At 38.9% G+C, this 144,179-nt stretch overlaps 1 protein-coding gene across 2 annotated transcripts; it reads left to right on the top strand.

Moving 5' to 3' along the window:
• The first annotated feature begins 26,595 nt into the window (after positions 1–26,595).
• OLA1 (Obg like ATPase 1) lies at positions 26,596–116,009 on the top strand. Of its 2 annotated transcripts, XM_084209018.1 has the most exons (11): positions 26,596–26,675; positions 26,890–26,990; positions 28,675–28,818; positions 37,629–37,756; positions 68,370–68,545; positions 80,509–80,589; positions 80,873–80,970; positions 108,433–108,573; positions 109,262–109,358; positions 111,431–111,553; positions 115,429–116,001. In XM_084209018.1, the coding sequence occupies exons 2-11, from the start codon at positions 26,890–26,892 to the stop codon at positions 115,528–115,530; spliced, it is 1,191 nt and encodes a 396-aa protein (XP_084065144.1). In that variant the 5' UTR covers positions 26,596–26,675; the 3' UTR covers positions 115,531–116,001. The 2 variants fall into 2 exon arrangements, with proteins under 2 accessions (XP_084065144.1, XP_084065145.1); XM_084209019.1 differs by lacking the exons at positions 26,596–26,675; positions 37,629–37,756 and having other exon boundaries at positions 26,891–26,990; positions 115,429–116,009.
• The last annotated feature ends 28,170 nt before the right edge of the window (positions 116,010–144,179 follow it).

The raw sequence follows: 144,179 nt of genomic DNA, 5'->3' as shown, positions 1-144,179 counted from the left end.
AGCCTGCAGCACGTTTTTCAAGCCTCATATACTCCCGTGGAAGCAGTGCTGCTAATGGCAGAAAGCTTGCTCCCTCCTAGCAGTGCTAGGGCGCTGCTGGAATAAGCCGCCCTAGCACTTGCCTGTGGCCTCTGCACTGTGCACACTCCAGGCACCCAGTGAGCGACAGAGACTATACCTGCTCTCTGCATGTGCAAAATGTAAGTCCAAACCTCGGCTCCTCAATGTCTTGCGAGCTAGTCCCTTTGATTTGTAATTATTGGAGGCTTCTTAAGTAATTGGCTAGAACTTGCCCGTACTGTGCCCGCGGAAGATCAATAGGCGTGCAACTTTTCATCATCGCGGTCGTCTCTGTGAGAATGGGAATAGGAGCTTTTCCCCTTCCTTTTTGCCGTTCCCAGTGCAGCTGAGTACAATTCTGAACTAGAAATATGATGAGTGTGTTTAGCAATGCCGGGCCCTTGCTCTGCATTTCAGTCAATGTTTCCTTCTCGGTGCCGCCTCAGCCATCCAGTGTAAAGCCTTCTAGCAGATGTAAAATAGGCATCGCTTAAGAGCAAGATGGAGAAACCGGGGATTTGAGATTATGATTTTGCTTTTCTTCACATATTTACATATATATATATGTGCGTGTGTATGTGTGCTTAAATAAGGTGGGCATTGCGGTTTTTTCTACATTGTGTTATGCAATCTATAGGACGACTGCCATGGATGTCCCTGGAGATTATATTTTATTTAAACGTCTAAGGCTGTTTTTAAAGGGTGCTCGCCTTTTTGTCGCCGAGTATTAAACAGAGTCAGGGCAGTAGGTGAAAAAAAATACTGTTCTGCGCTTAATTCTTTCCACATTGACTCGCAGCCGGCGCAGGGGTCCGGGTAGTGCATGGCAAACCCTTCCCTCGAAAGGTCTGCCCCGAGCAGATCCTGAGCGGCGGCTGTACCCAGGGGGGCTGTAGCACTCGGCGGGTGGAGGCGGCAGAAAGGCGGTGGCGGGGGGAGCGACATAACCCCCACGGGTGAGGCGAGGAGTCCGACAGGGGCACCCGGGAGCCATCGCCCAACAGGTGACTCCTTCCTTCCCTCCTTCCTTCTTTCCTTCTTCCTTTTCTCCGGGGGAAACCCGCTCTTTCCCTTCCCAGGAGTCTGCCATGGTGGTCGTCAAGTGGCAGCGCGGCGCTTCTGGCCAACCCCAGGGCTGCGGGGGGAGAGGGTCTTTCCTCTCATCCTGGGGAAAGTCATCAATAAAATACGGCTGGAAGGCAGATCGAGAGCGTGACGTTTAAAAATGTTGCCTCTACATCAGCGAGTAAAGGCATCCGCTGCCCGCTTGCGCTCCCACGGCAAAGTAGGGATTCTGCTGTGCCTGAAGACTGGCGGGCGGCTCTGCCTGCCGCACATCCATCTCCTCGCCTCTTTGTAGTCGGAAAAGTAACTAAAACCCGCAGGAACGAGGCAGGCGGTGGAAAGGCTGAGCGAACGGCGGCAGAAGGGGGAACACTGCTAAAATCTTTAGGGGGTCAAGTATTTTCTGACAGATTTTTTTCATGCTGCAAAAATCGAGTTTTTAAACAAAGATCAATGTGTTATGCTAAAATGTTGAGCTGACTGTTAAAACATTTGGGGGGATAATGACAATGTAACAAAGGCCTGGTTTGGAGTGAATCATCACCCTTTTAAAAGTTAAAGCAATTTTCAGGAGAATAGCTTTCAGCAAATGCTTTACATTATTCAAAACGGCCAAATAATGCTCTATTATAGAGCCTGAATGCTGCCAGTCAGCCCATAAGTGCAATTTGTGCAAAGGCTCGGTGCCTTATCTCCACTTCTTTATAAAGAGGTGAATATAAAACAATTTCTTCCAAACCCAGACAGAGAGCACGAAAATTGCTTCCCTTTCTGCAATCAGGGCAATTTAACTGGAGTGCAATTAGCACTATTAAATGTCGATTCTGCATAAACAAATCTGACTAAGAAGCGAAAGTGGGGTGAGAACCTCATATAAACTGAAACTGATTTTTAAAAATTATGTATCCGGGTCCTTTACAATTGATCCGTGACGTTTTCATCTCAGAATATATTTACATCATAAATACATTACAGTTAAATCAACGTAAATCTAAAAAAAAAAAAACCCTCAATATGAATACTAATAAAGAATAGCCTAATTAAATGCAACAGTTCACTTTCTTTGAACAATATTGTTTCCCATCTTCTCTCTACGAGTGTCTTTTGATCTGTGCAACTACTAAAGTTGCTGTCTTTAGGAGGTAGAGCTGGGAAACAATTCTTTCATTACAGATGGTTGGGAAGCTCCTGGGTTTATATTCAAGAGCATCAGATGAAATGGCTCGTCTGTTCAAAAAGAGCTCTGAGAAAGAGCTGCCAAATATTTTCCAAATAAATCGATTTAGCAGCAGTTAAATGTAAGGTTGCTGTACAATTTCCCCTGCATTCTAGGAGGGGCACGGACTTTTACCCATGGCAGTTATGGGTAGGAAGGGGGCAAACCCTTCCAAGTTTAAGAGAAGCAGCCTAATTTTCTGTCAAACAGAAGGGACATGGGCAGGAAACAGGCAAACTGCTCATTGCTGAGATAAATAATTGGGTCCTGCCAGATTTTTTTTTTTTAGCAACAGCTCTTCCGTGCGAAACCCCCTCCCCCCTCAATTACACTCTTCATTTACGTGATCTAGAAGCCAGCATTGATTATCAGAGCAACTCAGAGGGGTACCTGGTGATAAATTAATAACTTCAGTTAGGAAAAGGCTTCCCTGCTATTCTGTCCAAGACTAGATACTACAAGGGGGAAGTATAAATAGAGATAGTGTTAAAATACAGACCTTGGTGCCTGTTGAGTCCACTGAATTCTTTCCACTACAGAGTTTTTAATTTGTGGGTAAAGATGAAGTGCAGCTTTTGATTAGAAGGAAATCTTTTATAGTTAATAAAAAGGGAATGAGCACTGGGATCAAATAGATAATGGAAATTAAATGAAAATTATGGCACTCTCCCACAATTTCTGCTTGATCTTTCATATGATGTTTGTTACATGGGGCACTCCCCTCTCCTCCTGCCCCCTGCACGCTGAGCCCCGAGGTGGAGCATCAGGCTGGGCTTTCATTTTTTCTCGATCTTTAAGGTGACGCTGTTTAGGAGTAGCAGGGAGACCCATATTACCCTGTGTTTAAAAAATCTGCACAGTAGTTTCAGAAATCCTGTCGTTTACTGAACGCACTCAAAAGCGTGTCTTTGGAATTAATTCTCTTCCGCTAAATTTATTTGGACTGTGAATTTTAAAGCTCCCTTGTTCTGTTTATCTCAGCCGGAGACACGTTAACAATTCCAGGGAAGACTAGTGTCAAAGGAAGGAAGGTGACTGCAGACTGGATGATGATTTTAATTACTACAATTATTGGGAGATTATTCAACAGCATCATAGATTTGTTTTCTGCCTTGGTATGAAAGTCTGAGGAACATTGTGCGAGGAGCATTGTACGAGGGTTTTACCTCTTGGTTCACATGCTTTTCAGTGCTCTTACGATGTACAGGTTAGGCATGACAAGCTCAGACTGCAGCAGGTTGGAAATTCAGCCACTGCTAGCGTTCAGAAAGCTTTCTTAAAACGCAGGTGTTTCTAAATAGAAAGTTTAATTAGTAAACGCTTGGACCCAACGTTTATAGAGCGTAAACCCGCCTTTCCACACAAGTCCATTAAAGCAGCTCTGCTGACTCGGTAATGAGGTGTGTGCGGTGAGCAGGGCAGCGGCGGCCGGGACGGCGAGCTCGGCGGTCCCGGGCAGCGCCCGGCCCGCCCCGGCCCGCCCGGCTCCTCCGCCCCGCGGCTCCCCCGGCGGCGCCGGTCGGGGCGCGGGGAAGCGGCAGCACCGGGCGGGCAGGGGAACGGGCGGGTGCCTCACCGGAGCAGCCTCCCCGCGGAGGAGTCCTGTCCCCACATTGCTCCCAGCATCCCGCTTCCGGTGCCCTCTTAGCTTTTTATACCGCGTTTTTAGCCAGGCGTGACTCAGAATGTTGACTGTGATTAAGCAAGCTGTCTATATAGAGATAGAGATGTGTGGCAGCGTAATTGGCGGGATGATTGACATTACAAAGTTCTCTTCGGTCCACAATGACCAATAAATCCTCCTGCAGCTTTTGCCATTTAATGAATTGCTATTTTGGTAGAGGAAAATATGCCAGACCTCCATTCCTATGTTCTCTTCTTCCCCCTCACGCTGTCCTGGGATTAGGGCAAGGAAAGAAGGGGAGCCATTCATTATGCTCTTTCTGTGTTCTGTAATTACTGGAACTCAGGCTTAAGGTGAATTTCAGCTCAGATCATGAACCATTTCACGTTCAGATGCAAGCTTGCAATACTTTCCTAGCGGCAATTAGGAGCCTATTACAAGCCATTAGATTGATCAATGTACCTTAAACAATGTGAATGATTTATATGGCAAAGAAAAAAACCTTCTTACATCCATTGTACTGTTCCAGCGACCAGCCTGGCCCTCTGTCTCCAGTCATCACAGCTTTAAACAACATAAGCAATTTATTTAGTAAAACTTAAATGCAAAGAAACAGGCTCATTTCTTCGTCATGTAGGGCATCTGAGCTTTATCTCTTATTGTCAAGAGATGTAGGCTGGAAGAATTTGAGTTTGTGGGGGGGAAAGGGAGGGGTGGATTAGCTGGTTTCCAAATGGATTAATTCACCTTGTACCTGAAAGAAGGAAACAAAGAGATCCCTGACTGCTTCCTAAAGAGGACACTAATCTGCTGTGCAGATGCAACACAAGGAGGAAAGCAGCGGCTTACACAAGTGTTCAGTGAAGTGTTTGGTTAGATTATTGTAGCCTTTTAATGACAGTCTGGATGTAGAACCATGATCCCTGGAAGCTCCAGGACAGCTAAGGAGTGGAAAGCAGGCTGGGATGTGCCAGCTGATGGAGGGACAAGGGTACGCGCAGTCTTCACCACCATGGGTGCTTATTCTAACTATTCTACAACTAAGAAACTACAAAATATCAGCTGCTATGAAAGCTGGAGCTGCTACCCTGTACGACCTGGGTCTGTCTTTATTTGCCTCCTTTCACAAGACCCAGGGAACCTCTCACACCTGGAAAATTCCTCCTAGCTCCTGCCAACCCCAAAATGAAGGATTGGGAGAGACTGGTGACTTTGCACTTGCTACCAATTTATTAGGTAAACAGAGATTCAGTTCAGAAGGAACAGGACCATGCTTTACTATTCATTGAACTGATGCCCTCTGTTTGTTGCATTTTTCTTACCTTTTTGCTAACCTTATTTACCTTGTTTCTTAGCACTCCAAAATTAGTCTTCTCTATACATACCAAGTGACAGAATGAATCTTTGGCTTGGTGTTAAATAGTTCTGACATGCTTCTAATTAAAACTGCTGAGAAACAAAACACCACACATGTGAACTAACTAAGCCATTCTTTAAAATGTGACTTTAATGGGACCAGTGTAACTGGTGACAGTGTTTGTTAGAAAAAAAGCCAGAACATCTATAAGTCTTGGTTCAGCTGGAAATTTGTTTTGGAATATCATATGAGAGAGAATGTTATTAACTTAAGATTCCAATTATTATTTGTGTTTCAGCAACAATCTGCTCCCTGGAAATTGCTGCAATGCTTGTCAAAAGTCACTCTTTTATCCCATAATTTTCTGCGAGGAGTTAAGCACAGAGCTCTTCAGTATTGATACAAAGAAAAGAAAGAAGGAATGAGTGTCAAGTTCTATCAAGAGATACCACCCATTTTGCTACAAAACGTGGATACAGCCATTCCTGATTTTCCACGTTGTCCATATGGGATCGATACTACTCATTTATTTAGTTATCAGCTGCTTTCTTTCTTGCTAGCAAGGGATTACTAAAACACAATATTCACTATATAAAAGCAAATGAGAGTTGCAATAGGAATAAGGGCAGTCCTCCCCCTTCCCCAAAGGAGATCCCACATTGAGAAGAGTGTTTATGTTGCGAGAAGAGCATTTCTGTTGAGTCTGTCATACACTAAACCCACTTCTTCCCTTTCCTGTGGACACTATGCCATCGAGAGCCTTACCCATAGAATCAGCAGTATGTCCTGCTTACCTTAAACTTTCTCTTTATCAGGGAGGAGACATCAAAGAGAAGTAAAAGATCTGGAGACCTCTTTCAAAGATTTTGTAGAGGTTGTCCATTTAGTCACATTGTGCTTTAAAGTCTTTTTCCTTTTCCAAAGTTTTGTATTTGTCACTTTGCACAGGAGAGTTGCTGGGCCAATCTCCTCAGGACATGTTCTGGCCTTCCTCTACTTTAAGTATTGCTACAAAAGCAGTCTACTTGAAGGGATTTCTGCAATCCTTTACTACACATATACAAAAGTGGCCTATGCTTCCTAATATGCTGTTTCAGGCCCTTACATTCCAATCTGGCTTGCATTGCCCTTTAATTATCTGTCTTATTGTGATCAAGTGAATTTTTACTAATCTCCACATTTATTGTTAAGGTAAATAGATGCTGCTTTTAATCAGTATGGAGGGCCAGACCAATGCAGTTTGAAGTAACTTAAGTCAACTATAAAGGGTTCAATGTGTGTATAATTACAGAGGACGTCAGCTATTCACTCTAGTCTAATTCAGTGTCTGTTTAGAGACAGAGCTCTTCCTTTCCTCTGCTCCCTCTCTCACCTGATTTGCTCCCCACTGCTCTGCAAAGCCAGCAAGAAGAGCACAGTGGAGGCCAAGCCAGCAGCAGCCCTCCTGAACCTCAGGCTGGATTAATTTAGTGGATTGGAACTCCTAGGTGAGTATAAGCATACGGGTACAATATAACACCTTCTTCCAACAAAAAAGATTGATTGCATCTTAGCCTCGGTATTAAATGTGCTATTATCAGAAGAAGCTGGAATAATGCATGCAGTCACTTTAAAAGAAAGCAGGTTTCCTTTGCGAGCATTCTTATTATTTCAATAGTATTTGAGAACTAGTTTAATAGTGGCCACGTTGTTGCTTACTAAAATACATTTGAATTGAACGCGTATGTATCAAGATATTTTTTCTTAATTTTAGTTTGAATTATTCCTGAAGTTCTCATTAAATTTACCATTTGTAAAGGACAGATTAAATGAAAATGGCTTTTAGAAAATAGAGCTGGAAATTATTTTGACCCTTGTGACCTGGTAGAGGTGATAATTTGCTGCAGCACTAGATGTTGGACATATCTGACATTTTAGGTATTCCCTCATAGTTTCAGACCTTTGTACAGATGAACTCCACCTGGGACAACTCAGCAGTCAACTTTTTGTTACCTTCATGTAAATGAGAAGACTACAGCTGTCTTAAGCAATCCAGGTGGACACCACCGATGGAAGATTAAACTTGGGCGAGGGCAATGCTAAGAAAAGAATGTCTATTATCCACAATAATGCTCCTAACATTTTTTAAACAGCTATTACCTGTGTCTGTCCATAATTGTCCTTCTTACATTAATGTGGCAGTCTTGCTTTCTGAACAGTTACAGAAATCTCTCTCCACTGACTTTTCCATATGTAAACAACCTATACAGCATTTTGTAATGTAAAACAAATGTGGTAAGTAGGTCCCACATTAAAAAATCATTTTGAGTGGAATGTCTGAAATGCTCAAGGGATTTTGGGGGGGTGGGGGGGGTTAGAAAATACCACCACTTGCACTCAGTTTCCAAATGCATTCCCATATATGCAGATGAGTGTCTGTAGGACCTATGATGCACATTGTTTATGAATTTGGATTGTCACTGAGAACAAATAACTCACTTTCTCTTTTGCAAAATGATGCAAAATAAGCTGTAGTGGATTTTTGTTGTCTTTCTCATGGCTTTTACTGCGCATGAACATAAATAAATTTTTATATTGACAATAAAAATATTTGTCTATTTAGAAAAAAACTTGACTGCAAAATTCCCAGTTACAGCAAAATAAACAGAAGCCAAAATCTCTATCATCACATCCCATCACATTAGAGTACCATGCTAGTTATTCTAATTGAAATGTGATTCGCTGTAGGGGCAGACCATTATACACATCAGAGAGATTGAAAGCAGGGAAACAAAATGCAAGTTTCAGATTTCTAAAATCTCTTCTCCATACTTAAGAAATAGGATGGTCACAATTCCCTTGCAGTACTTAACACAGTGTCACTCGATCCTCCATTATGTATTTTGGAGGAAATTTAGCAAAGCTCCAAGGTTTGTTCACCTGAGACATGCAGAAAAATGTGTCAATGTGTCCTGTTTGTCTGGCTTTTGATAAACATCCTGGCTGAAAGCACAGCTCTAGGAGGAAGAGCAGGCAGGGTCCTCCAGCTCTTCCCTATTATCACTGTACATACATCAGGATGTGAAATCAAGTAGCCAGACCTTTCAGCCAGTACTCAATTTGTTATGCACTAACTTCAAAAGAGACTTTATCTGAGTGAGAATTGCATGCTCCTATTCAAAGATGTTGAAGTTAGTGCACATAGAAACTTGTGCTTGTTCAGAGGAAATGTCAAAATTTTCTAAAAAGGTGTGAAGTGTAAAATAAAATTGCAGGCTTTGGAAAGGTAAGTTGTATAATGCTTTAACTCCACAGACTGTTTTGAAACCCTCTTTTCCCAGCAGTGGGAGAGTGCTGATTTCCAGAACACAGAGATGCAACACTGTGTCCTTCCAGTGAGTAGCTGTGGTACCCACAGATTGACTAGCCACATTCCATGACGCAACATAAGCACAGGAACACCTCTTTGTGCCAAAGTACATGGTGGAGATGCTACAAAATGTGGTTTATTGCCATATGAGGGACGGACTGAGCCCATGTCATACCAGATGTTCTAATGGTGTGCAAAAACCTGCAGTATCTGGAATTTTGCAGCTTCAAGACTGAAATTTTACAAACACTAATTATTTGCAGATGGTGCCTTGCCTTACCTTACTTGCAAGTGTGAGTGGCTGCACACTCACACTTGCAACTGCATAAGGGAGAGGGAGGGGAGCTCTGTAAATAAACTGCTTAAAAAGAAAACCAAATAGTCAAACTAACAGCTTGGTAGTTTGATATTAAATTGCCTATTGTTACAGTATTTTTCAAATAGCTGTTACCATAACAACATATTTTTTCTTTAAATTTTTTTAGCTGTTTGGGAAAAAAATTCTTGCCAGAATTCTTCCATAATAGCTTCCATTAATAGCACTGTCTTCGGTTGGGGAGGCCAGTGCTGATGTCTCCTGCTGTCACAAGTCACTCACACATCTAGCAGATGTTTTGTTTGATAAGGCCAATTTGAGCTTTATAGAGCACGTTGTGGTTTTTCATCCATTCCCAAAGAGCAAATATCAGTTAGGATGAGACTCCAAACTGATCATTTGCTAGGAGACAAGGAGCGTGATACCTGTCAGCAGAATGTGACCCACCCTGAGAAACTATCTCAGACAGAACTGTAAAAGATTCTCCTTTAACAGGAGCAGCAATAGTGTACCATGCACCAAAACACAGACCTTGGAGCTATACCTATAACAAAAAAAAAAAACATGAGAAGGGAAAGGAGGGAGAAAGGAGGTAAAAATCCTTTAGGAGGCCCGTATTTCTCTCTGATTCTGCAGCACATATTTTACTAAATTCTTAATGCAAATGCTGTAGATGAAAGTGACTTACCTCTATCAGACAATTTATTTCAATCAGAATTGGAAAAAGTGAAAGAAAAGGAATCCACTTTAAACATTGAGGCTGCCCCAGCAACGCTGGCAATTTTATTTTGGATTCAAGTAATTTGCATGACTAAGAAGTAATTGCTTTTCCAGCCCCTACACACACTTGAATGTGGATAACATGTCCGGATTATTATATTTAATAATTTGTCTGCTAATACCATCTTGTTTCTGGAAACAGAGGCACAACTATTTATTTTTGCAAGGCTTATTTGATAATCAGGTTTTTCATTTTATAATCACCTAGGACCATATTTTAGCATAAGTTGTTCGAATATTTTTTAGCATTTACTGCAGAATTAGAGAAGGTTCCATGAAATATTTGAATGCTATATAAAACTTCTCAGAGGAGAAGAAAATATTGCTATATGTTATTTTTGTGTTAATTACCTGGACCAGAATGAGTAGCAGCTAGCCAGCCCATAGGGCATGCTACTTTTCTAGAGAAGGTGTGTAAATGTGTACATCCAGATGTGTGCATATGTGTGTGCCCATATTTTCTTTGTACTAGCTAAAAATAATATTGAAACATCTTAAAACAGTGTTGCTAAACAGTGTGCTTTAATTTCCATACTCTTTTATGTAAGTCTACATTCACAAGAGTAGTTTAAATTAATTCCAGAGAGGACATTCCACATTTGTACAAGTGTAAATGACATTGCAAAACAAAGTGGTTATCTGGTCATAAGGCTTTAATGAGACTACCGCCACAACATCAAATCTTCTGTTTATTTGTGAAGATATAAAACATTTGGGTGAACCTGAAGACAGCAGTGTTGAAAATGGCATCACAAATCCTGTTGCTCTGTTTAAAATTCTGATTAGATAGGGCGAAGTGCAGATTTTTTTTTTCCAATACGTAGGTGAAAATATTTCTGTAAGTAAATTATTTCCCTCCATATTTCAGTGCATTTAAAAGCATACACACTTGTATGTATTTCCACTTTTAAGAATGCTAGTTCTAGTTATAAGAATGCAACAAGTCCAGCATTAATCTATCTGCTGGAGTTTCTGGTTTAGCAACACAGCTGTGTCAGGTGTGACTAACACATTAACTAACACCTGATTTGACATAAAAAGGTGAAAGTGGTACTGCAGATGCCTGCAATTTGACTGATAATGTTAAGAATGGTCATCCACACACTGTCCATTAGATTTGCTTCGCTGAAATGAGGTTACTCAACCTGAGATCATTTCATACAGGTAACAAATCTGAAGTTTAGAAATTAAGAGTACTGCATGCTCCTCTTTTATGCTCCATATTGGTTGTAAATGCATGTAACAAGTGTCAGTGAGATGCAGTAAATTTGTTAACCACAAAAATCTCTTTCATTCACACCACTCTGCTGTAACTAGCATTGAGAAGATAAGCTTTAAACAGAAAGAGCTTTCATATCCTGCTCCAGGAGTGTGACCAGCCATGGTAGGTTGCTCTTGGACTCATAACTACTGAGAGGACTTTTGAAATGGGCACTATTTGAACTTCTGAGCATGGTCTATAATCTTCTTTAATAATTACATTAACTGTGACAGTTTAATTCAGTGTAGGTACCTAAAACTATTCCTGAAATTAATAATAGGCATGCTTTATAGCTTATGCATGTCAAAAGTTGTAAGACAAGTCTCATCATAGAACGTAACTATTTTAACATGACTTTTTAAATAGTCCAACCGTTTAAAACAATTATATAACATTTTTTCTCCAATTTTTAAAACAAAAAAATCTTTCTTTGTATTTATAGAGTTGAATATAGTTAAGCGACCTCTACAAAAACTTCCTCTTTGAACTGTTCTCTGAAGAGATCTTCAAGGCAGCTGAGTGCCTCAGATTGTGATTTTGTAAGGTTTTGATGCTAGAAAATTGTTTAACAAACAGCTCCAAAATACTGGGATTTTGATTAATAACATACAGTGTCACGGTATTTTAAAAATATAAAGTTTGAAATCTAACATGTGGCAAAAGAGTATGTGTTCCACATGGTTAGGAAAATGGGAATGGGGGCATACCAGTATCTGAGCAGGAGGAAAATAGTTGTATAAAGCCAATTAAACTATTGTTTAGGAATGTATTATACTGCTGTCTCTACTTGTGCCAGAACTTTTCCTCTAAATTCATAGTTGAAGAGGATGATCCTTCAGCAGAATAGGGAGTTTGGGTTACTGTTGCTTTGTTTTTTAAATGTATGTACTGTATGACTCTGCAGAGTCCTGGATTTGGTTAACATTGACTTCTCAGCAGAAAACCGTTTGGGAATATTAGCCTAATTTCTTAATATAGTAATATGTGAATAATATAACTCAGGAAATCTAGTTGAGTATAACAGTCTTGAAGAGCAATGCTCACACTGAAATCAGTCTTTGGGTCTCAGAACCTTTCACTGTTAGTTAATTTCCTGTAGAGTTTCATACTCTTCTCAATGTTGAAACTTTTCTCATAAAAGAGTACTCTGCCAAAAGAAGTTTTGCTCTAAGGACACAAAATAGTGCTGTATTTGGAGTCTTTCCAATGACAGGACTTGAACTAATGTTAAGAGATGCTGTACTGGCCTATACTGAGGGGTTAATTTAACAGTCCTACCTCATTCATACCCTCATTACCACTAGATTAGGATTGCATCTAATCCCATAGTAATTACATATTAGTTGTACATATTAGCTCTAGGGTGGGATCTGATGTTTGCATACAAGTATTTATTTTACTAAGTGAAAAGGAGAGAAGACCTACCCAACTCTGGCATCATACATGTATACCCCATTTGCACATACACCTTTTAAATTCTAAACCAGAAAAAACTTGTGACTTCAATTTCTGTCTTGGGGTAAGCCAAAAGGGATTTAAAAAAAGCCAAAAGTGTTGATTAAAAAAAAATTACAGGAGCAAAATGCAAAGTAGTTAACTATTCAATGTGAATACATTAACATTAGAATATGCAAGCTGCCATTTACCATGCCATTGCAATGCTGCAACTGTCCAGACATAGCACTGTTGGAAGATGAAGGGTACCTGTAATTCTTACCAATGCCAACATTTCTTTGTTGTTTTTAATGGTTGGAAGTAAGGGGTAGCCATAGAGATGTACAGTGGAAAAGACTCATAACCTATATCTCTGAGCAATTTTGCATTTGATCCATCAGTTTGAGGAAAATACTTCAAAATGCAGTTCTCTATTAGTGATGGAAAGTTATTGCAATATGCTTTCAGCAGTGCACTATGGAAAATGGACAATAAAACTGAAGTTATTCTGTCTTCAGATCAATGTAGGCATGAATCTTAAAAATGTGAATAAAAGAGCTCATTCAGCAAGCCCTACTAATTATGTCTAGCCCGCATTTGCAAATTGTTTAATTGTGGATTGGTATTACTAAATCTCAAGGATTATTTTGCAGTTTTTGGAATCAACATTAAAAATAGTCTCCATTTAATCTCTTTCAGAAGAGTTGAAGCTAAATGTTATGAAACTAAAATGTAAATAATGAATAAGAGTCTAATAGCCAAATTATTATCTAATGACTGGAATCCAACTTCAGAATCATTACAGAACTTCTTTTTTAGTGTTCATTCACCCCACCATAGATATAATTTAATAAATTTTTTTAAAGAACATTTTAATAAGCAGGAATATGACAAATCTTTGTGAGTTAGGATTTTGAGACTGTACTACATTTAATCTCAGCTAAACAGAAGATAGTCTCTCAAAATTCTTAAACACAAGTAAATTTTAGTTAGGGTTTTTTTTCCTAAATAGTTTCTGTGGGTGAATTTCCAGCCTGTTGATGCAAATGCCTACCACAGCTCACAGTCCATTGCAATCTCAAATTTCAAAACTAAGTAGGCTGGTATTTCTTTGGTCAATAATGCTGAAAGGTACATACTGAAAAAGGAGGAAAACCCTAAAAACATTAAAGTATCAAGTATTTTCAAAGTGCTTAACTCATTCAGTCTTCAGGAATTACAGAAATTTTAAACTGCACTACTGAAGTTGCTGACAGCATGCTTTTCAGTAGTGAGCTCTTTGTCATGGATGGGAAGGCTAATCAAAGTGTGAGGCAGCCTTGCTGTTCCAATTTCATCTTTCCAGAAACACTGGTCTCTGAGATACTGAGGCATCGGTTTTTCACCTGATGGATTGTTGATGAGGCTTCTCAACCAAATCCTCACAGTGTGTGAGTTACAGAGCTGGCTCTAGGCAAGTTCAAGTTAAGCCATTTGTATCCATGTCACTTTGGACGTGTCTAGTTTTGTGAGCAATTAAAAAAAATAGGTCATGTGTTGTACTCTGGAGATAGTGCTGTTTGTAATTCTCTCAAAATTTAAACATTTTGCATGCCTCAGACCACTTGCAGGGTAAATGGAGTCCCCTGCTGAGTAGCTAATAGGGGAACTCACACTTTCAAGAAAAGTGTGTCTAATAGCAGGGGATTACTATAAACCTCCTGGTTTGATGTACATCCTCGCTTAAATGTTCTGGGAGTGGCTTCAGTATCCTGCAGCTTCTGCATCCCACTTGTAGCTGCAGCCAGGCATATTTAGAAGTTCATTGAAGGCAGAAATTTTTAAAAAAGGAGTTATCAGCTCTCCTTAGAGCTATCAAAAATCAAAAATTAAGTAATTGGCTTACCTTTCTTCCCTCTTCAAAATGCTACATGCGTTTATTATTTTTAAGTTGAAGTTACAGCTCTGGGTGATTTTTGAATTCTGTGATAGTAGAATATATATTTATTCAATTTTAAGTAGAGAAAGTAAAAGAAATAAAACTACTTTTGAAATTAATTTATAAGCTGAGTGCATTGCATATAATAGTATGTTGTGTACTAGATAGTACTGATATGAAACTGACTTCTGAAGTAAGAAAAAGTCCAACCAGAAAATATTTGTTTGGTAAATATAATGATTGTATTTGTTCATGTTATACTATTGGACATGGCATCTCCCAGGCACTGTTTGTGCTTTGCAGACTGCTGATTATTTCCAAAAGAATCTCTGGAAATTTTCTGAAAAACTAGGTTCATCCACAGAACATCACTTGAGCAATTAATGGTTTTCACTAATTTTGTAGTTCCCTGAAACACTAGAGAAGCTTCCTAGATTTTGTTTTCTAGGCCAAAGATCTCTTGAGCTTTGTCTGTTTCCTGAAAGCCCTTGCTTAGGTGTTTCTAAGACAGCTTGATGTTCCTCACTGGGCAGAAGGCATTCAAGCAGGTGTGAAGTGTAATAAGGCTAGATAAAAGACCAATCATGTTTTTTATTGCCTACTCCTCTCCTTGCTTTGGGAAGTGGATAATGTATTGTGAATACTCTGCTGGTCATATTTTCAGGTATAGGCTGGGGAGGTGGCTGGGATTTGTGTATGTTACAAACAGCATGTTCATTTTAATAAATCTGGCTATTAAAGGCAGTTTTGTGGCTAGTATAGCCGTCAGTCTGATAGCAGACATAGCTTCAGTTTTGTGGAGGTCATTTGCCCCCTCTGTTATCACAGCAGTGAGGTGAATACTCACACTGGTGGCTGTTATCTCTTTCTAGACTGAATGCTGTTCTTAGGCATTTTGTCCTTCACAGTACACCTCTCCAGAGAAGTGGGAATCTTAAGCTTGAAAGACTCCTGAGGCAAATGCTATTTCAGTCTCATTGAAATCCAGCAAGGCACCAAGCACTGAACAAAAACCCCACAGAAATTGCAGAACAAATAAAAGGAGAGACTTGAAATCACCTGAATCAATAGGAGTTCTTACCCTGCCCTGCAGATAGGTGAGTTCTCAAGTGTTGCTGCCTGCTATTGCTAATTCCCTCCAATACCTGACCCATGGGACTGCAAGTGCGCTGATTGGATGTTTCCTGTGTTGCCACACATGAATAATTCGAAAATATGCAGAAGATACAGGCAAAGTATGATTGCTCTTTTCCTATGAGGAAATCTGAGTTGGTAAGTGTATTGAGGTCTGTGTTGGGTGGACTTTCAGTCACTCAGAATCTTCCTTGATTGTTGAATGCCTTTAAAAGTAGCCCATGTTTCTGCTGGGATCATGCAGAAAACATTAACGAACATGAGAACTGTCATAGATAACTGCAGTGAAAGTGGTTAACTTTCATCTGAGAAATCATCTGGAGTTTTATTCAGTGAAGCATGCAATGAATGTATGAGCCCTGTTTTTGTTCTGAAGTTTATTTTCTTCCTTTTTAGCTTATTTTTTACAGTGTGAATATTTCTAATTTTTGTGTATTTTAATTATTCTTTTGCTTTGAAAATGACATGGTTTGTCTCTTTACATAGTAAAATTAAGAATGTCATCTTGAGTCTGCTGAATTAGGGAAACTGACTTGGATATACTGAAACATTTTGTAACTTTTTTCTGTAATAATAGTTAAGGCTGATTGGGACAGTCGTCACATACTATTTGTGCTAGTACTACTCTGAAACAAAGAATGATGAGGACTGGAACTTGCAGATTCAGAAAGGACAAGTATGCTTCTAGTGTAAGAGTTAAGAACAGAGAAACAATCATTGAAGTTATTATTTAATGATGGACTGAAACTTGCATTTGAGAAATTACTTCAAAACTTATCCCAGATAAAATGAAAAGAGAATTACCTTTTACCTGGAAGATAAAAAATAGTAATATTTTTCTCAACCATCTACTTAAGAAAATTTGGTATAAATTGACATCAATTGATTATTGAAGCAGAGGTACCACTAAAACTGTGACTGATTCTATTAAGTCTTCTCCCACTTTGTGCTGCAAAACAATCTCATCTTCTCATTAGAATGGCTGGAGACAGCTCTGTGAGTGACTGTAGATTCCTTTCCCAGAGTCTGTAAATGTTTCAGATGCATCTGAAGTGCAGTCAGGCCGTATACCAGTTACTAACATTCTCCAAAAATAATGACACTTCATTGTTACTGAACTAACATAACACAGCTATTCAAACTTGGCCACCTACCTACGCATTCCAATCTACAAAACACTGTGAGGGAAGAAAATTGAAGTGGGATCATCATTTGGCAGATACATATCATAAATTAGTGATCCTCCCAAGGCTTTTCACTGAACCAGCAGTGCAGCTAAATAGCTGTCACTGAGGCACCATGCTCATATTGTAAGGGAATGGAGTAAGAAGAAATTAATACAAACATTATTAAACAGTCACTGATTCTTTGGAAGATAAACTGAGGGGGACATAAAAGCATTTTCAGCTGTATCAGGACACCAAGGTAAGGAGTGTCAGTTACTGAAAGCTGTTTGAGTCAGGACCCCAAGTGAAGCCTAAGGGGTCACTTATGTCATGACAATCTTTTTCCACCTGTTGAGGAGCTTGGCTGCCTGTGTTGGGGTGGGACTGTCACCTGGGATCAGGTGCTGTGGATAGACCTGTGGGAGACAGTCTCACTGGGGACTTGTCTGTTGAGAGCTATGGTTACACTCAGGTGTGAGGTTGTAGGTGTGCCAGCTCCTAGTTCAAGGAAGATCACACAATCTAATCTCCAGTCTGTTGTCACTTGGCTACCCAGCTTGAGCACTCACTTGTTTTGTCACTACTGATTTTTCTGGCAGTGAATGATTTTTGCCTAATCTAGGTTGACATTGCCAAACCTGCTTTGTTCTTTTTGCTCTGGTATTATGGGGAAGCTGTTCCCGCTGGTCTTGCTGTCACCCTCTGTGCCTGGTTGGAGTTCTGTGGGTGGCTCACCTATTCCAGGCCACCAGCTGCCCTGGTGAGAAGGGGACAGTGTTTCCAGCCCCCCTGGGCAGTTAGCTGGAGCCACCAGCAGGGGCATTTCACACTTGGCTTCCTTAGAGAACTTAAAGGAATTTCAATACTTGTATTTCAAATGGAAGGAAACAAGACACATAAGAACCAGGTTTTCTCTAATTAATACCGCAACACCCATTTATTTTGGTGTGAGAGACTGTAGCCAATTGTAAATACCATTATACATGTTTTTGGAAATGATGGTCCACTTTGGCAAGCCTCTCCAGATCTTTAAGATCTTCAAGCTTTCCATCTGTTACCCAGAATGAAATAATAATGGATATAATTTTACAGACTATGTACATAAAAAAGTAATGCTGATATCACTGACATACTTGGTAAGTGTTTTGTAATTAACATTTTCCCCCCTTTTAAACCACTAAAGCACTTTGTGGACTACATTACTGTGCCGCTACTATCAAATAAGGTAGGAAATCTTTTATAATATTTTGATTCTTATTTTTACCACAATTTACATTACGGCATATTAAAGATTTCCATAGTTCCAATTGGTGAACCGATGTTGAACTTTAAATGTCTTTACACTTTTGGTTTTCATCGTGGATTTGACATAACGCTAATGTAACTAACTAGTACCAAAGCACAAGTTTTCTTTTATCACGTTTTTGCAGATATATTTTTAAAACACTTATTCTGATTATTTGTTTAATAGGATATGCTGATTCAAATTAAAATGTTGACTTGTTTTAATAAGAACTCTGACATCTGTTCACGCATCCTTCATGTAAAACACCTAATAAGAATTCTGTTAGTCCTATAACATAGTGGTAGTGCTATAAATGTAACCAAGGTAACATTTACGTTTGGTAAAAACATTTTTGTTCCAGTATGTTTTTACCATTTTAAACAAAGATGTTCAATGCTAATACTTATTCCTCAACTATCTTTTTGAAACCATTACCTGAGAAGTAAATAATGTTTGAAGAAAGGCAAATTTTTAATGCAGAGTGGCATAGTCATCAATAGCCTACAAAATACACTTTAAAAATCATGCTTTTACAAACATGACACAGACTCTGCTGTAGCACTGTATGCTCTAAAAGCTGCAGATATATTTTAGAAAACACTGATGAAGCCATTACTGCTTCATGCATTTGTTCATAGTATATATCATTATTCAAGAAATTTAAGAACCATAATGATGGAAAATCACACAGAAAGAAAAGGAACATGGACTTTGTCAGAAACAAGGGCTACATTTTTATTCAAGAGGCCCATAATGATGGAAAATCACAGTGAAAGGCAGAGACGAAACAGGGATCCCATAAAGAACTGACAGACCACAGTGGTACAAGTAGTAGAACCGTCATAGCAAGTGGATAAAAATAAAGAAAACAAAATTAACTAGAGAAGAGCTGGATTCAGGGATGAAGCAGAAAAGAGAAACAAATCACAGTAAATGCTGAAGATTAATTTCAAAGACTCCACTGAGAATGAGTGCAGAGACAAGTTCCATCAATATTAATGAAACTGAAATAGAACTCCAAATGACCATGAGTACAAAATGGCACACAAAGCATTTTCTTTTAAATAGGTTGGAGATTAGATCATAAGACCTTCCCAAAAATGAACAGAATACATACAAGATGTTATTATGGAAAAAACTATAAACAATCACAACATAATTAATATTTCTGTAGTTCTTTTTTAAGACTTGTCAGCACGTGCATTTATTATAAAAGGATGGTTCATAGAAGACATATTTAGGAAAATAAGCAGAGAAGAGTATTTTCTCATGTCCAATGTTCTACAAATATCTTAAAGGGATCTTGTATAATTTCAAGTAGCAGTCTTTGACTCTTTTTTTTTTTTTTAAAGCAGTCTGAAAGAGCTAGATACCTCAAATCCTTAATATGTTCCACTTCAGGTTTATGTAATGAGCAAGAAAATATTATTGCCCATCTTGAAGTGAAAAAAGAATAACTATTAAACATAACTTGACAGTAAAAGTTCTGTGCAGTCAGGAAATAAACTTTCCTTCCTAAGTTACTTAAGCTGCCCACTCATATTAGACAGCCATGAGTACAGCCCATGGATCTTCTAGAGATTCTCTCATATTCTTGACACTAAAAAGTTTTGCCCCACCAGCTGACAACTGTATTCACCTCTCATCAGGTAGCCTATGGTTAGAAACAAAGGGGTGCACTTTAAAAACCTGATTTTTAACAAAGACCAACAGAAATGTGTGGTTTCTTGGATGATGTTGTCAGGAGCCCTGTAAATTGTGACTGGTATGTCAAATATTATAGAATCCTTAGTGCAAGAGCAGGGCAAGTGAGTACCTTTCCGATAAAGATTGCTCTTCCCTAGGAGCGTTCGTCGTGACAGGCAAAATTTCAGTGTCACAAAGAGAGAGTCAATCTGTTTCACTCACGTAAAAAATTAAACTATTAAGGGTTTTTTCATCTGTCACAAGAGTGGCCACATCTTTCTTCTCATAGCAGGTCACTGATGTTATTTCAGTGCCTTCCCACAGCTGATCAGCAGTAGTTCTTCTCCACTTTTGGGTTCTCAATGCACTTGCTGCCGATGCACAAACCTTTCTTTTTTACATTGTAGTAAAGATGTGATGGTCTAAATAAAGCTATTGAGAGGAATAAAAATACTTTGTAAGGCAAAGTTTTGGTTTAAAAGGGAGACTGGGATATAAATATATATGTATATATATGCCTTACAAAGTACATAATTCCAGTATAAAAAATACTGGAATAAGTGTAAAAATAATGTAGATTACGTTTGGTGGAAAAACAATTATTTGTGGTAGGCTATACTCCTATGTTTCTTCACTGGGGCAGAAATTACATAGTGGCAGCCAGTAGCTAAACTGTGGCTGAAAATCCCTTTCCAGAGTTTATTTGGGTTCTGAAATCCCTAGTGAAATCTGTGTCCAAGCAGTCATGCTGTTAAGTCAAACTTTGGTTGCACCCACAAAAATATTACAATTGTGAGGCAATGGAATTTCTATGATCACTTGTTATTTCTTAACATGGTGATAGTGTTTTGTAATAGGGTTTTATTGTCTTTCCAGAACTCCTCTGCAGAGGTGTTCTCAAGCTTTGGCTGCTCAGCAAGCACTTCTGGCATGCCCAGTCCTGTCCTGCTGTGTGTATCCTCCTGAGCAGCAACTAGCAGGGCAGGACATCGATCTCTTCCTGATACAGATGTGAATGTAACTCTCCTTTAGGACAACATGGGATACACTGGGAAGCTGACTGCTGAGCAGGTTTCTATCAGGTGCACTGGCACTGAACAGTTGTTGCCAGATGATGGTGGGTGCAAGGCAGCTGTGACAAGGCACCTTTTGCAGTTGCTGTGGACTCCTGCTTTATGCTGCCACCATCAATAGTGTGCATATACAGGTTGTTTCCAAAGTTAAAATATGGCAAATCCCACATATACAGATGACAGTACTGCACAGTTGAGAATAGAAAGTTAGGAACAACTTTGCAAGTAAATTATGGGGAAAACATTGGTGGTGAGTGAAGCTTTGCTGAGCTTCTAAGCTTTTCTGAATAGAGAGTTATGAAATGACAAAGTAGCTAAGAGGTCCTCTCCTGAATGCACAAGTGAGGCATAATTGCATTGTGACTTTTTCTTATAAATAAGAACACTACCATGAAATTAAAGAAAATTATATATATGTGATCCGAGTTTTAAATTGATTTTATTGGATTTTTGTAATATAGTAGCTGAGTTATGAGGAAGAAATGATTGGATTCTTATTATAACCACAAGAATGCAGTATCAGCAGTAGGCTAATAGTATTTACATGGAAACTGAAGCATTGTATAGAATAAATCTCCACCGTATTTACAGAGGTCGCTGTAATGCTAATGTAGAACAGAAACTGTCACCCCACGTTCTCTAAGGGTGCAGTGCTACCTGTGACAATGTTTCTGAATTGGACTGAGGTATACACTCATCTGTTCATGCTAAACAATATAGCTTCATGAGGCAAAACTAGCTGACTGCAGTTGTAAACTCTTGAAATTTTCCTCTGCAATCCCATCTTGAAGGTGCAGGATCCCTGTTACCATCTCTCTAGGGCTGACGTGCTTTTGGGCTTTAATGAATAAGCCCAGAGGAACATGTCCCACCCCCTTTTTGAGCACCAGGTTCCACATCCAGCCCTACATGCAGTTTTTGTGAGCGCTCTGGATGACCTGGTAAAAGCTGCAGATTTTCCAGAGCATAAAGAATTCTCTGCTATTTTGTAAATACCGTCCTAACTATTTCCCACAAGTAACTCTTTTTCTAGGCCTCTAGAAATGTAGATGACTATGATTAATCCCTTTTATCTGAACTTAGCAGGTTATAAAACACTTTACAATCTGAATTTAAGAGGTAGAATAAATATAATATGGAAAAAATTTTAAAGATTTCCAGAATTGCTGCATGATGTCTTTAAATATTTTGTTTGGTTTTCATTTTACAGTAATTTTGCAAATATGTAGTGTATAAAATGTATCATTATCACCTAACTAACATACTTTATTAGGTATCTCATTTTGTTCTTCCATCAAAATAGAATGTATCTTATGGGGCTAGAATATTACTGCTCAATCTGCATTAGATCCAGAATGAGGTTTGCGGCTTTTTCCCTGAGATCATGTTTTGAAGTTCAACTATCCAGATCTCTCTATACATTTTTCTGCTATGTTCAGTAAATGAAGTCATTCTATCTATCCTAAGAACTTGCATCACAAACATTTTTGTGCCCTAGAAGAGAAAGATGACGTCTTTGAAAGCTAGCAAAAGTCTGCTGTTCTTGCATAGACATTTAATTGCACACAGTTAAAAATCTACATTAAATGGCAAAACTTACATTATTTTAGCTTTTGATGTTGTAACTTCAAACTTGTACCCCACACAAAATATAGAGTTTAGAGACATTTATAGAAAAGTAATTTTATTTTCCCTAAAGTTTCTTTCTTGCTGGTGTCTCCCAGGCTGCTGAACATTGCTCAAAGATCGCAAAAAACTGATACAAGTCCACCTGTGGGTTTATTCCTAGTCAGCATTCTTGCAGGGTGGGCTGGTTTTGAGTTTTTGTTTGCTTTCTTTTTTTGAAGTACACAGGTATAGTCCAAATTCAGAGACAGAAATCTCCCTACTTATAAATTAGAGGATCTTCTTTCATGTTCAATAATACCCTTCAAGGCATGAGAAGTATTTAATACTTATGTTCCTTTTTCATAGTTTGTTGTTTAACTATCAAGCAACTTGATTAATACACAATTCAGGGCTACCATCTACACTAAATCTACACTAAATAAAGTGAAATCTACATATTTTATCAGATCACTACCATTCCTTTTGTTTTAACAGTTTTTTCATGTCATATGGTTTATTTGTTGAAAAAAAGGTCATGCTAGAATGTCCTAGCCTCTTGGAGGCCTAGAAAACCCTAGTATTGCTCACCTCATGATCAGTCCCAAGTTATTTTTTTCTGTTTTTATTAGTATTAATAATAAAAATATTTTTATTTTATTGTACTACTTTCATTTTGCTAGGGTACCGAAATGTTTAAAGTAGACCTGTCATTCTTGAACTGAAATGTTATTAATTCACTGGTAATTTGTCCTACTATAGAACCTCTCTCTCTTCTTGTGAGCAAATCTCTTTCACTATTCTCACTATGAACATCTCAGTATGCATTATGCTTGTTAGTGACATTGTCCATGTTAAAGTTATGAAATTCAGCTGATATTTCCAGAGGTATGATCTACAAATATTAATAATATGTGGCAAAACAGACTGTTCTGCACTAGCACTAGGTGCTTCTCGACTGTGAGAGTCTGGGATGCCACAGAAAGGGGTGAGAGAGATGTTTTATGCCACCACAGCAGTCCTGACCATCTTTGGAGCTGCACTAACAACATTAACAACCTGGACAAACATTAAAACAAGGACAGTTATCATAATACAAAAGAACAAAAAAGCATAAATATAAAATGCAAAGGGCAGTATGAATATAAGTGTATAAAGAATGGAGTAAGTTCAGATTCTCTATGAAATCAGCCAAATCCACAGCTAGAAGAACAAACGCTGTTGAACTCTACCAAATGTAATGTTTAAAAATACTGTATTCAAGAGCAGTTCAGCTGTGTGATGACTACCTTTAAACATCACAGAACTCAGTGAGCGCCATTTAGTTTAGACCATGCCCTTGAGTAGTGTTTCTTTTTAGTACTTGAGTGTATTTATTACTGGGAGTCATCTGGCTCCCTTCAAGTGGCAGAGACCTGAGTAATTCCAAGCCGGGGTGTACAAAAGCAGCTGTGTTCTTCTCACCCCCTGGGCTGCACTGAATATTATCTGGTCACAGCACGGATCAGGGGCTCTGTCTTTATTCTTTCAGTTCTACAAAGCCGCTTATTTTTGCAGTTAACGGTGACTTTGCTGTAAATATGCGTTCTGGGCAGCAGAAAGCAAAGACTGTTGGTGGCAGAAACAATAAACTGTTTGTTTTATTACTGTCTCTTAAACATTTTAATCAGGTAGAGTTGCTCCAGGGCTGTTTGGCTTCTGCACATGATCCAGCTGTACAATAAGCTGTATTTGTGCAGCACTTCAGTGTTGGAGAGTTGACATTGAGATGATTGCCTTCTAGATGTTAGTGGTTTTTTCCATTAAACTTATAAAACACATTTTTAATGTAATATGGTCAAGATTATTATGGTTTAAACTATGTATGCCAGTTTAAAATGAGGTTTTCAGCATTATGACAGATTTGGATAGAAAATTCAGCTAAATAAGGCAAACCTTGACTTTAAAAGCAACTTGAAATCAAAAGCATGTAAGATGAAGTGTTACATGGTCATGAGTCAATTTCTAGCTGAAAGAATCATATGCTTTGAAGTCCTGTATCTGCATTTGGTGAAGTGGCTATGCTAACAGTAAGTTAGATATAGGAGCTATAGAGGGGGGAGAGAAGGGGAGAAGTGGGCCATTTTTACAGTACGTTAAATGAAGAGCATAAATTAAAAACTTATATTCAAGCTTGCACATTTTTGTACACACATCACTGGCTCTGGTACCATATGTAGTCACACTCAAGTACAGCAACAAAAGTAGGCAGGATTTGAATTTCTTTTTCTCTTCTAGTCCAGCTGTTTTCCCCAACAGCTAAAATCAAAATTATACCTATACTAGGCTTTATTTTTTGTGTATCCACAAACATACACACACATACACTCCTTTACTTCATGTATCAGACTGCTTATGCCTTACACCTGTATTGTGCTTACAAACTGCTAAGTTAAATATTTTTATTTTAATAAGACGTTCATCTGCTGAGAGCTATTGTTCCTAGATTGGACAACAAAATAGTCTGACAAGAAGTTTGGATTGTGGGAAAATTTAATAAGCAGAAAAGCTCTCCAAAAGTAGTCTTTCAGAAAGTTTGTGGCCTTATTAATAGAGGTAGGCAATCCATCCTGTGCTGTTGCTGTGAAATAGTCCTGCAAAATACTGCTTTCAGGACAAGTAAAGTGTCTTGAACTTTAGAAGGGTAGAAAACAATGATGTTTTTATTTTGTTCCTGAAAAGGAAACTAAATTTGGTTGCTGAAGATTGTAATTTATGGATGTGAAGGGGGCTAGGGCTGTGCTGAATTTATAATAATTTCTGTTAATTTTACTGAATGTTTGGTGTAGTAATACATTAGCTTTATTCAACAAAGCACCTGTATCTGAATCTGAACTAGATATACTTTTTTCCCCTCTTATGTGTATAGTGATTTTAAGACAGTAGAAAGACCACATAAATATATTACTAGTAAAACCTGTTATTATCACTATCCTAATAGGAAAACTCTGAACAGATACAGCATTCTCTTCCTCAATATTATTGTTGCAAAAATCTCATGTCACTGAAATGTAAAAGTTGTAACAGACATTTTTAATGTATAATTTCGGATTAGGCTTAGTAAAAGTGTCCTTTCTTTAAAAAAATTCAAAAATATGTTCAATATTATATTCCTTTTACTGTGACTGAGATGATATGTATCTGATGATACTCTCACCTTGACTCCTTCACTCTGGTGTTTTTCAAGTTTTGAGAATTTTGTCTTACGGACTTAAAATAGGGCATGCTATAAGAATAGTTTTTACTGCCTTCTCTCCTTCAATTTTCTTAGCAGGCAACACTTGATGGTGCCTGTCTTTAATGGTTCAGAGAAGCAGAGCCTGAGTTAAAGAAAATGTCTAATTTTTTTTAAGAGTCCTGATCTGACTTCTGTAACATTTTCTGCAACTAATTTTTCATAGATTCTAAATGTTTCATCTATTCTTCATAACCTATTTTATTCCTAGATTATTTTATTAATTTGCCATGTAAATATTATAAATCAATCACAATGTATTTACAAGGGTCTCCTGACCATATGCCTTTTTATCTAGATAAGCATGCACAAAAATCTAGTGGTGTGCCTAAGCACTAGTGCTCCTTTGAATCCAAAAAACCTATGGCACTTCTCTAGACATGGGATATTTGACCTTTCCAATGCTTCCTGCTCTGGTGCAGGATTGATGGGCTGGCAAACAGAACCTGGAGAAGAGGAGGCTCAGGGGTGACCTTATCACTCCCTACAACTCCCTGGGAGGAGGTTGTAGCCAGGTAGGGGTCAGCCTTTTCTCCCGGGCACCTAGTGATAGGATTAGAGGACATGGTCTTCTTCAGCTGTTCCGGGGAAGGTTTAGGCTGGACATGAGGAGAAATTTCTTCACAGAAAAGCTGATTAAACATTGGAATAGGATGTCCAGGGAGGTGGTGGAGTCACGGTTGCTGGAGGTATTTAAGGAAAGACTAAACGTGGCACTCAGTGCCATGCTCTAGTTGACAAGGTGGTGTTTGGGCATAGGTTGGACTCCATGATTTCAGAGGACTTTTGCAGCCCCGTCGATTCTGTGATTTGCGCGCACATTTGCGGGTGCTCCGCGCTGCTGTTAGCTGCGGCCGGGCCGCGCTGTCACTGCCGGCGCGGCGCTGGGCCGCACCGTCACGGCCGTGCCGGGCTCGGGCCGTGCCGTCGCTGCCGGGGCGGGACCGGGGGTTCGTCCCTCCCGCCCGGCGCGACCTTTCCCCCGCGGCTGCGCCGCCCCTTCCGCCGGCGCGTCCGCGTGCGAGGGGCCGCTGGCGCTCTTGCTGTTGCTCCGTGGCGGCTCCGCGCCGAGGTGAGCCGGCTCCGCGGCCGCGGTCGGGACCGCCCGGCCGCCAGCAGCCCCGCACGGCCCCCGGCCGCCGCCGCCGCCGCGCGGGTGTCTCTCCTGGGCTTCCTGGAGGCGGAGGCCCCGGCTGGGCCGCTGCGCCGTGCCGGGAGGGGACGGGGCGTGGAGGGTGCGCGGAGGTGTCGCGGGGAGCTCAGTGTGCCCTCCTCTGTGCTTGCAGATGCCCCCGAAAAAGGGAGGCGACGGGGTTAAGTCGCACCCGATTATCGGAAGGTTCGGGACGTCCCTGAAGATCGGGATCGTCGGGCTGCCGAACGTGGGGTAGGTGTGCGGGGACGGGCGGGCAGGCTGCTCGCTCTCCCCGCCTGTGGCCCCGCGCAGGGCACGACCTGAGGCGCCGCGTGGGTGCAGAAAGGTGGGACAGGAGCTGAGGGACACTGCTGTAACTGCTCCGTGGTGCGCTTCCATCCGTAGCTGGAAGTACTTGCAGGTGAAGCGACGCAAAACTGGCAGCGATAGTCAGGTGTGTACGAGTCTGGACAAGATAATAGGGAAGGGTTCAAAGAAAGGAGAAGTCTTACTAATTGCTGAGTTTCATAAAACCCTATGTCCTTTCTCTTTTCTGTTTTCTTACTTCTACTGTCATGTATGCTTAATGCATGTTTTCATGCAAATACTTAGGCAGACATGCGCAACAAATTCCTTTTATATTTTGGGATGATGTGCACAGGAAGGGGTTAGTTATTCCATATAATTAGCAGTGAAGAGGACTTTCTTTCTTGAAACTTCTTCAGAGAAGAAGTCTTCTCAGCGAGACAAGCCTAAGTGACAGTTTGGAAGAGATGATGGAATGTTAATAATTGATTTCTGTCATGCTTCTCATCTGTTGTTATGGCTCCTCATAGGAGCTCTACTTGAAAAGGAGGATGAATTGATTACCTGAAGGATATACATGTGAAACTTTTTGGTGTTAATTTCTGTATCCTGTTTACTAAGAGGAGGTCTCAGCATTCTCAGTGTTTAAATCTTTAACAAATTAGATTGTGTGTGTGTCTTAAAGCTGGAAGCACTGCTTTCTTATGTTTTCATTATAATTTATTTTGTTTTTCAGGGTGTAGCTAAGATGTACTCCATAAAGGAAATAATTAGCTTTAACATTGTATTGCATGTCAATGGGGATAAACAGCATTTTCAATTATGTTATGATGTAACTTTTAAAGAAAATTGTTAGTTGAGCATGTTGGATGTATGCAGGGCAGCTCTGAAAATCACAAAAACCTGAATATTTATTATAGAAAATTTGGGAGTTAATAAATTGCTCTTTTGGCTTAATAAATGTCAGCTAACAAAGTAATCTGTTATTTGGTTTAAGGGAAAGTGTTCTCTTTTTTTCCCCCTGGTAGAGTACTTGTAGGCTTGTTGCCACTGGTACATAACAAGGATGAAAATAATTTGGTAAGGTACAATTGTATCTTCATATGCACCAAGGATTATTGGTAACTGATTAACTGATGTGGTTTGCTTTTTGTGCTATTTTTTTTTCTCTTTTCATTGTTGACTTTTATTGTTTAGATACTGAAATTGTGTTACAATGTAAATAAATCTTAAGGAACAATTTACGTGTGGAAAGGGTGAGTCATGGCAAAACCAGCTTAAAAAAAAAGTTTCAAGCATCTTTACTGGTATCTCACTGTACTTGAAGAAAATGAGAAATAGCCAGTAGGGTTGTGCATTGCTTTTGACTTAATTTTTTTTTTTTTGCGTACATATGTGTACAATATACATACTTAGGGGAATTTGAAAGGGTAGCGAAGAGAGGTAAGCATCACTGGGTTTCAGTGGGGTTCCAGATTCCTGTGCCTTCTGCTAGAATCAGGGGAATGGTCACTGCTATTGAAGTAAATGGAAAGCTCAGTATTGCTTTGGGTTAAAATGTGGTTTGATCCAGTACTTTTAAATGCTTCTAAATTGAGCTACTTTAAGAATGTTTTTCTGTCATTTATAGGAAATCAACGTTTTTCAATGTGTTAACAAAGAGTCAAGCGGCAGCGGAAAATTTTCCTTTCTGTACTATTGATCCAAATGAGAGTCGAGTACCTGTGCCAGATGACAGATTTGACTTCCTATGCCAGTATCACAAACCTCCAAGGTAATTCTTAATATTTTTCCGCAGTAAGGCAGCTGACATAGTATTACTGAACCAAAACTTTTCATAAAAGTTTAATGCAGCTATAATGTCTGGAAGTTTGTTACTGATGTCTGTTTTAGAATATGAAATTATATGTCTACCTGGATTTTACCTTTCCCATGCCCCTGATATGACCTTTATTTTATAAGAATGGTAAATATAGGAGCTCTCAGTCATTGCTCAGCAGCATTTGGTGCTAGGTGTTCCTGTCTTTGAAGGTGGTTGCTTCCAGGTGCCATGGAGGATCTTCTGAAGAGATTTGGAAAATAAACAGTAGTGGACATACCTGACTTGTCGTAAGGTTGCTCATTTGAAAGATTTCCACCCTATACTTTGAAACATTCAGAATATTGTGTATGCTCTATGAAGCTAAACAAATATCTGTCATTATCCCTGCATCCTCAGTTATTTGGCAATAGGTTTGTGGGCAGTCTTTTTTGTCCCCAATTTTCTCTCCTTTCGATAGGCTCTGCTACTTGTACATTTCTCCCAGTTCTTTCATTATTCCGGGAGTGTGTTAATTTTGTCACATCTTTTTTTTTTTGCTATTGACTGTAATCTGCTGTGTATGTTCAATGTGGGAACTTTTTTTTTTTTTTGCTTGAACAGCAAAATTTAAGGTGCTTTCAGAAAACAGAAAATTAAATAGGGACTTTTGACTGATTAATTTTAGTGTGCAGTTACTTGCAGAGGTATCCTGAATCAAGTGAGTGTACATAAATCATAGGACAAACTAGCATGCATGTGTGTGCTTTTTTCCAACTCTCAGGCCTCAGTTTTAGAGCCAGATCTCACCCACAGTTAAAAAAAGATTGATATGTTGCTAACCAAAAATCCATTTTCTGGCTTAATTTTCAGGTCTAAACAAGCTGTTTCTGTCTGTAACTATTGTGCAGTTGTTAAATACTGCACTAATATGCTGTATTTTTAGGTGAATTGTTGCATGCTATCTTGTTTTTCCTGCTCAAGTCAATGTTAACCATGATGGTTACTGCATGGATCTTAAAACTGCTGAATTAGAGACAGAGCTTTCAGGCTGTTTACTGTGCAGAGGTAATGACATAGCTTTTAAGTTTTGTTGACAGTTTTCTTCTAACTTGTACTATTAGTGCTGCTTTGGCCATGTCAGTAATCCCTTTTTATGGTCACTTAGCAATGAGCAGCTACTCCCATATTAATAGTTGAAGTGACAAAGAGATTATTACCTCTTCCCTCACCCTGCCTTTGGCCATCTGTCTTTACAGGGAGTGCTAAGATTGTAAATACTTGTATGTGTGTTGTCTGACTAGCAAAGTCTTCTTCCCTCCCTCCTAACTCATCGCTCTAAAGTATTAATGAAAATAGTATATTTTCTGTCTTTATTCAGTAAATATACTGAGTTTGATAAGCTGGATAATCAGCTTTTATTTGAATGGTCTTTTGACTTTCTACAGACATTTGTAACTTAAAGTTAATGGATGTGGGCATTAATGAATAGTTATATCTGCTGAGTTCACTTATGCTGCTTATGTGATTTTTGTATTTCACTGTAACAATAATAAAGCAGAGATAATTAGTGTTAGTCCAGTAGGGCACTAGACTGAGGTAACTTACTGGGCTGTTTCTTGCTTGTCTGCCTCAGACTAACTCAGGAAAAGAAAGCTGTAGTCACAAAGATAGGCTACTGAATTGTAATTTAAATGTCCTAATTTCTCTGTATAGTCTTGATTTTGTTCTTCATCTTTATGTAATACGTTCTGTGGTAATTTTCTACTTGTTTGGATTAGTAGATGTAATCCATCTGTGCACACAGAATGTTTATAAACAGTGAATTCTCTCTAAATTGGACTCTTGTCTAGCCTCAAGATTTTGTCTTTCAAAATCTAAAGCATTTGGGTTTTTATTTTCCATATGTTACACTTAGTCTTCACAGAACTGCAGTCATTGTTGGGAGATGGGGAAAAGAAAAAAGGGGTGACTTTGTCTTAACTGAAATAATGTGTGACAGGACGAAGTGATCTTGCCTTGGTGCCTGCAGGGAGCCAGGAGAGGGACAGGGCTGGGCTGGCAGTTGCTGTCTGTGCCACTGAGCTGGCACTGCTCTGCTGCAGCCAGACTGACTCTATTGCCAGGGGCATTGTGGTGTGAGTTAGTTCTACTGATCTGCCATTGGAGGAGAAGTTGGGATCTTCAGGTTCTGTTTGTTGCTTGAAGATCCAGTCCTCTCTCCAAAAGAGAAGAGCCTCAGCTTCGTTGGGACTGCTGTGCTGTCACTTGTTAGCCCATGCTGAAAGCTGACTGGTATTAATTGGAAGTGTAAATGTTTGTAAATGAATTCACATAGGCAAAAATTTAGAGACAGTTATCTTCAGGTAAATCTATTAAGGTGCACTGGCAGAACTTGTAACCTGTGCTTTTTTTCTTTCTGCAGCAGTGGGATGTATGTGACTGTTGACAATAAATAAGTTGAATGATATAGACTGTACACAGAAGGTGGGCTCTAAGAACTTACAGTAAAAGCTTTTATGTTGTTGCCAAATTATATAGATGATTGCTTTGAGCTTTAGTGTTACTACTCTGTGCTTTTTGGTGTGAATGAAACTGGATACTAAAAAAAAGAAATCTTAATATATTAAACACAATTCTGAATGCTTGTGATTTTCAGGTAATTGTTTATATTATGTTGCTAACTTAATGTATATATTTAAACTACTTATTTGTTTGTTATAAATTTCATGCAATATTCAGTGAAAACTCATGTTACATTGTGCCCATGTGTAGTTTTCTCAGAAAGGAGATGGTTGACTTCTAATTTTGTTGTCCTCCTACCTCTGTTACCTCAGTACAGATACTTTCAATCAAGGTTTTTCAGACTGATGATTGGATTAGTTCCAGTTTAGGAACTGGAAAGAGAGTATTTTCTGTAGACCGATTCACTTCAGCAGGAGCTAAAGCAGAAAGGTGTATTTCTCCCCACCTATCTATGAATAATAAGTAGGTAGCAGGTCTGCTAATTCTGTAATGGAAAAGAGATGTTTTTCATCTCAACAAGTAGCTCCTGACATGAGAGTTGCTCTGTTAACTGCAATTAATATTTTATGGGACACTGTGTTTTTAGGAGTGATAGGTATCTCAAAAAAAGAACTGTGTGTATAGTGCGTCTGAAGAAACGTTAGTAACTTCATAAAAGCTTTAATGAAGCTATTTTCTTGTGTATTTTTTGTTCTAAATTTAAAGTGCTGCTTAATCACCTTAAACTTAGAACTACTTTTTTTCTAGTGTAAGTATGTCAAACTCATGTAATGTGAGCAGTGATTTGTGTTCTAACCCACAAATAGCTTGAAAGCCTCTGGGTGTATGTGCCCACCACTCTTAGGCCATAGGTCCCCTAGCCTGTTGCCACAGTTGTGGTGTGCTGTGCCTGACCAGGAGATGTGCCTCAAGTGACACTGGAGTCCAGCCTCAAAATGATTTTCACCAAGGTACTAGAGGAAACTGCAATTTCCTCTTTATTTTGTTTATTTTGTGCCCCAACAGTCTCCTCACTGCCATTATTTGCATTTTTTTCTACTTTAAGTTACATGACTACTAAAAGAAGTACTCAGGAAGAAGCACTGTAAGCCTAAGGTAATTAACTACAGCCTAACTGTAAGTAATTACACCCAACGACTGCTTTGGCTGATAGGAATCAGCCTGTCTGAAAATCTTAATGAAAAAGTGAAATTGAAATCTTACCTTTCTTCTTCCTCCCTTGCTTAAAATCAGATGTGATTATAAGCAAGAGTGAGTCGAGAGAAGGGGTCTATAAAACTGCTTTAAAAATTGTCAGTATTTGTTTCATTCCTGGTTTGCACCTGTGAGTTGCCTTGCACACATGTTCACAAACACAAAGCTTATTGCAACCACAAATGTTTCTATTCCACCTAGACTATTTCTAATCTATTTTGGATGTCTTTTTCAAACTTAAATTTTTAAGCAATTTTGGTTATCTCAAAGGAAGATAATATCTAAATTGCAACTAGGTATTCACACCCCTCTTCAACTCCAGCACTGTCCATTATACTTCAGGATCTCTGTTTTTTTTGTCAGCAGATTGCTTTGATTTGTTCTGTTGCATTGCAGAGTGATAAAATTCATTCATTTAGATCTTTACTGCTCAAATGATGATTACTGAACTAAATCTGAGTAAATCCCATTGCTGTCTAGATCAGGAAAGTCTTCTGCAATATTAAATGAAAGTTCCCTTGAACTCATTATAGGAGATATAGGAGATCATACTCAGATACATGATAAAGATTTAAAGTCAAAATTATGTAAACAGTTGCTGGAAAGCATTTTATAGAAACCAGATCAGCAGTGGGACTTTGAGGGACAGCATGTGGGACTTAGGCTATGTTTAAGAAGAGCATGGAATGGAGACCACCTGTAGTTTCAAAGTGAGAGATCAATAACTTAGCAGGCTGCAAGTCTTGTAAGCATCTGTAAAAGAATCCCATTTTTTAACAGAAAATTGCTGGAAATTGGTAACTATATCCTGTTGTTAGTGTTCTTTTTCCTTAGGTGTTACTGACTTTGCCTGCTCTTCAGTTTGTTCTGAGCCTGTGTGAACCAGCTGGGCTGTGAGGTGTGTTCTAGCATTGCTTGTTTGTCAGCAGTGAATGAAAATTCCTAAGTAATGGTGACTTGAGCCATCTTTTCTGCCTGATGAGAGAAGGCAAAGTGTAGTTAGTTGTATTTTGTTGGTGTAATAACTTACTGAATAGTTTGAGAATTCAGGTGTTTGGCATGTATTGGACACAGAGCATGTGTTGTAATCCACATTGAGTCTCTTACGTCTTATAATTCATATAAGCACAATTTAATTAGCAGATTTTTCACTTCTGGTTCATGTGCCATTGGGTTCAAGTCTTGTTTGTCAGTACCATGAATAAAATGCTATTAATGAAATCATTCTTGCATAGAAATGACCAGGGTTCATCTGCAGTACCTAGTTCTTTGGAAACAGATTCCTTTAACTGCCCAGTGAGAGGTTTTGCTTACATTGGTCAAAACTGCTTGCAAGATTGATTGTGGGAGCTGTAACAGTCTCTTGGAAGAGGGAGTTCCAAACTGTTCTGTTTGGAAATGAGCCAAAAATAGCAGTGAGGACAGACTGAGAGTTGAATGGCTTTCAAAGAGATTGTCAGAATATACATGTCCTCTTTCTGTGTTGGTGCTTTTACTTCAGGTCATTTGTGAATGGTAACAGATGACTCTTACTTAACTTGTATGAATTTTCAGGAAGGAAGAATTTCTCTTTTCTGCAAAATATGTAACCCTATGGATGCATAAGCCTTTTATTCCTGAAAATGCCCTAACCACCAGACTGCAAAACTGTACTTTGTCTGGCCCAGTGAGTCTTGTGCTCTTTACTTTGTGGTTGATCATACAGTGAAGATGGTACACTTACACAAACTCAATGCTAATGTTTTTCAAAGTGAGGTAAAAAATCCCTGCTCAAGAATTAAACCTGTGGTTAAAATATAGCAATACTTCTGGATTTGGTGTTCTGTTTCATATTATAAATCCTTGTGACATGCTTTATGCTAGATTGGTGTAGCACTGATTTGTACAAATGATCAGTTGATGCCACCTGTTCCTGATGATCATTTGAGGCTCAGTGACATTATGCTAATGCTGACTAACGAATCTTAAGAAATGGAAATTAATTTGTTTAGAGGAGCAGGAAAAAAAGCAAAATGCAGTTAAGTCTTCAATAAACCATATACAAGATAAACGGTACTTTCCCCTCGTTCTGTGCAGTGTTCTCTGTTCATTTAGTTTCATAATGTTGACTCTTTGTCCTTCAGAGTACAGGCAAGTGTGGCTAGCTTGTGCCTTTTTCTGTTTTTCTGTGTGTCCATCTTTCTATGAGGAGACAGAGATTTAGACCCGGCAAGGTGTCTGCCAATGGGAACAGTTTTAATTTCTTGGAATGTGAGCTTTGTGGTACCCAAAGTGAAGGTGAGAAAGCCGGAAACCCAAACACTTCAAAGGTCTCTTGCTTGCATTACTCAGCTGTGAAAGAAATGTGCTGGGGTTTTCTTTCCATTGTGTAGCAAATGAGGTTGATTCTGGTGATAGAGTGGCCATCTACATATGAAAGTATCTGTCTTGCCCTAATGTAGCATCTTTGTAGTGAAAGTGTGAACTGTTCTGATGGCTGGCCAGGAGGTTAATCCTACCAGAACGGTGAGAGGGGAGCAAAGAACATTTCTTACGCCACCTTTGTTTTCCTTAAAACACAGTTTAAAATGACAATGGAGAAGTGCTTTAAAGAGTGGCCTTTTTCTGTCTTGCTGCTGAGTAGTTAAGTGTCAAAAAGCAAGGACTGGGAAGTTGCCTGCAGTTTCTTCTTAAGCACGTTAAGTTCTTGTATCAGGCAAAAGGAGTTACTGGGTTAATGCATTAATATTTACTGGCTTCTGTCTTCAGAATATGAGTTACTCTTCCTAGTGCCTTAAATAAGGATTTGTTCTGAGTTTGCATATTGGTAGTTAGAAAAATATAGCAGGACAAAAATGTGAAATTTGCAAAATTGGTTTTCTTCAGACTGTACTTATATTCATGTGCTTTTGACTGCATTCCACAGCATTAACTTGCAGCACACAATATCTGTGTTCCCAAGGATGAGCCCTTCTTTTCATGGGCCTAGTGGAATTTAAAGTTACTATGATGTTACCTGAATGTAAGTAACATACTGTATTGTGTTACATAATTGTCTCTTTCTAAGTACATCACAAAGATATTAATTGCATGGAGGATGTCACTGAGTTCCTAATGTATACAGGTTCCTAATGTATGACAGGTTTAGTGACACTTTGAACTTCACCTTAGTAAACAAAAAGATTTTGTCCTGATCTTGTATTGTGAAATTATTTTACTTGAAATAATTTTTTTTTCTTTGGAAGTGTTAGAACAAGGTAGAAAACAAAACTTTAGGTTACCACTCTTCCAGAAATAATTGATGTTCCATACTCAAACAGATTCTAGTGTATCATATCTCCCCAAATTAGAGAGTTAATTTCAAGTGAGGGAGCACATCTGCTGATTTTTTTGCAGTCAAATGAAAGTGGGAAAGCACCAAAGGAAAAAAAGTTGGAATTGTGTTTTGTTCTACGTAAGTCAGTTGCTCAGAGCATTGACAATGTTCCATAGATTTTTGTAACTACATTTTTTCTGTCTGGGCTATAGCTGCCGTACCAGGCACTGTGATGAGACAGGTGGTTTTCCTGCCGGTGGAGTTTCCTGCTGTTACAGATTTGACAGCAGTCATGTTGTCAGATATTCAGTATTTGAAAACACGTATTTATCAGCAAGTTGTCACACTAATAAAAATAAAGCTCAGTTTGGGCTGTGAACAGTAAAGATTTCAGAAGTGTAATACTGCCTGGAAGATTACTGGCTAGGTTATCCCTAGCCCTCATTTCCACCTTTGTGGTTGTGTCTGTCTGTGGGCAGCGCTGCAAAGGTAGGTCTTTGGAAAAGGCATCTTAAGGTGGACCACAGATTTTTTACCTTTGGATTTGAATCTCATGTTGAGAACACTCACCATAGAACAAGGGGAGGGCTTTCCAGATCAGCTCTTTTCATCCATGCTGCCTCGGGGCAGTCACACCCCTCTCCTTGGGGCTGTGTGGGTTTGGGAATTTGCTGCTGTACTTACTGCCAGTAAAATGGTGAGCTGCTGTGTTTGTCCTAGCATAGTGCTAATGAAATATGATGGTGATGAAGTCTTTGATGGGAATGAAGTACTCTTCCACCTATTTATTTTGGAGCCATCAAGCTGGAGGTCTTGAGACTGTGGTGTGCAGTTTCTGGTCTTTTGCAAATGGGGGATTTGCAGCCTTTCACTGTGGCACTCTGACACTGTTCATGATGATGGTATTAGTTGCATAGAGCATATGAAGGTTCTTTTAGTCAACACCTTACCACAAAGTTTTAGTGGTTTCTTGGGGTTTTTTCCTGATTCAGCTGGATTTGGAGATGTAATTTGGTTTAGAGTGTACATGAAAAATTTAATGCCCATTATATTATTTGTTCATTTTTTAACAAGTTGAGAATTTGTGGAGGATAGAAGTTTTGCAGTTTATAAGTTTCCCATAACTTTAAAAGCTTCTTTCTGGTTTTTGTCAGCAAATTTGAACTTAATGACTATTCTGTTGTTGCTGTATAAAATGTCATGTGAACATGTCTGCTTAACCCTTTGTTGTTCACTATGGTAGAAAACATCACAGCTGTTTATATTATAATGCCATCTTAACTAACCTGCTTTTTTCCAAATTGTTTGCATTACCCTGGTCACTGCTAATTTTAATCAGCACTGTATTAAAAAAAAGTGCTCTTCTGAGAAAGTTGCATAACCTGCAGAACGAAATGGTAACCTTGGAGGTGTGCATTAGAAGGGTGCAATGGCCTTTTGTGTCTTATCTCTCTGGTCCTGTGAAAACTGTGCATTACACATGACATATTTATGCCTCAGCCTTCCAGGCCTGCTTGATTATTGTATAGTTGTCTGTATGATTCCACGCTTCAAAACTAGCTTACTTCATTTTACATAAATATTTAGAGAGAACTTAGAGAATGAATGTTTTACATGGGATGGGGGGAATTTTGTCTAGTGCATTCCACACTGTGATGTTAAACTCGTTGCAGCAAAGAAGTGTTGGATTTTCATGTTCTGAATTTATTTCTGTGCCAGAAACGTTGGCTAATATGCTTTAGTAATGGAACTTCTAACTTCTATATTTCAGCAAAATTCCAGCATTTCTGAATGTGGTGGATATTGCTGGCCTTGTGAAAGGAGCCCACACTGGACAAGGCTTAGGAAATTCCTTCTTGTCTCACATTAACGCCTGTGATGGGATCTTTCATCTGATGCGTATGTAAACTTACTTATCTGTTTTCTCTAGCTTAAGGACCGCACTCTTGTACTGTAATTAATAACTGTGGAGCAAATATCTATTGCAATTCAACTTCTGCCATTCAATTCAAAGCCATCAGGTTTTTCCAGCCAAGACAATCGTCATCCTCTGCTATGTAACAGGTACGCCTTTCTTCTTTAGCCTTGTACTGAAGACTTAAAAAGAAACTGGGTTTTTGGAAATCAGCAGTAAGGATGCGTCATTTTCTTTTGCCTGAAGTGCATGTCAGTTTGTCTAATTTCATGAAGAAGGAAAAGTGGAATGTGTTAATAAACGACAGAAATGGAAGTAGAAATCTACTGTTTTTGTAAATCCTTAAACTTTTCAGATCCGGAGAGGATGAAGTTTCTTTGTTGCCTTTTACCAGGGTTTGGTCCAAGTTCTTGATGAACCTTTATCTTTGGGAACCAGTGTCCTGAACCCAACTGTCAGTTTTCAGCCTGGTGGGTGGACACTGGACGCTGAATCTCTGCAGTCATGAGGGAAAGTGACTCATGAAGAACCCAGGCAGGCTGCTCCTGTTCAAGGATAATAGACAGGGGACTGGAGGGTGAGACTTGTATGCCAGCAAGCTGGAAAGGAGGTGTTGTTGAAGGTGAAAAGAAGCGAAGAATTATAAAATGTTGGTAGGAAGAGCTGTAACAGGAAGTGATCTGGGAATTGTGCGTTTTCAAAGCATGAAAAATTTAGCGTTTGGTTTCATTTTGATTTGATCTGGAACCCATTTTCACCTTTGAGCACTGAAAGTGTTGCTCCTTGCCTTTGTGCTGTTGTGGCACACACTACTGCTGCCTGTGGTAATGGCCAGCATGGGAAGCAGAGTCCTTCAGAGAATTGATCTTTTTCTTTTTGATGGATGCCAGGCAGGAAGTCAGAAGCAGGTCATTGTGGATCTGTGCTGTACACTTCAAGCGCTGCATGCCTGAGTATATTGAAGAAAGGCTTGTTAGGCTTTGACTAAGCTTGGTTCATTTGGTAATTTTGCAGAAAGCAGTTTGAGAATTAACCAAGTTGTATTAATTAAGGTAAGAAAGCGGCTTGATAGGAATGGAGTTGTGTATGGTGACGCAAACTTGGGTAGCTCAGCAAAGGTATTTTATAGTTCTAGGTTGCAGGGTTTTCTTTATTTCCTGTTTTCTTTATTTATTGAGGATATGTTAAACTTAATTTTCTTTAGGACAGAATGTGTATTTGTTGTTTTTTAGCTGCCATGACAGAATACACTGTTGTTACCTCTTTGTGTTTTGAGATGTTTTTTGGAGAAGGCTCTTGCCTGTCAGTTAATCTACCATAGGGTACACAGGTAAGCTCTTACATGGCATGAAGCTGAGGAGAAATTCTGTTTCCAGCTAGCTAATTCTCTACTTTCTTTACTTCACTTAAAAAGAGATAATAATACCCCCATCTTGAAATGGCTGTGAATTTTCAGTCTTCAAATTTCCATGTCCTTGTTAGACTGTTAGTTTTCTTGAGATACATGGTTTTCATTTAATCAATAAAAGCATTGTTTATGTGTCTAAGGTATATTTATTGTATGTAAAGAAACAGGCAACATGTGGCAGCCACACATGGCAGGGTAACAGGACAAGTAAAAGGAGAGGTAAATTTGTGTTGAGCACCACTCAAATGATAAGTGACAGTACAAAGTAGTTTCTCTTAGCTCAGCAAATGAGAATTAAATTTTCCCCTGCAGAATAGAGCAATCCATTCTTGGGTTTTCATACTTTCTGTAGGTATTTTTTTTTCTGTAAAAGTACACAAACTGAAAATGCTTTACTGATATTTATACTAAACCAGTTGCTCTCCATACACTTAAAAAGAAAACTTTCAGATGTTATCCCAGTTTCTTAGGGGTAGGGGCATAATTTACTTTCGGTCACACCCAGTTCTGAAAACTTCAGATATACTTGCTTACTTATTTGCTGGCTGAGTGAATGGGGGATTTAATTTTGAAATGGTTGTCTGTCCTGGATAGTGGTGTTTGCAGTCCCACAGTAACCTGACACGTGCTTTAAGGTACAGCTTTGTTCATCTTCACGTTTCATGGTTTAATTTGGAACATTTCTGACAGTTCTGTTCTCCATGTTTCAGGTGTACTGCAGTTTTGACTGAAGCAGCAGTGTTTTGTGTGGTGACAGAAGGCAGGCTGTTTGAAGGCTATCATAGCATTTCTTCCCCTGTTTAATGGCTTTAACCACCTTTCAACTTTTATGGCAGATCGGTCGCAAGTACTTGTAGAAAATTACTTTCTTTGTACGGTGAACTATTAATGGCAATTTTGTTACAAGTGTAGATTTACAAATTATGCTTAAACAATGCTTCAGTAAGGAAAAGGGTAGATATCAGTATTTAGTCACCACTACATCTCTGTCAAATTTTGAACGTAGTGGGTGTTAAATAGCCAGAGCTCTTCATGTTTTTGAATTTCTCTTCCCACTGATATTCTGCAGCCCTAGTTTTCTAGAAAATATGTTTCACATTTTTCTCTTATTTTTAGTTTCTTTAATGAAATCCAGTCTTTCTCTTCAAAGGTACAGAAAATGAGAGGAAGCTTGTCTGTAAAAGTACTTTGCTATCAAATGCTCCTTTTCAATTAAAAAAAAACATTAGAGTTGGATGCCTAATGTTTAAAGTAGGGCAGGCAACATTGGGTTTTGTGGAAGAACCTGAGAGGTCACCGGTGGCATCCCCTGGTGTGCCAGTCCTGCAGAGGATCCTGTGAGCTGCCTGCAGTGACCCGGTGCTGGAGCAGTGCAGGCTCTTAGGGCTGGGAAGCTCCTGCTTTGCTCCTCTGCAAGTGCTCTGACTTCACAGCAGAAGAGCTCCAGCTGCCTTTTAGCAGCAGGATGGAGAATTTGGTAACTGATAATCCGTGAAATCTTGTTCTTTGTGATAGGAGTGAAAGAGCTGTGAAGCTGGGTAAACATCCCCTGCGGTCTTACGGAAGTGACTGGTGTGACCAATGCGAGTGGGTTCCTAGAAAGCTTTAATTGCTTTTACTCCAGTTTTATGTTTGTTAAAACTGGAAATGTTTAGTCCACCCCCTGGTTCTGCCTCCTTCGGGGTTTTAGATAACTTCTAAAGCTATTTGTCGTTACTTAAAGCTTTGATAGCTATGAATCATGTCAGTTGAGCGTAGTTTATTCTTACTTGAAAAAATCACTTATCAAAACTGGGTTTGACAATATTTTAGCTGATTTTTGCTCAGAATTTAAAATCAAGTTGACTTAACTTTATTTTTTTACCATCATGAAGCTTGATGGTAACCTTTAGTAATACTGCTAGTGTTTTGATTTGCCCACAAAAATACAAGTGATGATAAAGTTATTTAACTGAATAAGATGCATCCTTTTTTTCACTGATTTTTTTGACTTCCTATAAAAATGTGTGTATTTTCTATATGGAGATGCTAATCATCTGTAGCTTTTATATGCTTAATGCATGATGCATTTTTCCCCTGTGTTCTCTAACAAAAAAACCATACACGCTGATTGCTACTGCTGGAATCCAACTGCTACTGAGAGGAGGCTTGTGAGGATATCACTTGGCCACACTCCACTGCACTAATATTTCAGTGAACAAAGTATGACTTACATCTCATCCTTTCAGCATGTGTGTGCTGTGCTTTGGGAATCACAGTGGCTCAGTTTATGCAGCTGTAGCTTGACTCTGTCACGTCTAATATCTGAAGCTGTTTTTTCATCTTTGTAAAATGTCAAAATTCACCTTGAAATTATGTTAACATACCTGTCTTAAAGTGGCATTGTCTCTAACATATTTTGGTTCAGTTTTTTGAAGATGCTTTGGTTTTGTTTTATATTACTAAGTACAATTGACACCTGTTAAAAAAGTGTTGCCTGTTTACAAATACAAATCGTTCACTGCTAAGCTACCAAAGTTTAAAAATAGTCCGCACATATCAAACTTGTTAGTGTTACACTATCAAGATGTATTGATGTATGCTATTGAGTAGATGATAGTTCCAATTGAAATTTTCTTATTTATTTTTAGAGCAACTGAATTAAAGTTTAATAAAATATTTGCAAAAGCTCATAGTTCAGCTAAACTTTCAGTTGGCTTTCAGTAACTTCTCCATATTAAATCCAGAAATTGGGAAAGCTTTCAAATTAAACTGGCAGTTGTGTCTTTGTATTAATCTAGTGCTTGTGGGTTTTTTCTTTGTAGATTTTTTTGGTTAAATATTGTACAGTGTTTTGATTTTGAAAAAAGACTTCACATAGGAAATTTTTTTAATCACAGAGTTATGAAAATGGCATTCCTTTACTCCTTTCAGCAAAATTATCCCTAAAATTGCAATAATTTATATTTGCAAGACTGGTTTTGCATTGCGTGATGCAATTTGCAAATTTCAGTACAAGAACATGGGAAGAGACTTGGAATGAAGGCTGATACTTAAGAGCGGTTGTTTGTAGAAGGATCTGAAGAGCAGGAAAGAGCCTTGTGTGTGCTTTGGATACTAGTACGTTATTGTCCAAAATGTTGATAGTGGAATTAAAGGACCAAGATGGGATTCTTGTCAATCTTCTCTCATGCAGTTTACTTTAAAACCCTACACCTGCAAGAGAGAGGGAGACATTTTGTACACCAGCATCCTGTTTGATAGATCAGTGCCAGTGCAGGATCAGCTAGCTTAATTTGGCTGGCTGTGGAAAGCTATTAACTAATCAGATTTTTCACTTAGGCAAGAAGATAATTAGGAAGGGTAGTAACCTCTTACGCTGAAAAATTGCAGATCTGTTGTCATCCTTGAACCTAATGTTAGTGTGTGTGAGATGCAGGAAATCACATTATAAAATCACCCCAATATCCTGTTACATTGCTGGTGTTTCTTTTCTTTTGCTGTGTGTACATGAACAAAATTTGTGGGTTTGTACTTCAGAGCTGTTCACAGTATTCTGTTTGTAGCTTCATCTCCAGCAGAGGAGTGAATTTGTTTTCCTGGGCATGCGGGTGCAGACTGTGGAACAGGTGCTGGAAAATTGTCATCACTGTAGTGAGTTAGCCTTTGTCTTTATTGAACAGTAAATTACATTGTCAGACTAAATGAAGCTGATACCTGAGCTTTAATCTGGGTTCTTCTAAGGCTAGGTGGTTACACTATAAAGCACAAATAAACTCAGCTAAGTGTTAAAATAGGTTTCATTTAAAAATTTCTCACAAGTAGTTGTTCTGAGAGCTGAACATGCCTCCCCAAATATATGGATAATAGGAGCAAAAATTGATATGTATCATATTCATGATAATTAAACATCTCTCAAGGATGCACTTTACTTCCTCAGATAGAGAGAGCTATGAATGTTCAAACATTATATTATTAATCAAACAGTCCAAAATTTGTTTTATGTTGAGGTTGCCTCTTGATGTCACAAATTGAATTTTGATTGTATTGTACCTAGGAGGTTTCAGTCTCAAATATTGTAAAGTCTGTAATTTTATTTAATTACTTATTCTCATTGAGAAGGAAAATTACTGTTCTTGTCTAGCCTTTATCATAGCTTGATAATGCTAGATTTGTTAGTATCACGCTGACTGAAGTGACAGTGGGCTTTGGAACCCACTTTATCATTCATCTTTAGCATAATATCCTATGCCTCTTTATGTCCAGCTTCTTTTTTGTATCAGAACAGATGAAAACAAAATTTCCTGTCTAAAGGCCACCACCCTTCCTAGAGTAGCAGCATCTAATGCCATTCTATTTATAGATGGAACTTGTTAAGTTTCCTCAGCAGGGACTTAAAGCTATGACCTCGCAGGCCAGAAACAGGAGAGCTACCTACTGAGCTACAAGGGCAATCTCTCAATTCTAAAGAATACATAGAAAATTTCTAATATACTGTACTGTGACTCATAAAGTACTTGACCAGTAAACCCTCCCTCCCCTGAGAATAAAGACCAGGCAGGCTATCTTTACTGAGTCATTGCTATTATTTGACCTACGACTACTTTTATTACAGTTCTGTGTGTGTGATTTGGGAGTGTGTAATTGCTATTTAGGCAATGCAGATGAGTTATTCCTCTGTAATACTTCAGAGAAATTGTCAATGTGCGATGGAGTTGGGGTGTTCAGGTGACTGTTCGTGAATAACATATTTACCTGTTTGAGTGGGTGTCTTTGCTGATGGTGTAGAGTATACTGACTTCTTAAAAACAGTGATAGTTTAATAATTTATTAAATTTTTTTTTTTGCTCTTTCATTGACTTTCTTGAAATCTTGAAGAGAAAAGTACTGCAGATGGATTTGGGGTTTTTCCCTAATGTTTCTGTTTCTAATATGAAATGTTTGCCTGTTTTCCTTTGGTCAGAGAAAGGCTACCTCAGAAAAGGTGAAGTAACTGTTCTTTGGAAAAAGATAAGTGGTTAAGTGTTTTCACTTTAATTAGCTGCCTGATTGTATCAGAAAAGTGGGTAGGCTGTAAACTGAGAATATTGTAGCATCCCTTTCAGAAAGTTGCTTTTGAGAAAGTGTTGGGGGTTTTTTTGATGCTTTTGAGAAGGTGGTGTTGTTTTGTTTTTTTTTGTTTTGTTTTTTAATGCAGGGTTTAAAGGAAAACTTGAATTAGGGAGGTTCTTGAAGCACTTGTGTTTCTCAGTTGAATTGTAGACGGCTATGCTTCCTGGCACAGCTGAGGGCATGGGCTGCCCTGTGTTTGTGAATGGCAGCAGTTTGCTGTTGCTGCTTGGAGGCTCTTTGTCACTATCCCTCCTTGCTTTGGAGTTAAATATGCAAGTGAGTCAATCCCAAATGAGCTGAAGTGATAATTTCCAAGGCTTATGTGCCTTCAGTATTAAAATAGACAAGGACCACTTTACATATCTGATTGCTGTGTACTGAACAGTGGACTAACTACTGCAAATGAAGACCAGGAGGAGCCTGGCTTTGGTTTCTTATTCTGGCTGTAAGTTACTTATCCTTTACAAACCAAACAAAGCTTCTGGGTTAGTTAAGATATGCTGCTGTAAGATTTAATTAATATATACTTCCTTTTTGTTCTGTGTCAAACAAATTTGTCTGAGATCCTTGAGTTGTCAGTTTAGAGTTCCTTTGTCTTTGCTTATGAGAGTTTATGAGACTGTTTAATAAACTGACAGAAAAAGCTCTGGTTCAGTTTCCTTTCAGAATTGCTATTTATGAAAGCTGCCTGGTTTCTACAACAGCCAAAATGCCACTTTCAGAAAAAAAGGTGTTTGTCTCTTTCCAAGTCATAGGTTGTGCCAGACTTGTACACTGGATGGGAAGGTCTTCTGCGAGTTGAAGCAGCTCCATACTCTTAACACCTTTTCTCACGGATATGCTGCCACTTTCTTCTGTGCTGTTGGAACTGATTTTGAAACCTTGAAGTAAAAGGGGGTCTGGGTCTTAAAAATAACCATATTCTTCTTGCTGGGTTATTTTAAAAATAGGTAATTTCTCTAATCAGATTCAATATGTAATACAGCAAACAGTCATGCTGTTCTAGCTGAGGGAGCATTAAGCTGAGATTGGTAAGATGAAAAATGTTTGTAAAAAGGCAGCCGTAGGAAATATGCCAGTTGCATCCTTTTTTTTTTTTTCTTTTTTGTTTTCTTCTAAGTTTACAAGATGTAGGGATGTTTTCTTCTAAACCTTGAATGTTGTCCACTGGAGTCTGAAGAAATCTGACTTTCTTATGACTGTTATTTATGACTGTTATTTATGCTGAGATGTTATTGAGATACAGGGTTTGGTTGCAGATGTGCCTTTGTGCTCTTGTAATACTGAAGTATTGATGTGGAAATCTGCTGACTTCTTTTGGGGAGCCTTCAACAAAGATAGTTGGTATGTTTTCAATATGCTTTCCAGCCTTTCTCTTCTGTTCTGATGAAGTCCAGCTTCACTTTGGGTGAAGATGAAGTTTTGCTTTTCTACTTGGGTTTACAATGACTTATATATTAGTCAGTTATCAATGGCATCTCAGCAGAAATTCTTACGGCCTGTTTTTTTCTCTGTTTGGAACTTGTCACTCTTGTATTTGCTTCGCACAGTGTACAAAGTGTATTTCAGGGTGAATTTTTATCCTGTGGAAAACAGAATTAGCAATGGGCTGGATTTAAATGCTGGATGTTTATCAGCAGTAGTTGCAAGAGCTGCTTTGGAGACTATTGCTTTAGTTTTGATTCCGGGGGTCTGTAGCCTCAGACAACACCCTGGAGCCTCTGTGCCTGGAGACAATTAACAAAATACCAAGCCAAACATTTATTCGTTTTTGTGAAATACCTCAGAAATGCTACTTTCGGTACTTATTTTAGGTTTTGCAGTTAAAGTGAAGCTTCATCTGTTGTTGATAAAATAGCAAGAAGATTCTTCAGAACGTCAGTGTTTCTCATTTGGTATGTAATTAAATTTCTGTGTATTCAAGTAATACATGATTAATTTGTTTTCTTTAAAGTTAGTTTAAAAGACTTGCTTTACAGAATCAAACAACATCCCTTTTTCCTTCTCTCTGCCTTCTTCATTCCACCTTCCATCATATTGGTTTTTCTCCTTATATGGATGATGGCAGAAGCTTCTGTACCTCAAACTCGCTTTACTAGTTAAACTTTTAAAATATGTTAGAGCATAGGTTTGCATTTCAGTACTAGCCTAGATGGCTGTTACTGAGGTAACAGTTCCTTGACACTTCCTGCATATTTTTATGCTCCCCGCTTTGGTAATTTGATGTGAAAATTATCTCAAAGCTAAATAGCTATAGGAATGGGAGGTTGAGTGTGTGAAAGAGTTGCAAATGGGGGGAAATGTAGAAGTACAGGAATGTATGCTACCTGAGAAGGATTGCTTGCTTTCAGACAAAATATGTAAAGAAGTGGAGGGAATCCAAAAGTTGGCCAGTTTAAGACTCTGGGTTGGGTTCTCTGAAGTATCAAAAAGCAGAAAAATTAATCCAATGAACATCACCATAGAAATTTTGTGTGTGTAGTGCACATGATAAGAAATACTGATGTCATATTTTTAAATTGTTAGGGATAGCATGATGAAACTGCCATGCAGAGGAAAGAGTCTAATATGTTGTATGTGAGTTTAATCTATCCAAACCAGCAAACAGTAAAATGTTTTAATCATAAGCAGATGATTATTTCATAGCTTAATTACAAGGCAGAATATAAAGATTGTTTTGGTATTCTTACTGCATTTTTGTCTTCTCAACTTACCTTCCGGTTTTTAAAAAATGTAACAAAATCAGCAAATACTGCTCTAGGTTATTTTATTTTAATTCTGTTTTTTAAATCTGAATCTGTCTTTTGTTTTGAAGTTCTTTGCACTTAAATGCAAATGTAAATGAAGTATGTTCCTTCATTCTGTGCAGCATAGCACAGAATGATTTTTTTAAATAACTCTCTGTGTGCTTAAAGAAAACAAAACTGTTCACTGGACTGTGCAATATTTAGGAAAAAAACATGTTTTTTCTATAATGCCAGTCTTGGCCCAAAACTGCATTAAGCAACAACTGAAATGCATCACTTTCAGTTGGCTTTAAGACCTGAAAATACACTTCCAGAAATTTCCTTTCAAGGGTATCACAACATTCAGCTATTATTTGAGATGGATATAGAAAAGACAGCAAGAAAATATAATTTATTTTATCTTAAAGTGATTTAATTTATATATCTTAAGCTATTATTTAAATATTGAGTGCTTTGTGCAATTACAAAATGTTGTCAGTGTAGGCAGACCTCAGGTCAGTGGGATCCAGAACCTTACCTCAGTTTCTGCTTTTAGCAAAATAATAGATCATTTTCCCTGAGCAATGGTTCATCTTTGTAGTTAATATTATGAGCTTTAATTTGTAGAGATTGTTTAGTCATTATTATAAAACTTATTATAAAATTTTTGATAGTGAAGAGTTAAAAAGCTCTTAGTGTTTTCTTTTTATAAGCCACCTGTTGCCTTAGATGCATAAGTATATGAATTCGAACAAAGTGCTCATCACTTGTCAGCCATCAGTGGCAGCATAAAAATTACTTGTGGTGCTTGCTTTGCAAGAAGTTCTTTTGTGTTTGTGACATCAGCTTTGTTTTATACAATTAAAGTATTACACGCTAGAATAATCTAAATTGCAACCACTAAATGGTGATGTAGTTCTTTTTTCATAGAGCTGAATTTGTTTACTGGTTGTATACAGCTATTGACTACTGTTTAACATGACATGTCCCTTTTGCCTAGAACAGTCTTTGGAAAAGGTGGTTTTTTGTGTCCTGTTCTTGTCTCCCACCCCCTCCATTCCTCCTCCCTTCACCATTATGGAGAGCATTTCTCATACTTTTTTTAACAAGTAGATAAAAATACATGTTAGGCTTCAGGGTTTCTTTTTTTTCAGCTAGCAAATTAATGGCACATGATGATATTGGAACAGAGAAAAAAGCCTTGCAGTGAAGTGATCTGGACTGCAGGAGATGTTTTGTTCCATATGAACACGTTTTGACGTGAACAGGAATAGTTTTTGTTTGCACGGTTTAAAATAAAACCCACAAGCAAACCACGCTTTTCTGATTCTGACCCTACTGTACTAATGACTGTACAGAGACCGACTGGATGGCTTTCTCTGTTGGAAAGACCTAATCTGTGATGTTCTGTTCCTCTGTTATTGCTGTATTTTTCTTTTATTTACGTATCTTCCCATTTCACAGTGAATGGGAAGCATTTGCATGTGACTTGGCCATGATTTCTTAAAGTTGTTCTCCTTGTATTAAAACAGATATTCAGTGCTATAGAAATTTGTGAAATATCTGCTGTCCCCTTCTCAAATCACATTGTATTGGATAAAATGTGGTTTTTGTGGACAATTCTACCAAGTGGGTGAAGGTAGTAGTTTTTGTATGTTAGCTGAATATGCAGTAGGCCCCACAACCTTAGGAAAGGCATAACATCTCTTCAGAATTTCTGTATACTGAAGTCATGAGGAATAGTTCCCATTTGAAGAAATGAGGCTCTAACTAAGCTACTTTATTGCTGATTTTTGTATTCAATTGCTTTGTTTTTGGAAGGAATGTGACTACTGTGTAATTCCATATTTGTGTGCAGGACTTACTGGGTCTACTGAATCTGTGATAAAATCTCTGTGGCTGCATACTAGTCCTGGAGCATTCAAGGATTCCTTCAGCAGTCATCTCTTCTCCTTGGGCCCGAAGGCTGAGACAGGAGTACATAAATTCAACTTCCCTATTCTTGCACACTCGTCTAGTAACTTGCCCTTCTGAGGAATAATCCAAGTTAGAGATTTAGATAGAAATAAAGTTAAAAGTAGCTTACAGTCAGATAATGACTACAGCACTGTTCCAACAATAATCCTGTGGGGATGGGATATGAAAAGAAATATAAATGCAAGGTAAAGACCATGCAAAACAGTATTAAAAAATACAGCTCTCATTTAGTCTCTTTCTATACAGTGGCTTTAATAAGAATGTGATTATTTTTAAACTGATAAGCCACTAACAACATTCACTTTATTAAGATATTTCCATTTTATTATTCCAGCATAATTCCAAGCTGCTAACTGGCTAATTATTAATTCATGCTCTCATCCTTTCACATGTTTTCCTGTTGTCATTTTCCCTAAATTGTGTATGTAAGCAAGTAGGGAGAGAGAACAAAAGTGACCTTTTAAAGTACTTCTATATTTTTTCCAATGGTGTAGTTCTTCTATTTAGTCATACTGTGTGATTCAAATTCCACTAATTGCAGTCAAGTTCTGCTCAGTATGAATAAAGATGGCTTGGTCTGAACCTTAACTAATCAGTATATATTTATAGAAAACAAAAATAAACATCTTCCTTTCTTTTGTATTGATTACTTTTGCAGGCTCACATTAAGGTGACTGTGTCATTTAGAGTGAATAATTTAGCATGTGAGTTAATTGATCGTTTACAAATTCCCATTCTTCCTGTGAAGATAAAGATTGTTTCCTTCTAGTTGATTTGTCCCACACTGAAATAACAACACTCATACGCTTGTTTAAATTTAATTTTCCCCCTCTCTATATGGATCTACCATGAGTGGTTTTAGGTATTAGTGGCTGCAGTTGCACTCTTAAGTAAATAATTGGAGGGGGTGGGTCATTGCATATATGTTTTTCCCTTATGGAGAAGTATCCCACACTGGTAGGTGCAGTGTGAATAGGCCTAGCAGAGCAGAGGTACTGCCAGCTCAGTTGGCTGCTCAGCTCTTCAGTTGTCTTGCTGACTTAACCTCAGCAGAGTTTCAGTTACTAAGAGAAGATAAAACCATTCCGAATTATTTAATAATTTGCTTTTAACGAAGCCCCCTATTTAAAAAAAAAGTGTTAGGTGTTATTAAATTTTCATTTTTCTCCTATATGGTTAGTGTAATTTTGCCATGCTAAAGTAGTTTGACTACCTCATTTGAGCATTGTTGTTGAATAATATGATGGACTAGACACTTGTAAAGGTAATTTACATCATAATTCTGATTATCCCAACCAGCCAGCATTTTGGGCAAGAATTTTGCAGTTTTTCCTAGTCTTGCTGTGGGTGGAAAGGTGCAGCTTGCTGGTCAGTGAATTAAGGGAGCCAGTGGAGTCCAGGAGAGTGGTGTATCCGAGTGGTGTGTGGATGTGTCCAGTGTGCTTCCCACACTGGTGCCCTGTGGATGTGTGTGGATTCCCTGAGCATGGAGATGAGCTGATGGCTACAGACTCTATCTTCCTGTGTGCCCTGCTCTTGGCCCTCACTGGGCAGGCTGGGCAACTTCCTTGGTATCAGCTGTGAGCACGTGGGGCTGGATTTGGGAGAGGGGTCATGGGCTTCTCAGGAAGCGATGCTGGGACGCAGGGCTGGCAGGCACTGCCTGCCTGGAACGTGCCCTCACTGTCACTGTATGGACAGCTTGGTGCAGAACCCCAGCATTTCCAGCTTGTGTGCTGCAGTCATAGCAGAAGTCCCTTCATGTGTCCCATAAGCAACATCCAAATTCCCTCCCTGCTGGAGAGAAATGCTGCTTTTGTCAGCTAAAAACATCAAGTCAAGCTTTTCTCTCATCTCTTTTCTGTTTGTGGATTTTTTTTTTCCCAGAATGCCTCTGCATGTTTGCTGATTTGAGGTTTTTTTCCCTTCCCACTTTTGTTTTCTTGCTGTATAACAGCATGGTTATGTTGGTTAACAGGATTTTGTACACCAGTGGTGCTATTTACTAGAATGTTGTTAATTTATTGTATTAGAGCAGTGAAAATATGAGAAACAATAATTTGTTCACCATCTCAGAGAACTGAAAGCTTTTTCACTGGAAAGATCAAGTCAAATATCTCTAAAACCACTGCAGCTATAGGAGAATTGTTTTAAGTTGAAACCTTAAATTTGCTGAAATTTGATAAGTTAGTACAAAGCAGTTTCAAATCTCAACCATAAAATCACTGTGAAGTTACTTTTTTTTTTCTGTTTTAAACTTTATCTTGGTGAACAAATAACGTTCTTTGTTTCAGAGCATCTGTAATTATATGGAAGTGCATTAATTCTGAATTATACAAGCGCTGCATAGAAATCATTCCACGGAACTAGGCTGAAATATTCAGCATTTTTGAGAAGAAAGAACTTTTTGGAAATTGTTGGTAAGGGAAAATACTACTTGTATTTAAATACAGTTTGAATTTTTGAGGCAGTTTGAATTCATAAATCAGTATCATATGCCACCAGTTTTCATGTCTTGATGGAGTGAGTAGGTGGTGGGTAAGCTGGGCTGGCCGTAGGGGGGAGAAGGGCAGATGGAGCTGCACCGAGACCAAGGCTGTGCTCCTGTGGAATGCAGACAGGGTCTAACTGCCTCTCCTAGGAGGAAGGAATATTGTAATATTATCAGCAATGTTGTATTGAAAATTGAAAACAAGTAACTGAAAGCACATTGTGAAGAAACAGATGATTTAAATGATTCGGAGAACATTTCTAATGTTAGTAATCAGCAAACCACAGAGAAATTTGCTTGTGATCAGGGTTCTGATTTTTCACCAAAATGGAAAGTCTAGTCAAGAGTAATCCATCTTTTGTTCACTTAACATGTTTTTTCTTAGCTATACTGCCTGCCAATTTACTTAAAGAAAAAGATTTTATATGCATATGTACTATTAAATAAATGTCAGAATGGAAACTTAACAGCTTTATAGCTTTTTGGAAGTTTCCTTCTTCTACAGTAGCATATCATAAAATTTAGAAAATTTTTATAGTCAAATTGTTTGAAAAATAAGAATTCAGTTAGTGTTGGCTAGCTGAAAAACAAAATGCATCCTGTTTTCATAGCATTGCAACAAACAGCTCTGCTTTCTTAGAATTTGTTTGTTTGAGAAAAGTCTGTTATTGATTTGTTGTGTGTTTCTTCTAAACTTTTTGAAGTTTAAGCTTATTTTCAAAAGATCTGAAATAAGGTTTTCCTGGCATATCAAAAGAAAGTAGTAACACTTTAATTCTGTGTCATGTGATATAGGTAAGTTTTTATTGTAATCCCTGATCTAATTTAGGTTAGAACATTACATTACGTAAAAAGTACATACAGTATTCTGTATCAAGGTTGTTACAAAAAGAGAAAAATTAAACAGTGAACTGTCTTTTTATAACAAACTCATTTGGAATCATAAGGTTACTTCAAAATAGGATGTAAATCTTGAGGAATGTTCTTTTCTGTCAGATTCTCCTCCTTGAGCCAGCAGGGGCGTGAAGTCTGCTAGAACAGTTGTGGTCTCTGGCTTGCTCCTGTCAGCTCTGTCCTGTGGGCAAAGGGTGAGCAGGCTGTGAGTGAAACTGCATGAAGGGATGGCGGGACTTGACTTGCTGGTCTGGGGGTCATCTGCAGCAGCAGTGTTAGAGGCATTGATGTAAATGTTTGAATATTGCATGTGCCTTTTGCATATCCTTTGACATTTGGGGACTTTTGTCATCTTTAATATATGAAGTATTGTGGCTCAACATCTTCTGAGAGTCTACTAGTTTTAGGAACCCTAAAATAATTGTGTCTTTTTTTATAATAACGATAGCCTCTTCAGGATAGATGTGGTCCAAGACAAATGCTGCATGTTGGTTTTTGGGGAAAAATTGCAAGGAACCTTCCTACAATAATTGGATGAAAGTTTTTTTTATAGATTTAAGGGCATCTGATGGATGACAACTTGCTTCAGAGACTTCAAAAATTGCCAGAAGCATAACCGCCAGTATGATCCTTTTCTTTTGAAGAGTTTCTTTGAGTGTTTTGAGATGGAGAGAATCTTCATTCTGTCTTAAGAATGACTTTTAGGTTTATTTTATCAGGAAAATAAGACTATGGTCAAACCAAACCTTGAACAAATGATGTTTTGTTCTGGAATTAGCAGTCAGCATTGTCTGTTTCAGTGTTTTCTGAAAGCGTCTCACTGCCCATGAGTTTGACTGTTTGTGTCACAGCCTGTTGAAGAAGTTGTGGTAGCAGTGATGTTTAAAAAGGCAGGACTCAAGTGAAGGATGATAACATTAGTATTTATTTTTCTTTCTGGATTGTTTGAATGTAAAATATTTGTTTTATCAGAGAGGAAATGTTTTAAGATACATGTTTCCTCATGCTAGAAGGCAATTTGAGGCGGCCTGCTTGATACAGGCTTTCTTTTGCTGTGTGATATAGATGTCCACACTGATATTCTTGTGTAGAGAATTTTGAGAATTTGGATGTACCTTTGTGTAAGCACATCTGTTGGATTTTAAAATTTAAAGAAACCCTGCAAGGGTGTGCATAGAACTGCCAACTTACAGTGCCTAGGAAATGAAGGCAATAGTGCTGAGAAAGGCAGTCTGCCCTCCCTTTGGTGTTGGCCATGTTTTTGCCTGTGCCCTGTACCTGGATGTAAGTACAAAATTAGCTGTGGTTGTGTGCCAGACTTTATGGAAGGCCTGATGTCCTTTACTACTAACCAGCTACTCCTTTGGAGCCGTAATCCTTGTGTTTGCCCATCTAGTCGTCATGGAACTGTGCAGAAAGGTAATACACCTGCATATGCACTGTGTTTGGAAAGCTTAGAAAACATGGCAGGTGACACAAAATAATTGCTGACATTGAAAAATTCTGTTGAGTGATGAAAATATGTCAGAACAGATAAGACTAAATGGAAACTGTTAAATAATGGGGAAAAATATTTTCATACCAAAGTGTTGGTCTCCACAGAGACTGCTTGCTAGAGCTGATTGTGCATTCAGTTTTACCTCCTAAGCATTTTTAGGTATTACTTTTAATACAGACATCTGTCTGTATTAACGTATGATGTAAGAAGTAGAAGGTGGGTTTAAAAATAGCCTATAGAGGTAAAATCCTGTTACTGTTTTAAAGTGGTAATTTAATAGCAAAGCAGAAAATAACTATCTAACAAAGTCTGCTGCTGTACTGGCGTTGCAAACCAGTGTGTACAAACCAGTGTGTTCAGAACGGCACAGAGGCCGTCTGGCAACCATCCCCAAACTCCAGCCCAGGGTGCCTGTCATTGTCACAGCCTGAGACAGCCTTTGCTGCTTGTCCCTAGCTGCAGTTCAGGTGCTGTGGTGATGCCAAAATACTTCATTGGCCATGAAAATAGTGAGACTGTGTTATTTCTTCAACTCTGCATGAATGAGGATAATGTAGAGGTTGGACATGTTTATGGATGATGAGCTGTCCTTAGGGATGTATGTGAATGGTCCTTACCCTACAAGAACCATGTGGTGCAAGGGTAGTCCCTAAATGGCTTACCTAATCATGCAGAACCTGCACTGACATTTTTAATTCATGAATTAAAAGTGGTTTCACTTCAAATTCTCAAGTTGAAGTTTTCAGTGTTTCAAACAAAAAGGTTCATTACAGACTTTTCCTCGTGCTACAGTATTTTATATAATCTTTGTCTTTTTCTAGCATTAAGAAAAATGTTTCTGTAATGTTAATTAGCTAGTAACTGCTGTTTTCAGTGTGCTTTAATTACTGTATGTTGCTTGATTATATGTTATGAAATAAACTTAAGGTTATTCTAGATTGTTAAACGGTGAGCTAATATATAACTACTGTGCTTAAGATGAGGTTTTTCAGGTATGGTGGTGGTAATATTGGGAAGGGGAAATGCTGGAAGTGCAGCTCTCATTCTTAGAGACATATCAAGACAGCTTTTAGAATTGCCTCCTAGATTTTGAAATTAATATTTATGAGAAATATCTGGTAAAATACCATGAAAATACTTTAAAACGTGCATAATCATGGAATAGATTGTAAAGATGTAACTCTAGGATGATTTGCCTATGTGTTACTAATAGGTATCCTTTGCTGGCAGTCTAATTGTACAATGCAAGATAGTTCTAATTTACTATTACTAAAAATTTTTTTAAATGCTCCTGCAAGTTACATTTAGCAATAGCTACACTGCAAAATTACATGTATGTATGTGGTTCTGTCTACACATGTAGGTTTTGTTGCAGTGACAGTTGTACTTTTTAATTAGCAAGGTGTTTAACTTGGTGGTCATGGACAGTTGTATTTTCAATTTTAGCTGGACCAAATGCTGAATGAAGGGTTGTACATGGTGGGTATATTATGTTTGGTAAACAGACAAAAAGAAATAAGCTAAGCTTTATAGATGACTTAAAACATCTGATAACAAAGATGTTTGATTGCCTTCCACATAGAAATAAAAAAGTTGAAAATTTTCTTGAGCAAAAATTATGAGTATTGTAAAACCTATCCTGTAACTGCTCTGTCTCTTTAAAACGATATTTGCAGTAGTAACTGATCTAGCATTGAAAACCACTAAGAATTTTAATATTGTTCATATGTAATTGCTGTAATCTCTGGTCTTTGCAGGAGATGTTACTTAACATACTCAAGGTTTTTTCCCATGATGTTTCTTTCTCAGATTGCCAGAATAAGGTCTGTGTTTATTTCAGTCAATTGTACATAGAAATAAACAGTTTACATTTTTAGTTGATGCATAACATTTTTATTTGCTTTACTCTATCTTAAATTTTAGCTTGATCCTTAGTTAAATTTTGTGGTTATGTTCAGATACTTCCCCTCAGATCTCCAAGTAGTACATGTAAGCAGCTCTGTAGCTCTGATCTCGGGCTGCTTTGCAAACAGTGAAAAATATATGAACATAAATCCTCTATTATGCCAATTTATTCCCCCAAAGATTTTCACCATCATTTCTTTTACAGTAGTTTTTCAAAATTACTTCACCAATATTTTAACTCTCAGTAAGCTACCACTCAATAAATCATATATTCAAGATCTTTTAGTTTTATGGGTTATTTTTATAAGTTCCTAATTTTTAAAGAGTTTTTCTTTGAAGTAGTGTAAGTGTGTGGCTCAGCAGTGCCGATACCTAGGAGAATAAGGTCAGTGAAGGGGGAGGGGGTTGTTCTTTTCTCTCTAGGCTAATAAAATGTGGCATTTTAAGTGCTGTGGATAGGGTCTCAATTGTGGCCACTCTCTCAGTTAAGTAAGTACTTAGGAACTCTGAATATGCATTTTTTTCATTCAAAGAAAGTGAAGCAATTAAGTGTTCCTTCCTCTACAAATGTTACAAAATATAGCATATATGTTAATTTCCCTATTTGTGGATACTGGGGCCTGGGTGCAGGTGGGTGCCTTCTCTTGTTCCTTTTAAGTTTCAGGCATTTAATTGCAGTTGTTAAATATCAGCATCTCACTGCCAAGTCACTAAATGGTGAGTCTTTGAAATTTTTTTTAAAGTAAACTTACTGCTCATTCTGTAAAAGTCTATTAGTGGCATTTTGACATATGAAAAGTTTGAAGTCTTGTGGGTTCTTTAGTCAGCGGCTAGTGATGTTAATAACATAGTAGTGTGTAGCACTGCATAGGTGAGATTTTAAAACATTTGAGTTTAGCTTGTGATTAAGGTTGATGAATATAAATGAATTAGCCTGGGGTTTTAGGTGAAAATATTTTCAAATTTAAAGCTCTTGTGCCCTGATGGGATTATTTCAGTCGTTGACTGAAACATTCAGGAGAAGGGAAACGTTTCTTTAAAGCCAAACAGAGGGAATTGAGCTAGGAATTGGGAACAGAAAAAGGAAAAAATCCCCAACTTTAAACATCCCTCTGATTATGATTATCATGAAACTGAGCTTTGCTTCAAGATTTTAGCCAATGCTGTGCTTTCATAATTTAATGGGTATTTATTTTCTGAGTAGTAAGTGATTTGTATTTCTTAGAAGATGGCTATAACGAACTGGGTCTATCAATAAGTAACTCATTTGCACCATTATTGTACTCAATCATGAGAAGTTTAATTGCAGTTTGCTTCTATCATTTTCCTTGACAGCTGTTGAAAAAAAATAATGTGGTAGATTTGGATTTATACTGACTTCCAAGGAGGAGATATTTGTTCAAAAGCAGTCAGGGAGTGCAAAGATCCATGCCAATATTCAGAATTCGTATTTCCCTTGAATGGAAGGTTGTGATAAAATGGTACATGGTGTGTTTTCATTGCCTGTTGAAAGACTTTCATGCAGTTAAAATAAGCATTTTGATGGTGGTTGAATTAAGAGTTTTTGTCAGTCTCTTCTCATCATGGATGATTAGACTAAAACGTCTGCTTGTCTTGACTTGAGATCACCACAGCTTCAGATAACATGCTTTGTGATTGAAGGTCGAAATATTTTGAATTCTAATAGGCTGCCAGATGAATTGCTTGAAATAGACTGTAAAATTTCAAGGCTTCCTTTTCCATCTGCTGTGAAAAGAACCATTGGGAATGGTTGAGCTTGATGATCATAGAATTACGGGATGGTGATTCTAAAACCCTCAAAGGGAAGTTGCTATGGAGATCTAGTTCCAAACTGTGAAATGATTCACCTCTGAAAGGCTTCAGGGTCTGAGAAGCTGAACACATCATTGTTCAGGTGGTCATTGGTTAGGAAATTGCTGGTGCCTGTGTAATCAGCACTCCTGTGGTAGTTAACGATCTAAAAAGGTTTGTTCTGAATGATGTGGGACAACAGCAATGTGCATAAGATGGCTTCTCTCAATCATAGTTTGCTCAGCCTGGTGCTTGTAAAAATATAGTGAGCTAAATGGCAGGGAGACGAACTGCTTCATTGAGGAGGCCTTTTAAAAACAAAATTCTTTTCTGTGATGGATTTGACATCTAAAGTAAAAGAAGAACAACTGTTTCAGCTTAAAAAGCTGTGGTTAGATGTTGCAAAAAATCATATATTTATTTTGCAAAGAGCAGAACCGTGGGGCTGCATATTTGTATTTGCTTGCAGGCTAAAGGAGTAATGCCGTTGGAAATAAAGATTTCTACCCAGTCACAGCTGGGGAACATAATGAAGTAGCCTTGATATATTCATATTACTCTTCTTCCATCCCTCCTCCCCAATATTAGGGCCTGCAAGGCACTCTGCTCTGGCAGTCATGGAAAAAACACCCTGTATATCCAGGATTCAGGTTAATAAAAGCCTATGTTTTCTTTCTCAGTTTCTAATTTATTTGTGTGTTTTGAGGCTACAAAAAGGGAATAACAGACCAGGTTTTTGCATACGTGCATAAAACAGTGCATTTTGTCAACTGCTGCTAAAATTTGCCAGCAGATTCTTAGACTGCTTCAAAACTCCAACATGCACACAAGTATTTAATGTACTTTTTCAAGGAAGCCAGAAGTCATTTGCACAGTACACAAGTAGTTAGTGACTATACCTGCCTACCTAATTCAACATAAAACATTTCCTTGACCATATGATGTTGAAAAAGTCTGGGTTACTATTTCCTTGCATACTCAGTATCAGCCTTTCACAATTTCTTAACACAGTCTCTTAATGGTTTCTAGTAAAGAAGATGCCAGTGGCTACTAGGTGGTGCCAGATAGTTACAGAACACGATTGATATGTTCCACAATATAGTTGCCATTTAAGTAAAACATTGCTAGGAAAAAAGTGAATGTCTGAGGGCTAGGGATTACTTTACTGAAATAATGTACAAAATGAGTTAGTTCTTTACTTCCCATGTGATGGGCCAGCCAATCTATAGCAAGCAATTTATTAATTTTTTGTTGGGATGTTTTTTTCATAATTGTAAAGGAAGAAACTTAATATCCAAAATAAAATATTAGTATCAACCTTTGTGTGGTCAGCTGTTAAATGAAGATTTGAACATTGAACAGGAAATGTTGCAAACCCTCTTTATCAAGTTTAGCATCTCAGATAAGATGGAAATTATATATTACCTCCTGTTTTTAGTAGTTCAGATTGTGCTCTAAAAAGATCATTTGATATTTCTTGTAATTGCAGGCCTGTACTGTGATGTGAGGTCCTAAGAACTGTGGCATCTCTTAATTTGTAGAGAAGTAAATATGTGAAAAATAGTATGTGAAAAATAATAAGCCCTTAACCTAATGATGCAGATAAAGCTAATGATATATTTAAGAATGATTGTTATTAATTTTTATTACTAGAAACCCATAGGCAGCACTCTTCTAAAATTGGAATTGATTTGCAAAGGATAAATCTGGACAATAGTATTGCTTCTTTTGTATTAAATTTGTTTTACACTGTGAACGTGGGTCAGAATGTCCAGAGGGAAGGCTCTATGATGAGGCACACTTGTGTAAGGCAAATTTACTGAGAGACATATTGCTTTTGTTTTTAAAGCTGTTTTATTCACTTAGCAACACTGCACTTCATTACAAACTTATATAGGGCATGTGCATACCTAATGGCACTGATAAAACAATATTTGCTGATCTAAATCTTTGCCAACTCTCATTTTTGTTATACATCAGCTGGTCTTCCATGAAGTATGTTTACTCCTCCACACCTCCCTTGTGTAACAAAATAGGTCCTCAGAGGAGCAGCATTGAGATAATGGAAAATAGGGTTCTTTGTTAACATGGATGGACTGAGTTTACGACTCCCTGTAATACTCTTCGTCCAAATACTGTCTTGATCTTCTTGTAAACAATGACTGCTCTGTAAACAAAGCTTTCTTTTCCCTTACCAGTCAAATTCTATAATCCATTTTTATAGCATTTTTGTAAGGTACTGCAAGGACTTATGAGAGTTTTGTAGGGCTGTTGTTTTATCACAGCAAAAATGTAGTATTTGGAATCTTCTTGGATAATGACTTTCTTGTCGCTGAGAACTTCTTACTGAGTTTTCTTTTCCCTTGGTATTTATATATCTTAAGTTATTGCCTTAAATGCTTTTGAAGAGAAGTTGCTGTATTGAAACAATTTTATACTCTTTTTTTGTGGATTTCAGAGGGGTTGTAGTTTTGCGTTCTGTGCTGAACTGAACTGCTCATTCTCTTCATTATTTGGCAAAGACCAACCTTTCAGGTTGTGAAGAATGTGGAACAGGGAGCTCAGCTATCTCTGCGCAGGAGTCAGAGTTTGGACTTTGTTGTAGCGTTAGGAATTTGGAGTGTTTCAGTAGGAGTACAGTCATGGTAACCGCTAAGTAGTGCTATTCCAGACCCAATAAAAGCTTCAGAGCTTAAGTGGGTTTTTTATATCACTGCACCTTTGACATAATCAATCTGTGACTCAGATAAATAGTTCATGAATATTTAAGATGTTTCCTATGTGTCTGGTCATTCAAGGCTAGGCAGAACTGCCCTCTGTGTGTTTCTGCTAATGGCTGCTAGTTGCTATTCATGACCTCTGTAGATATATTGTCTTAAAAACAATATATCTATCTTACTGCTAACAGTTATATTTTGTTATGGCAACCCTCAGGGATTCCAGATATGACTGGCACCATAGAGCTTGACACTGAGTATTCCTAAAGAGAAGACCAGGGTGACTGACCTTCAGAAAAAAAGGGGCAAAACGCAGCACAGAGATAGGGTGTTTCTGGAGGCAGTATGAATACACAGTTGACATATTTCTACTTTTCATATGGTTTCTGCTTAGGAAACTGTGATTTTGTACAGTGTAGATTCCATCAGATTGTAAATGTATGAATTTCAGTCTACTTCTGAGTAGGAAAATCTGGATGTATGGTACACAGAGACATGTTAGAAGTTATCCACTGGTGTTGGTGGCCAGACTTTCCTGTGTGCTGCAGAACTGCCTGCATAAAGCAGTTATGGGAGGGGAGTTCTGTGGAGAATCCCCCTCGTTCCTGTTTGCTTTTCTTTTTGTGACTTAAGCACACAAAGGAAGGCTTTCGGTCGTTGGAACAGAAAGTAACATAAAATAGAACAGAACTGAGTTCAAGATGACAAGAGCACTTGTCTCTGAAGCAGGCATATGCATTCTTCAGGTATTTAGGCTTTTGACCAGGCTAAGTTCCTAATTTGCCCCTTCTTCCAATTAACACAGTTGTGGTTTGTAAAACTCTGAACAAAGACTAGTTTTTCCTAGGGAATTTTAAACAATTAATATGACATGCTAGCCATCTCAAAAAGTTTTACATCAAGAGCTGCCCTTCCCAAGATGTCTTCTGATAGTGAATTTGTGAGTTACCCAGGTAACGCGTTGCAAGAAAGGAAATTAAGGAGTATGTCCCAGTTGTGTCCCAACTATTCGGTGGGAAGTGCAGTGTTAGTATTTAAAATACATCATCAAGGGCAGTCAGAGCAAGCCCTTGGCAAACGAAGGGACAAAGGGCTCAAAGATTTAATACTTCAGCTGTCAGATAATGTCCTTTACTCAGTATGATCAACTTGATGGCAAATCTCACAGGCAGAAGGTTTTGCCTGTGGAGGGATGACTGCAGCCCAGTGGTGCCAGGATGAAAGAGCAGTGGCAGGTAAACACATTTTACATGTGAAATAAATCACTAATATTTGTCAGACACATTCCAGAGTTAGGAGCTCTGGAGCAGGATTTTACAGAGAAGCTCATTGGAGTAACTATCTTGGTAACAACTTTTCTCTGATAGAACTGCCTCCATCAGGAACTGGACTGTGGTTTCTTCTGCCAGCTCTCATGTCCTGAAGTGAATTGTTTGCCTCAGTGTTTCCCAGAGAGATTTTAATTTTTATCTCTGACCTTGTGCAGTACTCGCTTCACGAGTACTTTTATGCAAATGTAAATTCTTTGTATGCTTAAGAAGTTGATACTACAGTCATTTAGAATCCTGTATTGCTTCTCCATGCTCTCATTGTGTGTCTGCTGGTGCAGAAATAGACGTGCCCTTTTTTGTCAAATGCTCCCAATAGATTTGGTAGTGAAAGGGCTGCCATTCAGCTGCTGGTTCAGACTTTTGGGGAGCAGTTTGCTCTCTCCTGACTGGTGTGGCTCAGCAGGGTAAATGTAGCTGCTTGTCTTTTATATAGGTAAGTAATGAATTAAGTCCTAATACTACAACAGTCAGGAAAGCCCACAGCAGCTGCTTGTACCATCCTGTGTCTGTATAGCCATATGGTACACATAAACTATAATGTTCTGTATAAAGTCATTAATGTTGCACCTAATATTCTGAACTGGTTTTTGCTGCCAAAAATCAGCTAAACTTGAGAATAAAAACAAGTGTTTTAAATGGAAATTAAAAGGTTTTCTTATATTTTTACGATGCAGGTAAGACAAAATAATTATTGCCAGAGTGACTGCTTGCATTTGAAATAAATTTATACATATTATTTTAAAAAAATCTAGTTAACTTTAAAATATGTAAGTTTTCTTGTCATTTAGGGTTCTGTGAAGCTGATCATCAAGAGGGTTGCAAATCATTGGCGGTTTCTATTTTCAGAGTTCCACATCCCAGAGTAATTTGCTTTAATTTCACCCAATTTAACCTATACTTCACACCATCACCATTCAGCTTTAATAGCTATGTTCTATGCATAAGAAAAGCAGATAAATGTCCACAATTAGACTGCAAGTGATTACAACTAGTTAGGGCTTTATGAAGACAAAACTTAAGGGGCTGTAGCACAAAACAAAGCCACAAAAGATGTCTAAAAAAATTCTTTCTTCAGAAGTCAAGGTTTACTACAACGTTTTATTTAATGTTTTTTGTACTTGATTTTGCTTATGTCGAAGATGTAGGCAGGTGCATCTTCTTCAGCTGAAAATTACTCTGCTTAAAGAATATTAGGTTTGTGTTACAGGTGATTAATTTCACTTGAAATTAGCTTGTAAGGGAAAACATGCTAAACCTACTTTATTTTTGGTTCTTTGTTAACATGTGCTTTGTTTAAGAAGCTGTAAAATGTTGATTCTGATGGTATTATTTTCTCCTTCTAATAATAAATATGCATAGTAAAATGTACTGTCGTCAAAGTTTAGTACATTCTGTAATGTTAAATATACCTGTACCTCAGTCAGAAATAGCAGTATCTTTTACAATTTAAATCTTTGGAATACTGATGATAGCGTGTCAAGCCAGTCTAAGTATAGATATTATTTATAATTTTTTTTTTACACTTCTAGTCTTGTTTTTTTGTAGCTCTTAGAAATACCCTACTTCTATCTTCCCACTCAAGTTACTGTACTTTAGTTTGTTTTGTTCTCTCCCCCATTCCCACCAGTAAGTGGCCAGATAGATATTATTGCTGGTTTGTGTCAGGGCTTGTAGCAGGGTGTGTGTGTGTACACCGTGATGTGACGTGCCCGTCTGTGCCGAGCAGCTCTCTTTGATAGCAGTCATTCAATGTATGTGGCAAAGGAAGTGCAAGTACCAATTATTCTCTAGCTCTGGTTTGTGGTGGTGTTATTAAACATTCCCTTATAGTTTATTGACAAAAAATGCTGGTCATTACCCTAAATACCAATGGGAGTTTCAGCTTGTGATGCAGTTCAGATTCTGATCAAATTGTAAATATCCCCCTTAATTGCAGCATAACATGTACCAATACACTCCTTACCTTTAGTAAATGAATGCAAGATGCCAGAATGCCATTATGTGAAGCTTTAGTGTTAGCCAAATGTTTGGTTACATTTTACTTTAAGGGTAAGGATAATTAGAGAAATGAAGCGACTGGTATATGAAAGAGAAATTAAACTTGAAGATAATAATTAATTTCCATAATTGCAATTAGGAGCAGAATAAGATAAGTTTAGAAGTAGTATTTTGATTTGGATTTTAACATCTCAGTGGCAGCTTGGAGCAGCTAGAAACAATAAGGTTTAGGCTATAGGCAGCTTCTTCGTTTTTATGTCGAACTAGTTTTATATGCTATATCATAAAACTTTCAGTCCAATCAGCAACTACATTTAAATACTGCAAATTGTGGCAGCAAAACAATAATTCTGCTGATTAGCCCCTTTCCATTTCTTGTAAGTGAACTGTTTATGCTGTTGAGTACCTTTTGAAAAAAGAAAAAGCCAAAACAGCCTTGATTAGTCAAGGAGTAATTGGATGACTTGATTTTAGCAAGAGAATGAATTGGTTGATGATAGCCTGTAACTAAGTGTAGTGGTTCTGTTCAGATGAATACATAACATACAGTCATCAGATCTTGACAGGTATAACATAAGCAATGCAAAAATTTCTGGAGGCTGAGAGGTAAATTTTGTCAAAGGAATTTTGAAGCTGATTTTTGAAAGAAATGGGAAGAAATGTGCATGCCATTAGATGATACCATTTTAAAGTGTCATTCGTTACGGCTGTCCTGTATACATATTTATGTGCTCTTATTTTTGCTTGTCAAGAACAAATCTAGACTGTGTGTCCTGGCTGCCATCAAGACCTTACAAATTGACAGTTCTTGCACTTCCGCAGGGAAAAAACAGAGTCAAGTTGCACATCTTCTCTATTCATTTGTTTTGTTTTCTGCATTTTTAAAGCAAATAATTTGAAAGAGACGTGCAGAACCAGCTATTGCTGCATAATATCTTTAATACCACTTAAAAACATATTTTTGGCCCACCACGCTTGAACCAAAAAAGCCCAGATAAAGTGCTCAGCTAAAGATAAACCCTTCCCCAAAACTGAAGAATATTTCAAGTTTGAACCTAAGGGCAACAGAAGAGGGAGCTGGGTGTGGCAGTGATAATTTGCAAGCTCCTTACTTTTAGTAATTTCAGCTTATATCATTATTTTGAGACTGGCAAAAATGAATCCTGCTCCAGCATTATACTTTACCATTTTCCTTTCTAAATACTGCTAAAACATTAAGGGAATTTACCACAGTAGATGTTTACTTGCAGTGAGCCTGATGTTTTTAACTCTGTAGTCTTTGCTCTTGTACACTGAAGGAAGTGAGAGGGTTTTTAAAGGTAGAGTGCAAATCCATCAGGATGTTATGGGAGGTTATTTGAGAAAAAGCTTATATATATAGGATACTTAAAATAAGAAACATGTTTTCTGCTCAACTTCCTTTTGACAAACTTTTGATAAAATTATAGTTTATCTCTGCTAGGATACGCGAGAGAGATGCCAGAGAAGTTATAACGATTTTTTAAAACAATTAAATTACTAATTAGAGTTTCCTAGTTGACCTTCCTGTTACTGCTGTGTGATTGACTTGGCTGTTGACAAACACATGGTTCCTTGGGGAGATTCTTGAGTAAGTCTATTTTACGTGTGTATTTTTTTGCCCATGTGGCAGATTGATTCCTTTTTCCTCTTACAGTAGTATGTCGTAGTTTCCTGCAGTAGAAAGAGGGCAGTTTTGGAGCACAGGCAGTATAACTCAAGGAAGCAGTCAAAAGGAAAGTGGTGTGGTTTGGGGTAATGTTTGAGAAATGCCAAGGCCTCTTATGTTTTAAAAGCAAATGCATTGGTGAAGACATGGAAATACAATGGATTTTCATTTTGTTCATTGTACAAGATACCTTGTTGGAGAAGGTCATTGTCCATAGGTCATACTGTCTTGAGAACACAGTGGTGGGACTAGTTTTGGAGATGTTAATTGTAAACATACTGTTTAATTAGTATTATTTTAAAATAAGTAAAGTGGTTAGATCAATTTGTTGTTTGTTGGAATTCCAAAATATCGTAACAGCTTTTTAAAGATGAATTTTTTGGCACAACTTTGAAAAAATTAATTTCTTAATGAAAACTTAGGATGCTAGACCACAGAGCTCAGCTGCCTGTATCCTGCAGGTGTGAGTGTACTACAGAGGATATTGTCTGAACAAGTTGCTAACCTTGTGAACCTCCCTCCTGTTTACAGAAATTGAGGCCTCATTATGTCAGTAAGAAGACAGACATGGTTTGTTTGAGGTTCACAAAATTTAAACACACCTCATTGTCAGTATAGGCTTTACCTCTGACATGTGGCCATGTTTGCAGTCTCTGCTGTTTTACAGCTATCCCATCCTAATCCTTTGCTTCCTCACCTGGATGATGGAAGGAGGAGACGTGAAGAAAACTCTTGGCAGAACATTGAAGGGTCCATGGGTTAAAGGCTTTAGTGGGCTGAGAAGAGAGTGAAAGTGAAGTTATAGAGTCAATTTTATAGGGGAGGAAATACGCTGAATTAATTTGGTTTGGATGAATAAAGAACGATTTTTTTTGTGAAAAGGAATGGGAAGATGTGAAGAAATGAAGCTGTTGTTGAAGAAAACAGAAAAGTATAACTAATATATAAGCTGGTTTTTATTATTGCTAGTTCACATTTCACTTGCTTTGTCAGAAAAGCTTCATTCTTCCTTAAGACCAAAACAAGCTCTTTACTTTTTATTTTTGTGTTCTAAATGCAAGATCTTCGTGGTCATGCAGCTTTTCCCCTGACTTAACCCTGTGGGGATTTTTGTTGCTTTTTAAACCCATGGACACGAGATGCAGAAGGATGTGAGAATATATTATTTACATGGTCATGGAGGCTTTTTTCTTGATACAAGGAAGAAAGTCAAACTTTTAGCTGAGTGAATGCTACGTATCTGTTGAGAAGGCTGAGGCAAGTAGACTTTTTTGGGTCTGTCTTCCTACTTCTACCCAATATTTTCCTTGTAAATTAGAACAGAGCAGTAAAGCTGTTCCCTAGCATTTGCTCATCTAAACAACCTATATCTCATTCTGTCAGGTGTGCGAGTAAGGATTTATGGAAGACAAGGGCCATGGTATCTCTTCCTTGATTGCCTGGCACTGGTATAGATTAGTGTGGATTGTTTCCATTTAACAGAGCAGCCTGTCCTCCCATCATGGCCAGCATCAGGATCTATTGCTGAAGTAATTCTGCTCGTACTCAGGGAGTTCACTGATCAGCTTTGGAGAGAAACAATTATTGAGACAGGAGGGAACTTCTGGTAACCACTATTTGAAAGACTAGTCATAAGTTTATGTAAAAAGGATTTTGATATTTGACTATAAACAACCTTTTAAACCTGTGTTCCATGTGCATTGGTGTAAGAGCTGTGTTGCTGCAATTTGATTTTCAGTAATATAAAACAAAAGATGAAGTTTAAGATGTTCATGATGACAAAGAACCCCCACAACTTCCTATATATCAGTTAAGGAATTGTTTGTTATTTACCCTGTTTCTTATATTTTTCAGTACAATAAATGTCTTGAATTTTTTTCCTGTGTAAGAAATAAGTTTTAACTTTGGTAATGTTCAAGTAACATTCGTGGTTGACTTCTCATGCATATCTTTAATGTTACAGGTTAGGCATGCAAATACTCTGAAAATTGGTCCAGGAAGAAGTAATAAACTCTTTTAATATGTTAATATTTTAATTTTTAAAACATGCATTATTTTTTGGGGGGGGAGCAGGATTTTTTTAAAGTGATGCAGCTTATCTGATAATTTCAATCCTAGTTGAATTATGTTGCCAGATTGTCATCAGAAGGGCATGAAGTCAGCACACATGCGTCAGTAATATCTGGTTGTTTTAACCTTATGTTTCCAGTTGGCAATTTGAAATTATGGCTTCAACTGCACTTTAAATATGTGATAATAGCATGTGTTTCTAATAAGGGCCAGCACCATTTTGTTCAGATACTGTGAATGGTTGTCACTCATATATGACAAATGCACCTTCATCTGCTTCTTTGATGGCCCCCTAAAAACCATACCCTCAAATCAGGCCGATGAAATTAGCTGCTGTGTAAATTGTGTGTCTGAGTGGTTCATTATCTAATCACCGTCAGAACCACAGTGATAAAGTAGATTGAAACAGGGACGAGGTCTGCCAGATGATTTCAGGCCTTTTTTTCTAAGCCCTGTTTCCCTTGGAAACACTAAGAGTCATTCAGAACTTCAGAATTCTTTGTCTAGAACTTCTTCATTTCTTAATGCATAAAACTGGGCAGCAGTGAGGTCTGCCAAGGTGATTTGAAAGGTTTTCTCTCCATCATTCTTGTAATCCTTACTGTGTGTATTAAAATGTTCCACGATGTTCAGTTTAGCTACCCTGTTTGCTACTTCTGGGTTAGATATTGTTAAACACACCAGCTAGTTTCAGGAAACTGCGCCAGCCTGTTCCTTTGTAGGAGAAACTCTTTAAATGCTCTAAGTCCTGTCCTGAAATGGCAAAGTGCTACGCTTTGAATATACAGAGAGGGAGCTTTGGATTCTGGAGCTGATGTGTAAATTAACATACTAAACCAGTATGATATAAAACATTGCACAGGACACTTGTACATGGGCTGGACAACCATGTGGCTTTTCAATTTCAAACTTTCTTGACTCATAGTGTGTTCTAAATATGTATTTCTTGTCTTTTTAGCTTAATAGGTATTTTAAATGTTCTTTTGTTTTAGGAGCATTTGAAGATGATGATATCACTCATGTTGAAGGAAGTGTAGATCCTGTTCGTGACATCGAAATTATACATGAAGAACTTAGACTTAAGGATGAGGAGCTGATCATGCAGAGCATAGATAAGCTTGAAAAAGTAGCTGTAAGAGGAGGAGACAAGAAATTAAAACCTGAATATGTAAGTACATATAAAAGTAAATCATTAAGTCTTCTCAGCATTGAATTGAAATATTTGTATTGTTGGGTTTTCTTATTGATCCCACATGTGTAATACAAAACACTACTACTATTTTTATATGTATTTTAAAGTTATTATTATTATTATGAGTTGAAAAAATACTAGAATGACTGGCTGTGCTGTCAGTGGAATATTTCATAGATGTAGCTAATTGTAACTTTTGAAATTCAGCTGTTATTTTCTTGCTGATACAGCTTTGTATGAGAATTGCCAATCCTTTGTCAAACTTACATCAATGTCTAAGTTGTAATTCAGAGTTACTTCTGACTTATTCCTGCTGTTAAGTTCTAGTATGGTGTTGATATTAGTATTCCTGTAGCCAGCAAGTGAATGTATTTTCTTGTCATTGCACTTTCTGTCTTTTAGTGCATGTTAAATGAAGACTGCTAGTTGAAATTAATTTTAGAATGTTGTTGTGGAAAGCTGCTTAAATCAGCTCAATTATCACAGGGTAGTAGTGATGTTTCTTTGTAAATTAGTAATGTATAATAATGATCAACTTCAAAGTATATTTTTTGCAAATTGTTGTTTTACTACTACTTTTCTTTTGAGTCCCCTATACTTTGCCAGTAGTCATTCATTTTTCTTTGTCATTAATATTCTATAAATATTTCAGGTGGTATATAAAATGCATTCTCTAATTATTACAGCAGTTTATCAGTGTGGAAATAGATTATTTATGTCTAGAAAGTAAGTATTAAAAAGATACTATTTTCTCAGATGGATTTTTTGATAGGAAATAGTAAGAAAAACATGGTTATATTGGTGCTGCCAGGTTAATTTATCAATGTTGAAGTGCAGTGAAATTTGTTGATCCTGCCTAGTGTTTGAAAACAGACAAGAGCTGAAAGTGAACATCCCCCTCCAAAATATTCAGCTCTGTGATGCAGTGTTAAAAAGCACTTCTGTGGTAGCTTCTGTTGGTGAAGAACTAGTCTTCATCTGGCATGAAAACTGTTTTATTTCTTGATTCGTCTAGGCCAGAAAAAATAGCTATTGTTGGAAGATTTAAAGGCTTTATGTAAGCCCAGAGAGAGAACCTTCATTTAAGACCTTCATTTCAGGTCTTATCTGTCATGTGAACCCAGCCCTGAGTACATGTGGGCAGCAATTTTTATCTTTCACAAAAGGCTTCCCATGCTTAGATGAACAGTGCAGTTTATGCCTGCAGTTTCAAATAGCATCCACACAGTATTTCACCTTTTAATTCATGTTAAAGAAAGGGGCAAGCAAAAATCCTGTCCGTAGCGAATTCAAAGTTCATCCTAAAGCTAAATTTCACATTGGTATGACAGGATGAAAATGAGGAGTGCTGTGATGCTGTTCTGCCCCAGCCTCAAGCTCTTCTCACTCACTTTGTTGTGTGGCTGTCTTTGGAAACAGCTTTGCTCAGCTCCTTGTGATGGAACATTCCTATCTAGTTTTTGAGTGTACGTCTGTGGATGCTTTGAGGATTTTTGATCACAATGTATTTTCTTCGTGTGCGAAGGAAGAAGTTGGCACTTTTGTGATTACAAAGAATCATAACTGAAGTGTGTTTTAAATAGAATTTGTAATAGTGGTCGTGTAACTTAATGGGTGGTAGGTACAGTTATGATTGTATGGCAAGAGTTCTTAGTCATTTTTTAACTACAGGAAGTTGGTATGTCTTTGAGAACAGAAAATGTCGGACTATTCTCAAATTAAGGGTGACAGTAAATACAAACTTCAAATCTAGAAATGCAATTTAAATTAATTAAAGAAAAATTCCAAGTCTTTATTATTAATCTTCTTTATCCAGCTTCAGTTTCTCACCCATTTCTTTTCCCTCTTCCTTCAGTCTCCTTACTATTACTTCATCTGTAGTTCACCTGTCAAAATGATTTTGTCACCTTGTATTGTATTGCTTCCTGTCATTTGTTGTGTTTTCTTAATCCTGTTTTTATGAACACATGCACAGAAAAGATCTGGTTCTTGACGTCATGTTGCTCTGCCAGTTCTGTTCCAAATAATAGCTGTTACACATGACCAGTCTCAGCTGAGTTTGTCAACAACAACAGAGGTTTCAAAGGCGTGAAATTCCTTTGTTTCATGGGAAGGGGTGGCTGAACAGAGTGGGGAGGCACAAATTAACGCTTCCCTTGAGACAAAGGCTGCACGGAGGAACTACAGTTGCTAGGGAATCTCTTCAAGGAAGCATGGGGCATAATGCCTGTGAATCTTGCTGATCTTGGACCTTCTTGCCTCTCTTTCCTGTGACTTTTATGCTTGAATTGTAATGTATATACACTAGACTTCGTAAAATGGACTTTTTTAACGGTGAAGGCCTGTGAAATCTCCTTTCTTCTCCTGGTAAATCAATCCTTAGGTCCAGTTATGCAGCTTCTAGAAGCAGGTTTGTGTAGCTGTAAGACTGTAGCTCTTGGGCATTTCTGGCCACTGCTGGGCTTTAGATGTTCATCCGCTGGGTTGGGAGGCACTCCTGTACAGTTTGCCTTGCCTCTTTTCCTTTCATGTTTTGGGTTGCACAGAAGGCCTGTGGTTGCATTATATATAATATACTGTAGTACAGTATAGCAGGATTGACTATGCAGGAAATGATTTACAGGTCTAGGAGGGAAACCATGTGGGATTAGTGAAAAAAGCAGTTAAAGATTATTCCACCTTCCTAAAGCGGTAGCCAGATGTTAGGAGTGTATTTTGGCAGTTGGATCAGTCTGCACTTCCCCAGTCCATTGCATTCTGCATTTAGCTTGTCTGTCACAGAGAGAGTTCCTTGTCCAGCACAATTAGTAATGTTTCCATGTATTTGCAGCTACTGTTCAAGGCTTGCTTTTTCCAGTGCAAAAAAAAAAAAAAAAAAAAAAAAAGATGAGACAGTATGGTCTGAAATGAGTACTTTTTTCCAAACAGGTTGTCTTCAAAAAAAAGAGAGGATGGGACAGGACTGGGAGAGAACTTCTCAGGATTTGCCTTTTAAAATTATTTGCCAATACAATACGCAGCCATTGCTAATATTCTGTTCTTAGCAATATTCTTCTTTTTTAGCAGAGATGTAGAACAAGCGGGCCTTGTCTCTGCACCAAGTGTTCCCAGTCATTTTTTCTCCCAGGAAAACCAGGAGGTTATGAAGGAAAAAATTTGGTATTCATTGATTGTTTTGGTTTTGTTTTAAAGCACTATGTTAAAACTTTAGTGGGTCTCTTTTTTATTGTTTTTTCCCCCCCATTCCTTTTGGAACAATTCAAGGTGAAGACACTTGAGAATGTCTCAAGAATTTCAACTGGTTGAGAGATGTAAAAGTCATTTGTCTCGTTTTATAAATATGAATTGTCTGTGTTAGAAGATTCGCTTTATCAATAAGCTAGCACAATTGCAACTTGGTAGTCTGAAATCTCCAAAAGGTTTAGGAGGAGAAAAATAAAAAATTGACAGTGTATATCAGTCGACAGTACTTAAATCTGAGATTTGTATTTGATTGCCTGCATTTTGCATGGTGTTATAACTTGTTAATTATCATTTTTCCTCTGTGAAAGCCTACACTGCCTACAGGTGGTAAATTCACCTTTGTGCAGTGACCTGGCTTGGCAGTTGAACAGTGTTAACTGTTTGTCCTGTCTCTCAGAGAATTGATTTCTCAATCCCCTCATTTCTCAATCCCCCTATTTAGTAGAAATAAAATAGCTGACTGTTGTTAAGGAGCTATCAATGAAATAATTTTCAAGTTCTACTTAAAAATCAGTGGCACAATATGATCCAATATCACCAAGATGTAATGTTGATGTAGGCTTGGAATAGCTTTCTTTACAAATGTATTGTCTGTTTTGCAAGTATTCCCACTGCCTTCTCAGAAATGAGTGTCTGCTATTGCTAAGGGTACTAGTCTTTCAGACTTTATATACCTTTAAATATTATTTTGGCTATAACCTTTTAAAGAGATATTATAGAATAAAAATGCTCTTGTTATTTGCATGTATTAAAACAGTGCAGATATAATTTCAGAAAGCAGTCAGAGTACTTTTGATTTTATATTTTAAATCTGTCTGGTGCTGGTATATGCAGAGACATGAGATAGATATTGAGTTAAATTTTATCATTAGTTTATTATTGATCTGTCATTTTGGATAGCAGGGGATTTCAAAGTAAAATTCAAATATATGTGACTTTATTAATCAGAACGTACAAATGATAAAATTAAGCTTTAAAAATATGTTTTAAATGGTGGGATTTTTCAGTCCTGGAGACAACTCTCTAAGTTAGTACCATCTAATACAGTGAAGTGAATATTTTTTCTGGATTCTCTTCCAATGTCCTTCCAGCCTGATTCAGTTCTAGTCCTTAGAAATTGATAGCCCTGCAACAGATAGCTATTCCTTGAGCCCTTTGTTGGTGCCCAAAATCTTGAATTCCAGCGCAGAAGAATTCTTATGTTAACAGTATTGAGATCGACATATCTGTCTACAAGGGTACTGTTTATAGTTGAACTGATGCAGATTATTGGTATTAGTGATACGAAGACACAATCTTTAGGTCCAAATCAGTGTGCACAGTGTTTGGCTTTACAATTTTCTGTTGAAAGGTGGCTTCTGCAGTAGGTCAGGATCAGCATTCACTGGATTTGGACTTCCGGTGTTGGGTTGAATGGGATGCTTTCACAAGTCTCCATTGTAAAGTCTGTCATTTTAAAAACAAGATTAGTTTATCAAATCAAGCACAGTTTTTAACAGTAAAAGCAATTGCAGTTATGAGAAGAGCAGTTAGAGACTCCTTTTATGTGTAATGGTATGAGAACCACCTAGTGCACATTCAGCTTAAAAGAAAGGCATCAGGCTTTGTTTTGTTTCTGTGATGGACAATGATCTAATAATGAATACTTACACTCAGCCTGTGGTCATTGTATTTGTCAGCATATATGTACCATGAAGAGTAAAGCAAAATATTCCTAATGGTGGTTTGAGTAGCTTTAATCCCTTCCATTCTCCTCCCTTACATTTACTGTGTTGATCCTGTCCTGAGAATATAGTGACTGTTTGAAAGATGTTCTTATGTACATAATTTGTTGTTAAAATCACCACTATGGTATGGGAGATTCTTCACATACAGCAAAGAGCTGGTAGATTCAGTTTGTTCTTATTACCAATATATACTGGATGAAAACCTTTCCTTCCTGCAATATTCTGATGAATGGGACGTGCCAAGCAGAATTTGCTGACCTCTTGCTGCAAGCACTTGCCAGAGTTCTCACGGATGGATGAACTCTTATTTCCTCTAACTGATGATGTCAGTTGGGAATGTTCACCTTTCTTTCATTCCAAGTTGAAGATAAATACAGTGATGAATTGTATAAATTTTTTTTTCCAGTTTCTGTGGTCTGCTTGTGTGAGGAGAGTTTGAGAGACCAGTTTATTCCACAGGAGAGGGAAAGAAAGGAGCAGTGTACACATGCACTGTTGACATACTCTCTGCTGATGGCTTTTACAATTGCTAACTTAAATCATAGGGAATCGAGAAAATATTTATATTCTTAATGCATATAATTATGCCTAAAATCTTGAGTGGACCATTTACTGTACTTAATGTGGTATTTAGAGAAAATTAAAGTTCATTCTGGAGAACATTTTGAATGTAGCATGGCAGATGTTTGTGAATTGATTGGTAGTAAAGCCTGACTTAAAAATACATAATGTGTAAACACACGTTTGGATTTTTTTGGTATTATCAGTAGACAAAGAGAAGTCAGTGCTTAAATACTTTCTGAAAAGGCTGATCTTACCTGTGTAGATTTGACAAGTAGCTTTAAGTAATTAATTTTGTAAATCATGTCTCTCTTGGTATGTCTAGTTCCAAGCCATTTTAAACTGTATGTGCATATGCCAAAATAACACTATGTACAAATGACTGTATTCTGAAAAAGACACCTTTTTCATTCGGCTTAATTCACACAAATCTACAACAAATGCATTCACACATGGATTTATTTGAAAATTTATGTGGATTGGCTAATGCAATAAGAGAAGTTTAGTGAAACTCTGCTAAAGATATTTCATTTTACTTCTCAGTGCAATTTCCCTGTTCTGAATTTCTGAACTGCTGGAAATAATCACTTGTAGATAGACTGCTTTCTTTATTCTTGCTTGCTTTTTTCTTTGAGAAGCGACATGTGACTGAGTTGTTTCATGTATAATGCTGTAGAGCCCACAAAGATGACCCACACGGGAGAATTTGGGGATTATTAACAGGAATTACATTGCTTGGAATGCCTGTAGGATGTTTTGGGTGAAAGTGCTTGTTGTGGTTCATAAACATTATTGGCATCTAGTTCTAAGTAAATCTTATATCGTGTACAGCTTGTACTGGCTCTGTGAGAAGGTATTAAATAGGAGGAAGGATAATACACTTGTCCTAAATCCATTACTTGTCCCATTGTATTTTTATTAAAGTCAGTGAGCAAGGGAATTGTAAGAGATTAGACATTGTTTTGTACCACAGAGGAGCTCATTGTTACTCCAGTTGGTGCAGTACCTGGCTTGTTCTCTTTCCTGCACCCAGCTGCTACAGCTTATTTAAGCACTTACCACAATGAAAAAACATGGTCTAGCCTTTTTTTTTTTAACTGCAAAATTTGTCTTAATTGTCCTTTAAAATACCATTGTTTTTAAACAATATTTTTAGAATAAATTCTTAGCATGTCACTTCATCCTCAATCTTCTAAATTGCCACAAAACCTCCAGGAAGAGCAGACAGCTGAGGCTATGCTCAAAGAAGTGAAAAGATTTCCAAGGAAAGCTGTGAATAGAAAGACTGTGGGCTTGGTGCACTCCATCCACCTCATGTGTACTCAGTAAACTGCTCTTGGTGCAGCACAGTTAAAGTAGCTGTGAGTACCTCAAATAGCATTGACACATATCCCAACTTAATTCTTACAACTGTGGTTGAAATGGAGTGTATCTCTTACAGGAAAAATTAACCTTTATTGAAATATTTTCTGACTTGAGTTAAATTACTTGAACTTGTATTAGCTATGCCAGTAATTGATTATCTTTACTGTTTAGAAATAAGAGACAGTTTTAGTCAGTCTTTGTCAAGCTTTAGCAGTCATTTGATTTCTCTATGCTAGTGTGAAAAACCCTGTATATGTGAGATTTTTGTTATATGTATATATAATGCAGTAAAAACAGAAGCATAGAATTTAACACCAAATCTTCATGCATAAGCACTTTCTCAAAACCTCTGTTTTTTCTCCAGTTTTTAATTATTTCAGCAGAGATAAGTGTAAAATTATTCCTGTTGGACATTAGGCTATTTGTATACTCCAGGATTGCCTTAGTCTTCTAGTTACAGCACAGTTCATTTGCTTGTGACCCTTCAGGCTTCTTAGTCGCTATTGCAAGAGGGAAGTGCTGTGTTGGTAAATACTGTATCCACCCTCCCTTTGCCTCTGCTCAGCAGTGTATTTGCTTTCACTAGAGCTGTGGGGCAGCTCTGGTCCCTACATAGATTCCCAGTGTTTGTAAGTTACTGTTCTCAGAAGGTGTTTGTCATTAACATGGCCTTTTTTGGCTGTTGAAAGATAGTAACCAGGGAAAGGCATAGAGTTTGTTTGGAGTGCCATCAGAAACACACACATTGAGGTTTTTATTTACTGTTGTATTCTGAGACCTACTGGGTAGGTGGTGTTGACTCCATTTAGTATATGCAGTGATTTATTAAAGAAATACCTTCTGCTACTGAGCAAGCCAGATTCTTTAGGGAAGTCAGAATACACTAAACCTTCATTACTAATATGCAATGGTGTTGGAATTTGGAATGAAGGGAGAGGAGCTAACTAAGAGCTACAGATAATGTTTTAGGTACTCCTTGTAGCCTTTCCTAGCAGCAGAGAAGTGAAAATAATAGAATTTTAGACAATTGAAACATTTTTATTAAAAGTATTTAAGTGCTTTTGAAGCTTTTACAGGGAGATGGTAAGTTTTTACATCTTGGAAGTTTTGAAGGGAATCAATAAGGTGCTGAAAAATACTCCATACGTCCCTTGGTACAGGAAAAACCTTACTGTACTCACAGTTACTCTGTAGTAGTGGAGACTTTTGCACTGCCTGCAGGATCACAGGGAATTCACTTGCACTTTGAAGTGTGAAGTGATAATCCTCACAACTACTTATTTCTTTATTAAATTTGCGGAAGTTAATTACATGCCCTGGTAATTTACAACAAAAAAATCACAATTCTCTGATGCCAAGTAGGCAAGTGAGTTTCCAAGCTTCAGTTTAGTCCCTCATGCTGTAAGAAGAATTTGGCATTGGCACACATTATTACTATCATTCATCCAGAAAGTCTATTAATGTATGCACATTTTTCTGCACAGTAGTGTTTCATGAGTAGGTCTTGGTAAATCTGCTATATGCAATTTATATGTATTTCATTATTTTATACTGCTGGACTTCCTGTTAATGTTCTGCTTAGCATTTGTGGGTTGAGTACTTGTGGTCTTTGGAAAATGAGTACAGGACATAATTAAAATCACTGTATTTCATATGGCTAAATATACTGAGCATTTGTAAGTGCTAAATATATTACCATGCATATAGTCAGAAATTAACTGATTTTACAAACAGTGATATTTGAAATTCATTAAATTTGCTGTATTTCATATGCCTTGACAACTGTAAGGAAATTGGAATTTGGAGGCCTTTTTGGTGGCTCTCTGAATGGTTGTAATGTTGCTAGCTGGAAAACAAGAGTACCACTCTCATCAAAGAAGGCAAAGTGGATCATTCTGCTGGTGACAGATTGACCTCAAAGTGTACTATTGGGTATGCCAGATCTAATAAAACAAAGTGGATCATTGCTCTGTATTGCTATTAAGCATCTCAAAGTTAACTTGAGTAGTGATTAAATGTGTTTCAATGACTAGTACAGTGATAGAGAAGATAAAAAGATCAGGTTGTACTCTTTTACCAGTCCTAAATAGAAGCAAATAATTAAAAATGGTGCTGCATGAGAAATAACCCAAAAATGTGTTATTTGTATGTTTGTTGAAAGTGCTGGGGCAGCTGAGTTAAAAAGAAATAAATGGAAATATATGCCTTTCTTCATGTTGTCACTTGTATTTAACAATTTCTTGTTAAGGAGTTCAGTCCCATTTCAATGGAACACCACCACTGATACAGGGAAATCTAAGTTCAGCTCACCCATTTTTAAGTTTCTGGACTGTCTACTTACATTCTGCATGGTGTGACCGCTGTCCATCAGAGAGCTTCTTTGTGTCTCAGTGTTTCATCAGCTTCATACAAAAATGCTGCATTTGCTTACAAGTTTCCATCCTTTTACCTACAGAAAGCTTTCCAATACTTTGCCAGCCTCCCTATAAAACCAAAATAAAACTGCAGGTGGATAGTTGTTAGTTGTCCCCAGCATACTCAGCTGTAGAGCTGCCTTACCTGTGGAAATTGTCCATGCAATCACTCCTTTAGAATAACAGTTGCAAACAGCTTTAAGTCAGGTTCATAAACAGGAAATTAATAAAATTAGGTCAGTACCAAAATGGATATAGACTGTGTGTTACTCTAAGTAGCAAATGAATGTGGAAGACAGGTTTTGATTGGCAGCTCTGTGCTTGGACAGGCTTTAGAAAGGCCAAACTTTATTTGCTGTGTTAATGCTTCAAATTTTATGGAGGTCCTGTGTTACGTAGCTCCCCTTACAGTGTGATTAAAAACCATTTCATTTCTGCTTTAGCAGAACTTAAAAGTTTGACTCTGCTGACTTCTGCTATAATGTTTTTTTTTTCTGTCAGTTTTTATTGACTCCAGTTTATAGCAATGCATTGCTATTGTGGGAGAAACTGTAATGCTGAAAGTCACGTGATAGGTGCCTACAGAACTAGTTCAAAACCCAAAACAGTGTGTAACCAGAATTCCTTCACTGCTGAACAGGAATCTTGGTGGTTGTGTTCGTTTTTATATATATCTATTTAAAGGGAAGCTGAGGATAAATATCTAAAGTGAAAAGTGCTTACTGGTAGAATTGCTTCCCTTATCTTGTTTATACAGATTAATTAAAAAAAATGAAAAGCATATAGGGTTAAAGATAAGATGGTGCCCGTGTTTTCTTCTTTATGTGTAATCTTGTTGCATGTCTCTACATAAGCTGTTCTGGCCACTCATCATAGTAACCAGCTGGGCCATTTCACCTGCTGGAGCCATTAAAGAGGACTCTCTCCCCCTAGATTAATCCCCTCCGACATTAGTTTTTTGCTCTGACAACTGGAGCAGGCATTCAGAATTTGCAGGTGGCCAGTGTGACGCACATAATTGCCTACAATTTTAGGCAATGAATAAAAATGGTCTACATTACTTGTCAAAGGTTGTATATGCAGTGCCAAGTGAGATCTATGGGAAGCCTTTTAGGGTTTAAAGAACAGTTAATAGCAAAGCTGCACAGTGCTTTTTTAATCATAATGCATTTGTAATATAGCACTTTGATCTTCTCCTTGTAGGAAATGGTGTTATATTAGCCACTTTTAAACATTTATGAGTGAAATTCAGTTATAGGAGAGTAAAAGTGATTATTCTTAGGCAGAACATGTTAGATTTCATTAAAAGTTTTAGCTTGCCCCTTCCTTGTTAAAATCTGTGGGGAGTCCTGTTCCTGGAGGGTTTCAAATCAGGATCTGAAGATTTAGAAGAGCTTTTTTTTTTTTTTTTCCCCTCCACTAAAGCTACTGCAAGACTAGAAAAGATGGTAGTAAATACTGATGTTATTTGTGGTTGTTTATAAACGTACTTCAACTGCCTAGCATTAAGTGCAAAAAATGTTGTGTGCTGAACAGTTCAGGGAATGTTTCATTGTATTTTAAAGATCTTAATGCTCAGTTGCATCAATTTCAACTTTAAAAATGCATTATTTAAAGCATGATCATAAATTATCTACAACAAAAAATAGGCGACTCTAAAATGTACTACTCCTAGAAGAGCAGAGTTTGACCTTTCAGACCCAAGAGCCTTTTATTAACACCTGCCTGTAAGGAAAACCGTGCCACACGCAGCTTTCGGATTCACGACCACAAAACTGATGAGGAAAGGCTTGAAGGGTTCAGTTTGTGTCACTTGCTGTTTGCCGTTTCCATTTCACAGATGATTAATCTTTCTGTGAAGAAAGGCCAGAGAAACAAAGCACATTGGGCTCTTCCTGCAGTTACTCCTTCTGAATGCACACTAGCTTGCTAACTAAAAGGCCTTTAGATTTCCTGCCGAGAGAGATGTTCTGAAAGTGAATGCAGCTGGTTGGAGGTCACCAGTGCAAGGCTCTTGCCATTGTGTAATGGAGGCTTTGGCAGGTTTCATTTTGGGGGGGGAGGGAGAAGGTGTTGGCGAAAAATTAATGCGGAATAAAAAGGGCTTTGGCCGTTTGAATTAATTTCTTGAGGGTGGATCATCAATAATAGGCTCCATTTCTTTTGCTCACAATTAAAAAAAAAAAAAATTTTTTACTGTGTTTTGTCCCACCCATTCCCTTTTCTTAATGGCATGTTTATATTGTAAGTGGTCTCTCCCGCTGGATGCTGAAATGTTGCGTCTTACTGAGTTCGAAAAGCAATCTAAAATGTACTGATTTTTACATATATTTTATGAGCTCTGCTGATGTTCTTGGTGACAAGAGATGATACTTGAGTCTTGTGTATTTAACTTTCTAATTGTGGGATTTGGATGACTTTAATAATCTGTATTGCTCTTGAGTGACTTTTAAAGCAGCAATTTCTGTTTTTCTGGGAGGGTAAAAATTTGTTTGTAAAAGGTATTATCTAATTTTTCATTTGTGTGTATGTTTTGAATCTTAATGGGTACACGCCTTGTTTATGGAAGAGAATAGTCTTGATATCCAGCTGAGTTTTTGACTTTGGGGTTTTTTTTGATCTTGCGTAGGACGTAATGTGCAAAATCAAGACATGGGTAATAGATGAAAAGAAAGCTGTCCGCTTCTATCATGATTGGAATGACAAAGAGGTAGGCTATAAATATTACTCCATGAATTGACTTCTAATTTTGCTACCTGTTACTGCTTCCTTTTAAAGTTGTTGGTTGTAGTTTTTTTTTTTTTTTTTAGATTTCATATTCTTCGTGTGTTGAATGTTGAATTTATTAGCTGAATCTATACTTATCTGTGATTTATGTATTACACTTGAATTCTGTAGCCTTCTCAGACATGTCATGAGGAAAATGATCATAAAATTCATTCAAGTTGATTTAAGCTGTTTTTACAATTCTCCCCCTCTATTCTCACTTCCAGATTGATGTTTTGAACAAACATTTGTTTTTTACTTCAAAACCGATGATCTACTTGGTTAATCTGTCTGAAAAAGACTACATTAGAAAGAAAAACAAGTGGTGAGTGTGTACAGGTTAAATGTTTAAATTTATATTTCTGTTTCACATTTTTCAATGGTCAGTAATTCCTTGCACATTTAGATCGCTAAGTATATTAGTTAAAATAGCTATATGAACTAATCTTGCACTTCTGGTACTTGTTATGTTCCCACTGACATGCTGCTTGAGTACAATGCATATGGTGAAACCTTGACTGAAACTGCAGAAAAGAATTTGCTTTCCATCCTTACAATTTAACATGAAGCCATTAACTTTGAAGAAAATAGATTTGATTTAGAAGTACTAATTTAAATAAGCATGTGGCTTTATCATGTTTATAATGCTGATTGTCTGAACAGCATCTTTTTCATTCCAAAGGAATTAATTGAGTGCCAGAAGACTAAAGCTATGTGAATTGCACAGAAGTCTTTCAAACAAAATTGCACGTTTTAGCGTTCCTGTTCTGTTTGTAGTTGGGTGCCTGGCTTTCTTGCCACTTCTTGTGCCTTGCTTGTGGTTTACAGGCCTCTTTTGGTGGGCTTTAATGCCATGACTAGCTCAGGTTTTAGTCTGGTATTTCCGGCATCAATGTTGTGACTCAGGTACATAATGTTTACAAAATCAGTCTATCAGACGTTCAGTGAACTGGATGAAGATCCAATCCTAACATGGTAGTCATAAGATGGGAATCCAGTGTTGAGAAGTACAACATTTAGCATGTCATTGGAAGCTCTAGATGGCATAAATATTGCTCCATGGAGGAGGGAACAGATTAGGTAGTTAGCATATGACGAAGGAAAATCTATAGCAGTGTGTTAATTTAAAAAACCCAACCAAACAGCAAATATTTTCTTACAAATCAAAATTTTAAACATTGTACTTGTGAGATACTTTGAAAATGTATAAATGTTTGTTTGTGAACAGATATATGCATGTAACTCATCCAAACAAATCAAAAGTATCTAAAGCGGAATATCTGAATTCTCCTAAAGTACACCCTCTGTTTCTCCCTGTACTTCATTAAGTACTTAGATGCACATGGTTTCAATTTTCCATTAAAAATTCTCATTTCCATATGATATCAAAGAGTGAGAAGGCTTTAAACTGAAAAATAAACATTCATAGACTGGAAGCCAAAACAATAATTAATGTCAGATGGTTAACTCCAATAAATCATTAGAATAAATTCTGTGAAATTACTGCAACTAAAACTGTCCTTTTGATACTCCAAGACATTTTGTGTTGGTACTAAAGAACAAAATTTAACGTATTTTAGTAGCAAACACTCTCAGTCCCAAATACAGACTTCAGAATAGAGTTCACAAGCAATATAATAATGTAAGCTCTTCATATTTGGCCAAAATTTTATAATTTTAAATTAATTTTTTCCTCTAAATATTTTTGGGGTTTGAAAATTTAAATATAAGAAGTGGTTCTACCCAAGGAACTATTTAAGATCAGGGTAGTTGTATTTGCTCTGTCGTTGTAAGGTGATACTTTTTTCAAAGTAAAAATGCTTTGGTTTCTTAAGGCTTGCTGTAACAGTACAGATGTGGAAGCTTATGTGAAAGTGGATGAGGCGGTTTCCGTGTCCCAGAAAGGATCCTCACACCTGTATTTGGATGATTACAGGTAGAGCTCCCTGGCTCTAATTGTACAGTAAATACCATTGCCCAGAGCCTAATGGTAGCCAGACTGCTTAGGCGACGCCAGTCTGTGATTTAGCTGTCGCCAGTCGCCCCATGTTTTTTGTGAGACTAGTTGTGATGATGACATAGTTAAACCAATTGAAAGCAAATCTTTGGATAAATTGCAATTTTTAATTTGTAAAAAATCAGATGTTTGAGTTGAGGAGTCATATAATGAAACAGTTTAACTGTTTCTATTACAATTAGTGATTTAGTTTTTAAAACGTATACCCAGATCTCATGGATGTGAGTGTAATTGTAGCTGAAAGATCAAAGCCTGGGTATCTGAGTGATGTTCCAGAAGAGAATTTACCACATAGCCATTTTCAGTACAGTTTCTGCCTCCTGCTGTTCCTATTTTCCCTCAAGCTAGCCATTGACTACCCCCTGTGCATCCCTGCTCGTAAAAAATGATTGAGGAAGTATTTGTCATGTATTTATGAGTGGGAAACATTGTGTGATAGGGAAAGGCATCTACTAGAACCAGAAAGATTGCCATTTCCTTTCCTTCAGCTACTCTGCCACAGCCTTAAATCCTCTGTTTATGCAACATAGCTTTTATATTTAAGAGCAGAATAAATGTTTTCTATGAAGGATGCTAACGTTAGGCTTCTGTCATTTATGTGGTGCAAGCAGATGTAAATGATTAGAATATATTTTACTGTTAGATGCCACTTTGTGATTTTTGTTATTATTTTGAGGGGTAGGTATTCATATTTGAAATACAAGCCACATTTAGTTGTAGTCATTCTTCTCAAAAAAGTTGATTTCTGTGCTTAATTCATAATATAACAAAAGTAAGGTTAATACAGGAAATGCTCAGCCGTAAAATGTTTTCATCAGACTTTTGCAACCATAAAAGTGCTTAAAACAGCAAAGGAGAGGATAGGCTTTTTGATTTTGTGTGGAGAGGAGAACTGAAATTGTCTTTGTTTTACTCAGTCACTCTTTCAGAATTAATGAACATTTTAATTGTTAGTTAAAACACAGTTATATTTAGGTGCCAATGTGTCATTTTTCAATCCAAGGAAAGAATAAAACACTGTGAAAGATAGGACTATTGTGTGTTTGAGTAGGTGTATTGACCTTTTGAAAGATGTAAAAACTGGAATGGCTCCAAGCAGTTACTTGCTGGTTTTAACAATGTTGAATTAGTCATTCAGTTGATTTATGATTAAGACCTAGCCCCTGAAGAGAAGCTGACATGGCAGCTGTGTTAGTCGCACTTGTGTTATGATCAGATGACAGTAATCTTGATGTTTATGGGGGAATCCACTGAAACTATTCCTAATATGTACTGCTGTGCTCTAAATGAATATTTAAACTCTTCTTGTAATAATTCCTAATTTTTTAAAAATCTGGATCTAGTACCTTAACCATGGTATACTGTATTCGAGTTTAACCATGAAAATATTCAAAATAGTAATAATAATAATAATTATCAGTTAAAACTGCATTCTGAGTCCCAGGATGTCACATGAATCCAGGATATCTGATTTATCAGCCCTTCATCTAATTTAAGCTTTACATTTTAGTCTTGCTATAGAGCATGCATCTAGTGGCTCATAGAATGGATTCCAATTGTGAAATATATTGTGTTAAATAATGAGTGGCTGTAGTGGACCATGCTTAGCATCATGTTTGGTATTTTGGACTTGCAGCAAGCACCAGAAATACTGTATATGTTAAAGCTGCATAACTGATCTACTGACTCAATTTCTCTGGTCCAATAAAGTGAATTTCATCCAATGCTTAGACTGTAATTCAAAAAGTCACTTACGCTGCTAAAGATTTTCTAGTATCTCTAGCATTGTAACTAAATTGTCTGAGACTTAATTATGGATTTCTGAACATTGTTTCTCTAATATAACTCAGACTTGTTGACTATCCAAATGTATGTTAACAATATTTTAAGGGGCTGTTTCTCAAAATGTTACGGCTGGTATTCTGTTAAAAATGTTGATCAGTGTTGATAGGATACGGGACTTAGTATTTTGCTCCTGTGTATTTAGAAAAGTGACATATACATCATAATAAATACAATTTTGCTCATTAATTTTCATAGCATTTTTAGTGTTCTTAAGCTAGAAGAGGTATAATAAGTTCAGATGAAAGGTCCATCTTTTCTGGTATCATGTTTCTGACAGGCCACTAACAGATGTCCAGGGAAGATTATAGGAACAGATTAAGCAAACAGACTATATGCATCCAGCTTCTTGCAATCTGTTATTGTAGAACTGACTAAGCCAGATATGATATATTTGTGGTTAATACTTTTTGACTGATTTTTATTCTATAAATTTACCCAGTCACCTTTTGAACTCAAGTATACTTTTTGGTATCCCAATATCCTGGAGCAGGGATTTCCACAGCTTAACTATGTGCTATATGTAGAAGTACTTCCTTATGCTTGTTTTGGATCTGCCACATCATAATTTCATTTGATGCTCCTTAGATCTTGTATTATGAGAGTGAATAATCCTTTTCTATTCATCTTTTTCATATTGCTTCAGATGTTCCAAATATTAAAAAAAGAAAATGGAGGGGGGTAGGGAAATCTGACATGAAGAAGGAAATATTGAGGGTCAAGTAAAAGGAAGACTCCATAGGTTTGAGTATGAACTAATCTGTTTCACTTGGTCTTTCACTTTTAAACTAGTTAGGAAAGAAAGTTATAAATGGAATTATTTATTACCATTTATGGTAATAAATGGAGCCTTGGAGTTCTTGGTTGTGTTTCTGCAGGTGTGGATGTTTAGGCAGTGACGTTTTATTCCGATAAATATATTTGAGAAATTAGTTGAAGGAATTTAAAAATCACAACTTGTAATGCCAAGGTGGTGTTGAGATGTTCTCTTCACAGTGCTACTTAATGATTTTAAGTTGTCTTCTATGCTGACAAATTTAGAAAATAATATTTTTAAAAATATATTACAGTTCTTGTTCCTGCCTTACAACTGAAATGCTTTAAAAGAATATTAGATGATTTATGTTATCTGTGTATAAGTAAATTTTTGCACACACAAGTTGAGAAGTCAGATATTCAAAGCTAATCAGATCCAGAAGTTGGGCATCCTGTGCTACATCTTTGCTGCCTGACTGAGAGTATCTTACAGTTCAGGCTTTCAAAACTAGGGAATTGCGTATGTTTTTCATGGAGCACCTACCTTGTATAGTAAGGGATAGTGTGTTTTAGTTGCTTAATAAACAGTTCTTCTTTATTGTTTCTTATACAAATGAATTAATGGATACAAATTAATTAGTCATCCATCAACCAGATGGCTGTCTGTTTTCTTTCTAGCACCATGTCCTGATAGCACCAATTGACTTCTTGTAGTCATCTGTTTTACCAGTTCCAGTGACTTTATTTAGTTGTTCTGTTTATCCCATACTTTTTGCCCCACTGTTTTCCTAGCTGATATGTTCTCCATGGGTCTTTGCCAGATTCTCTCTGCTTTGATTTCATCCCATCCTTGCTGACTTAATTCCAGTCCAGTCCTTTGGCCTGGATGATTCCTTTTACCAGACTTCCTGCTTTGGCTTGCTTTCTTTTGCCTGCTCCTCTGGAGTCCCCTGTCTGTTGGAATGTGAATGCATATTGTTTGGGTAATAGCAGGTGTGGGGGACATGTCTTTAAGCATGGAAAGATTTATCCCATTCTCAGCTTCAGTGTGTGACCTTGCTCCAGACACAAAAGCACCTTCCTGGAGTCTTAACTTCACTCCAGTGTTCACCTTCTGCCCAGATGTGTTGGTTTATCTCTGATAGCAAGTTTGCTCTGTGCCAAATGTCTTGGTTCATACATATTAGGACAGTAAAATTTTTCAAATAAGTTGTTTCTCTATGTTTTAAAAATGGGCAATGTTTTATGGTGGTGCTTTTTTTCAAAAATTCTGGTCCACCTGATAGAACATGGCACTACTAAATAGCTAAAGTGTAGGTTGCAAAGTCAGCAAATAAAACCTCAGTGGTTTACTTAGAATATGTTGACTCTTGAACTAGTAAAGAGAGGCGTGGTAGAGGGAAACCTGGATTTTGGGAAGGTCTGTCCTGGGCAGATAAAGGTACCATCACACTATGCTTAGAACTCATCAAAGGCTGTAGAGAGACTGTAGAGAGAAGGGTGAGCAGGGAGATGAAGAGCAGTCTCTCCAGTGTTCAGAGTGACACGTGACGGCCCAGCATCCCAGAGCACCAAAACCAGCCCAGCATAGCAGCCATGACTGTAGGTGCACAGTTTGTGGTGATTGGGGGGGCTGTGGCTGAGCATCATCCCCAGTGGGCTGCAGCTGTGTAGGACATGTGAACAGCATGGAAGGTAATGGGACATGGGGTGCCCAGGTGCACTGACCGGTCACCAAAGGGACACACAGGTGCAAGGCAAGTAGATAGGGATATAAAAGGTTGTGCTGAAGGAGAAGAAGGGCAGATGTTTGAAGCCTTTTGAAGTGGTATGGTGTTACTCTGTCTGGGCAGACACCTGACACCTTCTGATGTGGTATGGTGTTACTCTGTATGGGTGAATGCTTAAAGACTTCTGCAGTTGTGTGGTGATATCTGAGTATTGTGGCCATCTCAGCTGCAGCTTATGCTGTGACATTTGCTGTGACAATGACCCACCAGGCTTCTCGTACTTGGAGAGCATAGGTGTCAGCTACAAGCACCTTCTGAACTTCATTGCTATGTGTATGATCCCTGTCCTGTCAGCTGCATGTCATCCAAACCTGCCTTTCAGCAGTTCAGCATTGCTTCCCATCTTCTCTTCCTTTTCTTCTTCCCTGTGCAGATGCTCTTCCCAGTGTTTTTAATTTTTTGCTTTGGCCATCATCACTGTAGTTCCTCATCTGTTTATGTTTAGTTCTGTGGGTTCAGTTGTAAGATTGAATGACTGCAGCTATGGGTGTTTGGATGCCCTACCAGTTTTATAGTTGGCTTGTGTAGTCTTATGAATTGCTGTCTGCTAACGATGCTTCTTCTAATCTGCTGTGGCAGTTGAGGAATAGTTTAGTAGTGAATTTCACTCTTAGTTATTTTAGAATAAAGCAGTTTGACTGTACATGTAAGCCTGTAGATACTCATGTCAAAATCTCTTTCACATTTGAGGATGCTCATGAGAAGCACCATTAGTAATGGAGAAGTAGAACAGACACAGAGACTGTGTTTCTTTTGGGTTGTTAAGTGTTATAAGCACAGTCACCTTCACTGCATCATGCACAGGTCTTACCCTAGAAAGTAGGATTTGGGGTTCTTTTATAGAGGGAGGTTTTGTCCTGATTTGCTTTACAAATAAAGATTTTTGCAAGAGATTGTTACTCTTGTTAACAGTTTTTCGTCCTTAAGTTACTGAATATTAAGTTGCTTATTTCTTCTTCATAATAATTTATTAAGCCCTGTGCCTTTCAGAGTGAATGAACGTTGTTAGCCTTTGTCAACTAGACAACACAGAAGTTGTGCATAGCCCTTAAAGCAAATAAATTTCTCTTTCAAATCAAGGGGAAAATAGATACTATGAGGTTGTGTCCCAATCTCTTGGGTCACTGTTCCTGTATCTGACATGGCATTTAAAAACCAGCAGTTGGTTTTTTTGAGGGTCTATTGAGAATCAGAAGATGGAGAGGAAGCTGTTGAATTACTTTGGAGGTGGGCAGCTGTGGTCTCACCTGGTGTGATGGGAGTAGCTCCTTCCCTGTGTGAGCATCTGATGCCTCCTTGCTGCCTGTAACTGGGTTTTGAGAGGAAAACTCTCATGTTAGGTGCATCAACAACTGGCAGATGAGCTTTGCTTTTGGAAATTTTTTGAAGCAGGAAGTGCTTTAATAATACTGTCTTTTGTTAAGAAAAAGACACTACACTTGTATTGTTTTGGTATTTTGGATTAGGAACTGCAATCAGTATTGCTGTAATACCACCTATTTAACAATGTCCCAATCTTTCTTTTCATGATGTGTTACTCAGTATTGCAGTGTTTGATTTGCAGACAAGTACCTGTATATCTGTCTAAAATTCTGCTTATTGAATTCATTTCTTGAAACATTTCATGCTATTACTTCATACAGAATTGTGTTAATATCTTTAAGTTCTCATAGTTGAAGCTAATTTTATTCCACTTACCATTATTTTTCTCATGTATGGTGTTTGAGATACCTGTAGGGTCTGGGAAAAATACTCATCTTGAAATTGTTCTTTGTGAGTGGTCTGCAACATCTCCTTCTCTGGGGGAAATACATTCTGTAACATTGTTCTGTTTTCTATAAATAGGGAATGCATGGAAACATCAGGCAGTCAAGCATTTATTATAAATGGAAAAATAGTATTTGAGGAGGATGGCTCTTTTATACAATTGGAAATGTAGGTTCTATGGCTTTGGCACCCTTTAAGTTTCCTTTTTCTAAGTGACTTCTTCGTTTCACAATTGACACACACATTGTGATGATTATTTTGAAAATCTTACGCATTTTTTAAAAAATAGTTTTCCTTTTAATTTTATGGTTACTTACAGCTCATTCTTTTGTATTAAGTATATGGAAATATGTTTTCATTTAACTGCTTGTTTTTCCCAAGAAACATATCTTACCTTCTAAAGTTTTGGCACAGTACTTTATTTTCACAGCTAGAGTTTCTTCTAATCTCTAATGTGGATGACTGATGTTCAGATGTTGGTAGTCACTAGTCTTGCAGTGGATGGAACCATGTATCCTTGTCTGGAAACAAGGAATAGGTGCATGTTCATTTTTAAATTGGAAAGGAAAGTTTGTACGTTATATATGTTTAATTGAAGAACTGTCAGATGAGGCATTGGGTATGAGTATCTTATCATCCTTTTTTACCAATGCTTGAGCTTAATTATTGTTAATTTTAAGAGTAGTTGATTAGAATATAAATCTAAATAATATTTGGGACTTACTGTGCTCTGGTATCAATTTCTAATGGCTGAAGAAATGTTTGGAAGATAAATATTTGAAAGAGACAAAAGTGGGTGTGCTGGTATTGTGCTTCATTGGGTTTAATCAGATTAATTGTATATTGAGTCGTCCTCTTGTTCTCATGCATTGGCACAGTAGTACATTCCTGAAGCAAAAATGTATTTCATTCCAAGTGGCTTTTATTAAAGAAAAAAAAGAAAATAAAATCTTACACCTAATACATTGAAAACCTGCACAATGTTGCCGATCTAAAACATGTGATGGTACTTCCAGCTCATGTTTTATTTCAGAGGCTCATTAAATGCATACCTGTTTTTTATTTAATAAAATCTTAATGTCCCAGGATATTCAGAATAATGAAGTGTGCATGCATGTGCATGTGTGTTCAGTTTCCCATAGGATTTTTGAAAATTATTATTAGTTGTATTATTTAAAAATAACTTTATGGAGGGTAAATGTTTGTCTTTGGCTCCCTCTATCTGTCTGTCTCTACTTGTCTTTGTGAACTAACATTTTTTCATAACTTGATGCATCATATAGATTAGAATGAGCAGATAAGATGTCTACAAGTATTTCATATAGGCATTTGGTAAAATAAATAAATAAATAGAAGTATGGTAAAGAGAAACGGAGGACTAGTAAAAAATTTTATTTTCAAGCTTAAAAGCAAGGTTAATGTCTTTGTGCTCAGATAGTATCTTGTTAAAGTACATTTCCATTCCATTCAGAGTCTAATTTTTGTACTAGGCTTTTCATTAAGACACAGCTATATGATGAAGGTACCGTAAATAGAACTGTGGGTTTAGCTGCTGGTCTTGCAGTGCTGTGTAGTGTCTGATAGCCTTTTGTTTCTGGTCTCTAGTTATGTTAGTACCCTATTGACATAGAAGGTAACTAGATTGTTCTATTACTGATTTCTGACAAACAGAAATTGTTTGATATGCTAAAGCTCTTTTTGACAGAAGATAGAAAGTTTTGACAAACATGCATGGCACAGCAAGTGTCCAATTCTAAAGAGCAAAATAAATGCAAACCACCATTATGGGGAACACAAACAGCCTGAAAGCAAGTTATCAGTAAGCAAATAATTGTTGAACTGTTATGAATGGAATAGGATGTTGAAATAGGGCATGATTGGCTGATGTTACATATGTCCTTGATTACCTTCCTTGTGCTTTTATCCTAATAAGTGACATTCTTTGTATTCCCTTGGATGGCTAGACAGTCTGACACTGAAGAAGAATAAATATTGCATGTGGTACACATTAAGCTGTCATCTAGGACAGCATTTATAAAAAGTAACTAGAAAAATTCATAAGAAATTCTGCAGTGCTACAGTTTCCTGGCTCCAGTCATAATTGTCAAAGTTCTTGACACATTCAGGTCTTCTGAAATGATTTGGGTTTACAGCTACTTGGTGTATGAATAATTATTAAGGATTCATTTTTTCTGATAATGCAGACTGTTAATGTTCTCAAAATTATGCATTTTCATTGAAGACCATGGAGTGATGAAAAAACCCCAAACCAGTGTTGTGTATGTAGCTAGTTGTCTTGCAGCAGTCGGAACTAAAAGATGTATTTGTATAAAATAAAATTAAGTGATAAAATTAAGGAGCTTGTTTTCAAATGTTGTCTTTGAATCTTGGTAGAAAATCCATTATGAGCTTGTGTATTCTTAAAATTATTGTAATTTGGAAATGGACCTTTTTAATGTAAAATATCAACCTTCTGTTTTTCTTCACTGACTTGAAATTAAGACTCAAAAGCAACATAGCAGGATATCATCATCTCTGCAAGGGCAATGGAGAAAACCCCTTTTGAACTATCTAAGCTGATGAGTTGGTGTTTGAATGGTAATTTTAATTTCAAGAAGAGGGAAGTGTAGGAATTCCACTGTTCATACTCTTAAATCCCTGCATTCCTTGTGATGGCTTGAACATTGACCAAGAAATATTTAATGGCCCATTTGTGCTTCCATGTATTTATCTGTTGCCTAACACAATACCATGATACTCGCTGCAGTTTGACACAAAAATTCGTGTTAAATATTTTAAAGGCTTCTCAAGGTTCTGTCACTGACCGTGTCATTGGAACTGTACACTGTATTCATGGTATAACCTGGTTTTGCTTCATATGAAAATGCAGCCTTCTTTCATTATTGTTTATTTCATGTGAATAGGGTTTTTTTTATTACTATTTTTTTACTGAGTTAAGCATATCCCATAAGGAAGAAGGGAAAAAAGGCTGTTACCACCTCATCAAGTTACTTGAGGATTAACATAATTTTATAGGTGACATTGTGCTTATTCTCATTCCTCTTCCAAGCAGCCTATAACTTACAAGATCTCATTGTGAGTAGCTTGGAATGGGAAAATAGACCCATTGGCTCTTTCATAAAATTTGCATTTAATGTTAAATGAAAGTCTTAAAAGAGTTCTTAGAAAAAGGTTGGGGGAAAAATCGGTATTCATGTGGAGGGATAAAGCTGAAACACCTGTTTAGGTTGAAAAAAGTTTTCTCCAAGTATAACACTACTCAAGTGTTACAGGTAACTGTTAACTCTATGGACCACTACAGAGCACAAAATATTTGCCCAACTGGTAAATTGAACTGTAAGCCCCACTGTGGGAAATTGCTTTGCTGTGCTCCAAACAGCAGTTATCTTAGTAATTGTACCTGAATTCTTTTGTGGCTAATAGACAGTTGATGTCCTTCTTACCGTGACAGAATTAGTTTTAGTGCAATATTTTAATTGTAAAAATTTCAGGTAAGATGTGTTCATGTAGTTTGAGATGGGCTAGGTATGATTTTTAATTGGTGCTCTGAGAGCACAGGCGTTTGTGTTGAGAATGTGCATAACCCCGCATTTCACATTCTAAACCGGCACTCGCAACAAGGAGCTTATCAGAGCAAATTGTCTAGTCCATCCCCTTCCTCACTCAAAACCTAATGACCCTTTATCATCATGGTTTAGATTGCTGGACACAGATGTGAGAAAATACAAGTAATCTACAGGTAACTACAGTAGCTGCACTGATGTTCTCAGAGAACTGACTGCTGGGAAGATAAAAAGCTTCCCACAGAGCCTGTGACTTTCCAGCAGCAAAGCACATCATGAGCTCATACATGAAGTTTTATTTGCTGAAGATTCACAATAAGATGCATTAGGACATTCAGCAGGGTCCCTTCTTAGATGAGCACAAGAATTCAATGGGGTTGTTAGTTGATGCACTAGTGCATGGCTTCACACTAAAAAACTAAAACTAGAAAGTGCAACGATACCAATAATGTTTCTTTTTGTGAACACCACAAACTGCAGCTGTAATGTATTGATGTTAACATAGTTTGTTCCTTGTAGTAAGTCATCTAATGTCATTGGACTTTTTGTCTTGCTATGGAAAGTATTCAGGTGTAAAGCAAATGTTTTGTTAGGAAAAAAAGCTGCTGGCTGTTGAAATGCAGTTAGCAGTACATGTGAGATATAAAGAAGTAAAGTAGAAGTAAAGTCTTACAGGAAAAGACTTGTGTGTAATTACAATTTTTTTTACTCAGCATTTTTTTGTTGTAATCATAAAGTCTCTAGCAATCTCTGTGTTCAGATATTTTGCCAAGGAGTGGAAAGGAAATAAAATATTCTTCAGATAAGTTTCACATACCCTAAGGTTAATAAGGTAATGATCTTGTTTACTATTTTTAATTTTTCTAAAACTTTATTTTTGTAATTCAAGAAGCAGTTTTTAGTGATTCAGTAAGGTTGAAATGTATCTATTGAACCATATGGGAATGATCAGTGTGGATCAGTCTGTCCACACTTTCTCTTTTAAAGTGATTTAAGTATGAGCAAGTTACTTATGTAGAAAAAAATGAATATGAATGCTGAAATGCTTTTTTTCTCCCCCTCTTTTTTAATCATCTGTAAATTTAGAGGTTGTGAGGAAAGAGATAACATGGCATGAGAGGTACAGGTCATCCAGAAAATAATGATTCACAGAGGGTAGTATTAATTATTAAGCAGGCATTACAGTGGTCATCTTGGCAGAGAATGGTAATTCTTCAAAAAAAGCCTAAAATGCAAGCCTAAGAAAACCTGTGAACAGCCTCCTCCCACCCAGAAAGAAACAAAATGCAAATCTCACAAACACCTTATCCCTTCCTCTGGTAGTATGAACAAGACAATCTTATGTTTGTTTTTTAGGTGAAGTCCTTCTGCCCTGTTCAATCATCCTCAAAGCTTCTGTGTTCTTAGGGAGCTGCTCCGTTGACAGTTGCTGCTGTTGGTACCAAACCTTTGAGCAAGAGGGATGGCTGTGAGGCTGTGCCTCTTGAGCTGAGCCCGTGGCCAGAACAGCAGTCTCCTTAATTTTCTGTCCTGTTTTTTGATTCTCCATGCAAGTGAACTACAAGGCACTCTGAAAACTATATAATCTTTGCACCTCATTCTGTTCTACTTCTTTATGCCCAATTTCCAGCTTATGCCTACCTAAATAGTAAGAAGCAAACTCCTTATTGCTGAGCCTAACAGACATGCTCTGAGAAATTATTTTCTGTGATTACACATATCTTTTGGTTCACAGTAAAGACATTCAGAGATGTTTTCTCTTGTTCACTAGCAAATACGACATATGGAGAAAGAAATATATATTCCCTTGTTCTATTTTGTCTTTTGATTGAGGAAGACAAAAGCAGTAAAGGGCTATACATTCTGAAAGAACGATTTCCCCTTTCCCTTTTAAAGTTTTAAATTAATTATTATGAAATCCATGTACAGATTGCAGCAAACATTTGATATATCCTTTTATGAGATATGCTGTGTTTCATATTCAGTAGTGGCTTTAATTCTTAACTACAGTAGACATACAGAAAACCAGAAAAAACGTTGGCTGTTACAAAGTTTTGTTTGAGCTTTTTAAACTGAGTGATTAGCAGAAATAATGACCCTGTCAGCCTTAATCACATTAAAATGTGGTTAACATCATTTAATTTTTTCCACTTAATATGCGAAAATTTCCAGTAGATTTGCAGTGAAGGCCATTGAAATTCCATTAGAACAAGAATAAAAATTTCAGGCATCATTTATTCAGAGAGGGAATAAAGGTCTCATCTGAAAACTGCTGAATCTTCCTATTAGAGAAACTATGAATCATTGCATTGAGCAGTACCTTTAGTTTCTATAGTACTGAATCTGGGTTGCTTCTGAATGAGTGGAATGCATTTTTAGCGTGGTGCTTTTCTGAAATTGCAGCATGTAAGTGTTTTTTCAAATTCAGTAAGAGCTTTCTCTGTAAAGGATTGTTATGTAATCTGTTTTAACTGCTGTAGGGCTGGGGAAATGCTTCTGGTTTAGGCATCTCATCACTGAAGTTCCATACTTTGTGTTATTTTTACTGCAACATAAAAAAATATGTCCTCTTCCTGATTGATTCATAATGTGTAGTTGGACTTTCTTTGTGGTGAAAAGCAAAATTGAGGACATGCACAACTTTGACTTGAATATTGTCATATGAAGTCTTTTGCACTCTTGGCATTTCTTACTGCGGGCTCCACAGGTTTGTACCAGAAGAACGTGTACAATAAGGATGAATGTGCTAGAGAAACTATCAACTGCATCTTTTCTGAGAGAAATTTTTGTTTCAAGGAGAGACACAGTATTGGTTAGTGTTACCATGTTTCAGATTGCTATATTTACATCCTCATTTTTTTGGTCCTTTTTCTGTGTGAAGATAAGATTCCATCTGATAAGTGGAAGCACTAACAGTACAACTGTATGCTCTGTGCTTTTCTGGACTTCACTGAAGGACTTGTATCTAGTATTTCTTTATAATAGATATTACTGTATATATCTGGTTTATATCTTTATTGTCTCTGATACTTAAAGTGTACAGTGGATTGTTTGTTTATTTTTGTTCATTAGACTGGTATTTTATATTTGAGTTTTGTTTATTTCAGCCTGTTACATAAATACTTTGTCCACTTTTTAGTGGGAAAAATCAATATGCATTGGATTTGTGCCAAACAAATTTCAAAATGTCAGTATTTGTACAATTTATTAAAAAAAATTATAGGAAACTACAGTGGTAGATCATTAATGTAATACTAAATACTGTGAGATAATCAGTGGTAAAGGAATTTTTCTTTGAAATGGCTGTTGCTAAATATAAGAATTGAGCAGACCTAACAGGGATTTGGAATTGTCTCAGATGGACCTCTGTATGTTGAAGCATGAATGAAGCTGAGCAGGAAGTGAGTCTATGCCAGGAGCAGAACTGGTAACCCTGCAAATGAGATAAAAGGAAGTAGGGGTGTGGGAGTGACCAAAGCAAGGGTAGGAGGGAGGCATGAATACAGTGAAGTGTCAGTTCTGTGTGTTGCATTTGGAAGCATCTTGCTAAAGAGCTCTTGGACCAGGATGGAAGGCTTTGAAGACTGGAGAATAACACTGGGAGATGAAAGCAGAGTGAGCAACAGAATGTGAAGAACTGTTGGATGGGAAAGTGGCCATATTTTAGGGAAAATGATCAGAAGAGACTGCATTCACTAGATTTTTCTCCTTGGAATACATGGCATGAAATTCAGAAGTACTTTTGGTTTTTTGTTGTCTTTTTGTTTCTGAGCTCTTAGCAAGCACCTGTAACACCTTGCAGCAGAACAGCTTCTAGTCTACTGAGGGGCAAATGCTCACTGTAGCTCCATTAGCTCAAAGATAGGTTTGTGTAATGGGTATTTAATGAGTACATTCAGTTTAGGATTCAGCATGTTTATTGGTGGCTTTTTTATAAATTGGAAATTATGTGCTGCTATATTAAGTGTCTTAATGCTGTAATGGCACACATTTCAAAGTCAGAAGATGTCACAGTGAAGGTTGTGAGTGCATTTCAGAATCAGTGTCCTGCCCAAAAGAGTTGTCTGCTTAGGGGTGAACCTTTCCTTTATGGCCAGCCTTGCTCCATGAAAAGGATAAGCTTGCTCCTGAGGATGCAGTAAGGTTGGGTGGGTAGGAGAAACCTGATGATGGGATTCCCTTTTTCTGGAGCAAAACTCAATACTAACGTAGAAGGAAGGCCTTATGTTAAGGCCTGAAAATGGGTGATGAGGGACTGGATTTTTTGTCTCTTTTAATCTCTGTTTGTGATACCAAGTAGGAAAAAATAATTTAAAATTTTTACATACTTTAAAATTAAAACACACTGCATTTTCTTCATTTGACCAGTTAGTATAATGACTGTTAGTATAATGCTATTATTAGTGCTATTTTTAAAATTGTACCTTGTCAAAATTTTGAGATGACTTACTGCCAAGCTATGCTTCAGCCATCTCTTCTGCTTTACCTGTGCTATCCTTGTGGGTGGTACTGGTAGCTATGTATGGTATAATGGGCTACTTCTGACTTTATGTACATTTTATTTTGGAAGAGCAGAACTCATGAAGTCTGGTTGTGCAGGAGTTTTGAGTCTTGTTTCTTTATGACAGTGATCCCAAATTTATACTCCTCCTTTAGGAAGCAGTGACATCAGGCAGTGAACACTGGTAGCATCTGGCAGTCCTGCTGCTGCTGGTCAGCTGGCCAGCACTAGCCAAGTTGACTATGTGGGGGTTGAGTTCTCTCTGACTTCTCCCAGTGAAGGTATTGGTTCTTACAAAAGGTGTAGGAACTTGATTTGTATGAAATTGAGACCTCTTTGTCCTCCTGTGCATTTCTGCATAGCGTTTAAGTACTTCTGAATTCACAAACTGTAGTGCTTCCTTGTAACTATATGGTAATCCCTAAATTACTGTAATCCCTCCTCTGCATTCAGTACAGAACCAGTTATTGTTGGTAGCTACACAGTATAATGACTTCCATAAATTAATTAAGGTGGTGATTTGTTGTGAGTTTTTTTTTTAACAGTAGCTGATTGTTCTGCACTTAGTATTGGGAGGCAGTTCACAGAACCTTGCTGCTGCCTTGGGTTGAAAATGTTCTACTAATTTCCAGCCTATGTTTTTCCATGGCTAGCTTATTTCACTGGTGGTTGAGGGAGCTTTGTCCTGTAGACTAGATAGTATCTTATTTAATTGGTGTTTACCTCCTTATTCAAAGCAGGCATTATCCCTTTTCTCTCTGTGTCATTTACAAGAGGTTCACATCCCTCTGATAATCTTAGGCCTGTTCTGAATTCAGCTGACCACGGCTGCACGCAGTGCTCCACATGCTTTCAGGAATACCTTGTATGCAGATATAATGCATCCTGTTAAGCAAAGGGAAACATTTCCAGTAGGAACTGTAGGTGATATTTGCCTTTTCCCTGTTGCATTGTCCTGGTGTTTTACACTTGCTTTGAAGAGCACTAACCTAGTGTGATCTCCCTTCTCTGTCACTTTCAGTTGACGATGATGATGACTTTCCTTGAGGAAAAGGTCTCCTGCCCCTGTATTGAACATAAATTTGCATGCAAGTAATGTTTGTCTCAAGGTCATTAATGTATTTAACATGATCAGTCCTAAACTTGATCCTGGTGAATTTTGATGTAGTACTCTAAAAGATGAATTTGTTCTCCTGTTATCCTATCCTGTGCACTGCTCAGTCCTCAGTCTCTACAAATCCCTTTCCCTTCTTCTCCAGCTGAATGAGTAGTTTTAACACACAGCACACTATCAAATACTTTATAGATGCATTTCTCCTGCACAGAAAATCATATGTCATATCAATGAGAGAATAAATTTATCAGGACATGCTTTATTTTTTCCTTTAAACCAAATTACTTGTGTTTACCCAGGGTTATTTTCTGTCATCATTTCTTCTTTGATAGTGTCATTACTCAACCAAACTAAGACTAAAATTGCATTGTGTATGTTGATTAAGTGACTCTTTGGTGGAGAAATGCATAGACTATCATGTCCCAGAATAACTGCCCAGTATGATATTTTAGTGTTATTCCTTTGGCTAGGTCTACTTTTAACCATCTGTTACTTCTGGGGCTCTTCCCTCTTGGGCAGATCTTTTCCAAACTTAAATTCTAGTCTGCTTCTGAAACAGAAGAAAACATGAGCATTAAAATAGGAGCAATGCTTTTAATTGAAAACGTCATTGAAAAGTTCATTGTTACTGAAACATTTCTTGAACTGTATGTGCTAGAAGAGTCTAGGTAATTGCTTGGAGCAAATAAACAGCATTTCTCATGATAAGAAGGCATCTGGATGGAAGTTGAATAGTTCACAGGGTCAGTAGTGCTTTGGATGTATGTACTATTTTTGTCATCACTCGCATTATTGGATGAAGTGTTTTCAACTGCTGTTTTGGATAGCAAGAATGAATATACAGAAAGTAGAAATCATTATATAGAGGCTGTTAGAAGTCAGGATTTTTTTTTTTACTTGAGAGATGATTAACATTTTACGTTATTAATGACTGCACATTTATTGTCAGAGTTTTTCTTTGCAGTGTAACTGTAGATCAGATCACATTCCTTATAGTATATCCCGTGCATGTTTGAACTACTTTGAAAAAGTGAAATGATGTGATGTTTAGCTACAGAGAAACGTCAAAAACAATGCATTTATATGATATGAAAGATTTGCAAGTGCAAGCTAGCAATTGATAGTAATATTATAATTAGCTCTTTATAACAGCCTGGTTTTTATTCATGAACATTTTCATTTATGTTGACAACTATCATGTTTGCCACCACACATGGAGCCTTTTCTTTACTCAGGAGAGACTGAACATGGATTAGTGTGGTTTTGGGCTTATGTTCTGACTTTATTGAAAAATGGTTTCTGGGCCAAGTCACAAAACTAAAAGTAGCTTGCTTTTTAGGTTTGGTTTTTTGATCCTATTGTTAGTGCCAGTGTTTGTAAGGGTAAAGCATACCACAGAGCACTGTAACTTCAAGGTGGAGTTGTTCTCAGTGAAATTGGTTTTTTTTATTGTTGAAATTGCTGAGGGTGATGAATGCATCCTAATCCCATAACTGATATAAAAATGAAGTTAGGTAAGGTAACAGTTTTATAATAAATCAAATTTTAGTTTTGTACTTGCAAATAAAAACGTTTTGTGCATACCCACCCACAGAATAAGATTATTTACTTCTGACAGAAATATACTTTGTCATTCCATTTTCAGCCTTAAAAATCTGTGTCTAACAGATCCTTTAGTCTGTCAGATAAATGAAGCGTGACACTGATCCAGATACTTATTCTGGCTTCTGAAAAAAAATCAGTTACTGCTCCCCTAGGACAAGTACGTTTTAGTAGATGATTCAGACATGGTTAATTTTTTTTTTCATTTCACCATAGTTTGGACAGGTAAACAGACTGTGTCTTTGGAATTGAACATTTCTGTGACAGCTTTTCAAATTAGTGAAGTACATTTCATACAAGGCATCTCTGCACGCTGTGAAAATCCTGAGCTCATTTACTCAGACATGGACATGTTTTGCTCAGACATGGACATGTTCATATGACAGTACAGTGTGTGCTGTTAGATTTATTAGACATTGTTTTGGGGAAGTTCATCAGCAGGAGGCAAGACCGAGGCCCGTCACATAATTTTGTGTGAGTGTCTTAGGCATATAAGGTGAGGGTTAGTTTCTAAAGCAGCCTATGAAATGAGGAGAGGGGAGATGCTTTAAGAAGAAAATGAGAAAGGGATCTCTAATTTAAGTACTCTGAATTGCCCTCAGAAGAGCCTCCTACTTCATTTGCTGTACAGGGAGCAGAGCTAGATTAGGTATCTAAATCAGCGGTCTGAAATAAAGCCTTGTATTCTTTGAGTTGCTCTAGGTTGAGTGTTAACCATTCAACTAAACACTTCTGTTGTTATACTGAGAGTTTAGGGAATGTTCTTTCTCTGGATAAATGCCAAAGTTAATTTCTCTTTTATTGAGTAGCATATTTCAGCCTAATAGAAAATTTGGTCTTTTTTTCATCAAAAATCCCACAACTTCGTCCAGCATTGCCACCTTCTGTGGTTCTTTTTACTCATCTCATTAAAACAGTTTCTTGAAACATAGAATTGTAGTATTGCTTGATTACAAAAGGTAAGTAGTTGTTAATGGCCCAGGGGTGCAGGGGGAATAAGCAGGGTTTATTATTTTAAATCAAATATTCTTATTGTAGTAACATTTGACTCTTGCCGTTTTAATACTTATGGTAATTTTTAGCTCCATGGCATTGGTGTTTTTTGGGTGGTTGGCTAACTTAAGACATCCTGTCCTTAGTAGTCTTCACCTGTTCCCACAACACCCTTCAGTTATATTGGCACAGCCAGTTCTAAGGATATGTGGGAAAGGGAACTGGTCCATCTTAAAAGGCAATAGCTGGACAGGGGAGCTATGAAAGAACTAAATTCTCCCTCCAAAAGCTGCTTCTTCACTGGATTATTTTTGTTGGTGAACAGCTTTAGTATGCCTACAGGGAGTGCTGTAGGGCCCTGCTCCATGTGCTGCAGCTGGTAGCAGAAAAGCAAGCGTAACACCTGGACGGTAAGGAATGAGATGAGGAGTTCATGTCCAGGCTCTAAAAATGTTTCTTTAAAATCTGGGATGCAACTTGAATAAAATAGTAGGTGCAATACTAGTCACCCTATCTAACAAATGATTTTGCAGAATTATTGGGGGTTTAAGATAATGGCCATGATAGAGATCAAGGCTTTGGAAGAACATGCTTTGACACATGAGGCAGAGAACCTGGGATTACTTACATTTCAAAGGAGAATGCTAAGGAGTTATAAACCCATCTGTAATAAATGTCAAATTACAGTGTTGGTTAGGAAGCCTCTATGATTCTTTTTTTTGATACAGTGTACGTTGAATTTACAATGACATTTAAAAATATGAAATCTGGATCTGGCAGAATGAGATATTTGAGGTACCCATTCTGTTATGAGATTCCTGTGATCCTGGGATGTGTGGCAAGTCCCTAAAAGGTAAAGCATTTTAAGGGCTGTTCCACTTCTTGTTTCCAGGCTCAAGTCAATCTGTGTTAGGAGATGGCAGTGATACTGACCTCTTGGAAGGTTCAGGTGGGTGCAGTGACTAAATACTGGAGGTGATACGGATGTTGGACTATGGGAAGGTACTGAGGATGTGAAAGCATTCGGGATGTGCAGGATAAATGCAGAGCTGAGTTCCTCAAGCTCTTGTCCTGAGGGGCTGAGAGGAGGTGCTTGGCCAGAGAGCAGCCCAGTGTGTGGAGGCAGTGCTTTTGATCTGATCTGTTACTAGAAAGCATTTGCAGGTGAGGGCTGGGAAAGGGCTTTTTGAAATTGAAGGATTGCTGTGTTTCATCTGGCCAGCTGGGAACAGGAAATAAAAAAATAAACTTACAAGCATCACTGATGATTTAAGACATAGTTGCTGAGGTCTGTAAAAGGTACTCCCAGCCCTCTGTAGATTTGTCATCTTCATAAAAAACTTATCATGGTGAGGAAGAAGGTACCTTTTTACTCCTTAATGTTTTCCTGTTTAGTCCTGTTTAGTTTTTCTTCTTCTGTAATGCAGGAAGAAAGGGATACTCAGAGAAAGGCAGTATTAGCACAGTGCTCCAATACAGCAGAGTGACAACCACCTGTGCTTTCTTCTTCCCCCTCTTCACTTCTGCCACAGACCATTTCTGTGATACAGAATCATTATATCCATTTGTTATACATTGTATTTGTATATACATTTATTCTGTTGTTTTTACCATCCCATCCTTCATTAATTGTAGAAATTTGGCATGAAAGCTCACTGAAGCTGTGACTGTTTCTGATCTCTGTAAGGGTACATATACATATTATCCTCATCTGTGCCCAGCACTGAGAACAGTGGGACCTGATCTCTGTGGATATGTGCACGCTACCAGAACAGAAGGGAAGGACATCACCTAGGCACTGTGTCATGCAGTACTGGTGCTTAGGTAGATAAGGTCTTCCTCTCCCATCCCACCAAATCAACTAAACCTAGTGGTCCTCATGGTTTTGGGAAGTGGCAAAAGAAACAATTCTTGATGAACTCATCATCATTTTAGATAATTTGTGGTTTCATTTGGAAGCTCATAATGGGTGAGATTTCAAAAGACAAAAGAAATTCACGAAGAGGAGAAAAGCAACAAGATATTTTTAAGTCAATGCTTTTTCTTCTAATTTTAAGAAAAATGTTGGAACAATTCAACCTTTTAATCCCCTAAAAGCAACCCAGTTGTCTTCAGAAATTCATGTTGACAGTTCATTACTTGTCTAGATTGTCAGATGAGTCTAATATTTTGTTTGTGGTAAATGTAATGGTCTTGCATATAGCAATATGCATACTGGGATTTTAATTAAGCTTTTAAAGGTTTTGGTGCCTCACAACATTCTCATAAACAAGATAGGAAATATTAGCTAGATGGAAACTACTGGAAGTTGAATGTGCAAGGTTGGTTGGAAGATAATACCCCGAGCATGGTTATCAGCGGTACATTTTCCCAACAAAGAATATTGTGTTATGAGATCTGCAGAAGCAGCTACTGGTTGAATACTGTTATGTATTTCCATTAATGAGCTGGATGATGAGCGCTCTTGTTAAATCTCTGGATGACCCCCAATCTAGGAGATGTCCACATATGTGTAGAACAAAATCAGAACTTAGGAGCATCTCAAGAAACGGAAGAAATCATTAGGGAAAAATAGCCACGGTGCAACTCCTGAGAAGGATTTTATACAGGAATAATTAACTATGCAAACATAGTATTAAGAATAGCTAGTCAAATGGGGTCACGCAGTAAGTTATAACCTGAGCATGAGATAATGTTGCAGTGCTGTCAGAAAAAAGCAAATGCTACACTGGGTTTAATAAACAGGAAAATCACCTGAAAAATGAGATAATCCTCTAGCTATTTTTAATGTTTGTATGATACCATTATTGAAAGCTCTGAGAAGTGCATTGGGTACTGTGTGCTTTCAGAAACTTTTAGACCAATTGAAGAGAGTCCAAACAAAAAGGTTCAAAGTTAGAAGTAATATGTGGCTTACAAGGAAAGCTCAAAAACTACCTACATTTTTTAACATATAAATATGAATGTATATTCTTGGTCCACAGCCTATAGGCTCAGTTTAACAAAAATAAAGGTGGCTTAGGCTCCACCTATGGAAAACTTCAGCAATAGGGAGCATGCACTAAACAGATTCAGTTTAGAAGCCTTTAAAAATCAGTATTGTGCAGAACTGCCAACAGGAAGAGCTTGTTGGAATTTCTAAGTTCTCTTTTTCTCATTCCTATCTGTGGATCTTTTTTTCAGTATTTTGTAAATTTTGATCATTTAGTTTGATCTTATCTACATGTTTCTTTCCTTCTTGTCCTGCCTATTTTCTTTTTCCCTACCGTGCTCTTTTGTTTCTTCCATTTTTCACTCATAGTTCAGATGTAGAACAGAAAAACAATTGTTTCTCTTCCATTAGTTAGATGGTGTTTTTGTACAAAAGCATACTTTCACAAATCACCTTTCTTCTCAGGGGTCAGTTTTTCAGATCATCTTGTCTTGCTGGGTGTCCACTGAGCTTAAGCTTTCTCTGCAGCTTCTCTCTTCCATCACTACTTCAGATTTCCATCTGAACTCTGTCTCTGTTCCCAGCTGGATCTCTCATGTGAAACTCTCACAAATATTGATTTGTTGGTAATGTACCTTCTGCAACTTTTATACCTTTTTATTTTGGTTGGCTGCAGGTTTTGGTTTTTTCTGCCTCAGTAAGCATCACCATTTTAAAGTGAAGGTACCCCCTTCTGTACAGCTCCCATTTCTGGTGCTCTTTGCTTATTGGCCTTCTCAGCGAGTGCCATCATTTTTAAACCCTTCTCCAAGGTGTTTTGCATCCTGATTTAGTATCAGGAGTTTACTCAGGTAGTTGTCCTGATCCATCTGCACTTGAAGTCACTGGCCCCTGTGGTTTACTGGATATGCTGATAATGCTGCTGATATTCCTTATGTCCTTATCAAACAACAGTCACAGTGTTAGGTGGAAATGAGGGTCTGGATTCCTCTTTAGTGTTTTACCTGATCAGAAATTTGAGTGCTGCCTTCACTTGCAAGTTGATGAGGTCTGGTTTTGCACTTGCCTTGGTTTTGTTCTTGTGTCAGGCTTTTACACAGTCATAATATGCTTTTCTTCTTGCCATCACAGAATGAATGGATGTCTTGCTGTCTCTTGAGTCTGTATTTTTTTACCCAAAAAGATATTTTGTCTGTTTTCTGTAATCAATCAGGCTTCAATTGAGGAACCTTCTGTAGTTGCTGTTGGCACACTCCTCTCCACAGGGAAGGGAGGAACCCAGCTACCCCAGTCAGGAAAGTCTCTTGGATGTCACAGAAATCCCACTCTGTTATACTGTTTTCACTTAGTTTTCGGTTTACTTTGTTAAGAAGGGTTTTCATCTCGAGTTCCTCATTTCTTAAAGTAGTTTCAGCTGTTAATCATGGTCATTGATGCTGTCAGTTCTACTTTTTGCTTTTTTGCTTTGCGTTTTGTTACATTTTAGGGTGCAGTGGAGGTTTTTAAGTATTAAAAGTCTTTAAGCAGAAAATCCAATACTTTTCATTATTCATTTCGAGTATAGCATGAAATAATGGAGAGATACTACAGGATTTGCTTATCTTAACAAAGTACAATGAGTGTTCTATTGCTGTCCTTTTACAGCCATACATAATTTTCTTTGGAAAAATTATGTGCTCAAATAAAACAGACTTTGACATTAATTGTTACCATTTGTTAAGACCATTTTGTTCTGTTTGGCACACTTGGTTATCTGTAATAGAAAGGCAAACATGCACTGTTATTTTACTGATTATTAGTTAAGCATTCTGCTTTGGGGAAAATGTGAATTAGAAATACATAAATATTTATATTTGGGTGTTTACTTTATGTGTATTTTCTTTATTTTTATCACATTTAGGGGAATTCCTTGGTACTTTTTAGTAATTCCCATGACACTGAAAGTCACAAAAGTAAAAGACTCGGGCAGAGAACCTGACTGTACAGAGTGGGATGCACTACCTTATTCTTGTAGTGAGGCTGTAGCAGGTCTGATGTCAGTCACTTCAGAGACCTTTAGACCTCAGTGCTCATTTATTGGTAAAATGTACCAGCTTTGCTCCTGCATTATGAAGATCGTCTGTCAACACTTTGAGATATTCTCCTTTGTTATTAAGCTTGTGATGCTCTACACTGTCAGGTTTTTTGCCAATTATAGTTAAGGTACAATGGTGTATTCACTGGATCAAAGTCTCACACTGGCGGTAGAGGAATGATTTGTAAGTCTTTATTCATCTGAATCGTACAATAGAATACCTGAGGAATGCAAATAATCCCTCTAAGGACTCAATAGAAAAGCTGTTAAAATGACAGTCTAAGACTATTATTATTCTGAATTGGTGTTTTAGCCAAAGTAATTATTTCTTATCTTGTTGTTCCACAACAGTTCTTAGTTTATTAGTTATGATGACCATATTTACCAAACAGAATTTGACTCAAATTTTTGACATTACTTTCTCGCTCATTTCACTTTTTCAGGTTTACACGTTTCATTCCATCTTTCTTCACTTGGCACATTATTAATTTAGTCTGGAGACCAGTGTTAGATAATTCCTTAAAAAAAGCATCTATAAAGGATGTACGCACATGTGTTGAAGTACACTTATGAATTGTAGATTCATTTTGAGATATATTTATTGTTAAATGTTGGTATTTACAAGCTCTGAAATTCGATACCTAATTTGTTAGCCAAAATGAATTAGTTAACTGCAAATGTTAGTTTTAGAAATGCTGTTAAATGTCAGAAACACACCTTAATTGTGATTTTCAGTTCAGATGTTTCTGAAGGCAGTAGTGTTTTGGTATCAGTCCTGGATACCAAACTATGTTTTCACTGGGTAACTGTGGCAAGAAAAGATTAGTATAATGAGGATTGAAAAACATTGACGAGGTATTTACATAAGTAAATGATAGAAGACCAGCTTTATATAACAAATGTGTGAAAACTGTTGAGTGAACTTCTATATTCTTTGTACCATCTAAAACCCTACTCAGTCGGCCATGCACTTAATCTCATAATAGCTCTGATCCCCTGCTATTTTCTCTGACAAATGTGTGTTGATGAACTTGTGGTTGAGTTCATTTTTTTCTGAAGTGACATTTGCATTGATTATTTAAAGGTTTGCAGGCCACAGTTTCAAAGCACTTTAGTATAATAGCAGCTAAAACCTTAGTGTAAATCTTACAGATTAGCAGGACTAAGAAAAAGAACTCAGCAAGCATAAAGCCCTGTGCTGTATGGTGGGTGCCTCAGGTCTGAAACATTGCTGGCACCCAAAGTGCTGTGTTTTATGATTTGATTATTCATGTACAGGAAGTATTCCCATGGCTCCTGTGTTTGCTTGCTGAGCATAGAGCTGTCATTCTTACCATTCATACGTGTTTAGAAATAGTGTCCTATTAACAGTAGTGAACTCCTCCCAGGTAATTTATAAGTGTCTCCCTTAAACTTACAATAAATACTTGCAGTCATGAATATGATGCTTGCGTTTAAAGATTTTTTTAAACAACATCTACTGTTCTAAAGTTTTCACAGAATCACAGAATATTCCTGAGTTCGAAGGGACTTAAGAGGATCATTGAGTCCAGCTCCTGACCCTGCACAAAACATCCCCAAGAGTCACACCATGTGCCTGAGAGCATTGTCCGTCTGGGTGGAGAAACTTTTTGGAACACCCGACCTAAGCCTCCCCTGACACCACTTCAGGCCATTCCCTTGGGTCCTGTCACTGTTACCACAGAGAAGAGATCAGTGCTGCCCCTCCTCTTCCCCCCACAGGAAGCTGTAGCTGCAGTGAGGTCTCTCCTCAGTCTCCTCCAGGCTGAACAGACCAAGTGCCCTCAGCTGCTCCTCACATGGCTCCTCCTCAAGGCCCTTCACCATCTCTGTTGCCCTTCTTTGGACGCTCTCTAAGAGATTTATAACCTTCTTACATTGTGGCACCCAAAACTTCCCCCAGAACTGGAGGTGAGGCTGTCCCAGAGCAGACTGGGACAATCACGTCCCTTGCCTGGCTGGCGATGCTGTGCCTGATGTACCTCAGGACAGGGTTGGCCCTCCTGGCTGCCAGGAGGCTGCCAGTTTTGTTCACTTTAGTAGGGTAATTAACACTCAAAAACTAACAACCTAAGTTTTTAGCTCTAAATTTGTTGTTTCATTCAATTAAAAGAAATTATGCACCGCAAGCTATTGTAAATGCTGCCAGTTACTGAAGATGAATATGAAATTTTTTTCTTTATTTAAAAATAATCAGTGTACAGTAGCCAGAAGCTTTGTCCTGGGACAACAGTAGAAAGGTGGGAAAAACCAATAGAAACATGGTTGATTACCCATGGCGTACTCCAAGATCAATATGCAGGTAAAGCACATGCAGCTTGCTATATAGGCATGTAGTGTTCTTTCCTATCTGCTAATATCAGCAGTCTTAGCTACTAGGATGCCTTTTTTTTTTTTTTAATTAAGAAAAAAGTCAGGAAAAACTGAAGCCCCTCAGTTTTACCACATTTGATAAATATAATTCTTTAAAGTACATTTTTCTCTCAGAAAGTCTTATTCACTTTTTAGATTGCAAGTATTTAACCTCTACCAAACACCTAGTTACTGTCCCAAATTATGCCTATTTCTGTAGATTAAATGCCAAACAGAAACCAGGAAACAGTGAAATGTTAATGGAGTACACCTGAAGCAATTGCTGCCTGTTAATGCCTTGACCTTGGAAAGCAATACACAAAAAGATGGCATCATAAATCCGTGCAATTCTTATGAATATGTATGTGCTACTTGATAATAATGAATGTGGTACAGCCATGCATGCACTACAAGATAATGTTGTGCCCTTTGTTGTCTACAGGTTGATAAAAATTAAAGAGTGGGTGGACAAGCACGACCCGGGAGCTTTGGTCATTCCTTTTAGTGGGGCCTTGGAACTCAAGTTGCAAGATATGAGTGCTGAGGAGAAACAGAAGTATCTGGAAGAGAACATGACACAAAGGTTAATTAGCATTCATTTTCCCTACACTTTATTATCAACTATTTCCTTGCAGTAATTTAATTGCTTGCGCTGATAGAATAATAAATGACAGAGTAATTACCATTATAAAGAGAGAATCTTCTCCTTTCTTTACCATGAGACAGAGTGAAAAGATTTATTTTAAATTAAGTTTTTAACTGTCATCTGTCATCTCTGTACAGTGTTTTAATTATAACATAGGTATTAGTTATGTATATTTTTGAGAAGGAATGATCACCAAAACTGTTTCGTCATCTATGAGGAATAGGACAGTGGAGAAAATTTTGCCATAATTTTCTGAGGAACTATAATAAATTGTTTCAATATTGAATTTCAGTCAAACAGATAGACTTTCATGACCTGGAGTCCTGAAAATTGCACGAGACAAGAGTGCTGCCTGATAGGGTGATTTATATTTATCCCATGTTTCTGTAGGTTGCCAAATAAACAAATCAAAATACTATCTTTATGATTTTGCAGTAAAAAAGTAGTTCTTTTGAGGAGAGTTCAAAGTAAAAGGCTACTGCAATTATTGCTCTGTTCAAAAGTAGACCTGATAGCTTCAAAATATGTGATGTCTTTCCACGTAAATTGATTACTTGGCGCATTTAGCTGTTTTATGTGTATGTGCTGAATGAATTGGATTCCTTCCCCCTTTTTTTTTTTTCAGTGCTTTAGCAAAGATCATTAAGGCTGGATATGCGGCACTCCAACTAGAATACTTTTTCACTGCAGGCCCAGATGAAGTGCGTGCATGGACCATCAGGGTAAGATTCATACTTATTCATCAGCTATATCCAGTTCCACACTATTGAATTCAGATTGATATCACTGACTTTGAAGTTTGTCATGGTGGCGGTTAGCTAGTCATTACAGATGAGGTTTTTGTCCAGGATAACTTTAATTATTTGTGAGCTGCTGAACAGTGAAAGTGGAGCTGCATTGATTGAGGCAGGTAACAATTGATTCTGCCTATTACATAGTCTGAATTTCTTCATCCTGTAGAATCTGTCTACCCTCCTCCTGTGGTCAGAGATAAGACGTACCAGTATTGTGCTTGCTTAATCTGTGTGACTGGGTTTGTCTGCAGTGAAATTGATGTTGCTTTTCATTTTGTATTCACTAAGTTTGTTTGGGTTGCGGATGGTTCATTCCTCCTGTGCTTTGCTGGGATTACATTTTAGCAATAAAAGCAATATAACGTCATTATATTCCTTGTGGATACACAGTTGGGCTCCAAATCCTAAAATCAGTGTGCAGTAATTCAGGTCTTTTACTGACTTTAGTATTTAGACCTAGTTTATTTTGGTAGCTTTATATGTTTATCTGGGAACTTATGTAATGTCTAAAACAATATTATGTATTTTAAATATTGATGTAGAATTGTTATAGCCATAGACATCAACTGATTTATTCAATTTATTCCCAGAGGACAGTAAGAGCTGAGCTGTAGTGGTTTGCCTTTGAATGTAAATATGTTGCAATATAAAGATCAATATAGAAAAAATATTTTTGAATGTGTTCACTTGCAAACTCTTAAAAATTACAACAGACTCAACTTTTTGAGGCACAGTTCAGTCTTTGAGCTTGTTTTTTTTGCATCAGTGTATTTAGGGCTGTGCAATGAGTTTCAGTGCTGTATTTAATTTCAATCATTGGAATTAATTTGTTTTCATTAATCAACATAATTTCCTGTAAATTTATATTTTTAATAGTACTGCTACAGATGTTTGTGTATGTGTTTTAGCACATTAAACTTATTTTCTTAAAAGCATGTGTGGGGTTTTTTAGCTTTATTTTCTCATCTCTCTTTACATGATAACTGCTTGCTAAAGTCCCTGAAACAGCGACCAAAATAATATAAAAGCAGGTTTTTATAGTTCTGATTCTTGCCATAGTTTTTAAAAGCACATTGTGAAATTCCACTTTTTTCAGTAGAAGTGCTTTCTCTTTATTAGAGAATTTGAAAGCTGGTTTATCTTAAGACTGATTGTGAGTATCTTTGATTTAATGTGCAAAGATACTTAGTCAGGTAAGCATCAGTGAGTAGCCATATTAACCCAATACATCTTTTATTGTAAAAACTGTGCTTTACAGTGTCAGACTCCTTAGCACTTTAACATGCTTTATTAAGCAGCCTTTGGGTCACCATTATTGCTCAAATTTCTCTCCATGGTTGTGTGTGCACAGAATGTATTTCCTTGTAATTTAAAGCATGCAGCTATAATGCATTCTCCTCTATTGCATAAACATAAATTTTCGTATAGTTGTTGGTGATTTTTTTTTTTTAGTGATTCATTTGTTGATGTTTTGGTAAGAATACTCAGTTTGTTCTGTATCAAACTTACTAAAAATTATTCTGAAAGAAAAATAAGCTAATGTGTGTGGCTTTACATCCATACGTCATTTCTCATTGTAAATGTTGTTTGCCATGAATGTTATCTTTAATTGAAATTATTTGGATGTAAGTGAAACTGTTGAGTAATTCAGATTTTAGAGTTATTTAAAAATCTTTATCTTCCTTGCTTTCTGTGTAGAAAGCTAGGGGTCGAAGCGAATCTCACAACAAAACACAGTCATAGCTTCTAAAATCAATACTGCTGTTGATAGCTATTAGGAAAAACAAAGCTGCTGTTCTTTAATGTCAGTTGGTTTATCTGTGGTGAAGGCACTGTCTGTGCCCCAGTATTGAGGATCACCCGGCTGCATGTGTGACATTTTAGCCGATATGAAACAAAGTTTCAGCAGAACCTTAAAGCATATAAAAAAGGAGAAACCTCTTTCCTGCAATCAATCTTCTTAAATGCAATTAATTTTCTTCTTGTCTTTCATTTGACAGAAAGGGACGAAGGCTCCTCAGGCAGCAGGAAAGATTCACACAGATTTTGAAAAAGGATTCATTATGGCTGAAGTAATGAAGTATGAAGATTTTAAAGAAGGAGGTTCAGAGGCTGCTGTCAAGGTGAGCTCCCCGCTTTTTCTTCTCCCTCCAAATGTGCCATTCTTCCATTTCAAGTCTGAATTTTCACTGGAAAAAAAGTTCTTAATGCTAAGTGAATCTTCAGTCACTTCTAGCAATAGACCAAAATCCATTTTCATCTTTTACTTAAGAGTTCAAATGCACCAACTTACTGGACAGGACTGCAACTATTTCAGTACCCATGATATAACAGTGCGTGGACTGCATGTCAGCACTAAGACTAAATGTTATGCTAATGCGCTGGGGTGTTTTTTCTCTCTGTTTACATATTTGTGTTCAGAATTTAATAAGCTTTAAAACTGACTTGTTTTTGAAAAATCAGGTTTTTAAGATGAAGAGATTTTTTTAATCACTTCTAAAGGGAAACATGAAACAGAAAAATGGTTCTTCTATAAATGTGTCATCTTGTTTTGAAGAAAGGTATTAAAAATGTTAGATGCAAATGGTTAAGAAAATACTATATTATAAAATTATACCCTTTTTTTCAGAATAGTGGGTTCTGCTTCAAGGCTCTGATAAGCATAATTAGGATCTTGAAATTTACCATTTCAGTGTTTTGTTCAATTGCCCTTTGATGTCTTAATCAAAAATGCCATGCCTTACTTTGGTCGTTCAGGGTGGCTACTATGTGCTGAATAGACAGTAAAGATATTTAATGGAAAACTTTTCTCCTTGAACTTGCTCTTCTTTGTGGTGACACTTGTATTGAGGAGAGTTTCATCTGCTTTCTCAACACTAGAGGGCAGAGACTGCTCGGGTGCCCAAAGTTGTGCCCTTCTAGAGCTGACAAATTATATCTGATTTGACGTTATTAAGTATGAAATGAACTTGTACTTGGCAAAAAATGTCATAACGAAAGCTGTTCTTCTCTGCGTTGCTAATGCATTATTTTCTTCTTCTTTCTAAGCAGAAAAACTTACCTTTATTTAATATGCATTTGATTTCTCGTTTGGCACTTTTGACATTTTCTTAAGATTTGTATTTTATGAAATTGCAATTACAAAGCACATTAGTTTGATTTACTCAATCTCAGTATTTGAAGGTTTCTACACACAATAATGTGTTAAAGAATTTAAAAGGTTCGGCTTTATTGTTTGCTATTTGATAGCTTGAAAGGTATGCAAAACTATGATTTCAAATTCAGCCTATTCTCAGTGGTATCACTAAGGAAGATCATACTGAGCAGCGGGACTTTAATAGGTTTGTTTGAACCCCAGGAAGTGAGGGAAAAAAATCCCATATAATTGGTTCGTTGCGGCATGTGAACTGCTTTATGAAAAGGGAAGTAGAGTTGTAGTTGTAAAGGGAAGCCACAGCTATAAATAAATCTAATATTCTGCAGTCAGAAACCACTTTACGTAACAGATTCAGATTTTGCCACCATCATTTTTTGATGCTCAAATATGAGTGTTTTCCCTGAGAGGCTGCATCAGTTAACATCTATTAAATTAATCAGTATTTTGCTTGTATATTTTTATTTGGTTTTCACAATGTGGGATTCTAAAAAGGAAACTTCCAGACTGAAATCATATTTAATGATTAAATTTTTATTGGTAGGACATAGCTGTAAAACAAGCAGATTTGCATTTGTTATTCAGTTTTAAAGTCAAGGTTGGGGAAAAAAAAACCTTGTTCTTAGAATAAAGTGTCATATTCCCCTGGTCTTTTCTAATTTGCATTTAATACAATGTTTCATGCCATAGACAATGCTAATTGCTTTTATATTGCTGGTAAATTTCAAAATTAAATTTAGGTGCTTGTAGGAGTCATCTTAAATAACAGTGGTAATGGGAGTTGCTTGCTTTGTATGTTATCAAGTTGATCGATTTTTAAGTTTGATTTTGTGTGTGTTTAACACCAGTACAGCATAACTAATTTAATGCCAGTGCTGTGAACTATACACTGAATAGCTCTGTGTGGGCTTTGTAGTCTACAGGGATATCACATTATTAGCAATCATATCTGCTTAGGCAAAGCTGGCTTCTACAGATGGCTGCTTTCAAGTGCAAATGAACTGGTTAGACGTGTCTTGTTTAATACATACTCAAGATTCACAAATGGGTATTGATTTTTTCAACCAGTGTTTCTGATAGCAATGGAAATGGATTAAATGGTCTCTAGAGAATTTAAAGGAACACTGTCACTTTTAATTAACTGTAAACTGGTAACAAAAATACATAAACTTACAGTAGTGTATCAAAATGTATTTAATTAAAGAAGTCCATGCCACACTGATAGTGTGCACTACTGTGCTAAATAATATGTTGTATTACTTTGTGGAGGACAGTTTTTTCTACCAATATTTGTGAGTAATAAATGTATTCAACTGTAAAATGTTTCTGTACCTGTGCCTGCAGCTTATGTTTTCTGATGATTTTTACAGCGCTGTTTTATTAGCATTTATGCCATCAATTTGTGTAATTACTCTTGACTTTAGGTGTTATTAGGATCTTCCAAGGAAAGAACCTGAAACCTTTTACAGTCTAAACAGATTTCCAGGGGAAAGAAATAGGAAAGCATTTGCAAAGTACTATTTCTTATGTATCAATAATGTCATGTGGGGTGAGGTCAATTACTACTTCAGTATATATTTCTTGTCAGGGCTATCTTAGTTGCTGTTTTCCATAGGTTAGCATCACTGGGAACCACATTTAAATAAGGTATGGCGGCAACAAAGTTATCGAGCCTCTAAATTTCTAGGCAGCAATGTGGGGAAATGGGTTGCTTTACAGAGCAGGTTTTGTGAAAGGAAGGTGTCTGAGTTAACTGTGTACCATTAATCTGATCTGTTCTACAGCAACTAAGGTCATTAGTTAACAGCTTTCCTGTAATGGGATCTTAGCATGCCACCACTGTGATAGTGTCATTGAGAATAATGGCACAGTGAGGTCTTGCATGGAAGCACTTTCTCCTGCAAGGGAAAACTTCAAAACAGGAATGGTTATTGAACTAAAGCAGAAGCTCTCAACTTTTCCATATTGTAGACACTTTTCAAGATAAATGCTTCTGCAGACCACCTCCCGCCCAGCCTGTCAGGCCTAATGCCGCAGCCTCTCTAATACTGGGTTTAATTACGATGAGATAACAGTAGAAAAATAGAATAATAAATTGTAATGCAGAAAGTACTGATATTTAATAGATTCCTTGCCTATTTTCTGCTCTCCTCAAGTACAGCATTTTAATAACGAACTTTCTTTTCATGTCTTTGGTCCATATGCCTTTTCCTGTATCCTGGTTTCACAGCCTATCTGCTCTGCTGTCTTGTCCTTCTGAAGCAAATGCCTTCTAAAGGAAATTTCTTACAGAAGAGCTGAGCCTGCATTTTGTACTCCTCAGCCCTTCATTGTGTGGGTGCAAGCAGACAAGAGAGCCCCACTGGCAGCCCGAGCCAGGCGCAGCTGTGGCTTTTGCAGGGTGTCCCCGTGGTCAGTGGGGACAGGACCCCCGTGTCCAGCTGCTCGGGGAGCCGGGAGCCGGGGCACAGCCCGACACTGGCCGCCCTTTCCATTCCTGCCGCCTGTGCTTGCCGTCTGCAGGCCTTTCAGATGAAGGAAAAGAAAGCCAAAAAGAAAAAAAGGAACTGTTTCAGTGTCCTTTATCTTGCCAGGCTCTACCACTATATAATGCAGGTGCATTTGAAGCACTACAGATCCAGTGGAGGCTAAATTACTTTTATATATATTTTATATATATGTCAAACCAAGCAATGTCAAACCGAGGAGTATTGTGACTGTCAGACTCTGAAGCTGAAGGATTACCATCTCCTAACCAAAATGTATTTAAATAATTGCCATTTGAAAATACTATAAAATGTCTAATGAAGTAACTGATTTTCCTTTTGTCTGTTCTATTTACAGGCTGCTGGAAAATACAGACAACAAGGCAGAAATTACGTAGTGGAGGATGGAGATATTATCTTCTTTAAATTTAATACACCTCAACAACCCAAGAAGAAATGAATACCAGATTTGTTCGCTCAGAAATGAACTGTGCTGCTTCAAAAAGCATATGAATTTTTATTTGGAATTGGAATATCTGGAAACAAAAAGCATACAGTTTCTACCTAGGGAACTTCCCTTCCCCCCAGTGAAATTATTCTTGTTTGTTTTGAATTAAAATATGGCACCTCCAGCAAACATGCAAGTTCACTAAATGTGAACAGCTTTGCATTTCAAACGATTAAGACCCTACTCCAAATTGTAGAAGCTTTTCGGGAACCATATTACTCTCATGATACTTCATTAATCTCCATCATGTATGCCAAGCCTGACACGTTTGACAGTGAGGACAATGTGGCTTGCTCCTTTTTGAATCTACAGATAATGCATGTTTTACAGTACTCCAGATGTCTACACTCAATAAAACATTTGACAAAACCAGCCTTGGTGTGTTTGGGGATGTCTGTATTGACTGACTGTGGTGTGCTGAATGCGATACGGCACCTGGTGGATGCTGATTACAGAATTTTAAGACGTGTATGATACAGTAACTGGCAGTGTGGGGCAGCTGCAATTGTATCTTGAAAGTGAGTCTTTCATGGGAATCAGAAGATTAGGATGCCAATGATTTGTCTCAAAAAAGTTAATGAATTTGTAGATGGACATTCACTGAAAGATGATACTAAGGATAATAATGATGGCAGCATAAATTATTTTTGCTAAAGAGAGAAAATATATGTAGAAAAATCATGTTATCTATGAGACTGAAGCTTTTTCATTCAAATAATTTTGAAAAAGCATTTCGCTCTTGCCTTGAAATTAATAAATCAGGCTGGAGCTGTAGTACTGATGTTGTGCATTGTCCTCTGAGGTCTGGTTTTGAGGCCAGACCACACACAGATAGTGCTGTGAAGGAAGAGGTCACACTGTGCTGGATAGGTAAGTTGTTCTGCTGAAATGAGGTTGCAGCTGGGAGTGCCTTTTTACCTCTTTACTTTTTAACCGTGAAGGAGAGCTGGTCACTCTGGGTAACAGAAAAATAAGGTGTTGGCAAAATAAAACCAAGTTTGTTCTTTCAATGTGAGGTGTAGAGCTGCCTTTTCTCACAGTATGTTGAGTGTGTTTATAACAGCCTGGCTTTGAGTGCCCCTGTGCTGGGGGTTTTGGCTACAGGTTCAGTGGGGTCGAGGCTGGGAGAGATGCTCTTGTTACCTGTCTTGTTGGTGTGCCACGCCTCTTGTGTCCTGGTGATAAATTCCCTAGCTGGGAACTTTGAAAAGGCAGCTTGCCACCAGCTCACCTCCTGCTGTGTGTAGCGCACTGGGAGTGCTGGGCACATCCTGCTGGAGGCATTCCCTGGAGATGCCACCTTTGAGCCTCACTGCTCCTTTCTGGGAGACTGAGACATGCTTCAGCCAGAGCCACGAGCCTTGTTGTTGGCATCATGCCTTTAATTGCACCAAAGAGGAAGGGCAGATGACTTCAACATGTAGTTGTTGGTTTTGTTTTAAAGAGCATCTTCTGTTTTCATGGTGGCAGGAGCAGGGACACTATTGTAGAGCAGAGAAATTAGGGCTTCAGATGTTTTGGAATCCTTGAAATTCTCTTTGCTATCATCTCTGGTACGGCTAGTATTTGTTCCTGGTGTTATTTTGATGTTGCATAATTGAGAAAAGATTAGGACCATCAAATCTTGTGTTAGAAGTCAAATCCAAAAGAAAACAGAGCCTACCTGTTTCTCTTGGAAGTCAGCAAGTTGCTAGCACCAGAGAAGGACTCATGCTGGGTTTTAGACAAAATGAAAGGTGAGTGAGAAGTGGAGTATGTGAGCTGCTAAAAGAGAAGTAACCTCTTCACTGCACTAATACCCACTGGAACGTGTTCTCTTGTCCTGGCTGAAATTTGTTCTGGTTTCCAAAGTAATCCCATGGTCCTGAATTGTTTCTGTTTCTTTGTGTGTACTTCATAATACCTCCCTGTTCTAAAAATAAAAATAATTAAAAATCAAACTAAGCTGATTGTGGTAGACAGAGTTCTTTGAAGTTACTACAATATCCTGAATATTGAAAATGAACTTAAAATGTTTACCACAATTTCAAAAATATAAATTCTGTAATGTTTTATGTTTCAGTTTATTAATTTGCCTGAATAGTTATCTCTTCAGCTGTTTAACTAGGTTCTTTTAACTACTGAAGCTAATAAATTATTCCAGAATAATCATGAATTTTATTAAAAGAAAGAATAATCTGATAAGCTGTTATTTCTATCACCAGTGACTTGTGACAACTGCCATGTTAAATATGTGCAGCTCCTTAGTGGGTTTATGCATTCAAGATGTACAACTCTTTAAAATTTGTAGATATATGTAGCAAATGTGAAGCACTCTGTTTTAAATAGAATTGTGATTTAACTTAAGCTAAGCACTTTGCATTTCAACCTGCACAGGCTACTCCAGGTGCAATGTATCCATCCTACTCACATTTGCTATTTAAGAAAAAACCCATGAAATCTGTCTGCACATTTTTCACTGCCACTGGCTTGGTGGCAGTGGGTAGGAGACATGTTGTTTCTCCAGCTGGAGGATGAAAAAAGATTGTAGGCACTGGTCTTTCAAAATACAGAAAGTAGGGGTCTTTGCAAAGCAGGAGGAGTACTAATCCTTCCTCTTGACTTGGCATTCCTCAGTGACACCGATGGCATGTTTCTGGGATTACACAAACACCAGTGGAACAGGGAAAAGGCTGCTACCAGCCTCGAAGCTTCCAAAAGAGAGTGCCCCAAAGTGATGTGGAGATGGCAGTGAAAGTGGCTGTGCCTGCACTGCCCCTCAGGTGTACTCTGTAAGAGCAGATCTGGAGAATGAAGCATTTGGTGGGGGACCTGATGCTGCCCTGCTATTTGAGGGGCTGCTTGGGCTGGTGGCAGGCTGGTCCCATGAGGAGTTAGGAGGGCAGTTTCCACTTCAGGTTCAAGAGAACCAGTTTGCACGAAGATAGCCAAGGAATAGCCAGTTTGCCTGTTGTGAGTGTCCTGTGCTGTGCAGAGCAGGCAGGGAGTGTGTGTGTGTGTGTGTGAAAAGGTGTGCTGAGGAGGTTCACTTTTAAAGGTATGTTCCTGCTCAAATAAAAGCAATGCTGTAGACAAGGGCTTACGGCTGTTGGCTTTTGGCAGAATCAGTAGCAGTATCAAGGTGATGTGCTTGAGAATCCCAAGATACTATATTTCAAACTATTAAGAAGCATAAAAAGCGCAGAAATTTAACTTTTGAAGACTATTTGTACTCATAGATTCTCCGTGTATAAGATACAGTTTTCTGTCCTAGTAGGCATTTCCTAATAATACGCGGGAAGCAGGTTTGGCCTTTCTGCGTGGATTAATGTATCAGATAAAATATAGAGGTACTGCCTTAATTTCATGTCTATTTGTTCTTTCATTGCCTATGTCCAACCCTGTAGGGATTGATGGAATTGCCACAGTTTTTTGAAAGGATTTCCTTTTCCTGAAGGATTTTCTTACCTGCTGCACTTTTCCATCTGCCTTTTCCCACCCAAGTCACCCTGATCTCTTCGCAGCCCACAGGGCCTGTCAAGGACTCTGTATGGCAGAGTGCCCGCTTTGGAGACCCGTGCTGTAAGCTGTATTTTCCTTCCCTCCTTTCCCACAGAGCAGGCTTGCGGCTGGAGTGGCAGCACTGCAGCTGGGCTGGCTTTGCTGAGCACCTCCTGGCACGGAATTCCCTGGTGCTGCTGCCCCGTGGTGCTGGCTGTGGGCAGGGACAGCCCCGCTCAGGCCATGTGTCCCCACAGCCCAGTGACTGTGCCCCCCTTCCCTGCTCTGCTCCAGCAAGCTGGCAGATCCCCTTGCAGCTTCACAAACGTCAGGGAGGTGCATCCCTGGGGCAGTGTTTCATGGGCTTGTGGCTGTCAGGCTTGTTCAAACTGCCCTTGCACAGCTCTGTTGGTCCTTACTGAGGTAGGGATGCTGCATGCCCCATTCCAATGGATGGTTTAAACACCATTTATTCTACCAGCTGCAGGATAGGACCATAATGTTGCTTTTTGAAAAATCAGTGCGTCTGGTGAAGTTTTCAGTTTGAACAATACTAGCTAAATTTTGCCTTTTCTGTCCACTCACAGACTCAGCTCACGGAGGATGAAGCAGACAAAGTCATTAAAAATTTGTAATTGTTTAAAACAAACAATCACTTCCTTTAGCTTTTGCTCCCTCCATACTAATTCCAAATGTTTGATTACACTATTCCACAATTTCATTTCAATTAAAACAGGAAAACCACTGGAGGCTTTAAAAAAAATCAAAGTAATGGTGTTCATCACAGTATCCCTGTGGATTGAAATAGCGGTGCGCAGGTTGGGCTTAGAAAGGTTTAAAGTAAACTCTGCATTCCAAGGCTGTCTTTGGAGCAGTTATTTCTTGGCATCTCTGCACGGGCAGTGCCCATTCCAGGCCCATGGAGCAGACACGAGGGGCAGTGTGTTGTGTGTTGAGGAATGCTCCCTGCGTGTGCTTGCTGTCAGGAGCGGGCCGGGCCTGCTGCCGTCAGAGCTCATTGAGGCTCTGTGCAGGTAATGCCTGCAGGGTTTTATTTTCTGCATGCAAAATGTGTGTGCTCAGCAGAGAAACTGATAAACCACACAGCAAATCAAAGCTGCAGCTGTTGTGAGAGGGTGTGGGGCGTGTAAGTTAACAAAATCCACGCACGGAGTCTTGGAAAAGCGGCGCTGGCAGCTCCTGGCTGAGCAGCAGCGCGGGGGTTTCCTGCCCTCGGCAGCTCTGCCGCTGTGGGAGGGGGAAGGCTTGGCTTTGGCCCTGCCGGGCCCCGAGGGGCAGGAACTCTGCGCAACAGGGAATTGAAAAGGCTTAAATTGGGGATTTCTCCAAACACAGGTAACTAACGTACCAAGGCTGTTGTGGTAAGAGTGGGGATGGAGGAAGTACTGCTCTGTGTTGACCGTGTTTTCATCCTCAGTGCCCCAGGCCCAGCCCGGGCTGCAGAGCCCCACCACAGCCTGAGCAGAGACCCTCCAGCCCTCCCAGGCAGCATCTCCACGCCTCAAGGTACCTGAGCCTGGAATCAAAAGAGCTGAGGTAAATTATTTTTTAGAAGGGCATGTAGGGACAGAATGAGGGACAATGGCTTTAGACTGGAGAGTTTGCGGTTAGATGCTGGGAAAATTTTTCACTATGAGGGTGGTGAGGCAGCCGAAGCTATGGATGCCTCATGCCTGGAAGTGTTCAAGGCCAGGCTGGGTGGGGCTTGGAGCAGCCTGGTGTAATGGAAGGTGTCCCTGCCCAAGGCTGGGGGTCAGATTCCATCTCTGAGTTCCCTGCCCACCCAACCCAACCCATTCTGTGAGTCTATGAAATCCCTGCACTGCTTGTACCTCTGGTACCAAGGCCACTTGCTGTATTTTGGTGTAATGATCACAGCAGCATGCAGGGGGGAGGGAGGAGGGTTTCTGGGGGCAATTTGGAAAACCCCTTGGTGAGGACCTTCAGCTGCCATGGCCATGGCCTCAGAGGAGCTGCCTGCCCCCCAAGCACAGCACGAAGTGAGCACGTCCAGCCCAGGTTTGGTACCTGCACCTGACAACAGAGGAGTTACACTGGGCTAAGGGGCTCACAGGGCTTCATTTGTAGTGAACATGTCATGGTTTAAAGGCTAACAAAGCTCTTGCTCAGTACTGAGGAAGGCTGTTGCCCGCATAAAAAGGGTTCCCAGGAGCAAGCCAGGCTCTGAGGGAAGGCCCTGCAGACCAGCCTGTGAACACTGGGGGCTTTGACCTCACCAGGGCACTGCAGCTGGCCCCAGGCATGGGCTGGGGGCGTGGGCTGGGGCTGCTGCTCTGCCAGGCCCAGGCCTCACTCCCTTCCCCTGTCCTGTGCTGGGAACACTCCCCCACGCTGTGTAAGGACAGAACTGGCTCTAACCAGGGGCTCTCATGCTGCTAAAGGGACGCCTTGCCAAATCTGTCAGCAAAAGATTCTTTCAAAAGTGCATGCAAAACCCTCTGGTTGCTGAAGAGTTAAACTTCCCTGTAATATGAATCATGTGCAAAACATCCAAATTTGGTTATAAATCCTGTTTAAGTTTCAAAGCACAAGCGTTATTGGAGGTAGCAATACTAACATCAAACAGCCTTGATAAGATCAACAAATTACGAAGTATAATTGTTTGTGCTGGGGTGTGTGCAAGGAGATAAATAACTCATAAATTAAACACCAGTGCCTGAGGGTGAGTCATTCATGGATTCAGAGCTGTCCTGACACTCACAAGCAAAAAGTAATTTTCTCTTAGTTCAGTAATTATGCATTTCAAGATATAAGATCAGCAATCAATGCTAGGTGTGCTTGCAAAAGTGGAAGGATACTTCAGCTATTGGAGTTTCCCATACAGAGATCAACAAGAAAAGTCTGTTGCTTTTCTCTGTAGCGGGGAGTATTCAGACTAAGGCGCACTTCTTCAAAAAGATAATGACTAATAAAGGGATTAAAAATAGATTGCAGGTCGGATTTTGCTGTTATAAACTGACAGCATTCTCCTGGCTACTAGTTTATATTCGCAGAAAATATGTCCCAAATTGTTAAAGAAAATCAACAACCCCCCTGTGATAAGTGCTGTTAGTCATCCAGGCTGGAGCTGCTCCTGAGAGCACCTGGCACCTCGCTGCTGCGCTGCGGCTCGCGCGCTCTCACGCGGGGTCATTAGAGCCCCTTCCTGACTTATTCATAAGACCCCATGAGGATCTTGGTCTAATCAGGGTTTTCCTAAGGACAGGGAATAGTAATGTAATCTGTTATTGTAACAACATCATCTTGATCTGCTTTTATTTACTAATGTTTTGCCAGCCATTAAATATTTTTCTGTCGAATTCAGACAGAGATCACACTGAGAAATCATATTTTTGGAAATGTGGTATAAATCTCACAGCTGCTCAACAATAGTTGCTGCTGGGATAAACTCCCAGCCTGCAGGAGACAATTGATGTGTAACCTACACCCTCCTGACCAATCAGATCTCAAATAGCCTTGACCTCGTCAGTCTGGGGAGTTTTCTGGTGGGGGAAGTGTGGTGGAAATCCTCCTGGAGAAGGATGAGAAGTCTGTGACAGCCTTTGATGGGTTCTGTCTGTCTTCAAGAGTACTAATAGAGCCTCAGTTTTCATCCACAGGCACACAGGAGGGATGGAAACACAGCTGGTTTACAGTTCCATGTGTGACACACATCATCTCCATGGAGTGATGCCATCTTCTTGTGACACCTCCATCCCCTGCACACAGCCTGGCCTCTGAAGGCTGCCTGAGTTTTCTGTGATTCCTACCAGCCCAGCAGTGCAGTCACATGGTGCCCAGGAACCTGTCACCAGGTAATAAGGACACTTCTGCTATTGCAAGCCCCCTTTTACGTGCTGTGTTGTGGGAAACCCTTCACCTGGAGGAGGTTTGTGCCCAACACCAGGTGCTGGTTTGGGATGTGCTTCTGGAAAGTGTTAGAGGTCATTGCTGCCTTCACTGGCAGATGCAATTCTGGGAAAGAAAGAGAACTGTTTAATTTATATTTACTATTTGGGAAAAAAGCTGTAAGCACACCCTTTTATCCCAAAATAAAAATGAGTTAATGACTGGAGTGTTTAGCCCATTGGGGATGTCATTGTTTTCAATTACGTGCCATTCTGATGGGAGAGCACAGATTCTTAGGCTGAATGGAGATTTGTGCTCCAGCTATTTGTGCCTTTTAAAACATTTTCTTTACTACTTTAAGAGAAAACTGTAAAATGACAATAATGACATATTATTACAAGTAAATTACACTGTAAAATAGCATTAATATTGCAGTTGAAACCTAGAATTTGAAATAAGATGGAAATATTCATTTGCACACAGCTTTTGTTCTTATCAAAAGCAATTTGGATTAGGAATGAGCTTTACTTAGCGCCTGCACTCTCGGGCGAGCTAATGCTCAGTCACCTGGACTGGGCAGGCTGTCAAGCTCGTCTGTCACCAGCCGCCACAGGAGCCTGAGGCACAGCCCGGCACTCCCGGGCGGCACAAAGGAAGCGGAGGGGCTGGGACTGGGAAGGGCCGGGCTGGGCTGGGCAGCCAGCGCTGCCGGGGGAGAGCCTCGGCCTCTGGTTTGTCTCCGCAGCAGAGGAGGTTCTGTACCAGAGAACGTGAAACCCACTCTTCTCCCCCCCTAATGGAGAAAGACTAATAGGAATTGGAAATTAATAAACCCAAAGGGGGTGCAGGGTAGTGGTCGGGGACCTTGTGCTTCGGGACAACGCTGAGCAATTTACCACTCCATTTCATGAAAACTGGCCCCTGTTCTTTAGACGTCAAGGGAGTTTGGCCATATTTTTCCTCCCCTCCATTCACAAATAGGAAATCATCAGACCCTGGAAGGGCCACTTCTGCACAGAGCAATTTTGCACTGGTGAGGACTTCAGGAGAGCCCCTTTATAGGGGTACGTAAAAGGGATGGGATGGGGTATCAAACTGCTTTTAATTGCTCCTTTTTGGGCTGTGTTGGCATTAAAGTTGGTTGGCCTTTCAGTGGGACAATCTATTGTACTTTCAATAGGACCACCAGCAAGGCCCCATGAGCACCCAGTGTGTCTTAAATCTTCTCTCTCCATGCTTCATCCCCAAACAGAATGGACCTCCCCTTCCTCACACCTCAGGCAAGGGCAGCTGGCTCTCCAGGAGATCAGCCCACTGTTTGATGGCCACAGGATGAACAGGGGAACCCCAGGAATGCAATCACTTTTTTTTGGTCATAGCTTTCATTAATTTGTATTTGCATTTTCAGCACAAAAAAAAGAGTAATAAATCTAGAATGGATCTTTCAGGCAGCTTCTGCTTGACGTTACCCTTTCAGCCCTTGTTCTCTCTGCCCATCTAAATAACACAAGGCAGGCACAAAATTCCCACTGGGGCGAAATAGGTGGAGAGCCTCCTATATTTCTATAATCCTTTGCAGCAGTGATAAATCTCTATTATGTGTCTTTGCAGTAATTTTGCTGTGGAACAGAGGAAATGAACTGGCAGGCGCTGGATCCTGTCAAGTGCTCCTCATGACCCCACACAGGTGATGTCTCTGGGAAACAGAAGATGGCAACGAAGGCCAGAAAGTGCTGCTGGGATGCTGCTGCCATCCTGGCTGTGTGAGGTAAGCCCCAGGCAACCTTCCCTCTCTGCTGGATAAATGGGGCTGCAGGGAGGTGCAGGCTGTTCCTGGTCCTGTAAACAGCTGAGTTACTCCTGCACTGCTGACACACAGGGCAAGCTGGGAATAAACCAGTGTATCCTTGTTGGAAACATTCAGTCATTCTAAGACTGTATGAAAGTACGTTTTGAAAGGATGGAGAAGTAACTTGACCAGCAACCTCTTGTGGATCTGGTGCCAGTGGAGCAATGAGCATGGCACGGTTGTGCTCCATCCCACCACCCCCTTCCATTTCTCCAGTGAGAAGGGATGCTCCTGTGACAAATCAGGCATTGTTAACCTGTAACATCTGTTTCAGGATACAGGAGCACTTTGAAACTGTGTCTGAGCCATTGAAAACAGATTAAAAATACAAGGAGTTAGCAGGCAATGGGAGTCAGAGGGTGTGATCCCAAGGCTGCCTACAGCTCCCAAGGCAGCCCTGCCAGAGCTCAGGTAGCTTGCAGGGTGCTTCTGCTGTGGGGGCTCTGCCCCCCTCCCCTGCTTCTGGCATCAGCTTTTACAAGTGTCCTGTGTGCTCCTGATGTATTGTCCCAGTGACAGCAAATTGGCAAAGCTAAGTGATGCTCAGCATTGCAGGGACTCAGCTGCTTGCCACTGTTCCTGCAGGAGTGGGAGTGTTTCTGATGGGCAAAAACCTATTCTGGCAAACTGCAGTTTTGAAACATTTTTTGGTTTTTCCATGAGGAATAATGCGAGGTGTTGTATAAGACAGGCTTGAAAAATGTGTTTTTATCTCCTAAGTAAGCTCCTGGAAGGGTTTGGAAGGGCATTGGCATCACAGCAGGTTTGGGATGAGTATGTTCACTCTGAAATCAGTGGTTCTATTTTCAAAGGCAGTGAAGGTCTATTTGCAAGAAGGACTTGTATTTTAATACTGTGTCAGATTGTATCTTAGAAGTACTCATGGATTATTTCTTGCAATCAGTAAGAATACATATGTTATTTGTTTTCCACTAGATGTCTTTACTTGGGACAAAATATCTTTAAATACATTAGAAATCAAGTCAGACACTATCCCTGACAGTGGGCACCTTCAAAATAAGAGGGCTGTTTTCTTTTGGGGGCTCAGAGACCAGCCCAGGAGACCAAAGGCATTTTGGTGTTTGAGCCTTGCTGGGGGCCTGGCTCAGGACCCCAGCACCTGGCAAGCATGCTGGCTCCCTTAGGAGTCCCTACCCAAGTGGGGTGTAGAAATGAGTGTCCTTCATCTGATGGTATTAAAAAACCCAAACCCAGACCTCAACCAGTTAATCCATCTTTTGGAAAGTATCTCTAGTAAGACAGATATTCAAAAGCACTTTGCCAGAGCTGCTTCATTATAACAATGAGCAAATAAGAAAAAATAAGCAGGAGAGGTCCTGAGATAGGAGAGAGGAAGAGCTTTCTAGGTGTCCCATGTTAACAGAGGAGTTTTTATTCTTCATATCTGAAATAACCTAAATGGAAGGCCATATCTAGAGCCAGTTCTGTTTTGGTTTTCAGGCAAATGCAATTTTAATCATAATGATCCCACTGTCTCCAGTGAAACTGCTCTGATCTTGGAGTTACTGATGTGCCTATCTTTGCCTAAAGACAAATACATTTTTATAAGCAAATTAAGGGTAATCATGCTTTAAATCTTTGTTATCCCAGTTAGTTAAATTTGGGTCCAAGGAAACCTTTCTGGCCAGAATCAGAATAGACTTCTGCATCTTAATTATCTAAATATTTTTATCAAGTTTGTTATTTACCAGAGCTCCTGTGATGAGTGAGTACATGGGAAAGGCAATGAAATATTAAAATGTTTGTGACATATTCTTGCATGTTTAATGATTTGAGGATTTTGTTCAGCAGCTGAGTTTTGAGCCTGCAATACCAACATTCATGCTTTCACTGCTTCATAAACCCATGGAAACTTTCCAGAAAAGTTTTAGCTACAACATGTCAATGAACTATAAAGGAAAGATTTATTTTGTGTATACCCTCTTTACCTGAGGTCCATAGTTAGACTCTGCATTACAGCTTCTGGATTTCGTGTGCTCAGTTGGTGCTTTTGATCATGCCACTCTTTGCACAAAGCTGAGAGAATTTCTGCTTCATAAAGAGGAAAATACAGACATGTTTTGATGCCTTTAGAAATGCATGTTTGCTCTTGTTTTTGAGGCAGGGGAACTTAGGGTTTAACATCTCAACAGTTTTTCTTAGGTTTCTGTGCCATCAAAGTTTCCAAGAGGGAACTAATGGGGAACAGAAATCATTTGGTTGTGGTGGTGATGGTATGCTTGATACGTTTTTCTTTAAAGGCTGTACATGGATAAAAATAGTAAGTAACCCAGTCTACTCATAACCACTTCATCCTTAAGTTCATGCAAGTTTAGGGAGGTGTAAGTGACTAAAAGGATGAGTGGCTTAAGATTCACTGAGTAGATACTGCAAATACAAGGACTGAAATACCAAAGGAGTAAAGGATATATAGACCTTTGCCCATTACATCAAGAAAATGAAAAAGTTAGGAAGGGGGAGGGGGGGATTCCTGTGCTATATTTTTCAAGTCCTACTCCAAAAGGGGTAACCAGCCCATTAGTATAGGTGCCAGGAAGCTGCTTTTGTGACATCTCACCAAACACACCTACTTTCACTGGACCATAGAAAGATCAATCCTGTCTGAAAACCACCCATTACCTAAGACACCTAATTTATATTAGAAGCTCACTAAAAGGCACTGTCTGGCCCCCAACCTTCACTGCCAGTGATAAAGAGGATGTTTTACACCATATGTGACACTTAATCAAAACCGATATTCTTTAACAAACCCTTAACCTCTAGCACACAGGAGTCATATGAGGCCAAGGGACAAGACACAGATCCAGCTCAGGGTGGCATATCCTTTGATTAAGATGATACAGATTTCCCATTTTTATCAGGGTTACAAATTCTGGATATATCCCTTTTTGATTTGTCAGCATTAAATTTCAGTAGAGGTTCAAGCCAAAGAGAGACCAAGACTAGTTCTGTCTTCAACTGTGTATTAGGAGATAATTTCTCTGAATCCTCTGCAGTAATGATCCTCTGATCTTCTCATCTTTCTGTAAGCAAGTTTTCCTGGGAACCTGGATTTAAACTATGGCACAAACCTTGCTTGCGTCTGGGTCCTTTCTTAAGGAGGAGTATCTAAATACTCTTATTCTGTGAGCCCTGAAATGGACCTTTTTTTCTTTCCTTAGGTCTTTTTCAAAGAGGCAAACCTTCAAGTGAGTTCTTTCACCCTCCCTTGGATTTCTGGGGCAGGAGGTTTTACTTACAGAGTATACAGTACTTTAGATGAGGATTGCAAACTTCAGGGGGTTAGACAGTTTTCACTACCTGCAGTGCATTGGAATCTCAGTTATAGCTGACTTGAGTCCTGGGTGACTTCCCTTTCCCCCCAGTTTTTTAGGTGAACCCTTATTCTAGCATTTGCATGTGGCTGGCTTGGGCATGGAGAAGTCTCTCAAACTCCTCATCACAGCGGTGAGTTTGGCTGGTTTCCCCCTTTGTAGTCAAATTTTTCAGCTGGAGGTTTAGATTTTGTTAGGAACATGGTTCTGCAGAAATTATTTCTAGTCACTATTCCTCGAAAATAACATGCTGCTTTATTATTAATGTGTGAAGGAGATCTTGGAAAGGGTTTTACTTTTCAGCTGTTAGTTTTTAAACACTGAACCAGCACATCTGTTCTTGCGAGGCTCTGTGGCTGGCTGGAGGATATGGGCTAACTTCTGCCAAGTGCACACTATCCTTGCTCAGCACACAGACAAGTGTCTTTCTTGTTTTCATTGTTATGGTTGTTTCTAGTACATTTATAAGCAAAGCTCTGTCTTTCTCTTAATCTTCCATAGGAACAAGGAAGCCCCTCTGCCCTCACAGAGAAGACAAAATAATCTACAAATTTCTCTAGGAAAAAAGGACAAGATTTTGCATGAATTTAAGATTCCAGGCAAAAGAGGAAGTGGGAAGCAATGGCTCTCAGACCTTTCAGACCTTCTTTTTTCTTTACACTCCATGAAGGAAAAGGGGCATTATATGTAGGCTACTCTTTTAAGAGTGAACTTCAGTCATGGAAAGACCTGTAATCATGTTAAACTGTATTCAAAGGCAGCTTCTGTTTCATAAATGCAAAGCTGACAAACAGAAATCTGGAGGACTGGTTCTAGTTTATGGCGTATCACATACATCAAAGGTCAGCTTTTTATTCTCCTGTACCTTGGTTTTAAAGCTCCTTTAATATACAGAAGCACAATCAAGGAAGAAAGACTTGCAACTCAGCTGCCACTCCCAATTCCTTACCCATCTTGATTTCTTGATCAGAAAATTAATTGGGCCTTGGAATCTTAATTTTTCTTAAATCTCTTTAGATTTAATCAGTGTGTTCTGCTGGAAGCAATCTTTCACTTAAGATTTCATAGCAATGTAGCTAGAGAAACCATGTCATTTCCTGCATCAAATACATCAAAGTTATGTACGTTGGGGTTTTTTAACTTTGTCCCATGCTTCAGTTTTGGTCTCTTTGCTCTAAGGAAGGAGGGTGTTTTATTTCTTTTTCTACTGGGGGGGGGAATCTGCTCTACTGCAATGCAGTCTAAAATTAATAAATTCCCAGGGAAAGAGGAGCAGATGCCTCCTCCTGTGCAGTGTGCTGGTACAGGAGCTGACAGCAGTGGCAGGGATGGTTTTCACAGCCAATGCCTTCTCTGTTGCACATGGTATGAAGCACAGCCTCTTGGTATCATTTAATTAAAAGGCAGAAGGCAGACTATGCTGTGACCAAGTGCTGCCACTATTATTTAATGACACTTCCCAAACATGAGTGCTTTCACAGCAGTGAGATGTAGCCTCCCTTATCCCTAACTTGGGCATTCAATTTACAGTTTGCAGTGTCCCAGTGAATACTTCAATTCTCTAATGAGATGGGAGGGCAGTTGGTGTTTCCAGATTTAAAGCTTGCTGTTGCAGAGATTTGGCTCTGGCATTCACAGGAGGAAGTTGCCTTGGGGGCCAGAAGGCTGCATTACAGCATTTAACAGCCTGCTCAGGTTGCCATTACATGTGGGGTCAGCTAAAAGCAGTGCAGTCCCATGGCAAGGTGCCTAGTTTGTGGTTTGTCTTAAATTGAACCTTTCTAAAGAGGCTTATGAATGTTTGGAGACAGTTTTCTTTTTATGGCTTCATTTAAAACCCAAGATTTGGCCCCAGCATTAAAGTCAGTGCCACGTGCAGAGAGGAGTCTTGCCTGGCTTTCCTGCACAGGTGCAAACCCCACTTTTCACTCCTGTGCATGCTGCAACTTTGAGCTCCCCCTGCTTCCTCAGCCTGGGAGGCTCCTCAAGGGTGGGAGTCCCTCTGAGGCTTTGTTAAACATTAATTCAGCCCAGCTGAGGACACAAGGGTGTGCCAAGGGTGCTGGAGCATGGCTCACCCCCAACCCGTGTGAGAGTCTTCTGCAATTCCCCCCTCATCCATTTACACCCAGATGACCTTCCCAAGGGCTGGTGAACCTGAGATGTGGGACACTGCTGTGCTGGAGGCACCTGCCTCATTCATCCCAACCATGCCTGAAAGCATGTGCTGGGTATCGAGTGGCTGGGAGTTACCTCATGTTCTGTGAATGGGAGCTGCTGTCAGATGGGCTGTTGGACTGCAGCTCCCTTTTCTTCTTGAGTCCCAACAGGAGTCAGCAACCCCCTCTCTCTTCCCTGCTTTTCTCTCCTTGTCAGCTCTGAGACCTGTTCAGAGGTGGCTATACACAAATGCTTGTACCTGCCCTCTGCTTTGCAGGATTAGGAAAGAAGTAAAACACCAGCCATCTGTGTGTTCCAGCAATCCCAACAGCATCCACAGAGCATGGACTTTGGTTCACAAATATTAATTAAAAAACCCTCTTTCATATTTGCCTGGAAAGAAAGTCAGAGCTCACTATAGCTGCATGCTTTATGGAAGCCTTGTAAGCGGTGAGTAAAAGATACCTGGTAAAACTTTAACAACATGTAATGACATCTGAGCAATTTTCTGGAAAATATATTGAAACTGCCAGTTTTGGCCTGGGATTAGTCTGTAAAACAGGACACTTATAGTTTTGAGAAAATTCAGGAGTAAAAATACAAAACAGCTTGACACAGAATAATAGAAGAAGGGAAAAAAAAAGGCTATCTTAAATGCTGGTGGCAGGCCAACATGAGTATTTAGAAATTAAATCCTAAATGTGATTTGTGGACTAGCAGCAGCCTGAGATGAGTGCTGCAGGGAGCAGCTTTGAGGTCCGTGCATGTCCTGGCTCTCCAGAGGGCTGCAGGTGCCCTCCTGGGGCCGGCTCTGCTGGCTCCATCAGGGGCTGGCAGGGAGCTCCTGGGGCTGCTCTGCCCTCCTCGCCCCAAACCTCCCGACAGACAGACTGGACGAGTGGCAGGAAAAATGAAAAAGCTGATGGCTGTGGAAGGGTTGATGCCCAGTTTGGCCATGCAGCTACAGCCCTGCTTTCGAGGAGGCTGAGGCTCTGTACACTGGCTCTGCCTCTCCCCAGGGCTTGCACCCACTCAGGTCCCAAACACTCCCCTGTGTTTGAGGAGGTTGAGGATTTTAGGTCTTTCAAAACCAGCCAGGAAAATAATTTAGGCCTCACCTAAAATGTATCATGAGCCCATCTACAGTAGCTGGTTGGATGCAAGTATGGAGAAGGAGCCTCTTTCCATGGGAGACACGTGCTGTAGCAGACGGAAGGCTACGAGGCATGTCACCCCTGTCCTGGAGAAGGGACGGTGCCGCTGAGGGCCTGGCACACCTGTGTGCCGTCAGGTCTGGCCTGCGAGGTTCTACTGCTCCCCATTACGTGCTTTCTTTCACTTTCACTGCTAATTGGCGCTTTTTAGCCATTTTTGCATGTGGAGTGTGTTAACGCAGGATAGGGTTATTATCAAATTAATTAGGAGCTCCCTCCAGTTATTCCTGCTGTGCCTGCCGGGCTCTTCCCGCTCCCCCCGAGGGGCTGGTTGGCTACCTGAGCCCCCCTGGCTCTGAGCGCCGCCGCGGGCTCGCTCCGGCGCCGCTCCCGCCCCATCCCGGCGCTGCCGCTGCCCGGCCGGCTCCCTGTGCCCGCCGAGCGCCGGGACCCAGCCGGCTCTGGAGCCTGACTGGAGCCGAGAAGCTGCTCCCAGAGGTGAGGGTAGCTGCCCCGGCTCGGCCCGGCTGGCTCAGGGATGGCTCCAGTCGGAGGGCGGCACTTCTCCTGGCACAGGTACGCACGAGGGCTTCGGGGTGAGCACGGGGCTTTGGGCGGGATGCGAGCGGGCACGGGTGCAGGGCAGAGCTTACCCCAGCACCAGCCTCGCTCAGCGAGGGTGAAGCTGCAGTACCTGGTTTCGGAAACAGCTGAGGCTCTCAGGCGGGGACCGGGATTTATATACTGAAACTTGCAACATGCAAAACCACAAAAGCAGCTGAAGCCAACCAGCATGTGGACATTTGCTTAATTGAGAAATAAGCACATAGTTGTGGGTCAGTGACTATACAGCTGATTGGCTGAGGCTATTTTATTTTGGAATAATTTACAGTTGTTAAATGGATTTGGAAAAGCCTTAATAGTGGTTATTAAACTATTGACTTAGCCTGACGTGTTCAGTGTAGTAATCCGTGTTTGTGTTTGTCGCTGTGAGGAGGCTGCTGGAGCTGGGAAAGGTGCTGGAGCGCTCTCAGCCCAGGCAGGGAGCTGCGGGGGCGGGCGGCCAGGGCTCCTCCTGCGCGGACATCAGCAAAGCTCTTCGGATTTTATCTGGGTCAGAAGCAACGCTCTGCTTCCCCATAGCTACAAATTCATTATGTGCATCTCCATCACCATCTATTGAAACTAATTTAATGTCAAAAAACCCTCCTCTACAAAGAGTGACTTTTTTGCACCTGTGCAGAATCAGACTCGTTTTCAACTGTTTGTGCAATGAATAACTTCAAGTGCAGCACTTGTCGAGTTTGCCCTTCTGGCCAGCAGTTCAAACTGTTCACGTCCATTTATACCACGGCGCAGGATACATTTGCTAAGGACTACAGAGCACATATATTACGATGCGTGGAAGAAATCCCTCCAAATGAACTAAATATCTTTCCTACTCATCATGTCTCCTGCCCACAGGTGATTTACAGAGCAATTCTTATTGTTTTCTTTTGTATGATGGTTAAAAAGGCAGTGGACAGGTACTTAAAAGACGAATCCCCTTTTTCTGCTCTGTTTAACCCCTTTAATGCTCCCAGTGGTAAATGCTGGTTTTCCCTGAAACACCATTCTGTGGGCTGGCAGCTGTGTGTTAGTGTGGACGCTCTGCTAGAAGGGATGGAGCTCTTGAAAGTTTTACAAAAAGATTTTTTTTTTCTCCAAATTGTCACTTGGTGACCAAACACCAGTAGAAGTCAGGAAGAAGGAATGTTAAGCAGTCAGATGAAAAACAAAACAAAGAAGAAAAGAAAAAGAAAAATAAGTTTCCAAATTTTGGCTCCTCTGTCTCAGACAATATTATTGTTTCATTAGTTGCCCAGTTAGTCAGAATCCCTTCTGGGAGAAAAAGGCCCTACATTTCAAAGGGAAAACAAACAAATACACCATCCCATAAAACCTCTCATCCCTGTTAGTTTTCAAAGAAAAATATAATTCAAGACTCTTTTATAACATGATACAAGGGCAGAGGAGGTCAGAGGCTCTGAGGGCACCTTTGGAGGTCATGTCAGAGGGTTGCTGTCTGCAGCTGATGGCTGCAATGTTTTTATTTACTCCCCATCCTCTTTTTAAATCTCCACTTTGGAAACATACCTTCGGTGTGAATAACTCCCTAGACTGGAGGGGGATTTTGAGGTTGCAGGGGAGAAGGAAAGCCCCACCCTCTGAGCAGCAGTCACAGAAATGGTGTGAGGCCTGTTGCAAGGAGTCTGCCGTGAAGTGTGACCAGTCTGGGCAAACCCTGACCTACAATGGCAAATTCCTGCTGAGGCTCTTTGCCCGCCAGGACTCCTACAGCAGCCCGGGTGCCTGGCTCACTTGTTGATGTGCCAGAGATGGTGGTATTGCTTTTCCAACCATTTCACAGGCCTAAGGTTAGATGCAAAGGCTCCTCTTCTGGCAGCATTCCCAAGTTTTTTGTGTGCTTAGCAATGCATGCCCAGGTAACAGCAGTGACAAAACTGCACGTCCCCGTCTGGCCATTGCACTCAAGCAGTTGCATCTTGATATGTTCTGGTGATGCAGGAGTTCACTTGCAATGTGCAGCCAGGTGAGAGCTGTTTTGTTTTACTAATTATTATAGATTTTTATTTACCAATTATTTTTTAAACATATATGGGCATGCTTTCTTCCTCTTGCCTTTCTAAGAATGGTCGCTCATATTTCTACTTTAGAAAGCCCAGGTTCTCATTTCAATTATTCTACAATTGTTTTCTAGAGTTGAGATGTATTCCTGTATTAAATATATAATGTATGAGTACACTCAATGGCTATTCATGCAGTATTTCAAATGAGAGTTGCTACTTTTCCCACATACTTAGTTATCCAACAGGAAAGAACAGCATGAGAATTTTCTATCGTGGAATGAAAAGCACACAAAAATCTGGGGGCTCCAAGTATTTCAGACCTGTGTAATGTCACTGGATTTACCTCCAAATACTCTGTGAAGTATGCTGTGAGAGGGCACTAACCTAGATAGTTTACGTAAGACTGCAGAAATTCAATTCCAGAAATGAACCTTCGTATCTCTAGGAACAGCTGGAGAGGCTCAGGTCTACTCATCCTGCTCAGAATGGACACGAGGAATTTGGATTAGATGCAGATGGAATGGGGATTTTGTTAATGACAGAAAGAGAGGCAAACATGTTGAGGCATAACTGCCTGAACACAATCACAAAATATCTGTGTACGTATTTCTGACTTTAAACGATGAACACCATAAACATGCTATCATACAAGAGGCAAAGCATATGTAAACGTAACAATATCCCATTAACTCTCCAGCAAAGGAGAATTTTCATCACTCATTCATATCCCATTGAATCAGCACAGAGATTCACTGCTGGCTGTTAATTATCCTCTACAAAGATCTGGTTATTTTGTTCAATTTTAGTAAAGGCACAGTTGTTAATGTCGCATACATAGAGAGAATGGTACCTCAGGAAGCAGGGAGGAAAGAAATATGCTCGTGTAGAATTTTAACTAGGAGAGTTCTGTTGCACTGAAGGGATTCATAGGGTAAGATTTTGATATATGCTTCAGGAAATTAAGCTTTTTCAAGACAAAAAACCTTGCTGTGACTCTCTGAATATGTGATACCACTCAGTATTTGAAAGGCATCAGCCACTTAAAAATAGCTTGCTGTTACTTAAAAGAATTTCTAAGACTACTTTGACTGAAGGGTAGACAGGGGGAACTGGTCTGCTTTTCTCTGAAGTCTGTGACCCTCCAGTCACATCAAGGAAGGTGTATGCAAGAGTTCACACGGCCCATTCATCACCCTGGGGTTTTTGAGGGGCACTTGGAGGCCACTAGCCAAAGGCAGCAATGCACTTCGTCCACACCAGCATGCTGGAGGAACTGGGGCCTTAGACAGGAGCTTTCTTGGCATGGCCCAGTGTCACAGCAGGAGAGTGCCAGCTGGAACTGCGCTTGGGCTGGTGCAATGCTGGAGTCACCAGGATTCACTGGAGTTCAGGAAAAGAGCTGGGAACAGTGGTGGGCTATGCCAGGGAGCCGTGGGCTTTGTGCACTGAACTGCTGCAAACACTACAGTCAAACAGGCCCTTTAGAGAGCTCAGGAAAGATCTGCTGAAGGTGTTGTTTTAGAGGGTGAGTTCTTTCCCACATGCCTTCCACTATCTGAAAGTCAGGCAGGAGGAAGCAAAGCCATGAGACGCTTGGGTTGCTGAAGTCACTGCTGTTGGTATGAAGCAGGTAGGTGGCTCTAGGCTCACGTAGGAGGGCTAGCCTTGCTTGGAGGCAGCACTGCATCTGCAATGAAGTCAGCCTCATTCCCTGTTTCTCATTTCTACTCGATGCCTCTCTTCTCCTTGGTTGTACAGGGATAAGTATAGAGTGGCTGTTTTTTCCAGGTGTGCAAGTGGAAAGGACAGGAGAAAGCACGTAACTTTGGGTAGAAATACTGAGAAAAATCAGAAAACAGTATAAACAAAGCTGAAAGAAGATAATTAAAACTTCCATGAATATCAAGAATGGCTAGGGATGAAGGGAACACAAACAAGATACAGGGTCAGGAAAGTGAAGCAAGAGCTTTGGGGTGGGATATAAGAAACCACAAGACATGACAGGATGATCACTGTTGGTCACTGAGACACTGGCCATGGCACTGTGGTCACTGAGACTGGCCATGGCACAGCCCTGCTGAGGTGCCTGTCCCTGCCACGCCACTGGGATGGGACTCTGCTAGTCCTGCTGCTACCTGCTTGACCAGACTCCAGGAGAATGGGATGATTGCTTTTGCAGTCCCTTGTGGTTAATCCAGTATAGCAGCTAAGAAACAGCACCAAAAGGCACAGTTCACTTAGGAGATGCTTGGATCCTTGCCTTGCATTGCAAAGGAAAAACCTGTGTGGGCTACCCTCAGAATCCCACACTTAGGCTGATTCTAACAATTAAATAGATTCATTATGCCTTCTGCCCATCTATCAGCACTATGTTCAGCATGAAATCTTGTCCAGCTTGGAGCAGCTACTTTTCTTTGCTCCACTGTGATGGGAAGATTCATGATCCGAAACTTCCCACTCAGAGCAGCTAGAAACAGTTCATTAATGAAGTGTGGTACGTTGTTTCCTTTGCTTCTTTTAAGTTCTTCAAGAGGGAGGTGGGAGATGCCCACTGCCATATGGCCAATAAGAGCTGTGGAATCTCTTCTATGACAGATAAGACCTGATAGTTAAACCTGATGTTTGTTGCTCAAGTGACGTCAGTGAGCAAGCAGGATTCCAATGCATTTCTACTGCTCTACAGCTATTCTGCATTTCTATTTCTACAGCTTAGAAAGTGTTGCAAGACCATTTTTTCTGTATGTCTTCTTGTCACTAGAATTATTTTCTGCATTTTGGCATACCCTGGGTTAGAAGGGAAGACCATAAATGTTTTTGGAGTTTTAATAATGTTACTATAAACTGTGTCATATTCTAATAGCTGCTTGTAAAGTTCCTGTTTATTTAGGAGACACTTGTATCACATCTGTATAATTTTTAATGTGTAATATTAAAACATCTCGAGAGGATTTTAAAGATTTTTTTTCCTATTGCTTTTTAGTGATGAGTCAGAAAATAGTTTTGATGCCCCTTCTGCTCTGATTTTCTTGGCCCCCAGCTGTTGTCCTGCAGCTGGAACAGATGCACACTGTACCTCCCAACGTCTTACTGGCACAGGGGGAAAATAGCCCTCAGCAAAATTCTATGGGAGACATGCTGTGCTCTATGTGCAAAGCTGGTGGATCACAGATATAAAACTAGGAGTATGTAGGGTTTTCTTTCAGCTCCTGCAGGGGGGTAAGACTTGCCTTAACTAGATTTACCTTCTAGGAATGCAAAGTCAGTGTGGAAGAATGCTGGGTCTTCTGGTTTCCTCAGTATTTGGACTGTTTTTATCAGCCTTAAAACAAAAGGATAGCAAAATTAATGTGCAAAATGTTGTAAGAGAAACGATCAGCTGGTCAGCATCTAAGGGATGTATTTGTACTCATGTCCCAGAAGTTCAAGTGTGATCAAGTTCAGGCGCTCAGGTGGAGCAAGGGAGTGGGCAGATTTTTGTGCTCTGAGCTGAGGAGTGGGGAGAGTTTGCTCTCCCTCCTCCCCTCTGTGTTTTTCCCTTCATTCAACCAAGCAGCCTAACCACCCAGTGCTGCAGCATTTCAGTGCTATTTTGCATCAGATGCACACAACCCAAAGCATGGGCTTTTCTAGTATATAAATTGCATCTTATTATGACTATCCTAATCTATTTCTAAGAGTGCTAATTCCAGGAAATGGCTTTATTTTCTTATGGCTCAATTCATACCATGGTTAAACACTCCACAACAAAGGAAGGGGACATTTCCTTGCATAGCCTTCAGTTTTGGCCTGAATACTGTCTTATACAGGCTTAGTCTTTATGCACAAGGGAAAGAAGCACAAAGACAAATGTTGACTGAAAGTCTGAAAGCTGTTGGAGATGAGCTGGGATCTCTGAATGTTCAAGAAAATGCGTATCAAAATCTAGAATACCTTATTAGAGTGGTACTTGTGATCTTGCTTGTCACACGTTGTGTTGTAGCAGCAGAGGGAATTCCCTCAAGGTCATTGTTTCCTGGTGGATGCTGTGCCTTAATGGCCTTCAGGGCAGCGCTGTTGGGAAGGAGCACATGAGCTCAGCTTGGACCACGAGCTCTGAGGGGCTGGATCAGCCCAAAACACCCATCAAGGACACACCTGAAGAGAGAGAAGCCTAAGCAGTGCTGGGCCACAGGGTAGGTGACTGCAGCTTTGGGTTGGTTTGTGCTACGTAACAAAGATCATTTGGGACTTCAGCTGCACAGGTGATGGATGGAGTGAGTGGTCTCAGAAGATATGTGAGAAAAACACAGAGATGAGATGAGCCACAGAGGAAAAAGACCAGAGGCTGGATAACAATGAAAAAGAAACAAAGGGGGGGAGAGTTATTCCACTTTCTTTAGAATCATAGAATTATCTATGTTGAAAAAGTTCTTTAAGATCAAGTCCAGCCATTGACCCAGCACTGCCAAGTACACCACCAAACTATGTCCCTAAGCATTACATCTCTCTGGGCAGCCTATTTCAATGCTTGATAACCCTTGCAGTGAAGAGATTTTTCCTAATATCCAATTTAAACCTCCCCTAGCTCAACTTGAGGGCTGTTTCCTCCTGTTCTATTTCTTGCTACTTTGGAGAAGAGGCAGAGTCCCAATTGGCTGCACTCTCAGGTCCCCCTTGAGCCTCCTTTTTTCCAGGCTAAACTGGGGAGTGCCTCAGCTGCTCCTCATAGGACTTATTCTCTAGACCCTTCAGCATCTTCATTGTGTTTTTCTGGACATGCTCCAGCACCTCAGGGTCTTTCTTTTAGTGAGGGGCCCAGGACTGAACACAGATTTTGAGATGTGGCCTCAGCAGTGCAAAGTACAGGGGAATAATCACTACCCTGGTCCTGCTGGGCACAGTTTGTGGGACTAAAACAACTACCAGCATAAGCACTGAATCAGAAATGTTTTCTTTGTGTGAAGGAATCTAGAATGTTTTTTAGAGCAAAAACTGCCCCTAAAATGAGAGTCTGCCTCCTGGGATGGAAAAAGGAAGCATCTTCAGCATGAAAGGGGTTAAAAAGTAGCAGGAGGGGCTTTATCCTTCTCCTACTCATCCTTTATCTTTTCCTAGGAACTACATTTCCTCATTAAAGGATATGTTAGGTAAACCGTGCAAACTGGGTTTTTTTAATATCATGATTACACTTCAAATGTAAAAACCCACGTGTCGCTCTGGGCTCTTCCTGGGCTTCTCCACGAGCGAGTGTGTACCTAAGGCACATGCTGCTGCCTTACCCACGGCTCTGCAGGGCTGGCAGTGCAGGAGCAGCCAGAGAGTAACAGGGCAGAACAGCCAGGGGCCAAGGGAGCACTGTGTGCCTGGGACTGGAGCCCTGGTGGGAGAGAAGCTGGCAATTTTCTGTGTGACAGAGACCAAATGTTGAGACAAACCATTTTTGTAGTGGCCAGATAAGATGGCAGCAGGAGCAGCAACTGTGGAACAGTGGGTGCCTCTGGTCAAGAGAATGTTACATCTTTGCTTTGGTCACTTTTAATATCTTTGTGTTATTTACCTACTGAATGCCCCTTCCTAGACACAGGCAGGCTGCTGCAGCAGGCGTGCCTGCGTGATCCGTCCCACAGCCGGTGGAGAGGGAATGCCTCAGCACCTCTGGGAGCCTGCCTTTATCTCAGATGCCAACCAGGCAAGTGAAGGGAAGGTCTGTATGGCCACCAGGTCAGCCTGCAGGGGCATTTTGATTTAATCACATCTCATATATGGCCAGGGGCACCATTGTATTTTTCAGCTTTGCTTTTTCCAACAGTTTTAGATACCTCATGCGAGGAAAGTAGTATCTTTTAAAGAATACGTTCTATATTTGGTAGTGAGTGATTTGAGGCATGAATGTGTCTGAAGGAGAAAGGCTTTTCAAGCAGCATGCTGCTGGCTCAAAGGATCCCACAAATTCTGCTGGGCCCTGCCTCTGAGTCGTGCTGCCCTCTCAACAGCCTGAGCCTTGAGGAATCAATTCTGGAACTGCTTGAGACTCTGCATGATATTCTTCAATGGTCTCTTTCTACTCTGAAAGAAAAATGTCAGAGAGAATTAACAGCTTAGACAGGCAGGTGGCAAGGCTTGAAAACCAGAGATGATTGAGAGAGGAGCACTGTCCCACAAGGAAACAGCTACTACTATTGCACTGGTGGTAGGCTTGGAAAAATGAGTTTTGGGGTTTTACTAACTACAGTACAACCTTAAATAAAAAGGTGGAAAACTAGATCTAATTTATCTTCAGCCAGTATATTGACAGTAGAATTAATGGACAAAATGTTGGGAATGGCCTCTATTAACATCCTGAAATGCCATGGGGCTGTAAAGAGACACTTCATATGCACAAGCCTGTGCAAAATGGTCCAAAGCAGAGAGCATGGACCAGGCAGCAGCAGGACTTGTGGGGGCTTTGTAGGATTTCAGTCTCAGGCTTTGAGGCACTCGAGAGGACTGAGATGCTGCTAAATTCAGAGCCTCTCTCACCATTAATGCCTTGAGTTCTTCTCCTTCTGCATAACTACAGGCGCATGGTGGAGGCAGAACCTGGGCTGGTGGAGCTTGGGAGCTGTGTCTGCTCCTGCTTCCAGGAGCACCAACCAATGGTGTGTGGCAGCACTTTGCAAATTGTCAAGATATGTGGAACATCTACAAGTGAAAGGAAAAATGTTTTCCTAAGAACAGAATGCAACACTAGTTAGAGTATTAGAAGAGAGGAAAAGGAAAACTGTTGATCCATTCTTCAAGATAGAAAGATGGTGAAATGGAGGATGGACTGGGATTAAAAAACGGGAATTTATTTCTTGGTTCTGCCATGAGACTTCACATGTAACCTCTAACAAGGCTCTTGATGCTTCTGCACATCTCACTCATGTCTCTGAAATGGGAATAATGTCTTTCACAATCAAAAAATATTTTATGAGGAGAACATCCTCAATGGTTGGAGTCCTCAAGTGGAGAGTGCTATCAGAGGGAGTTCTCTGATTTCCTTCTCTTAATGGGCACTGCTGAGTTAGATAAGAAGCAACCAGGATTTCAAAGAGTTTTGGAGTTGAACAGTGTTGGTATCCAACAAAGAGCCAATGTTTTTTATTGAGAGATAAGGATATTTTGTTTCTCACAGTGTAAACACAAAAATATTGGTCATTGTAGATTAGCTGCAGCAATGAAAATACTTTGCATGTTCACTAGTTGGGAGTTCTCAGACTTGGTTAATACATCCTAAATGGTCTGGTACAGGCTGGAATTAAACACAAGGTACTGGGCAGGGTGAGGCTTTTTCACTTATGATAAAGCCAGTTCTGTTCTCTGTGAAGCCTCTGCTTACAACCCTCACACTGATGACCACACAGCAAATGTGGACAAATCAGTGAGGAAATGGGAGAAAGGATCACCAGCTCACTGCCATCTTGGTTGCCACTGAATTTTGATGAGAGAGTGTCTGCCTCTCTGCCCCCATGGGAAACCCTTAATGTACTTAAATCCTATTGATTTCTATTTGACAAAAGTGATATCTAACTCACAGTTTACAGAAGTCAAAATTTGAGGTCCTTTATTCTGACTTTGACCAATAAGTTTCTTCTCCTCATGGAAGGCCTGGGGGCAGATTACAAAGTTTCACAGATTACAAAGATAATTTGTAAACCCCTAAATTGTTGTGGATTTTTGGTTTTGTTTTGTTTTCCTGTGGCCTTTAGAAACCTGCTTCCCAGCCTGCCTCCTCCATTTCTTGAAAATCATGGGAATAAAGAAATGCTTGCTGACTTCCAAATGTGAATTACTGTGAAGAACTGTGAGGGTCTGGGTCCCAGAACCTCAGAAATTGTGTGTTTAGCTTTGAGTTTCTGCGGGGTCCTACTGCTCTGGGGCCTTGACTCTTTAGGGAGCAGTAAACAAGAAAAAGGCAGCTTTCTCCCTCTGAACTAGAAAAAACTTGCAGATTAAATTGACTTGTTTTATTGTAGATGTTTATCCGAATTGTCCTACTACAGAAATCGTGTACTTCATCCAGGAAAGAAATTGGCTCCAACAACTAACTTGAGAGTCACATAAAAAATCAGTAGGTACTGTCAGGTTTTATAATACTGCTCCCTTAGACTGTTAAAATTGGAGTCAACTTGTTAAATATTTACTTATTTAACAAACATGCTGTTTTAACCTCCTCCCTATACCCTTAAGTAATGAATGACAAAGCACAAAAAGAAGGCTACTCACCTAGTTTATTTTAGATTAGGAAAAACAGGGACTGGGAGGTATAACATACTGAATAGAATAGGTATTTATATTAAAAACAATATAGCAAAATGTAGCTAGTTTAGATGACTAAGAGTAAACTCTAAGAGCTTAGAAGACTTTATTGCTCCAAGCCTTGGAGCTTCCTTATGCCTTGCTAGATCATTATTATTCTCTTAGCAACAAAAGGTTAAAAATTTCATAAAACATCTCGGGATAAGATCACAAGCATGTAGCAGCAAGAATAACAATCCCTTTGTCACCCAGTGATGTGAATGCGCACATCTGTTTTACTGGAGTTAATCTTTTTGGGAAGAAGAGGGGAATAGGATTTGGATGTTGAATCCTTTCATTATCTTTCCTTTGTGTGGGATGTGAAGGACAGTGAACCAGAGCACAGCTGGATATGGCCACAGGCATCCAAGGCAGCCTAGGTGCATTAATTGCTTCAGCACCTGCAAGCAAGACTGCTGAGCTTGAGAGACAAGTTTCCATGTTACACAATATGAAGAATAAAAAGTTCCTGGATTGTATTTTTAGAGATGTAAGTGTGCTTAGCAAAGGAGGGTCTGAAGTATACAGTGCAAGAAGAGAGGGATAGATGAAAGCTGAGTTACTGTGACTAGGACATAAAAGGTCAGGCAGTCATCCAGAAGGGATTGTGAATGTTGGAGGGCCAGAGTTTGTCCCTGGAGGTGTTATTGGCAGGTGATGAACAAACAACCCTGGAGTGAAGTGTCCAACACTCCCAAGGTATGAAGAGGGAGAAATGTGACTGAGACAAGCACTACAGCAGGTAAGTGGTTTCTGGAAGATTGTGTCCACTGATACATGGTGCAGCACTGGGCTTGGACTCCCCTCACTGCCTGTTTCCTTCAGCATCCAGTGAGGTGCCAGAGACGTGTGACACTGGCAGGAGGGTCTCTGGCAGACCAGCAGAGCTGGGGACCTGCATTGCACTGAGAAGGGTGAGCAGTGCCAAGAACTCTGACTTAACTTCCTTCAGCTGTGTCTCCTGCAAGGATACCACACCTGTATAGCAGAAAAAACAGGAACATTTAGAGGCTCAAGCTGTGTGCCTCTCACCAAACTCTTAAGAATGGCTAGACCTGTGACACATCAGAAAGTGGGATGAGAGGCTTTTTAACAGCACTGATTCCTGCTACCTTAAGATCAAACTCCAGGCTGCCAGGGCATGAAGTTTATCTCTAGTTTGCCATGAACCAGAACATGCTGTTTTCTCTTTGTCTAGTGTGCTGCACGTGTAGATTCTTGTAAAGGTATCCCACAGGGTCTTTAAGAACAAAATCTGGTCCTTCCTTTCATGTTGGGTTTCAGTTCATCAGGTTTGAGAAATCTGCTTTAAAAAATACCTTTTTTCCCCCAAAGGGCAAAAAATGGAGTATGTCATCATCAAAGCTGGATAGCGATGGATTAGAAATCCAGCACTGACCACTAGTCCTGTGAGCTACAGATCTGATGCGGCTTGGTTCCCCTTGGGCAAATCTTGTTTGGATTCTCCTAGGTCTACATGGCTGGAAGCTCTGACTGCAGCTTTTCCTGTGAGGTAGGAATTCATAACATCTTTCATCTTCACAGCTTTCTTGGTGTTCAATAAGGGCTTAATTCAAACATCAGTGGGTCTCCTTTTACTTAGCAGCTTGTTCTTATGAAACGTACAGGAATTTCTCTGCCTTTTTTTTGCTCTGTCAGATGTGGTTAAAATTGGCTACTGTTTGTTCTTGTTCCTTCTCTCTTGCACAACATGCAAGTATGTACATGCACATCTGTCTGCACACATGCGCACACATAGAGATTTATTTTACATATGAAGAGATAAAGATCTCAACCCCATTTTAATTTCTGTAGGAATCCAGGC

The sequence above is a fragment of the Fringilla coelebs genome, assembly GCF_963513975.1.
Source record: "Fringilla coelebs genome assembly, chromosome: 7".
Classification (NCBI taxonomy): domain Eukaryota; kingdom Metazoa; phylum Chordata; class Aves; order Passeriformes; family Fringillidae; genus Fringilla; species Fringilla coelebs.
Note: the sequence above shows the minus strand (reverse complement) of the source record. Positions and strands in the feature narration are given on the sequence as shown.

What these genes read in the sequence shown, in the direction of transcription:
- OLA1 (XM_084209018.1), top strand. Translation starts at nt 26,890, where the DNA reads ATGCCCCCGAAAAAGGGAGGCGACGGGGTTAAGTCGCACCCGATTATC. An exon ending in TGGGATCTTTCATCTGATGC is followed by an intron (nt 37,757 to 68,369) that starts GTATGTAAACTT and finishes CTTTTGTTTTAG; the next exon opens with GAGCATTTGAAGATGATGAT. An exon ending in GTTCAGAGGCTGCTGTCAAG is followed by an intron (nt 111,554 to 115,428) that starts GTGAGCTCCCCG and finishes TTCTATTTACAG; the next exon opens with GCTGCTGGAAAATACAGACA.